Source organism: Aulonocara sp. 'chitande type north' Nkhata Bay, linkage group LG23 (assembly GCF_057382095.1).
Source record: "Aulonocara sp. 'chitande type north' Nkhata Bay isolate Kocher_YH1m ecotype deep benthic linkage group LG23, A_spYH_male_GT1.1, whole genome shotgun sequence".
Taxonomy (NCBI): Eukaryota; Metazoa; Chordata; class Actinopteri; order Cichliformes; family Cichlidae; genus Aulonocara; species Aulonocara sp. 'chitande type north' Nkhata Bay.
Genome location: NC_141365.1, coordinates 27,407,461 through 27,551,296, shown reverse-complemented (window position 1 = coordinate 27,551,296; position 143,836 = coordinate 27,407,461). Strand labels below are relative to the sequence as shown.

The window sequence follows — 143,836 nt, the reverse complement described above, 5'->3', positions numbered from 1 at the left end:
TAAAATCAAATTATTTCAGTTCATGTCCAAAGCATTTTAAGACAATTCTAGAAATGTCTTGAAAACAGTTTGGGTTTCTTTGTTCAGTGTCCTGTATAATTCAATAATATTGAGCTACCTACTTTTTTCAGGTTTTTGTGATTCAAATGGTAATAGTGTGATAATCTGTGAAATCTTGTGACTTTTTGCATTAGTTTTACTGAAATGTTGCAAAAACACTGCAGATGCGCCCTGCCTGCCTCCCACAGGGTAATGCTGTGGGAGTGTAAATCATTATCAGTGAGGACCAGTAACCCTGTGTTCTGGAGAAAAGTCAGGCAAACCTGACTTTTGTGGGAGAAAAAAGTAACAATTTTCACACATTTGTCAATGAAAATGTTTATTTTTTGTCCCGTGATTGCCAGGACTCGACATATTATTGTAACGGTCCGCTGTGACAGACCGTGCGGTGGTGTGAGTGGTGGACCCAGGTGCGAACACAAGTGAGCAGACGGGAGTGAACTTTAAACAAAAGCGAGCCTTTTATTGTGGCTGGTAACGCAAGAGAAACAAACAAGAATAAGGGCAGCACAAAAGCAATAACTAAACAGAAACCTAAACTGGGAATGAACTAAGGTAAGGCTATGACTTAGAATGCAACAGACCGGGCATGGAAACATGGAGGGTGGGAACACAGACGACGCGACACAGACTGTAAAAAACACAGAGACTAAATACACATGAGGGATGATTAGGGGAAGTGGCCACACATGGGAACGCAGCTGACACGCATGAACTTAACGACAGGACAGGAGGAGTGAGCTGAATACACAGACAGTGAATGCAGGCCTTCAAAGTAAAACAGGAAACATGAGACATGAACCGGGGAGACGTAGTACAGGGGGAGGTGACATAACTGACAGCATGAACTTGACAGTACAAGACACACAGACATAACCACACGAAGGGCAAGGGAGACGTAATGCAAGGGTAACATAATTACAAAAAGGACTGGACTACCTTAAAGAACCTAAGCAAACAATAAACATCAAAATAGGTTAAGCATAACACACTGGGTCACACGACCCAGGACCATGACAATTATGATATCTCGAGGTTAGGGGGTTTATCAGCATGCCTGAGAGCTTCCAGTGAAACAAGACACAGGTCTTTTTTTTGTTTTTTTTCTAAAAAGCTCGTTGTCCGCAGAATTTTCCAGGGAACGCTTGCATAAAATGAGCGAGATGTTCCCGTCAGCGCACTTGTGTTCCTTTTCTAGTTTATACGAGTCACAGTACACACATGCCATAACACAGAAATATTTTGTCAATAGGCATATACAAAGCACTCTCTGGGCCACAGGAGAGCCATGAGAGAGCGTCCAATGTTTTTAAGAGGTCGATTCACTGTTAAAAACAATGGGCAGTAAAAAAAATCCCCTCGCCGGAGGAAAATAGCCACTTTCACCACAGCTCCCAGGATGAGTGTTTACACATGCTCAGCTGGATCCGTCGGACCCCACCTCGCCGCCGACCTGCGCCGCCGTACAAATAAACAGGAAGGCCGCAGGCACTTGGACGAAGGCCACACTCATAATTCACCAAAAGCAGTGTATTTTACACAGGGCCAGGGCGCTTTGGTGTGGCTCCAGCAAAAGGAATAAACTGTTAATCCATAAAAAGGCTCGGCGGTTACGCGATACAGCACTTAGGTGCCATCTGAAAGCTCCATATCCTTTTTAGCACTGGCCCTCTGCGAGCTGATTTGGATGGAAGTTAAAAGAGAACATTTAACAATGGGGATCGTATAACATGGATGTTAGGGCTGTTTGTTCGAAGCATATTCATGTGAGAGAGGAATACTGAAGTTGGGCATTTTATTGGAGGGTAAAGAACACGCTCCAAAATAAAAATGTCCAAAAACAGCTGGCAGCTCAGTCAAGTTCTCTCCACAAAATTACCATCCACTGCTCACTGTTACCACACGAAATGTAGCTCAACCTTGAAATACGACACCTTTTGGAAGTCGCTCTGATTGACACACAGTGTTTATCTCGTTAGCGTGGAGACAATACCAGGAAATTGCCGCTAAAGCTGCCATTTTCAGATGCTTCAAACTGTCTCGCAGAAGCCGAACTCCTGCCTCACAAAAGAGGAAAAAAGAAAAAAAAAAAAGCAGTCCAGATCTTCTCTGCAACACTTAAACGCTCAGATGAACATGAAAAGCAATCTTCAAAAGCTATCTTTATCCCTTCCTGTGCAGCTTGAAGTGCTGAAATTAAAGTTGCATATGGATGCCATCGAGACGCGAGCCACTCGGGGAGATTAACGACAACGCGAGGCATCTGTGCATTCCTAAACCATGTGTGTCCTGCTCGTATCCACGCGCAGCTGACAGGGCCGACACATCCACACAGATCAGGCCACGATAATCTGAAATTGCCTCTTTTCAAAGATCTCTAAATCCTGCCTGGGATACAGTACGGTGTCACGGCCGCAGCATCACGTGGACAGTGATGCTGGAAGCTCTGAACTGCAACGCCAGTCAGCATCAAAACCAATTCATACTGTTAAAGACTCTCAATGTTAACAAGATGTTTCTTAAGCAGATTAAAAGCTGTAAAATGATCAATATCGGACTTGTAGAAGTTTAACTTTGTGTTAGAAAGCAGCCTACGAGGGGACTGTTGACGCTGTTTCATGCACAAAAGAGTTTTTTAATGATATTTGTTGATAAGTTTAAATCTCCATCCCCTTCAGTGCCAGCATCATCCAGGTAACCTGGGTATGACCTTGATCAGGCCCAGGACTCATCCTAGTTCTTATCTCTGCAGGACCTGGATGAGTCTGCAGCTCAACAATTAATGCAATCAGCATTCATTTTGTATGCAGCTTTAAGGCTTCCATATAGTCTTATTTATATAAGTGGTCAGATATGAATAGGCTTTATCAGCAAGCAACTGTATAAACTCCATCTTTGGTCTTTATGGATGGATTTCACCTTGATGATAACTGTACAGTAAGTATACATTTTTGTGTTACAGGCGCTGCTACTTTAAACAATCTCGTCTTCAGTACCTGGAGTCTTTTTGGACAATATCTGCAGGTCAGTTACCACAGGGAGGATGACAGACAGATGTTTGCAGCATCTGCTGTGATGAGGATGTTGCACCAGTCTGCTGTGGTAAAGAGAGTGTGGCTGAGTGTGAAAGTAAAGCTGTGGATTTACTGGCACCCTCAGCTACGGCCAAGAGATTGCAGACACAAGCAGCAGAAACAAGCTTCCTCTGATGGGTGTATGGAGTCTCACTCAGAGATAGGGTGCCGAGCTCAGAGTCCAGGATGTGCCTTCGATGCCTTCTGGACAGAGATGGGCAGTAATCTGATTACTTTTTCAAGTAACGAGTAAAGTAAGGGATTACTATTGCAAAAACGGTAATTAGATTACCGTTACTTTCCTGTAGGAACGCTGCGTTACTGCGTTACTAAAACCGTGATTCTTTGCGAGAATGTCTCACGACAGTGACGTAAGCGAGTGCGCCGTTAGTGACAAGAGCTGTGTGCAGATCAACAATGGATCGTATATCGATTGTGGGAGAGAGTATGACCGTGCAGCGTTTAAAGCGTGGAAGTACTGACCTTACTTTGAGTTTGATTCCATAAAAAGTGACAAAAACATTAGCGTCCATCGTGCGTGGGAAGAAAACTTCTTTTTACAGTGAAAAAAACCCCTAAACTTCCGAGCAAGCAACGAAGTAATGGGAAACTCACAGAGAAACTCGCGGATTCTTCCACTGACCGCTGTGGCACACCTGCACCAGGGTAAACCTCCGCCTACCGCAGTCCTGCTTTACAGGTGAAAATAGAGCAACAGGACCGCTGAGTCTTTGACTTTATTTATTTCCTGCTGTGTTTTACTTGCATCTATTTGAAAGACTGAGTGTAAACATAAAAAATATTTAATTTTATGTGCTGGAATGTGTAGAAAATAGGTTTAAATATTAAACAAATTTCTTCCAGTCAGAGAATGTTGCATATAATTAAATTTTTGCTTGATGCATAAAGTTAAAAGATTAAAACTGATAAAACAAGTTTTAAAAAGGGACTTTTCCATTTGATTACATTTTGCGTGATGGATTATGTAGAAAAAGTAGAATTGGGCTGAAAGATCTATCGCTTTATCACCTATTCAGGTTGTAAATAGTGTTTTTAAAAAGTAACTAAGTAACTAAGTAATTAATTACTTTTGAAAATAAGTAATCAGTAAAGTAACGGGGTTACTTTTTTGGGGAAGTAATCAGTAATTAGTTACTGATTACTTTTTTCAAGTAACTTGACCAACACTGCTTCTGGATGCCTGCTTGGCGAGTTGTTTCTGTCATGTCCAACTGGGATAACATGCTATAACGCATGGAGCACATGCTATGTCTCTCAGTTGCTCTCAGCTGCCTTTGGACAGGCAATGGGGTGAATAGTGTCACCCCCAGAATCTACAACTGTAGAAGGAGATCTGGGCCTCTCTGCCCCTGCAACTCAGACCAAAACAGCTACTCTTAGTTGATAACTTAACATGTTACCCACTCATGCAATTATTTAAAAAAAACAACAACACAAAAGTAGCAAAATGCTAACCTTAAAGCTTCAATATAAGTGATCAAAACAAGATGCATTTGGTGACTAAGTCCATCTTTTATGATGTCTATGAGTAACACGACTCAGACAAATGGATTCTGGGGGTCATAAAGACGATATTTTCCTAACCCAAACCAAGGCATGAGAAGATGTGACAAAAAGTTATTTAGTTTTAAGTATTTTGGCACAAATAATTTTTAAAAGTGATTTGTTTTCTGCAGAATCATCTCTCAAAGACATTCAAGATACCAAAATACCCTAAAAGCGTGTCTACAGATATATTATGATATTGGCTGTTTGCTGGTGTATTGGCATGATAAATTAAAATTTAAAAAGCAAAACACAGATGGGAGAAACACTCTTCAATCATGTCATGAGTGTTGATATTGGATAGTTTGTCCTCCAGAGGGCATTCTGCAACTTCTCTGCTGCCAATGCATGTTAGGAAGACAAAAACCAGCCAATCCGCTCACAGTTGGACCGCACATAAACAAGTAATCCACGATTTGTTGGGGCACTACAATAAAATGTATTCTAGCGTAGGCCATCTTACAAAACATTACACACAACTAAAGTCTGTTTTGTTTATATAAGATCGGCCAATGTATCTGTTTTATAACAGATTTATAACAAATATCGACATCGGTATCAGTCTTACAAATCCTACACTGGTAGGACCTATTAATAATATAAAAAGAAGTGCTTACAAACTTAACTAAATGATACCAAATGCTGTGATTCCCACAGCTGAAGGTGCATTCTGGGTTATATTAGGCCATCAGGACACACCGGCTGGTCACAGGAAATATTTCACAATTAAATATACAGCAGGGCTTACAAAATACACCTCTTTTGCAGTATAAACAGGGTTTTTGTCTAAATTGTGTACACAGCCGCAATAGATCAGCTGGAGAGCCTCAGGTCTTAGCTCACTAATATGGCAAACAGCATCGATGCGGATATCACTCACAAGACCCCAAAGTAAATACAACCCGACCATTCGTCCAAGGTAACAATTGAGGTTGTGTACGATATGATGGAATGCACAAAACCCCCCATTAAAGGCTAGTTCAAATATTTATATTTCTTTTTGGTATAAATATAACAGAAAGTTTCACAGTTCTGGCATTGTTTGGAAGGCCAAGGAGCCCGCTCGTGTTATAAATGAGAGCTCGGTGACAGGTGGCGATGCAAAAATGAAGAGCGTCGGGGCCTGAAGGTAAACAGAGAGCTGTAACAATACGGGGCTGATGTGTTTGGAAGTGGAGCAGCGGACCACAGCGGCACTGCTGCATATTTCACGAGATTGAGTCAGAGTTTTATTGCCTCGGTCAGGCCGTGAAGGAGAAGTCCACACAGCGAGGGAACGGCTCGAGTATCCTGGATGGATTTCACCGTTTCAACAAGTTTCCTTTTTTCTCCTCCACGTCCGCAGATTTAAACATTTCCAGCGGGATGAATGTGTGTGTGGGATCCCGCCGAATGCACGCACACCGTCTCCGACTCTGCAACTCGATCACCCTCCTCTTGCCTCGATGTGTGGCTCATGCCGTTCAGACCCAAACAAACTTCTCACCCTCACAGACACCAGTGCGCAGATGGATTTCCTTCAGTAGGTTCAAGCAGTCATTACGCAGCGCACACATCTGAACCCAAACCCATGTCACAGCCCTGTATGACTTTAACTTACTCAAACCTTAAACTCTGAAATGGGTGTTGCTTTTTGTGCATTCGTCTTGTTAGCAGTAAAGCTCTAAAGCCAGATGATAAATATGGATATGGTCCTTCAGCTGCTAAATTTTCAGTTCTTCTGTCATCTGAAGAAAGACACACAAAGAATAATATCTCAACAGAAAATGTTTTTTGTCGCTGTTCAAGCTGGATCCTCAAAAATTCAGCTTCTCTAGATGTCTAGAAAGAAATGACTAGTTTTTGGATAGAAGTGATGATGAATTTGTGTCACCCTTTTTTTTAGTAGTAGGTGAGTATTTGCAGACAAACATGAGAAACAACAGGCAACCAGTTGGAGCTTTTTGGTGCAGCACCTTCTTTCCAACCGATTTCACCCAGCAAGAGCTGGAAACGTCCAGGAACCACTGCCAGCCAGTCAGTCCCTCGAGATTAGACACTTTCATCTGTGTGCTTTTCGTTCACAGAAGCGCTGACTGTTGAATGACTAACTTAATGGCGTTGTGAGATTAGTTACATGAATTAGCCAGTAAAATAAATAGCCGGGTAGAACATTGGTGCATCAGTTTCATCACAGCAAGAAGATTCTGGGGTTGAACCTGTCCAGAGAACTGCTCCACAAGTTAAATTGCGATTCATTAGACTCGTCACATCAAGGTGTTAATGTGACGGTAAATCGGGCATGCCCCACCTCTCACCTAATGTCTGTGATATACACCCACAGACTTTATCAGCATGCCTGAATGGGAGAGCCAAGGGTAAAGCACCCTTCATTTATCAAATACTTGAAATGTTTGTGAATAAATTAGCACCAAATGAAAGTCTGACGCAAAGGACTAAAACAGTAATCCCTTTACCTGCACAGGCCGTACAGCTACAGCAGTCCACATCTAACTGTATAATTATTAAGGAGGATGCTGTGAAAAAGATTTTAGATTAGAATTTTAACATACTTGTATTCAACGTGAAACCTCTATAAGTCATACAGTGGTTGAATTTCTGTAGAAAAAGGTCATTTCCTGATCAGAAAATCGTTGCTACTTCTTTTTTACCCTCTGCTTGTCCGGTTTCCTCAGATTCTTTTAAGGACACACTGCACACCATCCTGAGATATTCAAAGTTCTCAGCTAACAGCTCTTAGTTGATGAAAAAATACTTTTTTATTTCTGTCAAACTTCTGTCTTTGGCTTTATTTTTGTAGATTTAACTAAAGAATTGGGAACAAATTGGTTCTTTGCTAAGTTTTCTGCTATATGTAGAGACAGCACCTGTTCATCCCTTGAGTTGGGAGTCTTTTGTTATGCTTGAATCATTCACAGGTCAGTGTTAAATGGCCCAACAAACACAATAAGCATTCCTCTGAATGAAAATGACTGAAAAAGCAGTTGATGTCCAAAGAAAAACTCCTGATGACCTTCAGAAAGCCTGGAGAACTATTGCTCAACACCACTTGGAAGAAAAATTCAAAGAAATGAATGCCATACATCTGCAGGTGGAAGCTCCAAATTTTTCCCTCATTCCCCACGTTTCTATATTCATGATAAGGATATTTGGACCTTTAAGGCCACGTTTACAGCAAACAAGCTCAGGCCGAGGGGTGACATCCTGACAAGTGCTTTCATGGTGCCTGGTCCCCATAACGAACCAGAGCGTAAAAATGTGACTTAAAAAGCCTGCATCTTGCTGGCCGACCCCTCACGACAGCGGCGATCAGTAGGTGGGGAAAGGTTTGATAATTGCTCAGCGCTTCATTAAAGGCACAAGGGTGCCGCCCCCTCCCCTTTTTCTTGTAGCGACGGGGCCACATCACAGGCGAGATTTTTAAAACACACACACACAGATGATAAAACTTCTTTCCTTCTCTGGTAGCAATGGTAAACATGTTCTGATTGGCTTTAGAAGATGAGCGAGGTATCAAAGCCGGGTAATTTGCCCAGTTGGAAAATCTGTCAGCGCTTAGAAAACCTTAAGGAGGAGGACACTGTCGACTTAAATACGACATGACACGTCCAAAAGCCATGAACCAGCCATCTCCATCTTGCAGAATAGCACATGTTCCCCATATAAATTGGCTTTTTGTGGCTTGAACACGGCAGCAGAACCAGTGTAATTAGCCCCAGTTTTCCTTGAATTGTCAGAAAATTAGATTTCACTTGCTAAAAATATGTATATATATATATTAGAAAAACCTCTTAATTTTGCTCGCTGCTAGTGAAATGAGGTTCATTAAGGTTTGATGTGACTGGATAATTACTCTTCAAAATATAAGCAGCACTGGTAAACATGACTTATCAGGGGAGGCGGAGGAGAGAGGAGGGGGGGAATCCAGGAGCAGCAGCAGGACCTCATTTGTAATGCAAAACTTTAATACTCTCAGCTGAAGAGGCTTGACAAGCTGAGGTGTAATGTCAGCTATTGATTAATCGGCGGTCGGGTGTCTCTGTGTCAGGCCCCATTGACATTCTCTCATCTTACGATGGAGGGAACTTGTTATATCTGTTTACGGCTCTGTGGATGTGCCAGGAATTCCTCGTCTCGGTCTTCTTCTGCTGCCCTTTTTCTGGGAAGGAATCGTAACGGATCTTTCAGGGTGTTAGCCGCGGCTCGGGCTGTTGACTGTAAGTGTCGAAGCAACCGATCACCCTCCTCCCGCCTGAGACATATTCAGTTTAATAATCACGCGTGCAAACAAAATCGGCTTAGTGTCACCTTGATAAACCTGAAAGCTGTAGTGAGTTTGGGTTTCTATGCAGGTGCGGGCCTGCGTTAACAGCCTAATGTGGAAAAATTATATACTCACAGGTTTAGCCAAGAAATCAATTCACTGCAGCGTAAAAAGGCGGTTTGTATGGGAGCCTGGAAGTGCCAAGACAGTTCTGGAAGTTGAGAGAAAAAAATTGTATATTTTAAACTTAATCTGAACCCGTGAACCACTCCACAGCAGTAGGTCTTGGAAATGAAAATATGGCATATATTTAATAAAATTATTTTCTGAAAACTCCAGAATTTTGTTCATTTCTCATTAGACCATCGGTTGATTTATTGATTGAGTCTTACAGTTGCTCAATTCAGTTTGGAAGTTTAATAAAAATTTTATTTTACTAAAATTTTCATCTGGAATTGTATTCCACGTGTTTTATTTTGCATTATTGTGTAACTCGCCTATATACCATTCACTAATTATCACTTGTTGTCTTTTGCAGTGTGCAGGTTTTTGTTATTGTGTGTGCCAATACTAGACTTTACAGGATGGGTCAAATTTTCTATAGTTTAACCAGACAATAGTCAAATTTTTAATATACTAGAGCTCCTAATTTATTTTCATGATTAAAAAAAAAAGCAGTGAAAATGTCAGATTTGATTGTTAATTAGTTTGTGAGATCGTCATATCATGTCACCTCAGATATTAATGTCCGAAAAAAACAAACAAACAAAACAAACAAATTTTTACCCATTATTTATTTAAAGAGAAAAAAAAGAAAATTAATTGATATATGAAGCTGAAATTTCATATGCATGCATTGAATTTTATGCAGATTTTACGCAAATTGGAGACTGTCGAGCAGAAAATGTTCTACAAATTTGCTGGTTTCATTTTGGACTGACCCTGCATCAACCACATGGTAATATTTCCTTCCTGGCTACCTTGAATAGTTTTGAGGCCTAAAACTTTAAAATAAATAGTGTAGAATGTTTTCAGTTTTTATAATCATATAATTCTTCACTTTTTACCTTTCATTCCCAGAGGAGGACCTTAATTCCTCTTTAAAAAATGAATTCTTTGGACGCAGACCTACCACCTTTCATTCCTCTGCTTGTTCCCTACATCCCCGCCTCACTCTCCCCCAAACGCTGACCTACAGTTTATCACATCAAGTATCACACCTCCAAAACTCGCTCTTCATGCATGCATGCACGCCTGCACACGGTGCATATGTATTTTCTCAAAACAAACTCCCGAACACCCGGAGCAAGCATGTGTTGTTAGGTTAGGTGACAAGTCACCGCCTCCGCCCTCTCTGTACGAAAATAAAAACACACAGAGAGGTGGTGGGAGCATGTACACCCCCTCGGTCCATCGCTCTCAGCAGGGGTTATTGATTGTGACGTGCGCTCGCAGTGCACCTTCGCAGTCGCCTGTCAGCCAGATGCATGCTGGCAGGTCCGGTCCCCCCCACCTCCTCTTGACAGCTCCCGCGTGGCAGGGAGGTTGTAAGGGTGGCAGTGCTGCTGGAGGAGGGAGCTGTTTGTCAGGAGAAGGACAGCTGGCGGGGCCCCGGACCTTGATTTCTCCCCTCCATACTGTCGCTGCAAAAGGTGAACCTCGACCCTGCTCAACCCCGGTCTCGTTCCCATCGTCCTGGTTGCTACAAGGTGAGCGTGGCTGCCTCGATGGCTTACCCTCCATTTGAGAATCCTCAGGTCTGTCAGAGTGGCTCTTTTCTGGGTTTTCACCACTCAAAAGCCCCTCAGGCGGCATTTTCCACAATATACCCTCCCCTACCCTGTGACAACCAAAGCAACCCCCCCCCCCCCATCCACCCACCCAACCATCCACCTGCGCAGCTTGTTTAACGCCAGCGTCTCCAGAAGGTGCATCCTGCAAGCGCCCGGCGGCTGAGGCAGGTAATGAGTTAGCTTGGGGGAGGCCGACATGACTGCACGCGTGTGAGAGTGTGAAATTACCTGACACAGCTTTCATCAGCGTAAGGTGTTTTACCCCCACTCCTCCCCATCCGTGTGCTCACAGCCGTGGGATTTATACACACAGATACAGAGAGACAGAGGAGGGGGAACGTAACATATGCCGTTTGGTGAACACTTTAATCCAAAGCGTCTAATGACACTGAGTTTATGGAGAGGCCTTGCTGGCAGCTTGAAAAAGGCCTCAGCGGTAAAATGAACAGATACCACGATTTCTGTTTGTTTGCACGTGTGGCTTTCTAAATATAGAGTCCAAGAGAAGAAATAAAGGAGTTTTTTGTATCCTCAGCAGCAGAAACTACCTCAGTACAAAGTATGAATCACAGGGTGTAAATCAATGCCAAACATAGGGTCAGCTCCTTTAAATGTAGGTATTTATTATTATTATATCATAGATCACACATGGGCAAAACAGGGCCCAGAGGCCAGGACCAGTTTATTAAATGTGTGATCGCATCATGCCAAATATATATAATAAATAACAGAGCAAGCATCAGTGGAGAGACTTGAGGACTTTTCTTAGTAAAGTCCACTTCTGGATATCTTAAGCCAGTTTCTTTGTTTATCCGGTGTTTTGAGGATTTTAAACTCAGTGTTTTTGAGCTTCTTGGACTTAAAGTTCTACCCAGACATCTTCTCACCTAATTAAGGCTGCCAGGGCTGGGCTGGAGGCTATCCCAGCTGCCATAAGGCAGGAGGTGGAATACACCTGGACAGGTCTCCAGTCTTAAACTAACCCCACGAACTTAGGACTGTGAGATGAAGCTCGAGTATCCACGCAAGCTCAGGGAGGACAGAAACCTGTAAAAGACTCACCCACTTTACAGTTGTGATAAAGGGGGAACTAACACAGGCTGTAAACATGTTTATTTTTCCTGTAAAGTTGGACAAATTTAACATGGGAGTCTATGGCGTTGGCTCACTTTTGGAGACATTAGAAGTCCAATTTCTTCAGTTTTCACCCACTTGAAAAAGATAATCTCTGTCCTGTTATCTAAATTTGAAATGAAGTGTTCACATGGCTTACACTGACCTAATCTGCACATTTCACTAAATGTTGTCATTTCTTGCTGATCCTTTCCCAAGCAACACTGCATAGTGTTAAACAGCCTCCTGGTATCAAAGCGTTCTCAGATAGGTGGCCCGAGAGTTATAACCAGCATGTGTTGGGACAAGCCTGAAATACTAAATGGATCATAAGTAATAATCACCCCGGGGTTGTAGACAATAACCCCCACCCCCTCTCCTCTCAGTATCTCCATCCATTCATCTTGGAAAAGGAAATTACTAAATCCAATACAGTTCGATAAAAATCTGGCCTGTCTGGATCGGCTGGTGGAGGATAATGCAGCCTGATAAAGGCGCTCGTTTCCGGCCGCGCACCATCCGTCATCCGGGGGTCGCTCCCCTGGTCAAGTTGTCGGCCGCTCCAGTAGATGACTGCAGTGACTGCGGAGGCTCGGCCAACTCGTGGCCTCTGCGACCTTGAGGTTGCAAAGTTTGGATTGTTTTATAAGCTGCATGCTGAGCTGGACTAACTGTTGGAAGTACAAGTAAAATAGAAGTGTGTGAAGTGCCAGAAACACACAAACAGCCAGGATACTGCAGAAATTATAAAGCTGGAAAATTCGTATCCTAGTGATAGGTAGTGATCCTAATGTTGAAGGAGCAACAGCCTAGTTTACAGTTCTGTTCTCTGGAGAAGAATCTCACTTATCTACCTTAAGGTTTCATACAGCACACATTTCTTCTACAAGCCTTTAAAAGGTATGTTTCAAGTTGTATGTTCCCTTTTTGCCCACTGTTTTAGAATTTTTATTTATATCCTCCATTTCCAGGAAGTCTTTCCTTCTATAAAGCACTTGATTTCTTATGTGGAAAATTGCAGTACAGCTTACTTTCTGCTTTAAGTTAAAGCATCAAAACTCAAAGTCCAAAACCAGGGGCTAACCTTCAGACCTGAAAGCTGATGCTAAAATCCACAGCACCAAAACCTGCAAATCCTACAACTCTCATGGCCACTTGAACCCGCCTCTAAACACGAGTCAACTTAAAGTGTCCAAATTTACATGCATGACTTCTCTACAGTTGGGTTCCCCCTTCATAACAACTGTACATATTCACCTGGAAATGGACATTCTCCAAGTCATTTAACATGTCGTGTCCACTGGGTTTGCACCTTTTGGAGCGTTTTCAGGGATTATCTGACTTGCTGTTAACTGCAGATAATCTAAGTGTTTTATTTGGCAGCAATTAGTGGATGTAGGCCTTTGTGTCTGACAGAGACTGAGCAGGTCTGGCGGGCGGCCGCGAGGAAGACTGCAGCGGCCACTGAGCAGGTGACAAGGAGCAGCTGCAGGAGGCGGCGTGGGAGCCGGCGGAGACTGAGGAGCAGCTGTAGGACCAGGAGAAGCAGAGGCTGAAGCTGAGTCTGAGGCTGGGCCAGGCGAAGCAGAGGCTGAGGCTGAGGCTGAAGCTGAAGCAGAGGCTGAAGCAGAGGCTGAGGCTGAGGCTGAGGCTGAAGCTGAGGCTGAAGCTGAGGCTGAGGCTGGGCCAGCGGGCGCGGAAACCCCTGGCTGGAGACAGGCCGGGCCAGCGGGCGCGGAAACCCCTGGCTGGAGACAGGCCGGGCCAGCGGGCGCGGAAACCCCTGGCTGGAGACAGGCCGGGCCAGCGGGCGCGGAAACCCCTGGCTGGAGACAGGCCGGGCCAGCGGGCGCGGAAACCCCTGGCTGGAGACAGGCCGGGCCAGCGGGCGCGGAAACCCCTGGCTGAGGCGCAGGAGAGCTCAAAGCTGGCTCTGGGTGCTGTGGCTGCAGGTCCGGGAACTGAACAGGATGGCGGACGGGCGACTGGAGGAGACTGGAGGACAGGAGGAGACTGGAGGACAGGAGGAGACTGGAGTGAAGGCTGAACAGCAGGTGAGGGAACTGACTGGAGTGGAGATGCTAAGGGCTGAACAGAAGTAGGTGAGGCTGACGACGGAGCTGAGGTTGGTGTGGCTAATGGCTGAGCTACAGACTGAGCTAGTGACGGAGATAAAGCTACAGCTTGCGCTAGTAAGGCTGGTGCCTGGGCAGGGGACAGGTCAGCTAATCTAACTAGGGATAGTGCGAGGGCGTGAAAGGCTGGGTCAGGAGGTGGATGAAGTGGTGAAGTAGTAGGTGGACCGGTTAGCTCTTCCGAGCCTCCAGGAAGGTCAGGCACGGGAGGTGGCTGGACACCAGTCACCCCCACCCGAGAAACAGAAGCGGGTGTGGAGGTAGACTGGGTCGCAGCTGCCCTCCTCCTGGGAGCTGGCACTGGTGTGGGTGTAGACTGGACCCTAGCCATCTGAGGAGGTGAAACGGCTGAAGGGGAAGGCCGAGTCTGGGCCGCCGTGCTGGTGGGAAATGGCTGAGTAATGGGTGTGGAAATAGTTAGTGGGTGTGTGATCCTGGCAGGTTTATTGGGGATTGTGCTGGTCCTTCTGCCACCACTATTTACAGTCTTTGAGGGAGCAGAGCAGAAAAACTCTTCCCAGTCCACATCCTCCAGGAGGGAAACATCCCAGGAATCAGAGATGGGTTTATTATTGGTTTTAAGTGGAGAGTCAAATGAGGGTGGAAAACAGTCGCTGGAACTCACCACCGGGAATTGCTGGAAATAGTCCATTTTATGGCGGCGTGTGCGCAGCTTTCTCCGGGAAGAGGAAGCGGCCGGGGTAAACAGCGGAGCCTCTGGCGCGGTAGCCTCCGTTGAGCCGAGGTGGGAGGCGTAGCCGCTGTGCCGTGGCGAAGGTGGAGGTCCGGCGAATGAGGCGGCGGGTGTGTGAGCGAGGAGCGGAGCGGCGAGAGAGGGAGCAGCGAGAGAGGGAGCGGCCGAAGCGCGGCGTCTCCGAGGCCCGCCCAGAGCCAGACGAGTCCCCTCAAAGACGTGCTCACTCCCTGAGAAGAGCTGCTGTTTCCACCTGAGCTTCTCCGCCCAAATGGAAAGCGTTGCGTCCTGCCGCTCGAGAAGGTCGGAGTCCGCTGGGTCATGCTCGTGTCTTCGTGGCACGCGTCGTGTCATTCTGTCAGGCGTTGTGTGGAGGCGAGGAAGAAGGAACCCAAACGCAGGACTCGCAGGTAGGTGAAGACTGGTGAAGATTTATTATAAGGAGTGGATGAACAGAACAGAGGTAGGAAATGGCTGGCTGACTGAAGGACTGACTGGCTGGCTGGCTGAACGCAGGCGGAAACGACAACATAACATCAATGATACGACAAGGGCTGAAGGGAAGAGAGGGCTTAAATACATAGACTGATGAGGATGATAATGAGAGACCGGTGAGTACACAGCTGAACATAATCTGGCTAATGACACACGAGACGAGCTGACACAGGAAAAGCAGGAAGTGAGAACATGAAGTGGCAAAACAAACTGAACATGAATAAAACTGAAAACACTGGGTCACCGACCCAGGAACCCTGACAACAGACAGCCCAACTCATCTGTGAGACAGATGAGTTGGGCTCTTTGCTATAGGGAACTCAGCTCAAGTGGTTGCCAACTGGTTGCATTATATTCCTACATAAAAGTAACATTGTTATTGTGAATTTCTGACAGCACACAGTTATCACAGTTCATTGCCCCATTATGACAAGTGGACTGAATGGGGTCAAGCTAGCAATTCTATTCAATCACAGCCTGATCGAACATGACTCTGTCCTGTCGCCACCTTGATGCACCAAATTCACTTTGAAGAGGGCAACGTGCGAGTGTGTTTGCAAACCCGGTCGCTGCCTTTAGAATCAACCAAATCGAAAGCGATGAGACTGCAAGTTCATTGCAAACAGTCGCCACCCTCTCATCCAAATACAGTACCTCCTAGCTTAATATTATCCAAAATGCCAGTGCCCAAAACAGTCCAAACGTTAAACCATAAGCTCTTAACAAGAACAAAGAATCAGATAAAAGCCTGAAAAGGAAAATGCACTTTCAGGCTTCTGTGTAATATATTTTCGTACTTTTTAGGACAAGTCTGTCTCTATTTTGCATATACGTTCCCAACACGTGAGTGTTTTATTGCTGCAGTGATGTGAAAGTGAGAGCTTCAGAGCTGGAATACCTGAGATGTAATGTAATCGCAGGTCAAACTCCTCACAGCTGCAGGCATGTGTTGTTGGCAGGAGAGCTGAGAGAGCACAGACACACTCTGAGTGAGGACTGAGGGGCTGCAGACTCTGAAAAATGCAATTTAATCAGGGTTAACAGCCACTCGACACCTTGAATCCCTTAAATCATTGTGGAGTGACTCCTTAAGGCAGATCTGGATGTTGGAAGTATTGTCTTCTCTCAAAGTCCTTTTGCTTTCTTACAGTCCTGAGAAACCCGAAGCAGTAGGGAGCTACACCAGTGCGCTACTTCACTGTGCATAAATAGGGCACAGAAATGAATGCTAATCGCCTATTACGATGCAGATTTGCTTAACAAGTCTCTCTCTGCGGCCTGAGGGAGAACAGGATCTGTCGTCTTTTACTTAAGGTGCTGCACGACCTCCACGCGACCTGCTATTAAAGAGGGACAAATGTTGCTGCTGTTAATGAGCAAAGAGCAGCGGAGCTCATAAAAAGATGTAAATATTGGGGCACTATGAGAGACGGAGAGGGGAAAGAGAAGAAAATGTTAGCAATGGAGATTTTAAGCAGCTCTGAAACGAGCGGATAAAGCAGCTCTGAGGTGTAAATGACGAAAGCAAGAAGTCAACATCTACATATAATTTTGTGCATTTTGGTCTTTGAGTAAAGACTTTATTTGATCTGGGTCACTGGAGTAAAGTATTCATCTCTTAGCACAGCTGAAAAGGTTGACTTAGTTTTGCAGTTTACTGATGTGCATGAACATCAGGCTATACTGAATAACAAACATGGGCCAGTGCTCCAAGTTTCCAACATGGTGGGTTAAGTTTTAATAGCAGTGCCTGAGATGCATCCAATGGATCACAACAACTGTTTGTTGGCAAATTTTGTAATAACTCAATAAACCAATGAAATCAAAATGTGTCCAGAAGCAATGATGCCATTATGAACAGATTAGTAAAATACTAATGACTTTAATCATGAGTTAAATATGTCAAAAACAATGATGGAGCCAATCCCTCATTTCTTTATATGTTGCTAGGAAAATATGGAATAGGTGAAGCGATTTCAATAAGGAGTTGAACATGATTTATTGATATACTGAATTAAATTCTGAATTCTGAATGACAGGGATTTGGGCAGGACCGCCGGAATCTAGACGCTGGTGGTGGAGATGGAGACGGAGGCTTGGATGGGGACTGGCGACGGCTCCCGGGCCGGGCAGATCCCCATGTACTAAATAGAAGTGAAGAAGTTAAAGAATTGAGAACAAGGAGGGAGGGAGGGTGGGGCACGTAAACGAGAATGAACAGTTGCAGAACTGGGGGGCACCTATATAGATCGCAACCAGAAGGAGCGTGTTTAGAGGCGTGGTCACGCTCCTGAAATTCAGATACATAATCTCCAATTAAGTAGTCTTCAGGAATAGTTCTCCGGGCTTCTTGAAGGACATTCAAAGCTCTTCTTTGGATGTTTCTGCCTTTTGTTCTGTTCTCTGTCAACATGATCCCACACTGCTTCAGTAGTGTTGAGGTCCGGGCTCTGGGGAGGCCAATCCATGACTGATAGTGCTCCACTGTGTGTTTTTCTATCTAGGTATGATTTTACTGCTTTGGCAGTGTGTTTGGGATCATTGCCATGATAAAAAATTAAGCCGCTGCCAATCAGATGCTTTTCAGATGGTATTGGATGGTGAATCAAAATCTGATGGTACTTTTCTGCATTCACAATTCATCAGGTTTGACAAGATCTCCAACACCATTCACTGAAATGCAGCCCATGACAGAGCCTCCACCATGTTTTACAGATGGCTATAGACACTCACTGTCTCCTGATTGCCTCCGAACACATTGATGACAATTTAAAGCAAATAAAATGTCAAATCTTTAGTCATCACTTCATAAAACCAGTATTTGTTTCCATACCTCAGCCTTTTCTCCCTGTTTCAGCTCCTTAAAAACAGCTTCCTGAAAGACACTCTTCCACTAAGACCATTTCTGATGGGGCTTCACTGAACAGCAGATGGATCATCTGAAAGGCCAGTTGTATCTCCCAGGTCCTGGCTACATTAATATTGGAAGTAAAGTAATATGAGTATTTTTTTCCCACTTTGTCTGCACACCTAAACAGAAAAAATCAGTACAGTCTGGGGTTAACGTGGGTGGTAAGAATCACAGCTCACAATAATTTCTATCCTCCACTAAACTGTATTTTAATACCGCAAGTATAGACCTTGTTTGTTTAGCAGGACGTTTCACAACTTCACATCATATATTCCTTAAATATCTGATTTTAAAAATGAGGACATTACATGTAAGCATCAAATGTCCATTTATCAAATGTCCCTGAGCAGCCTTTGCCTTTAATTATAACCTTTCTTCTTCCTTCCTGTCCTTTCTTATCTTTCTCCATCTCTGAGTGAAGTAAGCTCTCATTCTTTTCTGTCTCTGTGAAATACAGCTGCTGCACCTTGAGATAGCAGTCACGCAAACAGTTTGTGTGCTCGCTGATATTTGTTGAGCTGACAGAAACATTTGAAATTACCTGCCACTTAAAAACGTTGCTCCTTTTCTGCATGCTCCTCTTCTATATCGCTAGATGCTAAAGTACCACGACCACAACCTATGGACATCCACACTCAATTAGGTCCACTTTAACTCCTGAACATAGCACTATACATGCCTCCATTTAGGCTCAGATCAGTTTGATTAGATTAGATTAGATTAGATTAGATAGAACTTTATTAATCCCTCGGGTGGGTTCCTCTGGGAAATTCGATTTCCAAAAAAGCACAGCACCGACAGAAGTTACAGAGTTATACACACACACATATATATAAATACAGAGACAATATAAATAAAATATACGAAGGGGATAAATAGAATAAATAGGAATAAAAATACAAGTGAATTGCACATTTCAAGTATTGAGTCTATTGCACCGTTGACTATTTACAAAAGTATTGCACAAAAGGTATTGCACAGTGAGGTGAAGAGGCACTACAGCTTAGTTGTTCCCCCCTCCTTTGTCCTCCTGTTTCCCCTCCCTCTCCCCTCCAGAGAGGAGTTAAACAGTCTGATGGCGTGTGGGACAAAGGAGTTTTTAAGTCTGTTAGTTCTTGTCTTTGGGAGAAGCAACCTGTCACTGAACAGACTCTTCTGGTTGTTAATGGCCGTGTCCAGAGGATGCCTGGCATTGTCCATAATGTCCATCAGTTTCTTTAATGTCCTTTTCTCTGCCACTGTCACCAGAGTGTCCAGCTTCATGCCGACCACAGAGCCAGCCTTCCTGACCAGTTTCTCCAGCCTGGATGAGTCCTTCTTTGCTGTGCCGCTCCCCCAGCACACCACAGCATAGAAAAGTACTCCAGCAACCACCGACTGGTAAAACATCCTCAGGAGCTTCCTGCAGATGTTAAAAGACCTCAGCCTCCTGAGGAAGTACAGTCGGCTTTGGGCTTTTTTATACAGGTGCTCTGTGTTGCATGACCAGTCCAGTTTATTGTCCACCCACAGCCCGAGGTACTTGTACTTGTTGACCACCTCCACCTCCTCCCCCTCTATCTGAACCGGCAGTGGACCTGATGTTTGAAGATGCGCAGTGATTTGAAATAAAAATGTCCCTCAGATGTGTAAATCTAAAGTAACAAGCCCGTTTTAAGGTGTGACAAGTAGAAAGTACAGATATTTATGTGGAAATGTAGGAAGTAAAAAAATAACATAAATACTTATACAGAAGTACAGATACTCCAAAATTCTAAGTACAGCAACAAAGTATTTGCACTTTGTTACTTCCCACTTCTGATGCAGAGCAATCATACAATCTTTAAGGAACATCGAACTGACTTAAGAAGTTGATGTCATAATCAGACTCGCAGGATAGGAGATGTGAAAGTTAAAAATCCATATTTTTCTTTTGCATTTGTCACAGAGCTGATCCTGTGGTCCTCTTTGTTTTAGTCAGCATCCTGAGCTATTTGACTCTAGAGGCCACTCTGGTCACCCGCAATAATGTGCGGCTCTCAATTCGATCCACGTCCCTGCCACAGCATTTCAAAAGACACTTAATTTCATACTTGTTTACAGCTCACTCTGGAGATCTAAAGTTCAAAATCGCATGCATTTTTAATTCCAAATTAAACCAGAGAAGAAGAAGAAAGAGGAGGAGGAGGGGGAAGGAAAATATTCCATGTTCACTTCACCACATTTTGACAAACATGACCTCCCCTCGCTGGGGTGGAGGGATTATGTGGAACAAAAGTTGGCCCACTCGCCGTACTAGGGCTTAAGGCTATTGGGGCGACAGATTAGAATATCTTTCACCCTCTCAAAGAGATAAGACAGACACGACCATCAGAAAATGGTGCAAAACATAATGAACCCGTGATCTCCCTCCACCAAGAGCACGTGTGAAGTTGAGATTCATAAATCTTCAAAACAGTAATGCAGATTTGTGGATTTTTCCCCCTCCACTTCTTATGCGTCTCCTAATGCTTAAAACATGATCTCGGTTATCAAAGGCTGGAGAAATCTTCCTGTTCATTGTCTTTTACTCGGAGTCCCAGCCAAATCTATCCGCTCGCTTGTTTTTGTTGCTGTATTCCATTTCTTATTATCCCAGATAATTACAAATATGTCAGATGTGTCACCGTGTGACGTCCACTGACGCCGGCAAGTCAGCTGGCATTGTGGCTCAAATGACGCCGTGATAGATCTCACCCTCTCCCGCTCTCAATTAGCTCCCGGTGCTCCAGGTTAATGGAACTTTTGATTGGGGAAAACTCTGGACTTCCTGGATGCCCAGTTTCCTTGTAGATGGAACGTATGAGGGGGGTCGACCTCGTCCTTATCTACTGTTGCAGAAAGACGAGTTCCTCTGCTGCTCTTGAGTGTGATTTCCACTGTGGAGGAGCACCTAAATGCACCCAACATCACTGACTTTTTAGCTGGTTTCCTCTGCATTTTATGCTACAGCTCCAATATGGAAAACAGTGCCTGGAGACCGTAATTGTGTGGAATAAATTCTAATTTCTTGAAGATGGGGACCACATCTTCACATCTTCAAAGCACCCTTGTTGTATCAATATGTTGTTGAAATGGCAAAAAGATGGAGTGAGTCTCCTGTCGGTTTGTCTGCAATAACATGCAATCTATAATAAAACAGCGATTTACTGTAATAAATCGGTAAAACTGACATCTACATACACAAAAAGTCATACTACAGAGAAATTCACATTATCACTGACTAATAACCAGAATACAGCCAGCTGAGCCAAGGCCCTTGAAGATTAACTGCATTTACTGATGCAGCAACATGCTGGCAATCTGCCTGTTTATAAATCAAATGGCAAAATTATTTGCAAACCTTTGCTAATCTGTCTCAGAGTGATTGCAGTTAATCTGAGTTTATTTAGAGACATGGTTGCCTTGCATCAGGTGACCTTTGCAATTACCTTACGATTAAAAGTGACATCCTCAACTTCTGTTTGTCCAAGTTGGTTGCCAGAACTACGGTCGCGGCAAAAACAAAATACAGCCTCTGTCAATTCTAAGGTTTTATGTGTCAGGACATAATAAATGTGTTTCTCACAAAATTTTACCTCCTAGGACCCGAACTCTTCAACAGCATGCATTTTTAATTTCTCTTTGATATTAACAAAGAATTACCAGATTTTTTTTACCTTATTTTTGTTTTTAAGAAAAATAAGAGCCACATATGAGGATATCCGTTAAAACGTTTGATAGAACAGTAGCAGTATAATGTCCTCGTAAAAGGATATCAGGCCCTTGTAGAGCAAAATTTAGTATTTTGGTCTAAATAACCCAAAATGTGGTCCTAGGAGGTTAAAAATATTTAAATGCACATTTCAGATGAACAAAATTAAGTCAAAAAGCAGAATAATATGAAAAAATAAGTACATCCTATGTAGGGATGGGAATTGATAAGATTTTCACGATTCCGATTCCATTTTTGATTCAGTTTAACAATTTGATTCTTTATCGATTCTTTTTTTTAAAAAGGAGAACACTAAGGTTGATTAGCTTGGAACTTTGTTTTATATCTTCTCTTTGAACAAGATAGAGATTTAGGAGTAACATGACCTTACAAACCCAACAGTGAGATCTTAAGAGATCCACAGCCTATGGCTCTTCAATGGGGTGTCACAGGGACCCCAGGAAAAAAAATTGTAAATGTAAAATATTAATAAAATATTCTTCTGTAGCAATAACAAAGTATAACATAAATTATTCTGTACCAATAACACAAGAATATCCAGTAATGTCCCTGCCTACAATTAAACACATTCACTTACCGACAATCGGGGGCTTCTGCTGTGGCAAGCAACGTGGTGACGTCATTCGGGACGACTTTAATCAATAAAGGAATCGTTTGCAAAAATGGCAAACAATTCCAAGGAATTGAAACAGTGGAAACCGGTTCTTGTTTTTGATTCCCATCCTTAATCCTATGATTCAGGAGCTTGCAGAACCACCGTTAGCAGGAGCAACTTGTAGTAATCAGTTTCTGTATGACTTTATCAGTCTCACATTGATGTGGAGGAACTCTTTTTTTACAGCATTGCTTCGGTCCATTGAGGTTCATGCACAGCTCTCTTAAGGGCCCACCTCAGCATTTCAGTCAGGTTGAGGTCTGGACTCTGCCTGGGCCATTACATTATCTTAATTCTTCTCCTTTTGGCCATTCTGTTATAGATTTTCTGCTGTGCTTCAGATCATTGTCCTGCTGCACGACCCAGGTCACCACCATGCTTAACTGCTGTTATGAGGTGTTTGTCCTGACATGCTGTGTGGTTTTCGGTAAAATGTGTTCAGAGATCTTCACTTTGGTGTTCTCGAATACTTGTTGTCTGTTAACCTGTAACTGTAAAGTCTTAGAATTCAAAGAGGGTGTACTTTTTACCCTGACTGTATTTGAATCACCCCCCCCACCCCCCCCACCCCTGACTGACTGATTGAAATACAGGGAATCACTAGACAACCACCAGTTTTTATTAGTCATAGGAGAAAGTGCCATTCTTCTCTTTACGCTAGTGTAACTGAGACATTGTTTCTGTCCTTATAATGAAATCAAGCTGGGTGTACACTCCAAAAACTACATGTAAGCCATCTTAGGTAAAGCAGTAAATCTCAGAGCTTCTACATTATAGTCAGATGTAACAAACTTGCTGTCTGAGCTGATATCTTCACTAACTGCACTGAAGAGTGGTTACTGTAATTGCATTGCAGTTTTAGAGTAAGCAATTGGTACTGCAGAAGCTGCTACAACTATTTTTTTTGTTTCTCTTTACTATATTTGAGTTGGCTTTCACAGATTCTTTCATTCTAGTCTTTTCCAGTATTTGAGTATTTATGAGGCTACTGTACGTCTCTGGGTCATTCTAGCATTGTAAAGATGGGTGCAACCAGTATGACGTCACCCACTGAGTTGAGCATTTTTCACCATCTTGGTGTTTTCAGAGATCTGACTTTTTGGAATGACCATAATTTGCACAAGGCCTTCATTAAATATCTTAAATGGCACTACTCTTAGGTTTCACCAAAACGACCAAAAAATGACATAAAATGCTTCCACTAAAGTACATTAATTAGTTGTTTTTGGGAGATTTTTATTTTATGATCCTGAGTGACCATTTAACTCTAAACACAGAGTTTAGAGGGTAAAATATGGATTCCGGTGTGTCCCAGCTTCGCCAAATGACTAGCAGAGAGAGGAAAACCTCAGCCTCACACTGTTTCCTCCTCGGCGGTTGGGCAGGGAGGTCAGCGAGATTACCGGACTCGCAGTCAGCCTCGCGTTCAACATCCCTTTGCACAAACCACCTCCGGCCAAACAAAACCCGCTATCAGAGGATGACACGAAACACCAACCCGCCGGGCATCCTCCTCCTCCTTTTCTTCCTCCTTCCTCCACTGCTCTGGAGCAAACGCATCAGTGAGTTTCACTGCAGCTTGTTTGCGGACATGTTGGAGGCAAGGTGACAAGAGCAGTACAAGAGAAACATTCCTGTAATTTCCAGAAAGAGCTTAAGGTGGAATTGTTCTCCAAGGAGGGGGAAAGCTGCCACCTCTCTTTCTTCATCCCCTCAGTTTACCTAACCTGCCAACAAAACAGGGGGAGATTTACCCACAAACACACACACATAGACAGACACACAAACACACACAGCTCTCCCGAGGAATAGCTGGCGAGCAGGGAAGAAATGCGCCCTGACAATCTCCCCTTCCCTCCGGCAGCTGGATGCCAGAAACGAGCGCTGTTTCTTCCGAGAGATCTTTTACCGAAGATGCCAGGGATTAAGAAAGAAAAGACTGCAGGACACTGCTGTGTCACCTAGCATTAAACAGTCCTAAACTCTCCGGTTATGAGATACTCTGCGCAAAATAGGTCAGGCTGGGCGAAATCACAAGGGAAAAGCAGAGGTTTAGATTTCTTTTCTGTCTTTTTTTTTTTTTTTTTGCTTTCCTTCGAGCCCTGCAGCCTCTGGACGTTTGTCTCAGTGGATGGTGAATTCACACACGCACATGCATGCTGCACACTGGCAAACGACACGATAAACAAATCACTCGTCTTCGATTTTAAACGCAGAGGAGCCGAATACGTTTAATAAGTTTTATGTAAAATAATGAAAAGACTCTGGACTGAAGCCTTAAAAGATCACAGTGTTTTTCAGAATCACTGTAAACGTTAAATTTAAAGTTTTGAAGATGATCCAGAATGTTTTTGAGCATTTAAACAGTTTTTAAACAGAATTTAAAAAGATGAGTAAAGATGACTGAAGGATACATTTTTTAAGTGTAAAATTTTATTAAATATTTGACATATTTACAGGTTTTAACTAAAGATCGGGACTAAACTGGGATCTTCTAATGCAGGGAAAAAAACACCACAAATCCTTGGATCTGATTAGAAGTGGTTCATCCATTAAATCGTTTCAATTTTAAGGTTTAAAAGGCTGTAGTTGGCAATTTGTTCATCATGTCAAAAGTGTTGTAATTTCTTACTTGCTGCTGAACCCCATTTGAAATGGACAACTTGCACTATTTTCTTTTAAAATATCAGCTACAACTTTTGTTTAAGTTTCAGAATTTGAAAGGAAAATCTGTGCCCTGTAATGCCTGCAGCAGTGGAATAACACAAAATCCCTCTACTGGATATTCTTTAAAATCTTTTGTGTAAATCTCCCGAAAATATTTAATAATGTGGGCTGCAATCTCCTGCAATACAAATTAATCCTGTCACAAATCTGATCAACCACAGAGAAGCGAAAAAGATGAAGTAGGACAAGAAAAAAACATTTGTTTTTATTAAAATAGCATATGTAAATTTGCTTCTTTGATTTTTACATTTAATTCATGTGTAATAACAACAAATTTGGCCCTTCTATCAATATATACCCTAGTCTATTTCACAAACACGAGTTCTCAGCAAAAGTCTGCTTTCATTGACACGAAATGTTACATTTCTTCATATCTGTGAGTACGAAATACATTTTTTTCAGTGTTTTGGAAAGAAGGAAGGTGTCATCATGGGAAACCTGAAAACAAAGCTTTCAAAGATGAGGCAAATGCTGTGTTTTTTACAAAATGTGATCTTTTTCTATTATTTTTAATGACTGACCCTAAGGAAGTCATTTTTAATGCCTAAATCTCACCAAGCAACATATTTTGGATTAACAATTTATTTAAATATCATACAAGTAATCCACAAGCCAGTTTTAATGACCAGCGCCAGTCCCAAACCCAGATCAATTAGGAGAAGTGCGTCGAGAACGGTGTCTGGCATAAAATAAAACAAACATGCAGATCATAAAGACTTAAAATCGTATAAATGATGTGTGGAAAGTGGATTGAAGGACTCAAGTTTGTGTCAGTGGTATAAAAGCTGAAATAACTTACTTTACTGCCGCTGCTCCAACAGCTACATGTGGACTTATTTGTCTTTTAATTAACGAGAAAAGACTGATGAAAGATCATATTTTATATGTTGAGAAACATGACAAAAAAATAACTGTATTCATTAAATATTGTAATTATATGAGACCAGGTCGCATTTTAGGTTCAGGTTAAAATGACCAAATTTATGACGACATGTTCAAACGTTCTTTACCTTTTCATATACTGCCTTTACATGATGGTATATTGTGACCTATAAGACCAGGCACTTGTTAAAACAGCCATATGGTGTAACGGTATGGTGATTTTTTTTTGCTCAACTAAGTGTAAGGAAAGTGAGCCAAGTTGATGGAATTTTGTTGATTTATTTTTTGAGAACTTTACGTGGGCAAAATTAAATGTAAACCGTTTATATCTTACAGTGTATTGATTGAGGTATGTAAGACCTAAAGAATACCATTTGAAATGAAAGGAAAGCATAAAATGATACGTGCTTGGCCCATTGCTTGAATCAATTAGTTTTAAACATACTGTCAGGTCACGGGTCCTGTTGACGGCTGGATTTTCAACAGGTAACACTTGAGGTTTAAAAGTTTGATTCTCATCTTTCACCTGCTGATTTGTCAGATAGAGACGCATCAGTATGGATATTTTTCAGTGCACTTTATTCGCATTTTTATTCGATTTTTTTTTTTTAAACTCAGACATGCTAAAGAAAAATGAAGAACAATGGTTTTAGGATGCTCTAAAGAACATTTTTTAGATAAAACCATCCATTGTTGTTCTTTGTGGCTCTTTAAAGTAGCTTGTGGTCTTTGCTTTTTAAAAGAAAAGCAGCCCGAAGTTTCCTCTTTGCGTTCGGCCCACTTTGAATAATTCAGCGTCTGCCTGGTCGGATGCAAACAAACGGAATAAAACATAGATAGTTATCAGGCCTAAATATGAACAAACAGCATCTAAAAGCATTAAGGAAACAGAGTGTTGGGGCTTTGGAGCGACAGATGAGGACAGTGTGTTTGACTGTCTGGACAAAGCTTCCCCCACTGCATCTACTTCACCTCCCACTAATGATGTGAGGCCTGTCAGATACATGCAGCCAAATTACATTCAGGGCTACAAAGCCTTCGTCCGAGGTTTTCTCTCTGTGTGCAACACCCTGCAAAACAATAACTGGGATTCAGCAGCTGCAAATTGCACTAAAATTTCCCAGTCTCTTTCTGTGAATTATTAATGAGAGCCAAACCAAAAAAGACAAAAAAAAAGAAAAAAGAAAAAAGAGTGAGACAGAGAAGAAGGGAGGGGGTGATATCTACAGCATGCCCGAGCGGTGGAGAATGCTATAAAGCTGTAATTATGCCAGAGAATGAGAAATGGAACAAAGTTGTTGAAGCCAGAAAAAGGCGACGCAGAAACTGAAACTAAGAGCTAGAAATTTAGAGCTCAGGGGGTGAAAAGAAAAGTAGTTTGATTACATATGCAAAGAGCCAAAGCAGCAGGATCGACACAATTAAAACCCGGCACGAACAACAGCATTTGCATCCGTCAGGTTTTTCGATGAAGAATGTAAAGTGTAGAAAGAGGTCAAAATATACAGTCTCCCATAACTGCAAACAGTCCGTGTCCACTTTTTCGTAACGCAGAAGGAGTTTGAAAGCGCTCCCGAGACTGAAGCGTCGGATGATCAAAGCAAAAGAAGCAAAACACCATTTTGGTGACTAAAACGGAATACAGCAACTGGCAAAGTGTGTAGAACGGGATGAGTAAAACTGACGACTTTAACCCCCCCCCCCCTCCAAAAAAAAAAAACAGATTGTCAAACTCAAAAATTGTGATTCTAATAATTAGAAATTTAAGAGAAAAGTTGAGTGAAGCAGTAAATTTGACCTGATAAATAATCAATTGTGATAGAAGAGAGAATACAAATATTTCATTTTTAAAATAAATGTATCAATTGTATTTATTTTATTTTGCAGATATGAAAATGATATGTAACATTTGATTTCTCTGATTTTCTATAAGGAAAAAAAATACAGTTTTAAGAAAGCAGTGTAAATACCATACATTTTTTGTGCAGCTCTTCCATATATATCCTTGCAAACAGAAATTGGTTTTCAGTTTTATTGGTGTGTATGTCCATATGGAAAAGATATATATAACAGATATAACATCCCTTGAAAAATTAAATAAATGAAACTTGTATGTTTTGGATACTTACTAAAACAATATATGAAAGTAATGAGAAAGTGGTCACTTTCATGAGGAAATCATATAAGTTTTTACTATTTCTTTTCCATGTGGGTGGCTTTAAACATGATTTAAAGCAACACTGGGGAAAAAACAAGATAAATTAAATAAAGCTACTATTTAAACTCTCTTATCTCCATCAGAAGGTCTGTTTGTTTTTGTTTTGTTTTTTACCTATCGCACCACATCTCCTGTCATGAGCTACCATTTTATAGCATAAAAATATTAATCAAAATAGCCTAAGTGAGGTGCTAGTTCCCTCCCTTAGCTTGTAAAAATAAAAAATGCTAAAGGGTATTATGGATTTTTGCTTCTTCACACTCTGGAGCAGCTGCTGCATTGTTGTATTTGTATTTCCAGTCTAGAAGTGTAAACTAGCTAGCCTGTGTTGCTAATAGCCCTTAATTATGGTAATTGACTTTAATGCTTTCTACAGTTAGCACACTCTCTTTAATCATAATTTAACTCTGGTTAAGAATCACCAAAATCATCAAACTTCTGTATATGGCATCAGTTAAGTTTTGAAATTTGAAGATATGCAACAGCGCTAACGTTACTGTTAAAAAGTTCTGCAACATCACAGGAATGCAAAACACCTAGAAAACCACAAATATGTTATAATTGGTTTCTTTATTGAAAATCCGCAGGATTTGTCCCATAACATTTAACACTTTGGAAATCCAAAGCTTTCACATTCTTATTTTTAGAACTACCAGCCTGCCATGCTAATACTAGCACAGATTAATGCTAAGTTGTTGTTTAGCACTAAGTGATGTTAACCATCTCTTTCTGAATTGAGTCTGAGTGTCTGAAGATGGGTTCTTGAGAAATCTCGAAAGATTGATTCTGTTCATCTGTTTTCTGTTTTCAGTGGGAGAAACGTTTCATCACTCATCCAAGCGACTTCTTCAGTCTCAGCTGACTGCAGGTTTCTCCAATCTTATAAACAGTACATTTGCATAATGACTGAAACCAGCCCACTGAAGGAACAATGGGCTGGGAGGTCAGTTCCTTCACCATGATTTTACAAATTCTCATTCTTTGTCCAGATAAACAGAATCAACCTTTGGAGATTTACTTACCTGGATTATTGAGAATGCATCAAGACATTCTTGAGAAATCTTTCACAGATTAATTTTTTATACTTTTATACCTAACATCATATTTTACATCAGGCGTACTAAGTTTGAATCACAATTTGTTGCTACTTCATCAGGTACACCTGTTCAGCCAAATGTGGCATTGTTGTTTTTGCTGCCAGACAAGCTAATCAAAGTTATTGAGAAACTGCTGGTCTACTGAGAATTTCCAATACAGCCATCATTTGGTTTTACAGACAATGGTCTGTAAAAGAGTAAAACTACAGTGAGTGTCAATTCTCTAGGATAAAAAATGGCTTATTCAGAGGTCAGAGAACAGTAGCCAGACTGCTTTAAACTGATATGAAAGCATCAGTAACTCAAGTAAGCACTTGTTGAAACCGAGGTATGCAGAAGAACATCTCGGTAGCAACAGAAGACCACAGCAGGTGGCACTGTCAACTCAGAGCACAAAAGAGAGGCTACAGTTCATACAGGCTAACCAAAACTGGACAATAGAAGACAGAAGGAACATTCCCTGAGTCTCAATGTTTGATGCAACATTAAGATGGTAGATGGGTCAGAATTTGGTGTAAACAATATGAAAGCATGGATCCATCCTGCCTTGTATCCATGGTTCAGGTTGATGCTGAGGGTATAATAGTGTGGGGGTTATTGCTACACTTTGGGCCCTTTAGTACCAACTAAACAAGTTTAAACACCACAGCCTGCGTGAGCAATGTTGCTGACCAAGTAACATGGTGTCACAAGGCTTTCCACACTTAACATAATGTCACATTTCAAACATGACAATGAGTTCACTGTACTCAAATGGCCTCCACAGTCACCAGATGTCAATGGTGGAACGGGAGATTCACATCATCGATGTGCAGCCGACAAATCTGCAGCAACTGTGTGCTGTCGTGTCAACATGGGCCAAAATCTCTGAGGAGTTTTTCCACCACCTTGTTGAATCTATGCCAAAGAATTAAGACAGAATTAACTCTTAATTCTGTCTTAATTAATGAAGAAGCAAGTCAGGTCTGCAGGCAAAAAGGGGGTTCAAACCAGTACTAGTCTCTTTATTTTAAAATACAGAAGCATTAAAAAATAAACACAGTCTCTATGAGAATAACACATTCTTATTTTTGAGCTTTAAAATGTTCAGATTTGCAGACAATTAGCATTAGTTTTGGCCTTTTAAAAGTCGTGTTGTGCAGCATGAAAGCTGAACTCTCCTTGCATTGTGTTTGCATGAGCGCATCTCCACACACTAACAGACACGCTTGCTGTTTGTTCGTCTTTTGGCACATGTTTGAGAAAGTGCCAGCCAGAGTTACGTCTGCACAAACACACACACACACACATCTACACACAGGGTTCGACCGAGGGCCTGGCATGGATCCCCCACTCACAGGAGGCAGCGGCGTCCCTCAGGGATCCATAACCAACCAAATAGCTCTCAGAGAGAGAGAAAGAGCAGGAGCAGCTCGCTCACCCAGCTGGGCCTCAGCACTTTCTCACTCTGTGTGTGTGTGTGAGGGGAGGAGGAGGAGGATGGTGGACCAGATGACGCAGGCGACTCTTAGAATACAGTGGATGAAATGAGGTCGATCAGCTGATCTGTGGATAGAATATGGAGTCTCTACTGTATGGCATTTGCACTATATGACATGTTAATAGTAATGCTTCCAGGTACAGTCTTAAAGCCTCTTTATTGTCCCACTTTATTTGTAGTCCTAATCTCCCAGTTCCATAAATTGATGCTAGTTAACAAGCTACAGTTCCTTCTTAAACCACAAGCGCTAAAGTATGTTAAAAGGTTATTAAAGATTTTTTTTCCTCTTTCTTTTTGTGGTCCTTCAATAGAATTCTTATTCTCTAGCAACCCCTGTGCTGATACACCTGTGTTTTCAGTCTGAAGGTGGAATCTAGTTTGCCTACTTTGCTAATATCAGTTACTCACTACCTACCATTAACCATCTTCTTCTAATTTGAGTGTAACTTTATCAGGAGAGGTTCTTGTGCTTTAAAAACTTGTTTCAAGAATAAAATCTCATACACGTAATATCAGCCCACCCTTAAAATCTAAAAGCTTTTATTCCTTCACAATATTAAAAGGTTTCAGTAAACTGCTGCACCATTAGGTTTGAATCTTCAGTCTAGAAATGGAAACTGTCTCATATATTTATGCTACAACTTAGCATTACCTATCCTATCACTTTCCAGTATTAGGTTTACTGTCAGGAAGAGTATTTATTCCTCCTTTATACAGTTAAAAAGGTGCTATTACTTTTAAAATTCCAGTCCAATAGAGTAATCTAGGTGGCCTGCTTTGTTAATAGTAGTGCTGATTTATACTTTAGCGTGACCTTAAGTATTTTTAAAACTTGTTTTAAGTATAAAATATTTTACACTTAAAATCACCCAACCTTTAAAATGATACATTTTACTACAGAACTAGCATGCACATCAAAAAATCTAAACAAAGCTACATAACACAGTAAGAAAACTTAGTATTTGATTAATACTTAAAATATATTTATTTAAAAAAAGAGTGGCTGGTGGCTTGTTCCTTTGAAACATTCAAAGGTCTGTAGAAATCATTGCGTTGTTTTTAGTCTAAAAGTAGTCACTGGCTAGTATCCCTTACTAATATTAGCACAAATCAATGCTAGAAGATATTTAGCACTACCTAGCATTAACTCTCTCATTCTGATTTTAGTTTAACTCTGTCAAGTGCAGTCATTGTATTTTAAAAACGTATTTGAAGTATCAGGTCTTACACACTTAATCAAAGAGGTGCAGTTAAGTTTAAATTTTCAGTCTAACAGTGGAAGCTTGTGCGCATACCTTAGCGCACATCTATGCTAGGTGACGTTTAGCACTACCGAGAGTTAACCAAATTGTTCTCATTTTTGTTTGACCTTTTGTAAGAGGCGTTATTGTTGATATTCAGCATTACTTTAAATGGCAGCTAGACCTTAAAAACTTTGAATTTAAATATTTTTTATTTTATCCCTTGCAGAATATAAATAACCTTTTACAAGGGCTTGGGCTGAGGTATTTTCAGACTGTTTAATGCTTTTTTAGCTAAGCTAATTTCCTAAATTTTGCCTTTGTTAATAAGAACATGTTTTTTATGACTTGCCTGGTTAAAAGTCACATTGATTCATTGTGCTATTATTTGGGACAAAGTGCTATAACATGAAAGTATAACCAAGGTCTGCTTCAACTTTAATTGATACCTCTTCAACACATTAAACAGATTTTAGTAAATAAAGCCATAACAGTTTTTTTCTTTCTGTTGATAGGTTCAATTAATTTGGAAAGGTTTTTGCTATTATTTTTAACACTAGATTTTCTGATTAAGGACCTTTAAATAAATTAAACGGGTAAAATAACCAAATGTAGAAAGCAGTGCTTAAAGACTGTAAGTCAATAAAAAGAAATGAAGCTTTCAGTTTGCTTTGAAAAAAAGTAAAATCCTCCAGAGTAAAGATGCCGAACCTGACTAATTTGTGTGTGTTTTTGGAGTCTGGCATATCAAAATCTCAGAATACCTCTGAGCTTTAGTAACACTTTTTGCCCCAGATGCAAATCCAGCCCAGTGACAGTCAACCTCACAGACATAAACATGTTTGGTATGTGAGCATACCAAAGTCCCTGATGTATGAGGGTTTGTGCAGTTGTCTACCTCCTTTATTTACCCAGTCACAGGATTTAATGTTCCTGGGGGTTTCAGCTAGTCATCACTTTTCTCCAAACTAAATATCTTTGGAAGGGTGTCTGCAAACTTTTTTGTCATATAACGTAAGTAAGTAAGTTAATTAATAAATGCCTTTGGAAGGTTGCTGTATATAGATTGCTGAGTTGAGGTATGTTGAGATTAAGATAAACAGTGCATAAATAGGAGCATAAACATAAAAGAATAAAGAAAACTGGCACTCGTTTTTCAAATCAAAATGATTTAAATGACAGATTTAATTTTAATGCCGAGCAACTTGCTTCTTTCTGTCTTTCTTTTTCTTTTTTTTTAATCAAACAAGGACACCAGGGTTTAAAAGAAAGGACTGACCTCCACAGTCAGGCTTTCATTTCCTTTTAAGAGAAAGTGACTTTTAACAGTTCAAACTGAGCTGTTTCTGCAGTTTTTTTTATGGAGGCTACAGAGATCTGGACTCATGTGAAGTGTCTTTGTGAATCAAAATGTGATATTTGATCATTGTAATGTTATCTCCAGGAGTCTGAGGCTTCTGATATTGTTTTTATTACAGCTGGGTGTTTTTAACGTGAGAAAAATCTGAAAGTTAAAAAATCAGCAGCACAAAGTTCAAAGCTTAAAAAGAAAAAGTGGGGGGGGGGGGTTCTTTTTTTGTTTTTTGGATTTTTTTTAGGAAGGATAGAGCATCTTTAATAACAGAGTAAAGGTAACGGTTCTGAGACCAACAGGTTCCAGCTGATTGGGGTCAAAGGTCACATAGAGCCCCTGTGAGACTCCACTTTGAAAAAGGTTGCTGCTGCTGGTTAGAGTTGTGTGTTTCCCGGTGTTGTCCTGCCCTCTACTGGCTGCTTGGTGGAAGTGTTGCACATGAACTTCAGAGGGAAACTGCTGATTTAAAGCTGCATGTTTTTGCTTTCCTTCAGCCCTTTACTGCAGCATTTTGCATGCTTTTAATTCAGTTTTGTGTATTTTTGCATCATTCTTTCCTTTTCATACTGCTTGCTGTCCTCTTCAGAAACATTTAGAAAAAGACAGCCTTTAAAGAGGGTTAAAGGGTCACTGCAAAACATGTAAACCTTCACGCCCAGAATATGTGTCAGGATGTAAAAACTTTGGTAAAAGTTTTCAATCCATTTAGTTGATTTAAAGTAGCATTAACATATTACGAAATACTCCACATTTTAAACTATGTAAAAGATATATTTGTGTAAAACTATGGTGAGAACAGGTAAAAGTGCTCATTTCTTGCACATATGTATAATTTATATATGTTTATATGTAAAATAAGCACTGTGCAGCTTTAGGTAATTGTAAAATATTTTGTATAATTTCCCAGTCAGATGTTCCCCATTTCTGTGAGTATAGTGGAGTAATATTCAAGTAAAAGCATCAGCACTGAAAAGTTACTTTGGATCTTGATATTTGTAACAACTCAACTTTATAAAATGTGCTACGGGTATAAAAGAAAAGGTTCTTTTAACTGCTGGACCTGACATCTGGATTTGTTATAATAAGCTTGAACCAAATATTTTCTTTATCTATCTGGGTACTCCAGCTTCCTCCCACAGTCCAAAGACATGCATGTTACGTTCACTGATGACTGTAAATCATATGTAAGTGAGCATGAATTGTTGTCTAGGGTGTACCTTGAGGGCTCCAGCCACACAAGGTTCAGTCAAGCTTAGCTGTGTAGTACAAAGCAATTCAGAGTGATTTACAGAGGCACAGAAAAAAACTAAGCAGCTGAGATTTTACTTTACAGCAGTTTAAATGATGATGGCTTTAATAAGGACACTAATGCGAATAATATACAGCACATAGTTAACTCAGTATGTTGGTGTCTGCGGCTCCAGTTAAGGATGGGTATCGAAACCCGGTTCTTGTTGAGAACCGGTTCCCACCGTTTCGGTTCCTTGGAATTGTTTGCCATTTTTGCAAACGATTCCCGTATCGATTCCAGTCGCCCCGAATGACGTCACCATGTTGCGGAGCGTTATTTACCTGGCAGAAAACACGGCGGCTCAAACGCTCAAAAGTTTGGTTATACTTGCAAAAGGGCAACTTGCAATACTTGCAAAGTAGATATTTCATTTAAGGGAGGAAACACTACGAATATGCAAAAGCATTTGCTCACAAAACACGTGATGACCTTAAATGAATGTCGTGTTTTTAATTCCGCTCTCTCAACCCAGCAGCAGCGGTAACGTTTGCACGTCCTCTCCCGTTAATGCGGCAGGTAAATAATCAACTAACAGTGCATGTTATGTTAGCGCGATCTGCCTTATTACAAAACCTGCCATTACTGTGCATTTAGGTGACCATGATGAGAGAGACAGAGTCTGGCTCAGATGCTGGCAGTTCTCGCTGCAGTCTACCGGTAGCGTCTCCTTTCAGGCCAGGATAGACGAATGTCACCGAGCAGTGACTAAGTTTGTGGTCAAAGGTTTGCACCCATTTGCCACAGCAGATGCCCCCGATTTCACTTTGGTAAGTGAATGTGTTTAATTGTAGGCAGGGACATTACTGGATATTCTTGTGTAATTTCTACAGAATAATTTATGTTACAATTTGTTATTGCTACAGAAGAATATTTATTTTATTATTTTACATTTACAATTTTTTTTCCTGGGGACTCTGTGACCCCCCCCATTGAAGAGCCGTAGGCTGGATTAGGGTTGAGGGTTAGGATGCTAGTAAAGGTTACAAACTGTGTTACCTAATCTGTCATCTTATCTTTTAAGAGTACATCCTAGTCTTCTTTATTGCTTTGCCTCTATGATGTGGCTAGTGTATATTGCTAACTTAGAGAACATGAACAAATAGCTTTTCGTGAAAGTTTCACGTTTTGCTCTGAGACAAGTTTGACAATTCACTCAAATCCTTACGTGAAAGCACCGTGGTATCATTATTTTTATATTAATTCAAACTGCATGATCTTTTCTTGTAAAACAAAAAAAATCTCCTGGAGTAAACAGAGAAAATCTTACAAAAAAATACAGGCTTCAGACTGTAATAAAAAAAAGTTGTGCTCACTATTACAACACACGAGACTTTTTTTCATGACTTTTTTCACGTGTTGCTTCAAGACCGGTTTAAGTTTTTACTCTCAAATAAACCCCTTAATTAAAAGTACTGTGGTATCACTACTTTTACATATTGGACATTGCTGAGTCGTCCATATTGATTTAAAGCTGGACTTTAAGTAAGTTTAATAATGTAGCACATTTAAGCACAACAGACACTGGCCTAAGTGCTGCAGCACAAGTAAAACAATCAATGATAATACAATAACAGATGAAGACAATACAACTTTTTACCATGAAAATAATGATAAAAAGTAAAATAACAGTAGTAAAAAGAGATGAACTGGGGAAATTGATACAACAAACTGAAAATAATCTGAAAATGAAAAAGTTAATAAAAAGATGTTTCCAGTTCAGATTTGAATACTGTGACGTGAGCAAGAGGACCTAATGTGAGGAGGAAGATAGTTCCAGAGTTTCGGAGGTACGCCTGGGGATTCCCAGTCACCTGTAAAAGTAAATCTGGAATTTGGAATCTGGGACTAGAAGTTGCTGATAAGTGGGCCAAAGTGAGCGGCATGGGCCTTAGGATTGTAAAAGATCTGATAGATTAATGTGAAGAAGTCTGTGCATCATACTGAAACTGATCCTGTACTTCACAGGAAGCCAGTGAAACGATTCAAGAATGGATGAAATTCAATCACACTTCCGTGTAGCTGTCAGCAGCACCATTTTGAACCAGCTGCAATCGAGATGTGAGTGTTTTGCTCAGTCCAGTATATGATTAATTTCAGAAATCCAGTCTGCATGTAATAAAAGCCTTAACTGTACTTAAAAGTCTTAACATTTATTTATATTAACGTGAATAATAGGAGTGTTTTTTTATGCTGTACATAAGTAAGTAAGTAAAATTTTATTTATATTGCTAGATAAAAGATCACAAAGTGCTTTACAAGGTATATCTTATATATATATATATATATATATATATATATATATATATATATATATATATATATATACACACACACACATACATACACACACACACATATATATCTTTGATTATCAATTGTAAATTTGAGGCAGAACGCGTTCAGAAAGATTAAGTTTTACCGATAACTCAGACTTGTTTGGTCAGTCAGGCTCTGATGAAACACAAAGTCACATGTGTGAATACCAGTGACTCCAAATATCACTGGTTATAAGCTTTAAAAAATGGTGATGTATATTGAGCTCACTGTTCTACCCTGAAGGGAGGGAGTTTGTAATTGGGTCCATTTTTTGTTTGTTAGCGGTGTAGCATCCACAGTTTTCAAGATATCATGTTCAAATTTCGTGTGATGGTAGATACCAATAACAGTCCGAGCTGATTTAATTTAGGTGAAAATTGGGTTAAGGTTGCACCAAATGTGAAAATCATTAAAAGTTTTATATTACCCACGATGTTTTATGGATCATTTTCAACCTTTATAGGCCTTGGAGGATATGACTACCTAGGTTAGCTAAGTATTTGAATCTGACCTTCACTTTTAGCGCCCAAGGTCAAAGCTGGCCTCGAAAAAACTTTTTAAAAAAACACAGTAATAGATCATATGAAAGCGCACGGAGGCGTCATCGCAGTGTAATAAAAACATCATAAATAAATCAAAGTTGTAGTACAGCCCTTGACGTGTGCTCACTTTTAGTTGGAAACTGTTGCTTGAAATCTGAACTGAACCTCTGCCCTGGCACTCACATCTCCTCCTCCTTCCACCGCTTCCTCCAAGAGTTCAAGGTCGTCGTGTGGCTATTTCCAGCTCGTCTCCGCTTTGATCCGTGTCGCAAAATGACAAGGTAACGCAACTCGGGGGGTCAGCTGTGTTACAGGAACGTGTCCACGGATCGAGAGAGAGGAAATCAATCCTGCCTGACAGTGTCTTCAGGATACACTGACCTGACTGAACCATCGCGCACACACTCATGCTCGGATAAACGCGCGAGCTCACGCAGATGTACACAAACAAACACTCGCAGTTTAAATATAGCGCTCACGCCCTCTCCAGCTGTCTGTCAGCGTGACACAGACGACCTCTGTCAGCTCCGGTTTGTCTGTCGTCTTGTAAAGGTGCATCGGAGAGACAAGGTGTCTGCACAACAAGTTGATCTCAGACTAACCGTGTCTGAAAAGATGTTTTCAGGGATGAAGGGGGGCAAAAAAAGGAGAAAAAAAACAGAACAGCTGAGATTTAATATAATTTCAGGCTCAGATTAGAGACACTAAGCTTATTTTTTTATACCAGGCTGATGATATCAGATGAACTGGTAACAGGGGACTTCCCCTCACTACTTGTTCTGATTGGTCCCTACATGTTTTCTACAGAGGTGGTACTATATGGTATTATTTTGTTTATTTTTACCACCTGATGTGACAAAACAACCATAGATTTATTCTTTCTTTCTGTTGTCTTTTCATTTATCCTGTCACCTTGTCTTTGTTTCTTTTTCTTGACTATCTTTCTCTCCTTTGTATTTCTCTTTCACTTTCTCTTTTACATTCCTACACTTTCTTTTCTGTTTAGTTTTTGTTTTACTTTGTGTCTTTATCGCTTTCATTTTGTGTCACGGTCCGTGGAGATAGACCGTGTGGGAATGTGTGTGTTGGACCCAGACGCGAACACAAGCGAAGATGCAGGAGTGGATTAAACAAAAGCGAGCCTTTTATTATGGCTGATAACAGAACAAACCAGAGCGAGGGCAGTATAAGGGTAATAGTTCAAACAGAAAACCTAAACTGGACATAAACTAAGAAAAAGCTATGGCTGGAGATACGGAACACAGGGGGTGGTAACACAGACGACGCGACACAGACTACATGAAACACAGAGACTAAAAACACAAGAGGGATGATCAGGGGAAGTGGCCACACATGGGAACACAGCTGACACAGATAAACATAACAAGACATGGCAGGAGTAAACAACACTGACGGGAGACTGTCAAAGTAAAACAGGAAGTACACAGGTGCAAACAGGAGGAGAGAGAGAGCACGGGCATAGTGGGCTGGGGAAACATGGAATGAAACAAGGAGGGGAGATGAGGGCTCACAGATACATAGAGGGGCACACAGGGGATAAAAGTCACAAGGGGAAGTCAAATAAGGAACACCACAACAGGACAACTCAGGAAACATGGCCTAAATAAGGAACGAAATACAAAAATACAAGAAACTAAGAATACTGGGCCCACATGGCCCAGGACCATGACATTTTGTCTTTGTTGCACTCACGCTTTCTTTTTCTACTTTTCCTGTGTTCTTTCTTCCTTTCTATCTCTTTCCCCATATCTATTTTTATCTCTTTTATTCTTTTTATCTTTTTCTCTACTTGTCTTTTTTCTAATTTTTCTCACATTTTCTCTTTTTATTTCTTTTTTTCTCCATTATTCTTTGTTCTTTTAACCTCTTTCCCTTCTAACTTCATCTTTTTCACTTACTGCTTGTCCCTGCTTTTCTCATTTCTGTACTTTTTCTTTGCTGATTTTTTTCTCTCCTCGTGTTTTGATTTTTCTTTCCTTTTCTGTCTTTCTTCGTCTTTCTTACATTCTTACTTTTTTTACTCTTTATGTTCTTGAACTTTCTTCCTTTCTTGTTCTTTTCACCCCTTTTCTCTTCCATCTATCCCTTTCCTTCTTTGTTTCTCTCTCTTTCTTTATTGTTTTTTCCTCCTGGCTGTTCTTACTTTCTTCTTCAGTCAGTCTGCAACATGGGACCCTCCAACTCTCACATGCTCAATACATGGTAGTAAAAAATCTGCAGTAAACAGAGAGCAGCCTCGGGTCACCTGGTTGACAAACATAAAATCCACCGACAGGTGAGGCAGACAGCTTCTTCTTAAACTCCAATGTTCTGCTGGGAAACCTTGTGAAGGTCTTACTTTGACAGCTATACCAAACTCCCCAACAGAGCATAAGAATCCTCCAAGGCCTCAACCAAAAACTCCACCCTCCTGGTGCTACCCACTGCTGGCGACCCCCAGAGGTCCCATGTGGGGGTTAACACAATATAAGGCTATATTTTGTTTTAGTTCTTTTCAACAAGCGATCTTTTGTGATTAAAACAAATGCAGTGAGTCTAATCTAGAAAGGTCTGCACAGACGTTACAATCAAAACATTGCTGAAGTCTGACAAGGTTGCACAACCCCATCAAGGAAAAGTGGTGCGAAAAGCCTTTCATGTACCTTTGTACTTGCATTCCCACTCTCTACCTTTCCATTTTGTTGCACACACACACCCCATCAGCAGAGCTTCTGTTGTGTCTGCAGCCAAAACAATACCCGTGAGCAGCGGACGCCATTCGACTCCCCTCACAGGTCGCCGAGCACTCCCTGCTAGCTAATTACAACAGGGTGCGTGTGTCTGTCTGCACCCCTCCCTCCTGCCTGAAAACACAGGGCATCTGCAGAGGACGGCGGGAGGGTTGCGCCAGGGTTGCGAGGGGGACGTATTTCTGACAAATGTGCCATCTCCATAATTAGCTGGAAAGCAACATATGAAACATTAAACACGCCGGGCGCTGACGACAATCAAAACATTTCATTTGTTGTCAATTATTCATTACTTTGAAGGTTCTGAAGGGGTCGTTAATATGGAAATAAGCTTGCGATGCTAACAAGGTTGTAGTATCTGATTCCAAATCATCTGAGCACAGAGCGCCCCTTCCCTTGCTTCCTTTCTTTTTTCCTTTTTTCTTTTCGGCTAATATTTTGCCTTTTTTTTTTTGTCTCTATTGTGATTTCGTCTCTTATTCATGAAGCCTGCTCTTCAAACAAAACCCTTGAACAACAAGCTGCTTTTATCCACTTTAAACTCCATTTGATGGAATTCTTTGATAGCTCCGAGTTCAGCTCTGCCTCAAATGAAGTTAAACCACCCAAAACTAATCTAGTCCCATTTTTTAAAAAATTTTTTATTTCACCATTTTCATTCTTTACCTGACTCTATTAGTGGGTGCTTCCCCTCGGCGGCTGTCACAGCAGACCTGCCAAGAGAGCGGTCAGTAAAGTTCCCGTCTGTAGCTTTTCACGGTTTAGTTGCTCTACAATTAATTAATGGGATGAAAAAGTCCCACACAGCACCTCGCCGCCTCTGGAGCAGCAGCAACTACCTTTGCCAGCTGTCAAATTGGAGAGACGTGGACTGGAAAAATAAGCCCGAGGCTGTGGCTATTTAAGGTAATTAGTTCTGATTCATGCAGCTCTCAATCCCTATTACCTGTTAACTGCTGCCACCATCAACCAGCGTTCAGCCTGGGGAGTTCAGCTTTGCGTGTGCGTTCATGTGAAGACTGAAGGCACGGAAAGCAGAAGGATGCCAGAATCCAATCAAAGGTTTGGGTTATTAAAATATGACCAGTGATGTTGTCTGGGCGAGGCAGAAGTACAGTCAACCTGAAATAAAGGTCGATTGTGTTTGAGTGAACTTTTAGGAAGCTCTTTTGTTGAGTGCTCTTAATCAAATTGGATTCTGAAGCTTCCTGTTCCTAAAAATCTGACATTTATGGGATAAAACAGCCGAACATCACGGTTTAAGTTTATTTTCTGCTTAACCAACCCGTCAGGAGACATTATAAAGTGTTGTTTCTTCTTCGTTTCATTCATGGCATGTAGTACTGTGCAAAACTCTTGAGCCACCCCACATTTCTTTATATTTTGAGATTTTCTTGTCATTTATTTAGTTCTCCAAGCTTTTGTTGTGTTTAACAAGTAGGCCAATCCAGAGAGAGTTGACAGGAAAGCAGGATATTAGTGAGGGGGGAATGACACACAGGACATGGGTGAACTTCAAACTGGGTCATTGTAGTAGTTTTTGGCATATGGGTCACCTTCTCAATCGGGGAGCAATAGTGGCAACCTGTTTTCCAGACTTCTTCAAAGACATTCAAAGCTCTTTTGTGGGTGTTTCTGCTTTTTGTCCTGTTCTCTGCTGCTTCAACAATGGCCCATGTAAGATGCTGGATTTTTTCCTGTGTCTTAAGGACTTGGCTTATCTGCTGTAGATACATTTTTTTAAGAAAGCACAGCACGTCATGCTGAGATATGCCAAGTTTTCAGCTAATAGCGCTTTGAGAATCACCTTGTTGGTGCAAAAATACTATTTTATGTCTGAAGAAATGGGAACAAATGATGCGTTTTTGTGACTGGCTACAACACCTAAAGATCTAATTACGTGTAGACACAACATTGGTTCTTTCTTTGAGTTAGTTTCCAGTTTAACTTAAAAGAGATTAACATTTGGGGATATCGGACTCTTTTACATCTGCTTTGACTGGAATCCATAAAATATCTTTGTATGTGATAACCAATATTAGTTTGTGCTGCAATTTTAATCATTTGGCAAGATTTTTTTATGCGTTCCTACTCTTAGTATTGGAAGTACTATTCAAACTCACAACACTGTATGTTGATATAATCGACATACAGTGTACTGCTGTATAATCAATGTGTTTGCAAAGATTTAGAAAATATATGCATTTACCCATTTACTCATACTGGGTACCGGGTAGGACATCTCTTCCACTTTGGAAACTTTAAAACAGCCAATCCGTCCTCTGTACTTTGTCACACTTGGTATAGTCCTGCGCCCTGAATACAACTGCCACTTCCTGTTTGCCAGCCTGGCCTTTTACCTGGATTTGTTTGGGTGAAGCACAAAGAAACAAAACAATTTGGGTAAGTATGAATGTGAATCTGAAGTCGGTTTGACTGAATGTGCAGCTCTTTCATTAACTTGTGAAATTTATTAGAAACTTAAATGTTTAAAAGGTTTGCTAGAATAAATGCTACCCTACAAGTTCTGTTGTTCAGCTGAAGATAGCAAATGAAGTATTTCTTTCACATCTGAACCTACTTCTGCCTCTAACACTCATCTACATCCACTCCACCCTGCCTGCACTCTCTTCTTCACCTCTCTTGCACTGCAATGTCTGTTGCTTCGAGTGGTTGACCCCTAGTATTTAACCTCATCCACCTTCAACTTTCCACCTGTCTGCCTCTCATTCACCCACATGTATTCTGTCTTGATTCTACCGACTTTCATTTCTCTTCTCTCCAGAGGATACCTCCACCTCCCCAGTCTTTCTTCCACCTGCTCCCTACACTCACTGCAGATCACAGTGTCATCATATTCCATGGAGACTCCTGTCGGACCTCATCTGTCAACCTGTCCGTCACCTTTGATGGGCAATGTATTAATATGTCATCAGCTACATCGCCACGGGATAATGTAATGTTTTTTTAAGTACAGCATTTGCAAACAATGTTAATAGTTCATCTACGGCTTCAGTACTTGGCAAAGTAATTTTATTAAAAGTCATCCACAAGTAATAGTAATAGTTGTGTGTTTGCAGAAAACCATGTTCCCTCACCTATCAGGTCAGAGGTTTGATCTGATTTCTGGCCAGCTTGCAGTCTTTCTTTTGGATGTTAAACTCCAAAGTTCACTTTTGTCTCTAAAAGCCGAAACTATCTTTTTGCTCTCTGACCTACTAAGCCACACGCAAGCAGCTTTTGGAGCATTTTTTACTTTGGATATTGGACTTAAAAAGTTATGTTTTAACTGTCAGTTGATCACACAACCTTGAACTCCTGCCAGACCACACCATGCCCAAGCTTTTCTTGGAGCCGTGTAATTTTCACAGAGTTGAGCAGTACACAGAATTCACTGGCTCATGGTGACATATTCATTGAGAAACTGAGACTTCATAGTGCGAGTCTTTCTATCTTTTTAGTGCTGGACATTACAGTTTAGAAACCAAATTTTAACAACAAGTTTAAAACTAACTCGGGAGATATTTTTGTCTTGGTGCTACCCAAGCTAAGCAGTTTTTTGCCCCCTACAGCTTTCAGTCTTTTTCTGAAGCTCATCTAAGAAAACATGTTAAAAACAAAGAGTACTGAAGTATCTTGACTAAAACTCTGACCTGAATTGGAGTATTTAGAGGTGTAAATATCTCACTGTAATAGCAAAAAAGCTCTGTAACCATTGGAGCAGTTTCATAAATGTATTTTAGAACAACATTGCATCTCTTTATTTTATGTTCATTCTCCTGAAAATACTTCCTGATCTTAACTTAAATACTTACATTTGAAACTTTCATATGTAAGTCACTGTAAGTTAGTTATACACTGCCCTTCCTCTGGGGCAATTTATTTTAGCAACAAATTACAATCTACTGCAATAATTTTAACTTTTTTTAATTTTAGGAAAGCTCAATAACATGTTGGAAATACTTCTTCTATTACACCCATGTTTTGATGTTTAAAAATGTTTTAATCTACCCATAAGTGCTTAGATCTGGGGTATATTTCTAATCCTCCTCTACTGATCATGAAAAACCTTTCAAAAGTGCCACAGTTTGTTTTGCCTAACTAAACCTTACTTTGCCAATTCTTTGATCAAAACTGTCCACTTCCCTCAGCAAAGACGGAGCTACTTTGTATTTTTTTTTTCCCCTGCATGTGTGTGTGAACCCAGCAAGCCGGCGGTCATCATTAAGACAGTAAATCTGCATATTCCTTCTCTCGCTCTCTCTTTTTTTTCTCCATTTTACAGTACAGTCACTGTAAGGTTAAGTAGCCCCAGGAAAGACAATACCAGCCACTCTTCAATTATTTATTCTCACATCATCCCAAAAAGATGACAAATGCTAATTTTGGTCCATTCCCCAGCTGGGCATCCAAGTGCTCATTAGTTTTAAAGAAGGTTAATCCATTTAGGTTTTGCATATTGATATGCCAATTATGTCTAATCGTGGAAGAGGCATCCGTCAAGGTAATAGTGCATAAACACATGCAAGAACATTAGGGAGAAGTCAACGTTATAATAAAGTAGGTGTTAATTGGTAAGGGGAGGACTGTCGGCTAACTCATGTGTGTAATGTACAGACGGGTGAGGAAGAGAGAGGGGGAGAAAAAAAGGGTTTCATTAGATTCCTCCCTCACAGACCAAATGAAAAAAAAAATGCTGTAATTTGCAAACCTCATGCTGTGAGCTCGCTGGGTGTTGTGCCCAAATGCTCCACCGAAGAGGAGGGTCACAGGGGTGAGGGGAGTGAGAGCTACGGCAGCATTCTGATACGGGCTGTTCAAAGAAAGTGTTTTTGCAATCATAATGTGGGATCTAACTTTTGTTCAATATAACTGCATCATCGTGTTTCCCCATGTGCTGTTGCGCTAAGCCATGACAATAAGAAAAATGTCCTCCAAATTAAAAAAAACTAAATTTTAATTTGCCTTTTGACATAGAAATCACTCATCAATCATTAATTATTAATAAATTATATATAAGTGTACAATAAACAACCATGGGGTTGTTTCTTAGTTTTCTCCTACTTATACAAATAGTTCATTATTTGAATAGCATTGAACTTTTGAGAATTGTCACTTTTTTAATGAGATGTTTATGATCATTTATATAGAAGAAATATACAGAAATATAATTGGTGTGACACCGGTGTTAACACCTTAACACTAATAGTCTGTTTAGATGTGATAAATACTACGAGAAAAGACTTGTATAACCAGCAGGTAAAAATAGCAATAATAATAATAACTAAGAAAAAATCATTACTGATGTTTTTAAATGTACTTTTTCACACAGGGCCAGGTACTTGAGTTATCCTTGTCTAATATTACATTTTATTTGATCAAATAGCAACAAGCTAATAAATCAAGAATGGTTCAGATACTTTTTCACACTTTTTCACATCACCATATGTATAAGAAAATATATTAAATATCTATTAAAATCAAAGGATTTATATCCAATTCGCTATTTTAAATGCAAGCGATACATTTCACATCGCTGTGGTGTCATAGAATTGTGTAAATAGTTTTCTTACCATTACTTAAAGCCACAGCTTTAAAACTGAAGGTTAGTTGTCTCGTAGCATTTGGTCACATACCAATTTCATGGTGTAGTCTTTGGTTGACAACATGGTAACTGTGCCAACCTGCAGGTTGAAGAAGTATGTGAAGCACTGATGTACTACTGATGTACTAGTAGTCACAGTTAGAGTGTATCTCCTGTCAGAATCAGCTTTATTGGCTGAAAACCACAACGGCAATGGATAAAATTGCGAATTTGGGACTTTCCAAAGTAGTGGGTCGTGCTTTGGTGAGTACATCCATCTTTTATTTTACTGCAGCTAGTCATGTATTCAATTACTGTTCATGCAAAAGCCCTGTGTCATATTACATTAATATACTTTATTAAATAATAAAAAATAATTTTCAAAAAAACAATAAGATTGCAAAAATTTGCAATAAGGCTTTAAGTACTGGTGTGTTAGGTAGGTATGCAAAACAAGCCATATTTTATGTGCAATTTCAAAGAGAGACCTAGAGAACAAAACAAAGACCAAGGGAACGTCAGGGTTCTCTCTCAATCTGAAGGCTGTTCTCAGCTTTATTTTAAACTGTCACCAAAAATATTTTACTTCTGAGAATTTATGACAAATATCTCTGCAACAGATAAAAAAAAGTTTAAAAATACAGTGAAGATAATGAGGCTCAAATGGTTCCAAAAGGCACAAAATGAGAGACCTGAGGCGTTTAAAGAAAGCATGATGCTTTACAACCTTCCTAATAACCATGAAAAAACACAGGAGTTTGTAGCAGTCAGTTCCTCTCCCAATCTTGCTTGCTGGCGGCCAGAGCCTCTCCCAGCGCTCTGATGAAGCGATGGACATCACTGAAGGAGTTGTACATTGGCACCGGAGCAACTCGCAGCACGGTGGGCTCCCTCATGTCACACTATGAGACAGGAAATGACAAAAGAGTTCAAAATTGTTCAGGTGGTCATTTTTTGAAGCACAAGGAATTAAAGTGCCAAAAACTGGAGCTCCTCCAATGGCCACTGTAGGCAAGTTACAAAAGCGAGCATGTCCCTATAGTTGTTTTTATGAAGTTAGTTGCTAAGATCCTCCACCAGTCTGTGCTCTGGTTTTAGTGAGTTAAATGCTAATGTTTTATTTGTATGTACTTGGCACTAATGATCAGGTATCGGTTTATAAAAACAAGCTGAATTCACAAACTTTGGACACTTCTGGCTCCAAAAAAGAAAACAAATACAAAACTGAACTGGCTAAGATGCCAAATACGTGACCAACCCCTTTTCTAAACTTTTGATGATAACAACACAGAACTTAAAAAGACAAAATTTACATTTGATGTTAAAATTAATTACATTCTTGTATTTTTACCTGATTAGGCTTGTACTAGAAACAGATATCGGGGTTTATACTCACAGCGACGCCCCTCTTCTCCAGCTCCTCGAAGACTCTTTTGATGGGAGCAGAGAAGGAGAGCGAAAGCTGGCAGCCTCTCTGCTGAGGGTCCGACGGTGTGATGATGTGGACGTGAGGTTTGTGAGGCTGAGCCGGGTCCTTAGTGTAGTAGTGCTTAATCAGATACTCCAGGTAGCCTGTCAGTAGGAGGGACTTCTTGCGCAGAGCCTGCATGGTGGTCATGTTAAACACCTGGCAAGATTTAAATCGTGTATGAGGAAAGAAAATGAAAAATAGATGTTACTTCAGGCAAATGGTTTTTTTTTTCGTGTACAAGACTATGCTGATATATTAAGGAAGCCTGAAAACAGCATTTTTCCCTTCCATAAGACATGATTTTAGATTACTCTCTCAAATTTTAAAAAAGGAATTTTCTCAATTTTTCAGTTATTTCCATAAGTTTGAGCAATTAAGGCGAGATAATAACCCAAATTTTGAACTTATGTATGGCAAAAAATGCTTGTTTTCAGTGGCAGAAACAAGTTTCCATAATAAATAATAAACTGCTGAAATAAGCAAACACTAAATAACCATTAAATAGACATGTACAACAATTAAACAATGAAAGAGATGAATAATGAACACATATAGTTTTTTCAAGCTGTGTATTCAACTTGTAATCGACTACAGGCACTATTAGCATCACTGTTTGATAAACACTTACTTACAGATATGCATGACAACAATTCCAGTTACCCCAAAGTGTCAGTGCACTACATACATACATTACATACACGTAATGACAAAAACATACACATAACACTTGTAATGTTAATAACGGACATGTAACTTCAATAACCTGCACATAACACACATGTAATGTCAATGGTTTGCATATAATGTCCACAACATACGTGTAATTTCAATGGCGCGCATATATTGTACACGTAACATAGTTGTCGTTTTGAGATCATTTACTACACAAACTACATATAATTTGTAACGATTCACAATTCCCGAACACTAAATAGATGCTAATAATCCTTGAACCCTAGCAAGCTTATGAAATACGTTTCATTCAGGTTGATTAACATGTCTAGAAGGAGTACCTCCAGACTGGCCTGCAGTGGACAGACCAGCAGGATTGGTTGGTTCGACAGCCTGAAGCCGCTCACTCCAGGCTGCAGCTCCATCACTAAAAACAGAAGGAAAAAGTCAAGAACCCTTTCAAAGCTTCAGGATCCATTCAGTTCATTCAGAGCCTGAGAGGTGTGCTCTTTACACTCTAAACATAAAGGTCTCCAAATAGGCAGAACTGCAGGTGTAATGTTCACATGAGACCACAAGATGGAAGCAAATAGCAACTCTAAAAGCACACAGCAGGCTTGAGAGAGGTACTGAGGAGGCAGAGGTCAGTGAGGAATCTGTGATGAGTTTTACCGTTAGTCATCTGAAACCGAGACTTCAGGTCATGTCCCCACCATCCCATCAGCCTGAAGGACACGGGAACAGAGAGCTGTGTTACTTTATTTAATCCAATCTTTAATCCTATGTCTATTAACGTATTTTGACTAATTTAAGAGAAAGATACTTGAGTTTGATATATTTTATCATTTGATATTAGTTTCACTATCCTAGATGTCCCACATCTGGCCGTGACTGACTCAAGGTGTCACTTGCCAGTGCTGTGACTGAACCAAGAGTGTCAAAATTAGGCCAAGGATATCTGGGATACCCTACCAACAAAAATCCCCACCAGCTAAAATGTCTGTGAGGAATGTTTCTTACGTTGGTTTGATGGTATGTTTGTGTTTCTCATGGATAAACGCCCCAGCGAGACCACCAGCACCTGAGTTTATATACTGCAAACAAAAAAGCCACAGTCATCACAAAGCATTTCTCATTTATACTTTTATCTGATAATTGTACTGAAATCGCCTGCAGTTCATTAACAGGGCAGTTAGTGAGCAAGGTAGTCCTCAGTAAGCTGGAGTGAATGGTGATAAGGAGATAAGTATTTACCGCTGCCTTTATGATACATGAATAAAAAAGTCTGTGAAATTTGTCTGAAATTAAGATAATCTCGGACATTTTCACATGCCCCGTTCTGTCCTTTTAGGCTGTTCGCTCTGCTCTTACATCAATTTCTCTTTCAAACTGTCCTGGATTACATGTGAAGGATTATGGCAGTTAACAAGCAGTTTTCAGTTTAAATGATCCATAGTTTTCAGCGATGGCGCTAAGGTAGATGTAACATCACTGCTGCACAGAGATCAGAAAGTAGCACTACAGAAGTTATTGAATGGGAGATCAGCTGAATTACCTAAGGCTTTTGATCTTTAAAGGCCCCTTCCATTGGTTTTTGATAAAGACATCCCCCATGGTCATTCATAAACCAAAATAAATAAGTAATAAACTGTTAAATGACAGGTAGTTCCAGTTTTTTCAGTATCTGTTATAGAATTGCATGATTTCTTACTCTTGAGTTCAGAAAACTCTAACCCTGATAGGTTTGTGTGCTTAATTTCTCTCATGAGCTGCTTTGTGCATCCTGGCAAAACAAAGAAATATTCTGTATATTAACAACAAAACTTTGATTTTATAATAATTACATAATTACAGGACAGTGTGGACAATGAGACACCAGAAATTTTCTGTAATTCATTTCTTAAACTTTAAGCCCAAAGAGTCATGCTGCCACACTTCTTTCCTTTACTACAGCACCATTTCTTTATCAAATAGAAAAACAGATCTATTGTTGAAGTTCTTTTTCTTACATTAAAATATCTCAGGGATTAAATGGGAGTTTTGCTGGTCCGGCTCACTTGAGATCAAAGTGAACTGTATGTGAGCCACGATGTAAAATGAGTTTGACACCCTGGTATAAGCGTCTAAAATCGGAACTGGTTGTGTTGTCTCAACCTTTGCCAGAAAGAACATTAATATTCCTCAGAAAGGACATTTGTCCTACAGCTCCACAGAGTCTCATTCACTCTGGACTGTGTCTGGATGAAACAGTGAGCAGGACTTTAGAAGTCTCCTGTCAGCTGACCTTGTAGGAGCACCAGCAGGCGAAGTCGACACCCCAGTCGTGCAGTTCCAACTCGACGTTTCCTGCCGCGTGGGCGCAGTCGAAGCCGACATAACAGCCCTGACAGACAAACAGAGGACACAGTAACAACTTAATATACAGCACAAAGCAAAAGTCTCGAGAAGGCCCTGATTAATTTTTCTTTTGCTTCCAAGATAACAGACTTTCTTCACATTTTTGTAAGTGGTCTTGAGCAATAGCTTTCCAGGACTTCCAGAGACTTCTAAGTTTTCTTTGGACATTGACTCTTTCCACAATTCAAGGAAACATTTGGTCAGGCCGGAAAGTTTCACAACTGAAGAGTTGCATCAAAAAATATGGGATTTATTGCAAATAACACCAATATTTCATAAAATGATGGCGAGATGCGGTGAAAATTTGAGATGAAAATGGGTAAAAGATTTGGGTGTAAACACACAATTGGAAAAAGGGAATAGCGTTGTTGTTAACGTTGGTCAGTCAGAGTCACAGTGGGCAAAACTCACTCAGTTAAAAAATTGTGCATCAGTATTATTGTTGGCCCATCAAACTTCGCACAGTGGGTGTGATACCCACCAACTCTAGCTGGAAATGCAGATCTGCGATTGGTACTTTTCTCCATCTGTTCTGTTCTTTTGAACTTTTTTGGAAATAAATAATGAAAGCACCGGGAGAAATCATATACATGCTTCTTTATGTAAGTGTCAACTCTCATTTAAGTAATACAAGAAAATCGGAAAGTTCTGGTGACTGGAAGGCCTCATTGAAACATCATTAAAGACTTTTATCTGAGTATTTTTTGCTTACAGTGGTTTCTCTTTTTGCTAGGCCCCCCTTTGTTTTACAAGAAAATCTGTAGCTTTACTGTATAAAGAGCTAACATCTCCAAAATTTCAGGAGTAGTTAGTCATTATAAGACGTGTTTGTGAACTAATCAAGAATGTGGGATACTGTTTGTCCGTGATTTGGACAGCCCAGCGCGTGTTCCCGATGCAGGGGAAACAAACTCTGCCGGGGAGACCTACCTTGGCACTTGTGCAGGTAAAGCCAAAGGCAAGATATGCTTCACCATATTTTCAAGTCTTTGGCTTGGAAGGGAGTTGGTTTGGAAACATATTTGGCGATGCTTCACATTCTTAGTTAGCGTATTGTCTGTCTTGTCTTAATGTTGGTTTAAAATGGAGCACTGTAACAAAAAATAATTTCCCCCAGGGATCAATAAAGTATTCTGATTCTGATTCTGATTCTGCTTTGCGTTTGTGTGGGAGCCCCGTCAAAAACTTGTCCATTGTGCTAGCAGTGTTCAAGCATTTTTTTTTTATTCATACTGCGCCCCCCAGTAATGTGCCCCCCACTTTGGGAACCACTGGGTTACAGTATCCTCTCCTCACCTTCCTCTGGCCAGCCTCAGTGATGCAGGCCATGTCGAACAGCTGGCCGGTGTAATACTGAACCCCGCTAAACATTACCACTGCGATAGAGTCGCCCTGCTTCTCGATCACCTCCAGGATGTCCTCGGTTTTCAGGGTCTCTTCTCCCTGAACACACAGAAAGTGCTCAGCATTGTCATTTAAACGGTGTTTAGTTTCTAACTGACACAGAGCTACAGACACGTTTGTTCATATAACAGCATGAAATGCACTCAATAGGTCGGCAACTGCTCTTCATCTTTGAAAGTTAAGATGCTGTGAAAGTTTTAGTGGTGATATGCTAACACGTGACGTGAAGTAGATGACCTGAGGATTTGCTTTGGGGAGGAAAACTATCCATCAATTGTTCCTCCATGGAGAAATTAGTTTAGATAAAAGTGTGCAGTGTGTTACCGGCTTGGGTGACAGCAACAGCATGCTGTCCTTAGGATCGAGTCCTCGCAGACGGATCTGCGACTCCACAGCGTACTGAGGAAAGAGATTCAAGAAGGACACTGAAGATTTAACCCTCCTGTTATATTGCAAGTCAAATTGAACCATTTTAAATTGTAAAAATCTAAAATAAATAGTTTAAAGTATTTTTTCAGTATGAAACTTCTTGTGCTTGGCTTCATAAAGGTAATCAACATATAAAATAAAAATTGTGCATTTTCACATATGTACAACCCATGTGTTACCCACATGTCCCAGGAAAAGTGGGTAGGACAGGAACCTTTTATGGGCAGCATGTGATGCAAACACCAGCTATACACTGAACATGCAGGTTAACACTGGGAAGCTGGCTGGAAGAGCCCCAGAGAAGAATCATGTCACAAAGGTTGTGCTTGATATGGCACAAGGTCTCAGGGGCACAACATAACCTGTGACTACAACTTGGTTCAGGAGCTTCTAAAGAGAAAGCTCACAATGGTTAGAACAGTCCGAAAGAACAGAACTCTCTGCTGAGCTGCTGAAAACCAAGAACAGGGCCCCTCAGTCTTCCATATTTGCCTTCACAGACACTACAGCCCTGGTACCTTATTGCCACCAAAAGGGGAAAAAAGTTGTGCTCATGAGCACTTTGTACAAAAATGCTGAAATCAGCACACGAGAGGACCAGAAATGACTCTAGACTGCAGTGCCACCAAAGGGTGGGTTGACAACTTGGACAAAGTCACAGGGTCCTACAGCACCAAGTGAATGACTGCACGCTGGCCACTTGTCATCTTTTACAACATCGATGTATCAGCCTACAACACATTTGTCAACACACATCATGCCTCGTCCCTGTACCAAAGACGCCTCGTCCCAGTGGCCCCCAGGATTACAGGCCCGTGGCACTGACCTCCCACATCATGAAGACCCTGGAAAGGCTCATCCTGGACCAGCTGCGACCCATAGTAAGACCACATCTGGATCCCCTTCAGTTCGCTTATCAGCCTCGTCTCGGAACAGAGGACGCCATCATCTACCTGCTCAATCGTGTCTACACCCATCTGGACCAGCCGGCGAGCACTGTGAGGGTCATGTTTTTTGACTTTTCCAGTGCTTTCAACACCATCAGGCCGACCCTCCTGGGTGATAAGTTAGCAGCGATGCAGGTGGATGCTTCTCTGGTGTCCTGGATTGTTGATTACCTGACAGGAAGACCACAATATGTACGTCTCCCACAGTGTGTGTCTGACAAGGTGATTAGCAACACAGGGGCACCACAGGGGACTGTCCTCTCCCCCTTCCTCTTCACCCTCTACACCACAGACTTCAGCCACTGCACAGAGACCTGCCATCTTCAGAAGTTTTCTGATGACTCTGCGGTGGTTGGATGCATCAGCAGGGATGATGAGACAGAGTACCGGGCTGTGGTCGACTCCTTTGTCACGTGGTGTGAGCAGAATCATCTGCAGCTCAACGTGGCAAAGACCAAGGAACTGATCGTGGACTTCAGGAAGACCAGGAAACACTTGACCCCTGTTTCAATCCAGGGGGTCAGTGTTGACATTGTGGAGGACTATAAATACCTTGGAGTACACATTGACAATAAACTGGACTGGGCTAAAAACACCACAGCACTTTACAGGAAGGGCCAGAGTCGTCTCTATTTTTTGAGGCGACTGAGGTCCTTCAACATCTGCCAGAAAATGCTGAGGATTTTCTATGAGTCTGTGGTGGCCAGTGCGATCCTCTATGCTGTTGCATGCTGGGGGAGCAGGCTGAGGGTCGCAGATGCCAACAGACTTAATAAACTAATCCGTAAGGCCAGCAATGTTGTGGGGATGGAGCTGGACTCCCTCAAGGTGGTGTCGGAGAGGCGGATGCTGTCCAAGATAAAGACAATGTTGGATAACACCTCCCACCCACTCCATGACATGTTGGTCAGTCACAGGAGTTCGTTCAGTGAGAGACTGAGATTACCGAAAAGCACCACTGAACGACACAGGAAATCATTCCTGCCTGTGGCCATCTCCCTGTACAACGCATCCACTTAACACACTGTTTACTGCTACAACTACACATGTTTCTTTCCAAATATTTATTTATAAGTGACTTATGTATGTATGTATGTATATATATGTATATATTGTACTATTCTTAGTTAGCGTATTGTCTGTCTTGTCTTAATGTTGGTTTAAAATGGAGCACTGTAACAAAAAATAATTTCCCCCAGGGATCAATAAAGTATTCTGATTCTGATTCTGATTCTGATTTGGGCGGAGAGCTTTCCTGAGTGATGAAATGTCCCTCATGTGCTGTGTAGACACATGCACCTTGTTCATTTCCACCTATTAATTTTTGTGTATTTCTGGTTCTAAACACTGGATAGTGTTTACTATTGCAACATGTAACGACATGTCACTTGTGTGCTGTGGAGACTCACAGACACACACACTGTGTTCATATTGCTATCCCTTATTTTGTTCTTTTGTTCTTTTGTTTCTTTCTAGAGTTTACTTTCAGTACAAATCCTCTTGAGTCATTAGTCTTGATTTTAAGTCAGTTTGACCCAGAACAGAAGAGATGTCACATGTTACTTTCTCTACATCACTACATACAAAGAAAAAAAATGTAAATTATAAAACAAAATTTTAAAATAATCAATGTCATGTAAAACTATTGTATTTTATATGCAGGTCTTTCTAATGTGCATTAAAAATGTTTTAAAATGCATTTTTTATGAAAAACAAGTGAATTACCCTCATTGAACCACGATCTGTGAGAGGTAAAAATAAACACCATTTACACCAATTATTGTTTGAAATGGTTAGTAATGGAGTTAATAATCAGGTATAAACATAGTAAACGTGCCCTGGGTCAAGTTGACCTACAAACAGTGTTCCTGAGAAACGAACATAACAGGGCGGTTAATGACCAACTTGAACTGAGGAGACAAGAGATTATTTACACCATAGACAAGTAAGAGAAACACTGAGTGCAGGAAAAGACTCCGTTTAAGCCCTTTTAGGACCCTTTAGGTCCAGTCTGCATGCAAAAGTATTGATGGGCAAGATACTGAACCCCAAGTTCCTCTCTGATGCATCCATTAGATTATGAATGTTAGATAGAAAACACCTAGCTGTAGAAAACATGTGCTGGTATGGCATATTGCATAAAGCACTTTGAGTAGAAAGTTGAGTGGAAAAGTGCTGTATGAGAACCAGTCCATATGTTCAACTATAAATAAAATATGGGTTTATGAGATTTGCAAATCCCTGCATTCTGTTTTTATTCATATTTTACACAGCTTTTTCAGAATTGGTATTGTACTTAACAAACATAGGGTCAAGGGTATCTCTAATGTACACTCTGGACAGATCTCAAAAACCTTCCTCCTTCAATTAATGTCAGTTCTTTGGGCTAGAAATGTTTCTCGAGTGTTAAAACTGGTGCGAAACACAAGATCAGACCCCAACTAATCATCCAGTGAAGTTTAATTTTTCTTTTGAGTTAGACAAAACTAGTAAAGCTGAATTCATGGATCAGGGAAAGAAAAATCCCCAAAGGGAGGATTTGAGAGAAAAATGTGATCATGTGTGGATGTACTCACGTGATCAGATGGAAAGGCCTTGTCCTCTAGAAGGATTTTGTGTCGAGTTTTAGTGGGTTTGTAGAAGGAAAGCTGCCGAATAATTGAAGGACATTACTGTTCAGTTTGAAAGTTGTTGAACTATGTGTGTTATGTTTGTATATCTCATCATTTAAATGGGGTGAAACAGTAAGTGATTGTATCATACCAGCAGAAGATGTAAATTTACTGTCAGACCATTCATCAGTGCCACTTCCTCAGTTTTAGCTCCTGTCAAAAACAAAAGAAGAAAGACAATATGAGTCATGTTCTTAATTAATATGTGAATGTTTGAGAAATTTCCCCAAGGCTTTCATTTCATTTCAGTAACAGCAGAAATGAGGAAATCCAGGTTATTTAAAGCATAGTAGCTTTTGTTGAAACCTTCAGTTCACAAAATGGTCAAACTATCCGGTCGTTAAGTGATGACGTGACAAATCCTACTTCCGGGCCTAAAGTAGTCTGCGTTTAATATGGCTTTTGTGTTGTTAACATGTTTAATGTTATGTATTTTCTTCTATTTAATCTCAAAAAGCTCCTAAAACAGTCAGTGATCACTGTTGACCTCCCTCGGCTTTTATTACGCTAATCATTTATTTAAGCTCAGTTTTTAAAACCTTAGGATGTAACTACAGCCCAGCCCATGCAGCAGTATATGAATGACTAACCTCGTATTGTGGATGGATTATCTCAGTTGTTCTCCTGGCTGAAGTTTGGTCCTTTTACAGCATCCTGCCATGCGATTACATTTGTTCCTGACCACCGAGAACACTCACGTTAACTTTTATCGAGTGGAAAAAAAGTTAGCTTGTTTATATTATGCTAACATAGCTGTGTTGCTAGCGGTCACGTAGCACATCATTATATACCAGTGTGGCGTGGGTGTGGTCCTTGGCCAGATGCAGAGGAGGCGTGACGCAGTGAGCTCCCGGGGCGGCGCAGGGGCGGGGTGAACAGGTGTGCTGGGATCTGACAGTGATTGTGTCTCTTTATGTGTTGGCAGTGACAGACGGAGGTGGACGTGACAGCAGAGAAAGAGAGCGCGGAGTATATGTGTCCACTACAACCCGAGCTTAATAAAAAGTTCTGCACTGTCAAAAGTCGCTCCGGCTGGTATTTCTTGGGTCCACCGTTACACTGGTGCCGAAACCCACGCGTGATGTCCGGTCCCCTGCCGGCTCCCCCTGCTCCCCCGGCGGCGCCGCCGCCCGCCCCACCGCCCGCCCAGCCGCTGCAGATCTTGGGCCAGATGATGGTGGACGTGGCGGCGATGGCGGCTCGTCAGGCGGCCACGCAGGACCAACAGTTGGCGTTGCTTCGCTTGCAATCGGAGCAGCAGACCGCGGCTCTGGGGCAGCTGCTGGGGAATGCGGCCGCGCCGGCTCCCGCCCCTCCGCTGTCGGTGACGTTGCACCGGATGCGGGATGGGGAGGACCCGCTGGTTTTCATCGAGGCTTTCCAGGCCACGGCGATGGCCTGTCGGTGGCCGGAGGAGGAGTGGGCCGCCCGGCTGCTGCCGCTTCTGTCGGGTGAGGCCCAGACGGCGGCGCTGAGCCTGCCCCCCGGCTCGCGGGGGGTGTTCGAGGACGTGTGCCGGGCGGTGCTGGATCGTTTGGGGCTCTCCCCGGAGGATTACCGCCGTCAGTTCCGGGCCAGCAGGATGTCGGGGGGGGAGCGGCCGTTTGCCTGAGCTCGGCAGCTGGAGGATGCGGCAGCGAGGTGGCTGCGACCGGGCCCCTCGGCTGGGGAGACGCGGATGCTGACCATGGTCGTCCTCGAGCAGTTCGTGGGAGGCCTGCCCGAGGCGACGGCTCGTTGGGTTCGCTGCCACCGCCCGGCGGATTTGACGGCGGCGGTGACGCTGGCAGAGGACCATCTGGCGGCCGACCCGGTACCGGGCCGTGAGGAGCCGCGGCGGGGCGCCCGTGTTCCGCCGCCCAGGCCACCGGCGGCGGCGTCGCAGAGGAGAGGCGGCGGCCCTGCGGGAACGGAGCAGGCAGCAGGGTGGAGCCCCAGGAACCCGTTCCGGCCGCTGCTTCCCGCCGGAACCCCGGCGGCCGCCGAGGTTGCCCCGGAGCCACGGGGAGCCGCACAGACGCCGGGGCCGGACTGTTGGAAGTGTGGGCGGCCGGGGCACCTGCGCCGAGACTGTCCGCTCATGGAGGTGGGGCAGGTGTTCCGCGTTGCCGGCGCTCCAGCGCCCGCCCCCGGTCCAGGAGTGACGTACCGCGTGCCGGTAAGGTGTCAAGGGGGTATTCGCCATGCTTTGGTGGACACGGGCTGCACGCAGACTCTGGTCCACCAAAGTTTGGTTCGCCCCGGGGCATTGTTGGAGGCTGACTGGGTGGAGGTTAAATGTGTGCACGGGGATATTCACAAGTACCCAGTAGTGTCACTGTTGCTGAAATTCAGGGGCAAAACGCATAGAGTGAAGGCGGCGGTTAGCCCGCGCCTGTCGCATCCCCTTATTTTGGGTACGAATTGGCCGGGGTTCCACAGCTTACTGGGGCAGTACGCGGGGATGCGATCGCGGTCTGTAAATTCGTGTGACGTTTGCGCGGCGCTCGGCGGTGACGCGGGGTCGACCGACGCTGACTCTGGGGGGGAGGAGGAGGCGGGGACTTCCACGGAAGCCCCGCCGCCTCCCGTTGTGTACCCCACGGAAGATTTTCCACTAGAGCAGTCTCGGGACGACACCCTACGCTCAGCCTATGACCAAGTGATGGATATTGATGGTCGCTCGGTGCGCCCCGACGCTGCGCGAACGTACCCTCATTTCCAATTGCGGAACGATCGGCTTTATAGAGTGAGCCGTGACACTCACACTAATGAAATCCGCACACAGTTGTTGGTGCCGCAAAGCCGCCGGGAAATGATTTTCCAGGCGGCTCATTCGAACCCCATGGCAGGGCACTTGGGTGGCGAGAAAACTCTGGAGCGCATAATGGCCCGATTCTATTGGCCGGGCATTTGGGCCGACGTGCGCCGTTGGTGTGCGTCGTGCCCCGAATGCCAGCTGGTTAACCAGCCGGCCGTACCAAAGGCGCCGTTGCGCCCATTACCGCTGATGGAGATCCCGTTTGAGCGTATTGGCATGGATCTCATCGGGCCATTGCACCGGAGTGCACGCGGCTATCGCTTTGTGCTGGTCCTGGTGGACTACGCAACGCGGTACCCGGAAGCAGTGCCGCTACGCACCATTTCAGCGAAGAGCGTGGCGCAGGCACTGTTTCAGGTCATCTCCCGAGTCGGTATTCCGAAAGAAATACTGACTGACCAGGGCACGTCGTTCATGTCGCGCACATTGCGGGAACTGTATGAATTACTGGGTATTAAATCTATTCGGACCAGCGTCTACCACCCTCAGACTGATGGGTTGGTGGAGAGGCTGAATAAGACTTTAAAATCCATGATTCGTAAGTTCATTCGCGAGGATGAACGCAATTGGGATCGCTGGTTAGACCCTCTGTTGTTTGCAGTGCGGGAGGTGCCCCAGGCCTCCACGGGATTTTCTCCCTTCGAGCTGTTATACGGCAGGAAGCCGCGGGGGGTGCTCGACCTGATTAAGGAAAACTGGGAGGAAGGTCCGAGCCCTGCGAAAAGTGAAATTCAGTACGTGCTGGACCTGCGAGCAAAGCTGCACACACTGGGGAGGCTCTCGCGGGAGAATTTGCTCCAGGCCCAGCAGCGGCAGCGACGCCTGTATGACAGAGGGGCTAGACTCAGGCAATTTTCACCGGGAGATAAGGTGCTTGTGTTACTTCCTTCTTCCAGCTCTAAATTACTCGCCAAGTGGCAAGGACCCTTCGTGGTCACACAGCGAGTGGGGGACGTTGATTATGAAGTGGTACGGTCGGACAGGGGCGGGGCCACGCAGATTTACCACCTCAACCTCCATTGCAGTGACCATCTCACACAGGCCCAGAGGGCGGATGTTGCTGCATTGCAACAGCGCTTTGCCGACGTGTTCTCCCCCTTGCCCGGCCGTACTTCTCTCATAGAGCACCATTTTGAGACGCGGCCTGGCGTGACGGTGCGTTCACGGCCCTACAGGCTGCCGGAACATAGAAGGCAAATTGTTTTCCGGGAATTGAAGGAAATGCTGAGGCTGGGAGTAATAGAAGAATCACACAGTGCTTGGTGTAGCCCCATCGTCCTTGTAGCAAAGAAGGATGGGTCTATACGGTTCTGTGTCGATTATCGCAGAGTGAATGAGGTGTCACGTTTTGATGCTTATCCCATGCCCCGGGTCGACGAGCTCCTGGACCGGTTGGGCACCGCTCGCTTTTTTACGACTCTGGATTTAACCAAGGGCTACTGGCAGATTCCCTTGTCTACAGAGTCCCGGGAAAAGACGGCCTTCTCCACTCCGTATGGGTTGTACCAATTCGTGACGCTTCCGTTCGGCTTGTTTGGCGCCCCTGCCACTTTTCAGCGCCTCATGGACCGGGTGCTGCGGCCCCACGCTGCCTATGCTGCCGCCTACCTAGACGACGTCATCATTTACAGTGACACGTGGGCGGGGCATGTGCGGTGTGTGGCCGCGGTGCTGGAGTCCCTGAGGCAGGCGGGGCTCACGGCCAACCCGAAGAAGTGTGCGGTTGGACGGAGGGAGGTACAGTATTTGGGGTACCACTTGGGGAGCGGGCAGGTGCGACCTCAAGTGGAGAAGACGGCGGCGATTGCATCCTGCCCGCGTCCCAAGACGAAAAAAGAGGTGAGACGGTTTCTGGGGCTGGCCGGCTATTACCGGCGGTTCGTCCCAGGGTTCGCGGACCTGACCAGCCCCCTGACTGATCTCACCCGCAAGGGTGCCCCAGATCTGGTCCAGTGGACGGAGCGGTGCCAGGCGGCGTTTGTGCAGGTGAAACGGGCTCTCTGTGGAGAGCCGCTGCTGTTCACACCTAACTTCTCCCTCCCTTTCTGTCTGCAGACTGACGCCTCGAGCAGAGGGCTGGGGGCCGTTTTGTCCCAGCAGGTGGGGGGAGTTGACCGGCCGGTCGCTTACATCAGCCGGAAGCTCACGGACCGCGAGTCACGGTACAGCACCGTAGAGAAGGAGTGCCTGGCGATCCGGTGGGCGGTCGACTCCCTTCGCTACTACCTCCTGGGCCGCCCGTTCACCCTCTGCTCGGACCACGCCCCGCTGCAGTGGCTCCACCGCATGAAGGATGCCAACGCCCGGATCACTCGGTGGTATCTGGCCATGCAGCCCTTTAAGTTCAAGGTGATCCATAGGCCGGGCGCGCAGATGGTCGTGGCCGATTTCCTCTCTCGCTCGCGGGGGGGGGAGTAGGTTCGGCCGGATGGGCCCCGGCCTCAGTCGGGCGGTGGGGATGTGTGGCGTGGGTGTGGTCCTTGGCCAGATGCAGAGGAGGCGTGACGCAGTGAGCTCCCGGGGCGGCGCAGGGGTGGGGTGAACAGGTGTGCTGGGATCTGACAGTGATTGTGTCTCTTTATGTGTTGGCAGTGACAGACGGAGGTGGACGTGACAGCAGAGAAAGAGAGCGCGGAGTATATGTGTCCACGTACAACCCCGAGCTTAATAAAAAGTTCTGCACTGTCAAAAGTCGCTCCGGCTGGTATTTCTTGGGTCCACCGTTACAACCAGCTAGCCAAACTTCAGTAACCCTACAAACGTCACTGCTGTTTAGTTTTCAGTCTTCATTTATGTTGGAAGTGAAAGCAGAGCTGTACGTTTTAATTTGTTTCCAAAACCCCGCAGTCAGGACATGCTATATTGTATTTAGATAGAAGCTAGCGAGCTAACTTCCTGCTAACTTCTAACTCCGTTAAATGTCATAAATTCCGTTTTCATGGATGCCTGGATGTTAAACTCAATTGTTACACCTGGTAGAGCAGAACGCTGATCATTTTATTAAAGATGAAAGACTTTAGACAGTTTTTCAACTCTCAGTAATGACATAGTGATCGTTTGATATATGGACCTGCAGCAAGTTTAGGCCCAGACACGGTTAGTGACGTCAGACTTAACGACCGGATAGTCATCTTTATCTGAAGGACTCAAATGATCACATGTATTCTTGTCATTGTCTTCCTCATCCAGAACTTGTGAATGAAATCACAGATGGACTTTGCACTCTTCAAAACAGGCCTGGATGGAAAAGTGCAGTGACTACCAGCTAAGGTAAATGGGACAGACTGTTTTAAAACTACAGCTGTGTGTGAGCATCACAGAAGAACACACAAATGTGAAACTCTAGATTGAACCACCCAACACTTAGCTCAAGTTAAAATGGAAGCTTTAGAAAACATTTTTATTAGGACCACTATGAGTATTTTCAGTGAAAAGGAGACTTATTTCCAACTAAAATCGTTGGAAATAACCATCTTTCCTTTGGCAGGTTCTGCTCTTGGACCTCTCAAGTCCTTTCAAAGACGCAGAAATGACTGTTGAACAAAACAGAGCAAATTGGGAAAAATAGTCGTGGGTGTAAAGCTACTTGCAGAAGAGCTCCAACGGTGGGCAGGCTAAAGCAGCTTAGGTCCTAGTCACACGGGCCTAGAGACTTGTCAGTGACCATCTCTGAAACCCCTGGTTGCTAGGAAAAAACGTTATTCCTCAGCTGTTTGCTGGCTGTTGCTGTGAAAGTATTTGCTAAAGCTGCAATCACACAGGCCCATAGACCAGTTTGTGAACCCCTGGTAACCACCAGTTGCTAGGGCAATATGTGTACCCCATGACCGTGGTAGCTTGCATGGATGATGGCAAGTTGTCTGCAAATTATGGTCTTCCATAATTTCCTTAGGGATTAACAAAGTACTCTGATTCTAAATTTACTCAACGGTATCAAAACTGTGAGAAGTGCAGTGCTAGAAAGTTCCCAAACGCCTTCAAAAACGCCAATTGCCTTTTGGGTTTTCTTAATCAGTCAACTGTTACAGCCATTGTCAGACTAGTTCAGGTGAGCCAAAATTTGCAGCTTTGGAAAACATCGTGTTCTCCAAAAATCCTGACCTACTTTAGAGGGACCAGCCAAGCGTCAGTGTTTCTTACCTACAACTTTGGCCATCAGTTCCTCAATGTTGTTTTCAGCCCATGCCCAAGGTCTCGCACCCATTGTGTGTCCATGGATAGCACTGTAAAAGAATACATCAATACATGCCACTGTGCCTCATCCTTTGGTTAAATATCAAATGTAAGCATTAACATACATCTTGGCCCACGTGTCCAGTTCCTCTTCCAGGTACTTCTTGACATTTTTAGGCTGCAGCCCCAACGAGTTGCCCGAAAAGTAGATGCAGTCCTTGGCACCATTGACCAGTGAGAGATCAGCTAAAGAAACATCAACAGAATTAAACAACTGCTAATAACAAATATTCTTCTCCATCAACCTTAATGAAACATTTTTCACTCACAAGGCGGCAGCTCTGTAATTTTCGGCACCAGAAATTCCTCCCTGAAGTGTCGCAGTTTGTCATGTTTATCGAAGTAAGCAGCCACTTCTGCAGAGGTTGGACTGCAGCCCAGAGAGTCAGACACTCGTTTCACAGTTTCGCTGGGAGTCGAGCCGTCAAACTCATCCATTGTGGAGGGATCGGTGGGCTGCTGACCTGCAGGAAAAGCATCAGTTAGGGAAGACATTTTATCTTTATTAGGAATAGGGTTGCAGTCTCTGGGTGCGTAGACTTCCAGATCTGTTTTTTAGGTGTTTACTGACATTGTCTGACCTTCCTCCCCTTAAAGCTAAAAGTCTGCCTTCAGGGTTTAATTTAAAATCCTCTGTGGTGGTGTTACAGATACATGTAAAGGAACAACAACAAAAAAAACAACAAAAACCCAAGTCTGGTGTTTCTGGTAGTTAAGCTCACATGTAGACAGACACTGTGTGATTCCTTGTTTGACCAAATGTCCCGAAAACAGCACTAACTCTAAGGGCAAGTTAAAGTTTAGTCACAGGTCTCTTAGTTTAACATCATCTGTGGTCTGAAATACACCCAAAGTAAACTTTAAGTGTTCTTAGCAGAACAGGTCGTTTGTTTTGTTTTTTCTTAGAGCTCATGTCAAAGGTCCAGGTGCAAACTTTAGGATTCGTCCACCTTTATAGGGGCTTATTATTAGCTACTCTTTAGAGTGGCTAGTAATAAAGGAATAAACTGTTTCAAGGGTCCTTTTTTTTTTTTTTTTTTAGATCTGATTGCTGTAGAATTGTGTAAAGATACAAATTAGTTTGGGTTGTCCTATAATCACAACACTGTTACTCTGGAAAGATTCATTATCCACATGGGATCATTTGTGTTGTAAAGGACATTTTCAGTCTTTCTTTTAAATCTCTTTCTCTGCATCATTTTAATATCATACGAACCCCAAACCTGTTCTGTTGAAATGTGAATGTTATGTTTTAGTCATTGGTCTGATTGGTTATTTACCTTTGTACACCTCTATATTCAATGCACATGCTACAAGTGACTGACGCTGGCCAAGGCAGGGCTGCTGGCATGCTGGATTCAATTCTGAGCTGTTCCTGCAGCCATTAGAGTACCGTCTCTGATCTGACTGCTCTTAGTGGAAATCTGACTGGACAGAGGCACTGAGATGAGGTGCTCCAACCTAGTGCCATTCTTGCAGCAGCACTCCACCCTGTCTGTACCTACCCCCACATATCCTCTGGATTCTGGGCATATCCAGACATTTCCCTGGCCTAAATTTAGCCCCAATATGTCTCCTATGGAACACAACGGGGTTATGCTGGGTTAATGTGTGACCACTGGCCAGTAATGGAGAGTCAACAGCAGATCAGGACAGAAGATCCATGCAAAGACTGGTGACTACTTGCACATGCACGAAGCAACCATATTAAATGTTGTATGTTCATATTTTAAAGTGTTGGTCTGTCAAATCAATTTAAAATACAAACTCGTATTTCCTTCTGTTTTTCTCTTTGTTTTCCTCTGTCTATAATCAACATCCATCAGCTGAATCACTAAGATCTTTTCAGAGGGCTTGTCTGCAATATCCTCCTAAGCTAACATAGACAGAGACTTTTGATCAAAGCTGAGATCATTAGGCTCCAAGAGTCCTCAAAAGAACAAACTAGACAATATATAGAAAGAAATTTAATTTTTGATTTTCCAGAGTTGGTTTCTTCATTTTTAAACCACAAATTTTTAAAAAACCTTTACCAGGATTTTTCTGTAACATGACATTCTGCAAGATTAGTACACCCAAACACCTTTAAAATGTTTTGTTTCACACTGTCTAAGCACAAGGCAGCTTCCTTTTAATATGCCTGATAAGTCTCTGCGTTCCTTATCAATAACACTGCAGTTCTTTTACAATTAAATACTAAGTTTAGAGGCTTTTCTGCTGACAATTGTTCTTGTTAAAGCATTGCATGCCTCATTATTTATTCATTCTGCTGTAAAGTGGAAGTTTTCGAGCTCTGAAAGCTGTAACTCACAGTTGGATCAGTTGGTCTGCAGATGAGCTTCCTCTATGCATTCAGCAGTCAGACTGAGTGAATCGTGTCCTCTGCAAACGCTCTTTGAGCTCTTTGTTTGCACTATCAGGTTAATCATTGTTTTCATGAACTATGACACATACTCAAACACGCTCTTTAATATCCTGTCATAAGTTCGCCTGTGCGCATACACACAAGGCAGAGCAGGAAAGACTTCCTCATTTTGTGGTTTCTGTTTCATGTATGAAAATGGAACAAACTTACAGAGCGAAGTTCCACGTGAAAACAGAGCTGGCCATGTGATCAAAAGACGTTATTCTGTAGCTGCATCAGTGTCCGCTCTTCTGCTTTGAGACTTTCCAACGGATGCTAAGCCAGGCTGTGTGAGGATTTACTCCCATCCAGCGCCGGAATCAAACTGTAAACATTCCTTTATTGATTTTGTGTCCATGCAAAAAAAGATTTTTTTTTTATTTCTTCCTTCAGCATGCTCTCAAACTGCTGATTTATACAAGTATAAACACCACCAAGTTTGACTTGAGTTGCACGGTGATGAGCTGGAGGCTGTCATTCCTTTTCTTTCAGGCTTCTGCCATTTGTCCACTAGATGGCAGCAAATCATTATTAACAATATGTCCCATGTCTGGTCCATTCCCTTCAAACTCTGACAGTGGTGAAAGTTTAGTCACAGGTCTCTTAGTTTGGCTACAGCAGCGTCCTTCACAGCCACTGTATTCAAATATGGTGGAGCAACGTGGCTGCTTCCACAAAGTGCAAACCTGCTCCTGTGTATTATTCATACATTGATTATAAGTATTATGAGAACTCAGTTGTTGGGAGACATCATTAAACATTAATCTGTGTGTATATCTGAGTACAGAATTACTGACTGTACCTTTAAGATGCCATAAACCATTTTTAAAAAGTGTGTGTGTGTGTGTGTGTGTGTGTGTGTGTGTGTGTGTGTGTGTGTGTGTGTGTGTGTGTGTGTGTGTGTGTGTGTGTGTGAGTTCAAAACTTCTGCTTTTCTTTATGCTGCCTCAGGCCAATGTTGTGCAGTGTTGGGAATTTTTCCAAACATGCTTGCTACCACTGTTTTTGAATGTTATCGCGTGCATGTAAAAACTATAAACTCTTTTAAAGTTTTATTGGTTTTAACGAATTTTGATAGAATAAAATGGACACAAGATTTTTGTCTGGGAGAAAGGAGCAGACAAATCCCCTCTGAAAGTGAGGACAGTGAGCAGAAGTGAAAAAGCAATCAGGGTTTTAATTACTGATTCTCTGGCTTTGTTAACTAAATCAAATCCGTTGACTGATTTTCTGTAACAGACATTCTGCCAGCATGTTCAGAAGTCTTTCAAATGATAGATTCATTGAGCAGAAGGAGTTTTTTAAACATCTCTTATAGGCACTACACTAGTCAAAGTCACCTTGCAGTGGCCCGTGTGTCACAGGAAGGGTGCTGGCTGGACAACACTAAGTCATGTTTTAAAGGTGTTAAGTTGTACACCTCTGTTTCACTGCAAGACGCAACTTTATTCTTGAATCAAATCCAACATGTGAAGATGTTTGAGGTGGGTTTTTCCTTTTCACCTAACAATCAGTTGGTACTTTTAGAAGATTTTATGATTTTGTACACCTTGTCAATACTGGCGTGAATTTTCCGTCAGAACTGTTTTAATTCTTCATTATAGATTCAATGAGGTGCTGGAAAACACTTTAGAGATTTTGTCTCTAATTATGTGATGACATTACAAAGTTGCTGCATATTTGTCAGCTGCACATCAATCATATGAATCTCCTTTTCCACTCCCAGATGTGCTGTATTGGATTGAGATCTGGTGACTGTGGAGTACAGGAAGCAGCCATCAGAAGATGGGTACACTGTAGTCACAAAGGTATTGACATGCCCCTTCTGAGCCTGGCTCTACTGGAGGTTTCCTCCTGTTAAAAGGGAAAAAGGGTCTGAACTGTTGATGCAAGGCAGGATGGATCTATGCTTTCATGTTGTTTACATCAGCGGTCCCCAACCTTTTTTGCGCCACAGACCGGTTTAATGTCAGACAATATTTTTCACGGACTGGCCTTTAAGGTGTTGCAGATAAATACAACAAAATAAAATGATACGACCAAGAAAAAACCTGTGGTGTTTTGTAAATATAATAATAAACACGAATTCACTGTGTAATTGTGTAACTTTATTAGCAGCGTCCTCCTGAAATGTGCCAACAACAATGAGAGTAACATCCTCCTCTCTGTCCCTTAATGCGCTCTGGTCGCTATGGTAATGCGTAAATATTTCTTGCAAAACAAGACACACAACTACAACACGGGAAAAGACCCAGGGAAACTGAGTTAACGATAAAAACCCTGAAAACCATACATTTCACAACCGAGCCCCAACTCTCGTAGGCCGGTACCAAACGACTCACGGACCGGTACTGCTCCATGCCCCAGGGGTTGGGGACCACTGATTTACACCAAATTCTGACCTACCACACAAATATTACACCAGAAATCAAGACTCATTAGGCGAGGCAACGCTTTTCAATCTTCTATTATCCAGTTTTGGTCAGCCTGTGTGAATTATAGCCTCAATTTCCTGTTTTTAGCTGACAGGAGTGGCACCCAGCTTGCTCTTCTGCTGTTATTGAGATGCTCTTCTGCGCTGGTTTTAACAAGTGTTATTTAAGTTACCTGTTATTTAAGCAGTCTAGCCATTCTCCTCCAACATATCCAAGGCAATTTCTCCCACAGAACTGCTGTTCACTGGGTAGGTTCTCTCTTTCAGATCATTCCCTGTAAACTCTGGAGATAGCTGTATGGGAAAATTCCAGCAGATCAGTAGTTTCTGAAATACTCAGACCAACAACCATGACACGGTCAAAGTCACCTAAATCACTTAACATTGTATCCTTGAAAATCTGTTACAATCTCTTGGCGGCTTAAAAATCACATCAGTTCAACTCAGACAACACCTATCTCAAGCTGATTGACCTCTGACCTGAGATGCTGAACAATAACTTTCTAGTTGTGATCGTTTCCCCCAGCGCTACAATGAAACGCTTTAGAAAACGAGCTCCTCATTTGTGTTTCCCACAAGGGCTGGAGGCAATAATTGCCAATTAGCTTGTCGTAACTCCTCTAACAGATGTAAACAAAGCAATCAGTGATCACATTTTCCTCTCACTGCGCTCTTAAAAATGATGTAAAGCTTTTGATTCTTTCCCCAACAGAAAAGATGTAATCTGGTGTGAAAAACATGCCATGTTTAGAAGTAGCCAAGCTTGAGTTTATAAAAGTCAGACTAGCAGACATGTCGAGAATGACTCACGTTTTTTTAAGAGTGCAAAAGCGGTATGGTTGCAAGATGTTTGGGAGCACTGTAGCTCCAGACAGGCCTCCAGTATGTTCTTCCCTTGTTTTTCTCACAGTAAAAGAGGATTTGTGACATCTGGAAGTGCTCAGGAGGCAGGAGCTCGAATCCCCCCGCTCTTGTCCTTTCTCAGGGCACAAACATCAAAGGAGGCGGCAGATAATGTTTTCTAACCCGCCAGGAGTTAGCCACCACCGGTCTGCAGTCTAATTTGGATGAAATGTCTCCAGGACAGGTGTGAAAAAGATGACTTACCAAACAAAAACTGTGTACAGTATGTTTGACAACATGCTGTACACAGTGATATTACTGGTACTTTAAATGTACTTATGTCCTATCTTGTTTTAAAAATACATAAAGACCTGTAAAAAAATACCTATAACAGAATTTGAAGAAAGCACTGAGACGTCTTCATGTCTAAAACATCTACGTGCTGCAAATTAGTGCCAGGCTGCACTTTTATGCAATACCAATTTCTGCCACAAGATGGTGCAGCGACTTACTGTTGTATTTATTTAATCAGGCAAGTCGCTGGAAGGCGAAAGAAAACATCAACTGGTCGTACTATGGAAGATTTTTTTGGGCACTGGAAAAAAAAAGTCATCCATAGCTCAGAATTTCAAATTAATGAGTCAAAATTTCGACTTATTGCCACCAATCAGATGAATAAATGTATATTATTTCCTTTTTTTTTTTATATATATATTATATTATTTCCTTGTTACCTGAAAGCAGAAGGCGGAAGGATTCAACTGTTCAACAGTTTAGCATTCAATACATCTCGACAAACATGCTGGTAAAATGCTGCCCCCTGGTGGATGTTAATGTATTTTGCCATAAGCATTAAAATATTGAAAACACCTGTTTGGGCACATTGTGACGTTAAATGTATTTTTCGAGTTTCTTTGTCTTTTTTCTTCTTTAAATTGGCGTCACACAAATGAGGCAGGATAAACAGAAAATAACAGGCAGAAAGACCTCAACAAATTTCCTCTTAAAGCAGGTTTTGTGTTGAAGGAACATTGTTGGGTTGAATCTCAGCAACCATTTTTAAAAGGTTACTAAGTTAAATGTAATACTTCACTGCTGCAGCACCATATATCAAATAATACGTTCTTTCGCCATCTACACAGAGACACAAATTATACAGTTTTCACAATGTTTCTGCTACAAACATCCACCCCTGTGAGTCTGAAAGCTAAAGATCTGAGATTCTCTCACAGAGCTGAAGTCTCAATGAAAGGGGGACTGCAGAACACCTGCTGCTCCTCTCAGCTCTTTGATTTAGTGGAAAGGTATGTCGTTCTGTCTCCACGGGCTCCAGCACCTGATATTTACTCTAAACTCAGGAGGGCAACCTTCTATGTTTCTGCTCTCCGGGTTCATGCTTCCCCCCCGCGGCGAAATCATCTCAGTCACAAACTGTTTTTAGTCACATGAAGAGATAATGAACAGAGGCTTTCCAATGGCTGCTATTCAGAAGGGCTTTCCTATCATGTGGCACACCAGAAGAAGTTGAAGGCTTTTCCCACATAATTCAATCCCTTTCGTCTGATATGTGTTTATGGGAAAGAGAATGAAGAAAATACTAAGTAAAAAGAGAATCCGAGAGAGTCTAGGGGTTTCAGAATAACGTAATTCAGTGCATGAGCTCCACATCCACAGATGCAAAGGTAAAACTCAAAACAAAGAAAGAAAAGAAAAAGAATCCAGGAAAGTCACCAACTTCTCTGAGTGTTTCCTACATTCAAATAAAGAGCCTTCCAACAAAGGAAAATCACCAGCAATGATTAGGATTTTTTTTTTCTTATATTTTATTTAAAACAATTATTTACACAATTTACTCGGGCATAAAATACAAATTTATGTATTTTGATTTTTTAAATGGTTTAGTTAGTTACATTGTGACTACTTTGCTTGCCATAAGACTGTCCGCCGTAAATTTCATGAAACTACTTTCTAAGATGTAGAGGAACTGTGACGTGTCTGACGCCTATGAAGTAAAAGTTCCACCTTTTGAAAGTTGTTGATTTCACACTTTTTCAAGATGCATTAGTTCAAAATCCGAATAAAGAGTGTTTCCTCGGTATGCAACAATAGACCAGGCTTTCCTTACAGACAGCATGGTGATACAGCTTATCCAATGAAGTTCGTTGGTGACCAAAAATCTTTCTGGTACTTCTGACAATCCTGTTGAGAACTGCCTGTTTGTTCCTAATCGCCACAGTCAGGTTACCATAGGAGACTGGGATTTTAAATGCTTTCAGTCAAGCCGAGTTAAACTCTTTCCAAAACGTTGTGGGTAACTCCAGAGCCTCTAAACGTCCTGATAAGAAATGATCTCTGATTCGTTTTCTTGTTGAAGGAATCAGTGTTATCCATAATCTGTGGCATCTACCAGCGAACTCCAAAACTTTGGAAATACAAATTTTTCCCTAGCGACCAAACGTTGCTAAGAGGTTGCCAAACTGTCTCTAGACCTGCATGACTGGTCTAAGCTAACATTGAGTTGTTAGCTGTAAACTCTATGCAGACTAGGATTGCTTTGGTATGAACGTCAACGGACGATCTGATATCCTCGTGTTGGCGTTGTTCCCACATCATCATAATTAATGTTTTTCCAGGGTCCACATTACAAGTGACCAATCACCTTCTTGTGACGTCATACTTTTGCGACTTCGAAAAATACCCGCCTTCAGAAACAAATGTTCTTCGAGAAACCGCCTTTTGTCCGCCGATCCAGCAGTTTGAATTCCACTCAAGATACTTTTCTTTAATAAACGGTAAGCATTATACATATATTTTCCTTGAAATGGCTGAAATGGATAGCTGTTTGTTTGCTAGTGATAGGCTACTTGCGAACCAGTGTTCTCCAGACAGAATTGCATGTCAATGTATTATGATATATAATAAATGTACAGGTGAATATAGCTGTCATAAAAATGTTGTCAGGCAAAAATGCAGTAGCTTCCCTGATCATTTTACAAACATAAGTGAATAGAATTTGAACTAAAAGGCCTAGACTAATGGTTGTGTGCTGAATCTATGAATCAAAATATCACCTGGAAACGTAATTAACTGGGACACCGCGTAAATGTCGTCCCTGGGACACCGTGTAAATGTCGTCCCTGGGACAACAATTACACAATGGCCCAGGACAAATTTGTTAATTTCTGGATTACTGTTAATCTCCATGGAATCAAGAACTCATGTCCAGTTTCACAGCTGTGGACCAGTTAATTATGTTTCCAGGTGATATTTTGATTCATAGATTCAGCACGCAACCATTAGTCTAGCCCTTTTAGTTCAAATTCTATTCACTTATGTTTGTAAAATGATCAGGGAAGCTACTGCAATTTTGCCTGACCCAACCCCTGCGCCACGAAACACCAAAAAAGTTGGGGAACGCTGGTCTAGAGAACACTGGTTAACTAATGCTGTCGTCAAGTAGCCTATCACTAGCAAACAAACAGCAAGCCAAGTGAGGAACATATGTATAATGCTTACCGTTTAAAAACTATCCTAAAAGGACTTCAAATTCGGCGGACAGGCGGCGGTTTCTCGCAAGTGAAGTGGAGCGCTGGATTGACAGACAGAGGCGGGCACAAGTGAAGAAAATTTGTTTTAAGGTCGAGAAGTCGCAGAAGTATGACGTCACAAGAAGGTGATTGGTCACTTGCAATGTTGAACCTGGAACAACATTTATTATCATGATGTGGGAACAACGCCAACAGGAGGATCGTCCGTAAGTCAACCCCAAAGACCCACTCTGAGCCAGGAAACCCCTTATTTAGGTGGACTGAGCTGATTGCTGTGAAGTGGGAAACTAATAAGACGAGAGGGATGATCTGACTTGTCATCAGGTCACACTTCAAAGCTACCGTCCATGTTGGTATGTGGGTGTGTCATTAGCGCGCATGCCAGACGTAACATGCACATCTGCGAAGGCACCATTAAAGCTGAACGACACTTATCCAGGTTTGAAGCAATATGCGCCGTCATCCTGAGGTTTTGTTTTTTAACAGAAGGTCTTTCTTAGTCCAGCATATTTCCTGCCAAACCTCTTGCAGTCCAGACTCAGGGAACAATGTAAACATTGCAAAACAAGAAACATGACAAAACAGGTCCTAAAATCTGATATCAATTAAGAATGAGAAAACATTTTGGGGCTCTCATGTGCCCCCTGTGCCAACAGTTTTGAAGCATTTGCTTGGATATATGCTTCTAAATCAGTGCATTCTTTGTTTATCTGCAGTGTCCCAACCGATGCTAACAACCTATGAGTTATGAGTAACTCTGTTCATTTCTCGTGCATCATTTTATAATCCTGTTCCTCTAAAGTAAAGCCTGACTGGACGTTCACTTCCTCCGCAGCTTCACTCGTGCTCTCACTGCATGCGCTGAGTACATACAGCTGCACAGGAGCGCACATATGCACTGCAGTTACACAGTGTGCGCGGTCTGCTGCAGAGATATTGTCTCTGCGAAAATTTGTGATGTTTTTGCTCAAAAATGCGTGTTTATTTCATCCATGTGCAGAAAGCGGCAAAACACATAAAATGGGATTTAAAGACTTAAAAGTAATTGCGCTGTGGTTGAGGAGGGGAACGTTACGAAACATGCACATGTTCTCCCTGGTGGGCTTCTGTGACCCTTTTTAAACTGTTGTTTTAGTTTCACTTTGCTCACACTGACTCACAGCTTTGCGTCCCCAGGCTCTCCAGCCGTAGGTCTAAACAGCCTGCAAGGAGCACGGCGTGTTTGTGCAGCTCTGACGAAGACGAATGGGATGGATGATTAATTTATTTGTGGCCACGTGATGTTTCGGGGGATTACAGAGAAGAGGACCCACCTACCATCTCCGTGATTTACTCTCACCCCCCTCCCCTCCTCTTCTTATTCTCTCTCAGTGATCTGAAAGCCAGTCTCCCGCGAGCGGAGCGCAAGCTTTCCTCTAATCACCAAAACGCGAATGCGCGGAGGAGAGACAAAGTGCACTTTGCCCCAAATTCGCCACATTTCTCCAAACTTTCAATGGGACCCGTGGACTGGTCCGAGCCTGCTGCATCTGTTTAACCTGGAGCCGCAGTCATGGTCTGTTGCGCATTTGGTTCAGTGCGCCTGTCGTTCTTTGGATTTTTACGCATCGCTCTGCTGCTGGGGGTCGTGCAATTAGCGGCAATAGCGCAACATGGTAAGTGCATGCCTTGTTTAAACGCACCGGGTCTTTTTAAAGACTAGTTTGAAGACTTTGCCGTGATCTGAGCTGAAATAGAAGCAGATGCAAAAAGCGAGACTGAGAGCGGACTTCGAAATGTGTTCTTAAATGGAATGCAGAGATAAGAAAGTGTTACGTGTAAAAAGAAAGAAAGAAAAGAAAAGAAATCTGCGTGACTTGGACTGCATTCCCATCACTCAGCTCCAAAGGGTTAAATGGACCCTTCAAAGGCACCAGAACACAGCCAAGCCAATCACAAAGAAACAGAGAGAAACAATAATTAGATGTTTGAATCTGGAGAAAAGATTTTTTTTCTCTCCTTCTGATCTAAAGATGTTTTTAAAAGATTCTTAATTGGTGCAGAAATTATTATCTGATCACAAGTTTATTTTCCCTTTCATGCAATGGGGTTCTTTTCCCATCATTTAGAGATAAAGTCATGCATGTGTGGGCTTTAATTCACCAACATGGAGCTGATTATCATTTGGAAAAAATGTGGCAAGTTGAACCCAAATGGAAATAAAAATGTCAAACTGGTGAAGAGAGCAGGAAGTTAAGTGGTCATAATTGAAACAAGATCAGAACACAGAGTTATGACTCATTAAAGAGTATAATTCACTGTTACTTAATATTATACAGTAATTTCAAGGGATTGTTGCTCTCCCTGGTCTTCTTCCCTTGCTGGGATTTCAAAGAGGACTGTAAAAAGGTGCGCATAAAGGTCAGATTTGGTGAGCTGCTGTTTTCCCAGCTGTCAGAATTTAGGATGGGAGTGAATGCAATGACCAAAACAAAGAAAATCTTGGAGCTGCAATTGTGCCGATTACGAGTCCTGACTGTAACAAAAATGCGCTCAGTTTACTCCAACCTGTCACCCAGCAGCCTTCTATTGATTTGTACGTGACATTCAGTAGTAAAGAAAAGAAAAAGCTTATCAAGTAAAAAAGTACATTTAACCTGCTGACCTTGCAGATGTACCATGAACAAAAAGTGTTAAAACCAGCTGAACCTCCAACAACCATGCCACATTTAAAGTCACTTAAATCTCATGCTCATACTGAACTTTAACCGTTCATCTTGACTTGGCTACATACCGAAGTGCATTAAGTTGCTGCTATGTAATTAGTTAAAACGATGTACCTAATAAAGTTATCATTAGGTATATATGTGAATTATAAGTCTCAAGGTTTTTAGCGTGTGTGTGTGTGTGTGTGTGTGTGTGTGACAGAGAGAGAGATTGGTCCCCTTTATGAACACAACAGCATCACTGTCCAGTGATAAAAAGGTTTTACAGGTGTGCTGCTCAGAACAAATGAAGGTTGGGTTCAAAGACAGGTGAAGGCCGACCTGTGAGTACAGAGGACTCATGTTGTCATGTAATAATGTCCTAATAACTACCTGTTCTTTACACAACCACTTGTCCTCATCCTCTTCCTGAAACATCCTGTTGAAATTCCTGTCTTTTAAAGTTCTTCCTCCCCAAGACTAACTAGAGATTAACAATCCAACACAATGCGAGACTTCTTCACTTTCCCTGAAGTCTGAGGTTTTATTAAAGAGTTTCGGGGTCTGTCAGTAGTATAAATGCCACTTTCCAACCTCTTTAAGGAACTTGTGGCAAAATATGTATTTTCTGGTTATCTATCATTACTGCTTCAAACCGTGTTTTTAAATAAAGACAATGAAGCATTATAAGTGTTACCCTTCACAAAAAATGCTTTCATCAGTGAGAGTAACTCATCATCATCCCATCATTTTAGTATTTTCACAATTCATTCAGGCTCTTTGCCCTTTCCCTGGTGGTCTGACTGTGTAGTTTCTGACTGTGGGCCCTCTGGGAAAAAGGCCAACAACTCCCTTGGTGATAACACAACACTTTTGCTGAGAAACTGGAGTAACTAGAGTATTCCCAGTTAAGTCCCTGCACATCTGGGCTCCTGAGGGTCTTCTCTCCCAGTGGGATAACTCTAAACCCCCCAGGGGGGCTACTCATTTACCTCCCCCACTTCTTTGTAAACTCATTAAGACGCCAATTGGAACAGTTTAGCCAGCAGCACCTCCTTCCTGAAGCCCTAGTTGTTTGGACAACCTGTGACCTCGAATCTTGTCAGCGGAGCTTCCAGACGAGGTGGACGCTCAGACAGGCGACAGTGTAAACAAAAGCATTTGGTTTCAAGAGGCTGTCAGCACGCAGACCAGCCGGTAAGCCCTTGTTTAGGCTTGGGATCACTGGCGGCAACTTTACCCTGCCCAATCATGACTTTGTGGCTCCTAAAACATCCTAAATACCCTGAACATTTGTTTTCCCTGATGTGACTTTACTCATCTGCCTCTAAGGTTTGTTAACAAAGACCTCTGCTGACAAGTTTGACCTATTTCACTCCACAGATGTAGAGCTTTTGGGAGTGTGGCGGTGTGGAAAAGTACGTGTTTGGTGGAAATAATTCCTCCGGTCTTCTCAGCTTCCAGCTGCAGGCGGTGTTCAGAGGCCTGTCATGTGCCGTTGGTTTTAGCGTCCTTTCCTGGGGCGAGTTAAGAGAAGCGAGAGGCTCACTGGAATTTCTGTTATTCTAGGCAATTTAGATAACCTGTGGCGGTGAGATGTTCAACACCCTAACACAAAACAGCAAATTGTTTCTGTTTGTCACCTTTTCCTTTAGACAGCTTTGAGTTTTGGTCACTTACTGGTTCGTCACATAATTCTTCTGTTATAATAAACACACTGTTTTCTCACTCCTGGGTTTAGAGATCAAATCAGAAGGTCATACTGAAGTTAAAACTAAAGCCTGCTCAGTTAAATCCTTCATCCTCAACTTTAAACCGAGGCTTATGTCCGTTTAGTGTATAACTGATTGTTTTTTCACCTTTTTCTGGCTTTGCAAGACTGAGAATTAATTAACTTTGATATTGAGTGTACTTTAGTGTGCAAAAGTCTTGAGTTCGCTAGTTCTCCAGGCTTCTTGAAGGACATTCAAAGCTCTTCTTTGGATGTTTCTGCCTTTTGTTCTGTTCTCTGTCAACATGATCCCACACTGCTTCAATAATGTTGAGGTTCAGGATCTGAGAAGGCCGATCCATGACTGATAGTGCTCCACTGTGTGTTTTTCTATACAGGTATGATTTTACTGCATTGGCAGTGTGTTTGGGAACATTGTCATGATGAAAAAAGAAGCTGTTACCAATCAGATGATTTCCAGATGGTATTAGATGGTGGATCAAAATCTGATGGCACTGTTTCTGTGTTCATATTCCATCAATTTTGACAAGATCTCCAACACCACAGACTGAAATGCAGCATCAACAATGACATAGACTCCACCGTGTTTAACAGTTGCCTGTAAACACTCACTGTTGAACATTTGCATTTTTTTATAGATCCAACTAAAAAAATGGGAACAAACGATGTGTTTTTCTGAAAGGCTGCTAGTAACATAGTGCCTAAAGATACATTTTAAATCAGTTTCTTTTTTTTAAATTGTCTATTATGTGTAGATACAACGCTGGTGCATCACTTGAGGTGGGGCCTTTTTTATCCTTGAGTGATTCATAGGTCAGTGTGAAGTGGCGTAGGAAACAAAAAAAGAGTAAAAGTTAAAAGTTTTCACCCAAAGTCTTGTGATTTTGTTTTGTCTACCTCTGCAATGTCTGTCTTTTACACAACTAAACAGCAGGACTCTGACACAGATAAAGACCTGATCTAATCATGTCCAGTTTTCATTTAATTTAGCTCAAAGCAGATGGATTGAGAGGAAGGGGTTTAAGGTTTGAAAACACTGCTTTTTCCTGCAGAGGCAAGCTTCCAAGAGAACATCATCAACTTAAGGTTCTCATAACATACGCTCTCTGTAGCTTTTTGTTTAAGGCATATGAACAAATTCTTTTCCACATTATTTTGCCGTCTTTACCCCTTTCATGAGTTCTCAGTTTGACATCTTTGTCGTTCTTGTTCTCAGCTCCAGAGTGTTACCTGGGAGGTCATCGGAGTTTGAGCAATCCTTATCGAAGTGTTGACTTTGACTCCACTGAAATCCAGAACACCGCCATCCAGGATCTGATCTGTGACCACTCGCTGTCACCAGGCTGGTACAGGTTCTGGATCAACAACAAGCCAGCAGAGATGCCGACCGCCTGTGTTGAGGTAAAATGGTCAAAATGACAAGCAAGTTCTGTCACAGAGGTGTCTGTGCTCACATTCCTTCAAGTCTCTACACTGACTGCTTCCTTCACTGCCAAAAAGCACCATTAAATATCTATCATTCAAACAAGTGATATAATAGACACCTCCAGTACAGGTGCAGGGTATAATAACCACCTCTATAAAGGTAATGACTGTTTCTGTTTGCGGCCTCTTGCAGATGAACCGCTGTGGTACCCAGGCTCCGGTGTGGCTGTCACTGAAAGACACCTCACTGCCACGTCCTGGCGAGACCCGCCAGCTCTCCGCCTGTGCCACCTGGCAGTTCTTCCACGGAAGTTCCAAAGACTGCTGCCTTTTCCGTATCCCTGTCAAGGTGCGAAACTGTGGAGAGTTCATGGTTTACTACCTGCAGCCAACGCAGGGGTGCATGGGATACTGTGCAAAAGGTGAGCATTCATCTGCTTTATTTTTGCTGTAGAAGTTCAAAGTTTAATGAAAGTGTTGGAGCTGATGTAGATGGAAATATCAGCAAGACCCTAATAAAGGAAACCTGAGGTTGGATGGTTTGGCCAAGCCACTCTAAGGGATTCATTTGGATGAGAAAACGAAAACCTCACTGAATTAACTTTATTCTTAGATTACAGAGATGAATTATGGTATATGTTTTTAGCCTAATAGTAGAAAGATATTTGATGAATCTCATCTTTCAGTTGCTTCAGATTTGGGGCCCAGGCTATGCCCAGCAGGGGAGGTGGAAAACAACGGTCAATGCAAAGGTACAAGACTCTTAAAATATGTGTTCATCTCTGTATAAAGAAGGTCCCTGCATCCTCAATTTACTGTAAAAAATTAAAAAGAAAACCAATTATTGTGACTTCAGCAACTGCCCAAATCTGCTTTCAGAGGCCGTCCCGTCCCTGCCCTCCCGACCGGTGATCACTGCGGAGCTCATCGGCCACAGCGTCCACCTGAGGTGCTCCTTCGTCTCGCCACCATGGAGCCAGACGCTGGGCTTCCAGGTGGTTTGGGCCAGACACATCAGCAATAGCATGAAGGCCGAGATCAGACAGGAAGCCACGCTGAAGCCCTTCTCTGTGGTGGAGATGGATGGCGTTCGCTTCAGGCTTGGAGAAACGGTAATTCCTGCCAGACTGTGTTGAAAGTTTTGGGGAGCACATGTGGTGGGTTTGACCTCCTCGAGTGGCCCATGATCATGCTGAACTGATTTTTTTTTTTTCATGAGTTCAGGCTCACAGAGAAAACGCAGAGAAGCAACATGTGTCATATGCAGTCGAGAGAATGCAAGAAAAGGGTGGGGAAGTTAAATCAGTTGCAGTTTGGAAAAGCCTTGCTCCATATGTGTCCCATTTAAGCCGATCTCCATTCACATCTTCACAGTGAATTCTAGGAAGTTATTTTTACATGAACCGACGCACGTATATAAAATAAAGCTGTTTCTTACGTTGAAATCTTGGCAACTCTTCATTCATGCAGTAGTGTAGCTGTTCTTGCACAACGATAAAGGAAGTGTTTGGGTTATATTAAATATAGACATTAAATATGGATATTTCTTGTGAGATACCATCTTGTCAGCTGTTTGGATGATGCCTTCTTGCAGACGAAGAGAAGTTTTGCACGTTATCATTTGCCTAAATCCCAAAATGTGTATTTTTTCTGGTTCCAGAGTTGTCCATGTGGCTTTCCTTTTTCAAAATTCTCGAGTACTTGGGTTTTGGGGCTGCCAAAGTTTTCCTTTGTTTGTTTTTTTATCCAGTTTCAGCAGAAAGATTGCATTATTAGGAGGCCCACAAAATGTGTTTATGCAGATGTTCCAAAAAGCAAAGGGAAAAATAGCCCAACACTTAATTATCTTGAGAAGGGAAAAATGGCTTTGAAAAATATCACACAGAGGCAGACCTTACAGTATCATTGCACACCAACGCAGGGTACCCACTGGCTTGTCTGCATCTTGTAATCTGGTCATTTCTTGGGGTTTGCGACATAGCCACCAGATAGGTGGGTCAAGATGTCCTCCTGGTCATTGTTTAAAAATGTAGATTTTTTTTAACAGGCAACAAAAAGCCAAATGAAAGTTTATGATTTCAAGATTGAATTAAGCAAATGCAAACCCTGTTTTGTCCTTCGCAGGTAGTGTTTGCTATTTTGCTACCAACACCTTCTCAACTGTGACTCCTCAGCAAAACTCTACAAAAAACAAAAAGTGTCCAGCACCAAGAACCATCTGCATTCAGGGCTTAGGAGAGAGCAGATTCACAGTAGCACGAAAATACCAGATACATTTTATGGTTTGTTGTAGTTCTGGGTTATTTTCAGAATGCTCCAAATTATTATTAATAATCAAATCAGAATGCCAGCAGCTTTATTTCTTTACCAGGTTGCCTTTAGGGCGATGGAAAGAGTTTATTCAATAAACCTTAGCACGTGGATGTTCTTTGACGTCATCTTTGTGTCCTAGGAGGATCGAATTTAGCTTTGTTTTGAAAGCTCAGTATGCAAGACAATAATCAGAAGAACTGAAGATTTACTAGGAAGAATAATTGCTAATAGCACTAAAACCAGACAGCAGCAAAAGAATAAAGAAATCCGAAGATTGGTTAAAATGACAACTAAATATGAGTAGCTGTCGACAAGATTGCCTTCTTGCAGCTGAAGCTGACGCTGAGTCGCTGCGCTCCTGCCCTGCACTGGAGTAAAAACTGTTATGATTGACCTTTGTCTTTCCAGGATGTCAACACGCTGCTGCACAGCCTCATTTCCATACAGCCAGACTGTGCAGGCTGCTGATAGCTTTCATTTCCTTGAGAAGTGATATGTTGCTAGGAAACACAAAGTTATTTGATTTTTCAGCGTGATACCATTTGACACCGAGGTGATGTCACTCCCAGTTTTTGTCATCTTGCAGCTGTGGACCACGTTGCTCCCATGTCTGTACACCGGGGTTATGTTAGTTTGGTCTAGCAGATGTTATGCAGGGCTGGGTTTGCTCATGGGGCTCGTCTTTAGCGTGTGTTGATATAGCAGCTGGGCAGGGTCAGAGGTCATCTTCATTTCTTTTAAACCATGAAAGAGAGTTAAATATTAGTGCTTTTGGAGCATTGGTTTGTTGTGTTATGAGCTATATCTGGAAACATTTTGATGAATCACCAATACAGTGACAGTTGCACACTGCTGGTCTTTTTCATAACACAGTGTGAAAAGGTAATGCACTCTTCCACTCTCGTTTATCCACATCAGTTGACAGTTACATAGCTCAAGTTTGTTTGAGCAATCAAAATGTGAAAGGTGGTTTCAAACTCCAGTATACCTTCATCTTTTACTTCTCTTAGATCAGTGATTCACAGAAAGGGCTACAAGTACCCCAGTGTGTACTTCTGTAGCAGAAGTAGATTAGCTCAACTGATCTGAAAAAAGACAACAAGAAAAAAGTATATGAAGGACAAATGTGATGATGGGACTTGAACAGCAGAAACTGCAACTGAAAGAAAATAAATGCATACATGAGTTAAATGAAAACAATTATAAAATGAAAATACGTTGGACTTGGTCACTAAAAGAATGCTAACAGCTGATATTGCTGGCTAAAAATATGAAACTAGTAAGTGTGTAAAAAAACTAAAAGCAGTGGAAATCAGCGGCGCATTTAGATTTTGAGCCAAACATGCACGATAAACAACTGAAAAACTAGTTAAAATGTATAAAATGTTAGACATTATTAGGTAAACCGACTGCTGTAGCTAACAGTAAAGAATTGGATAAATGATTTATTTAAACATCCAGATTTAGTGTTTCTCAGTTTTCAGATTCATAGTTTAACAAGCGATGTTTGCTGATGCTAACACAAAGCTAGCCAAGAAGCCAGACTGAGGTTAAAGTTTGAGTGAATGCCGACCTCTACGTAGACTCACTGTAGCCATCGCTTTAAAGTCTCTTTGTTTTTTTGTTGTCCATTATCAGTATCTAGCATGTTTAGGTTTAGAGACATAGTCCAACCACTTTTGCTCATTGTTTGGTTATTTATCTATTTGATGCATGCGTTTATTTGTAGCTACAGTTTCTGCTGTTCATGTCCCATCATCATGCTTGTTCTTCAGTAGCCACTAAAGGTAGTGGATAAATGGTTTAGATAAGAAACCAATAGTTATGGATAAAGAGATGAGATGGTTTTCTAACCATAAAGGGGTTTTGGGGTCTGGCTTTGTTGTTAAGTCGGATGAAAAAATGATTTAAAAGCAGCTGATTCAGACTTCATGCTTCAGCTGATATTTCCCCTGTAGTTCTCCTGCAGTGTGTCGACTTTCAGAGCCAACTCCAGCCACACAAGATCGACTTCAAAAGACAGTGAGAGTTTCTACGCTGGGCTGAAGGTAAAGCCTCCTCTGACTGTTTTAAAACCCCAGTTTGGTTTCATTTCTCAGTGAGAACCTCATAGACTCTTATTCCTTTCTCCTCAGTTCTCTCCAGATGTGCTCCACATAGCAGAGAACAGTAAGGAGCACGAGGTGACTGTCCACAGTACCGTCCCCATCCCCTGCTTCACCTCCAACATCGGCCACCAGTGTGGAGTCCCTCTGGCTCTGACTGTCAACAATCCAGGTCAGACCTGTGGGAAAACAGGAGATAGAGTCTGTGTCATCACCTTTATCTGCAAGGACATAATAAATCTACAACTTGAGTATATTTAAGGTTAACCTGCAATTTAGTTAAGTACTGCCTGCAGCAACCACTACAGTTGGACAAATATTGCCCCCATTTAAGCATTAATGTACCCGTTATTGGGTAATTAACAAAAATCACCAAACACAAATTAGAGCAGCTGAATTAACTACTGAGGCCACAGTCGCGCATTAATAAAACAATCAAAACAATTTCAAGCATTTCTCATTTCCTCTGGGATCTTATTATTGTTATTCCCAGACTCACCTTGTACATCATCGCATTGAAGCCGGCTAAGAAAGACATCATTACAGTTGTGCAGGCAGCTGTGTGCTGTCTGTTAACATTAATTTACTGCTGTGTTGACATCCACAGACAGCCTGGGCCATGAGGTCTCCAACGTGGTGCTGTCCGCCTGCCAGGTGCAGCTCCAGCCAAACACCTGCAGTGAAGGCAGCTGCGGTTGGGCAAAGTTTTTTGTCACTGCTGTGACTGATTTCACACGTGATGGGAACCGCATGAGCCTGATCGGTGCTTCGCCTGGACCCTCTGCACCACGCCTTTGGAGAAGCTACGTCCCGACATCCCTCAAAGTGAGTGAGGTCATTTAGAACGACAGATTGTTCGTGTGGATAAAAACAGAATAAAATATGATTATATGAAGTTTTCAAGTCATTGCATTCTGTTTTTATTTACATTTTATGTGTACAAAGTTTTGGAAATGGGTTTGTTTGTGTGGTGAATACAGAGTCTGCTGGGATCTGAAGAGCTAGAAATTGCAGCTACAGTTGTCCTACACAATATCCTTGAGGCAGATTGAGAGATGCTTGACGATTTTTCCACTTTTGAAATAAATTTCAAACCATTCGTGAGGATCTTGGAAGGAAACCCTGAGGAGGTTTGGGCGACAGCTGGAATCTGAGGCATGCAAGTTAAATGTGGCATGTGGAGCAACCTTAAGAGGACTTTCTTTTTTGGAAAAACTGTCACACAAAGGCTCTCCTCTGGCCCTTGAGGAGCTTTTAATAAGATCTATAGGGTCACTAGTGGGTAAAAGCTGGGTTTGTGGCACCATGGATGCTTTGTGCTAGGGTCCTACAATAAACACAGTCCTTAAATGGGTTCCTGGACTTATTCAGGATAAATAGAGGGTCTTCAAGTGGCATTTCAATGGATTCCATTATGCCTAACAGGAAGAGAGGACCAGCTTCTAAAGCTAAATGTCGAATGAAAGTATTACTTTAATTAAAGAGAAGTACTACAATGGCTCCAAATAGCAGGTTTTTCCATCATATTGTTTACACATACACACAATTATACAGTTCTTTTTAACACTGAAGGAGAGGTTGTGGTTCAGGACCAAACATGCACTTGTTTGATGGTTTGACATAATACTTAAAGAGCGCCTCTCTAAGCGGTCATTAGTTGTGTCCATACAAGCGGTGACATTATGTAAGATGTGATGTCAGCCCTCCAGACACTCTGTCTCTGAGGAGCTTTTTCATCTGTGTTCAGTGAAAACATCAAAGCCTAAGACCACAGGGTCAGAGGGTATAGCCCCCTTAATCTTTCTTCTGGTGACCTCTACCTCCCACCCCCAGGTCACGGTCCAGGATATTCCCACTTCCACGTGCTACTCTTTGACTGACCCGCATATCATTACACTAGATGGCAGGTAACTTACCTCCAGCTTTTGTTAAATGAATCCATTTATAGGGCAGTTAGTGCAACAGTTAAAGTCTTCAAATTCTTATTAAAAAATCTGCATTTCCTTTTCAGGCGTTACGAGAACCACCAGACTGGCACATTTGTCCTTTACCAGAGCCTCTCCAGGGAATTTGAAGTCCATTCTCGCCAGTGGGACTGCAGCAGTCGACACTACTCCGTTGCATGTAACTGCGGCGTTGTAGTGCGAGAGGGGAACGAGCTTGCCATCTTTGACATGTGCAATGGGCAACCGCAGGAAACGAGGCCACAGCTTGATCTTAAGAACCTCGGTGACAGTGAGGGGAGTCGGGTCAGGGTGCTGGAGTCCCACCAAGGGAAGAAGGTCACCGTAGGTATCTGGACATTTGGAAACTGGTGTCTAGTTATTTGGCTAAATTCATGGTAAAATCATGCAAGAATGATCTGTCCTTCATTCAGATCTGTCATATAAGTTGAATTTTTAATGCATGAGGAGACTATGTTAACTAGCTGTTGGATGTGACTCTCCTCTTGTAGTTGATCTTTCCTTCCGGGGCCTTTGTTAGGGCTGATGTTGGTGATTGGGGGATGAGCCTGTCTGTCCGGGCACCCAGCGTGGACTATGGAAACACTCAAGGCCTCTGTGGCACCTTCGACCGGAACGGCAACAATGACTTCCAGGCCTCTGATGGTGGGTTCTATGGCCCTGATGACTTGCACAGCTTCATAGAAACCTGGAGGTCAGTCTGGGACACAGTGTAGATTTCTAATTTTCAGAATTCTAATCTTTCCTTATTGCCACCATAATTCAGCTGAAGTCTCCACAACGTTATTTGTTTTCCTTTACTTTGTGTGTGTTAGGATAGCTCCTGGTGACAGTTTATTTGACAAAACACCTCCTGGTATGACACAGGACCTCAGGAGGCCTTTCTGTCGGTGCCAAACAGGATCCAGCACTTCTCAAGAAGCTGGAAGGGGGACGAGAAACTTGTACAATCCCTCTGCTCACTCAGACTGCATAGCATATGATAATGTGGATTACACATCTGTGTTCCCCTCAATGGACACAACAGTCGAATACATCAAGAGCCTGGAAAAAGAGGAAAGCATTCTGGATATATCTGCCTTCAGCAGTCACCCTGTCGAGAGGCGGCACCTCTGGTTTCACGGCAAGAATAATCAGAACAGTGACAGGGATCCTGAACTGGACGATGAGTTCAGAAAGGATCTTCTGCTTTCTGTTGACAGGCCAAAGAGACAGGCGTCATTCCAGCCTGTGTTAATGGCACAGAGCCTAAGCCAGGCTGATCTGGAAAGCTACGCCTACTTTTTCCCAGAGGATCACCAGGTGGAAGCTCGACCAGAGGTGCAACCCCAGTGGCCCACGCCAAGTGGTCTCACCTCAGCCAAAGCCCTTGAAGTATGCCAACTGGCTTTGGTCAACTCCACTGTTGGAGCAGTGTGCCGGGAGCTGCTGGGACGCCGCCTTGGTGAGGCAGTGGATCTCTGCATGCTAGACCTACAGCTTAAAGATGACCTGGGATGGGAAGAGGCGCTGTTGCCATACCTGGAGAATGAATGTGAGAGAAAGCTGCTGGAAAATCTGACCCACAGAGCCTTGGAGGTGGCCAGTACACCGGGAACGCATGGGGAAGTGATTACTGCGCTGCGATGCCCCAATTTCTGCAATGGAAATGGAGAGTGTACAGAGTGGGGCTGCCAGTGTTTTCCCAACTACAGCTTCCATGACTGCAGCCTGGCTGTCAGTGAGTATCAGGAACAGTTATACATATACCAAACATACAACTACAGAGTAAAGTAGATTAAAAGTCACACTGATACTAATCTCTTAAAACTTGAAATTAGTTATATCAAGTCAAAAAAAAACTTGCCTTTGAGCAGTCTCTCTTCTAATAGGCCAACCGCTTGAGATAACCGATTTGGAGAACAGTGGCCTCTGTGATATTCGAGTTTTCGACTGTCGCAGCATTCGGGTCTTTGGCCTCGGTTTCATTGACTCTCCTGACCTAAGCTGCTATGCCACTAGACTGAAGGTGAGATGAGGCTAAGGCTAAAATCAATTAAGAGAGTTCAAGTGCTGTTTTGTTCACCTTTCCTTTGAATTCCTTCTGCAGTACATAAACAAAGCGTGGGTTCCAGGGGAAAAACAGCGAACAAAAGCCACCTTCCTCAGCTCCAAGGTTTTAGACTGTGCTGTACCATCTCTGAGCACTGCTGCCATCAATACAGAAGACTTTATGATGGATGACAAACCATACGCACGCTGGGAGATTAAGGCAAGGCTCATTCTCATTTTCACTTGGAATTAAAATCTCTTTTGTTAGGTGTTGACTGCTTTGTCTAAAGGTCTTTGCGTTATCGCCTTCCTCTTTTTCTGTACTAGGTCAGCAATGACGGCTCTCAGTACAGCCAGGCAAAGACGCTGACAATCTACGATGGTATTTGTCAGGTCTGTGAGGCCTCACGCTCTGGACTCTGTAAGTTAAAGGTAACTCGCATGCAAGACGGAGCAATGTTTTTGTTCTTGGGGAGCTAATAAAAATACTTTTCATTAAGATGTTATCCATCTTAATGAAAAGTATTATTTTTATTATTATTCATTATTAAAATTGGCATCATTTGTTTGCCATCTTTATTTTTTGTTTGTAAAGCACTCAGAAAAGGGTAGGGAAGTCGAAAAAATGCCAAAATATGGATGTTTGTCCATCTGGAGCCCTTAATTTGAGAAATCCCATTTGCTACTTTTCACAATTTTAAAATTCTTTATTTGCCCTGATGTCGATCATAGGAAACAGTTGCTTTATTGTAAAGTTTCAGTCACTATATACATTTCAGAAGTTTTAATCTTGGTTTATATGCTTTTCTACGGTGGCCCCTAGAGACAAAGCACATACAAATTCCAAAGCACATACAAGCTCCGAAGCACGTGCAAGCTTTTGTTACCTAGTAGCTACACAAGCCAGGAAGTACCAACGACCGGATTTGGTGCGTGGTAGTAACAGGTAAATGAACTTTTTTTTTTTAATTATTTGAATATACATGAGTGTGGTTGTTCTTTCCTTGCAGGTGTTTTCCAGCAACTCCATGTGTTTGCAACAAACTTGCCGGGTTTTTTTTTTTGCAAATCGAGCTCAACACTGCCCCTAGCGTCCTGGAGCACTTCCTTTGTGTTTTGGAGTTTGTACGTACTTTGTCTCTAGGGGCCACCGTACTTTTATTGTAATTGAGTTACATTTATAATTTAAAAACTTCTTGTTATTATCTTGTTATTGTTATCTTGTTATTGCAAAGGGCCAATAGGCTTATATGTTACCCATTGACCAAGTGGTCCTATGACAATTCTGGGTGGACAGTGCTTGCAGGTCAGTAGATCACCCTTTGAAAGCACCATATACATCTTGGCAACCAGTTTTATGCTAGCAACTGCCAGTAATCACTCGTTAACCGGTTGAGGAATTTGCACTTTTTCTTAGCAACCAGTGGTTGGCAAATCATTGCTAACTAGTCCTTAGGCCCGTGTGATGGAAGCTTTAGACTTGAAACCAGCAGTTAAGATCATAAACTCATCATAAAATGTTTACTGTGGTCATGGGTGGATGGATGGGTCAAGTGAGACGTATGATCATTTTTCTCTTTTGTTTACAAAGCTTTCACAATGGTTTAACTTCTTTTTGAAAACCAAAATGCATACCCTTGTTTCATTTACAGTTTATAAATAAGACTAACCATAGTGTGTAAGTATCCACAAAATCATAATTGCTAAAATAAACTTTGTTCCGAGCCATCAGCTGAAGAACGGCAAAACACTCTTGTACTAGAAGGGCACAGGGACAGTTGTTAGGCACTGGAGGAGACAAAAGGCCCATAAATTAGGCTGTGAGACAGCCTGCTCTGTTTTTGCTGGTCTGTTCTTATTCACATGGTCTCAACAGGTGACATGTTATGAAAACCTGGACACTCCAACGTTTGTTCGTGCTAGTCGGGGATGCTGATTGAGGATGCAGATGTGATTCAGTGGGTGTTTAGTGGAAAAGTGTGATGAGGCATTTTACATGCTGTTGGGGGGGGCGAGACGGTCTGCTGCTTGGACGACTACAGCAGCAGCAGCAGTTGGCTATTTTAAATCTCTACATTCTGTGTAAAAGAGGTACGTGAGGGGTCCTGTTGTTCCTGGAACTGTGTTTTATGGGAGACAGACAAACAGCCCAGAGCAAAAACACACAAACAGCTGTAGACAAACAGTATGTAGACATGTGGCTGCCAAGACTGAGCTAAACTGAATTAACTTCAGTAGAGATGTGTGTTTAGAGCTGATTTCCTGTTCATCACTAAACAAAACACCTGAAAAAAATGTGTTTTAAAATGTGAAAACATGCTAATATTGAAAAAAAAGTGAGTCCACAAGCAGATCTGTTTGCTTCTCTTTGTTTGTCAGGAGCGGACATGCAACATCGATGGGATGTGTTTTGCAGCAGGAGACTCCAATCCCAGCAGTCCTTGCCTCCTCTGTGACCCAGACGCCTCCAAATTCACCTGGTCTGTGAACCAAGGTACACACAACTCGAAGTGGATCTCACCGTCTGAAAGGAGAACAACATTTTCTACCTAAACAAACTCAGAACCATCATTAAATTCTGCCCGTGTACTTGGTTTTCTATCTGCCTTCCAGTCAACTCGAGATGAACAACATCAGGGAAAAAAGGCATTTATCTCACCGTGTCAGTGCAGTGGTAGCCATCCAACTGTGGTCCTGTTTGTCTCCATTAGCAGATCAAAGGAGCAGAGGTTTAGGTTTCCCAGCATGCCCTGACCTGCCACTTAACCACTCTCGGAGCGGGAGTAAATCACATGGTTGGTTTCCACAGCAGCACAGACAGGCAAGATTCATGCAAAAAGTAAAGGGACGCTGGAATAAATGACCAGCGTAACAGTTAGTCTTACTTTAAGGATTAAAATGTAGAAATGGATTTTATTTTCTCAGTTTTCACGTCTCAAAACTCAACTACAAAGTAGAAAACAGAGGAATAAATGCACAAGAACAAAACACAATATACAGATGAACTTGAATGCATCTATAAAAATTAAGCTGTATATTCATCTTATATAATAAATATACAGTTATGATCCATACTGACGCTGCTGTCCACCAATATCGGTTTACACTTTAGTACAAAATAAAGTGAAAATCCTCTTTTAGGAAGGCAGGAAACGCATAAACATGTATGTACATACAGTATATGAGGTATATGAGTTTGTACAATTCTAACAAGCTTGAAAGTCAATATTTGGTGTGACCACCTTTATTCTTCAGCACAGTCTGTCTCTCTTAGGCAGCTTTCTTGTGATTTCTTTAAGTAGTCTTCAGGAATAGTTCTCCAGGCTTCTTGAAGGACATTCAAAGCTCTTCTTTGGATGTTTCTGCCTTTTGTTCTGTTCTCTGTCCACATGATCCCACACTGCTTCAGTAGTGTTGAGGTCCGGGCTCTGGGGAGGCCGATCCATGACTGATAGTGCTCCACTGTGTGTTTTTCTATCCAGGTATTTATTGCATTGGCAGTGTGTTTGGGATCATTGTTGTGATGAAAAATGAAGCTACTGTCTATCAGATGCTTTCCAGATAGCATTGCATAGTAGCTCAAAATATTTTCTGTGTTCATAATTGATCAATTTTGAGAAGTTTTCCAACACCACTGACTGAAATGGAGCCCAAACCATGGCAGAGCCTCCACCGTGTTTTATAGATGGCTGTAGTCACTCCCTGTTGTAGCTCTCTGCTGACCTCCTCTGTACATACTGACAATGATTTCAACCAAGAAAGTCAAATCTGGATCTGTCACTCCATCAGACCTGTTGCCACTGATTTTCAGTCTAGCTCTTGTTTAATGTGGCATACCTCAGCCTCAGCCAAAACATTACTGGGAAATAAAGCTGAAAAGAAAAGAAAAGCTCAAGTCCAGAGGCGGTCATGCGTGCTTACAATGATTGTTCCAGAACAAACCTGGAGGTGTGTTTTTGCCAAACCAGGGTTCCCTGTAAAGAGCTTATTTCAGCACAGGAAGCTCCTGTCATCAAACGCTTGTAGTAGGAAGACAGTAAATAGTACGGTGGGAATAAGAGGTGGGATGAAGTGCATCTCAGTCTGTTTTTGTCTGCATTATCAGTCAACAAGCCTCCGACCTTCCACCGGCCTCAAAGCGACTTGCAGACATTCTCCAGCGAGAACTTCGTCTTCCAGTTTACTGCATCGGACCCCGAGGGCTCGGCCCTTCTCTTCCAGCTGGAAGAGGGACCAGAAGGTGCTGTCCTCTCCCCTGCTGGCCTCCTTATCTGGAGGGTCCCATCAGTTCCAGAGAAGGAGGGGCTCCGGACGAGCAGCTCTGTCCGCTTTACGCTGTCTGACGAGTGTAACGCCCAGAGCACCTTCACTGTGGAGGTAGAGTGGGGATAAGCTGCTAAGCAGTAGTCTGCTGATGTAAATGTGATACACTGATGTTGTTAGATATTAATAAAATCCAGACATTCCTCAGCAGTGTCTGTGTTTCCCATCTGCAACACAGATTGTCGTGGTGCCGTGTGGCTGCCAGAATGGACGCTCATGCGTGACGGATATTAACTTTCCCGCCGGCAGTGGGAAGTACCTGTGTGTGTGTCCCGAGGGTACTCAGGGCAAACTCTGCGCCGACGACATAGACGAATGTCTGTCGGCTCCATGCTTGGGCAGCAAGTGCATCAACGTGGCCGGTGGGTACAGGTGCGAGTGTCCTGCAGGGCTGCGAGGTAAGAATGATTAAAAACCTAAAGATTTTTAATCAAAAATGAACAAAATAAAAGCCCTTGATGTTTAAGGCTGTTTTGTTTAGACACACTGGGCTGTTCTGACATCACATGTTTGCAGTCGCGGAGGATTAATCCCAGTGATGGTTTTTGATTACAGAATCAACATCCTCTGTGTGTGTTTTTGGCAGGTTTAACGTGTCTGGAGGATATCAATGAATGTGAAAGGAAGCCCTGTTTTCCGGGAGTGCAGTGCTTCAACAGCTTTGGCTCCTATGGCTGCGGCCCCTGCCCCAAAGGAATGGTGGGAAATGGGACTTCGTGCACTGGTAAGTATGGGCTTACTGCATTACTACCCATAGGCAGTTTATAAAAAATGGAGCTCCACTAAGAGACACTCATTCGTGAGCCTCTGCTCCTCCACATTTAAAGGAGCCATTGAGGTGGATGCCTCCTGCATGCCTGCTAATTGAGGTTTTCCCAGCATGGGAGTGGACCCCTAGGCAGACCTGGTGAGATTATGTGTTTCAGCCGGCTTGGGAATATATCTGCTTCTGCCCCCCATAAGAGAGAGGAGGTGGCTGTTGAGAGGAAGGTCTGGGCATGCCTGCTTAAACTGCTGCCCCTGTCACCAGAATAAGTGACAGAAAATGTAGCTTCTAGGTCTGGAAATATTAAGGCTGTGTGGAAGTTCTTTAATTGTGCATTATTTATAATACCCAGCAGGGGGTGACCCCTCTGGTTTCAGGAAGAAGTCAGATTGTATAGAAGTCTATGGCTAACTGACCCTAATGCAAACCAACTCTTCCATGATGAGTGGTCAGATAACCAGACTGAACCAGAAGCTTGGTTAAGGCTACCAAACGCATCTGGTCGAGGTGCAACTTGCTAAATGACATAAGGGACCCGACAAAATATTAGTGGGAGTGTGTGTCTGTATTTTAGCCTGTATGTACACTTTTGGCCCAGTGTGGATTAGAGAAAATCCAACACAACTTCAAACGTGTGCGCCCAGTTCTTGTTTTTTTTAAGTCATTAACTGTACAGTGCTGTACAGCATTGTCCCATTGCATGCTGTGCAATCATTCCACCCTGGAAAAAGAACAGTTCAAAGAAATCATTAAAAGCCCAAAATTGCCATGACATTCGTGCCCATGATGAGTAGATGTAAACTTCTGACCACAATAGTAGAGCAGGGCGATATGGCCAAAAATATTTATCACGATATATATTTGAAAATTTGCGATAACGATATAACCGACGATATAATTGATGCAAGACAAAATACAACTCCACAACATTACTAGCGCAAAAAGACAACCTTCCATTTATTTTCACTTAAACAAGAAGCTGGTTTTTATGTACATTAAAGCTTTATAAAAATGTAACAGTGCAAATGCAAATTCCTTGCTGAAAGTTTAACCAAAAGGCATTTCCAGTAGAAATGGGCTGACATATCCTGAGCATAACCATGTATAATATCCACTGAAGTTAAAAAGAGGTGCTTTGCGACATTAAACTGCAGTGTGCAGTACGCATTTTTCGGACCATAAGGTGCACGGGATTATAAGGCACATTAAGCGAAACAAAGCAGTCAGATAAATCAAACTTTATTAAACTCATTCTTCTTGCTTCCTCCACTTCTGTACCATTGATTCATTAATGTTGAATTCTCTGGTAGCTGCTCTATTCCCATGTTGTTGCAGTATATTAATGACTAACCTCGTATTGTGGATGGATTATCTCAGTTGTTCTCCTGACTGAAGTTTGGTCCGTTTACAGCATCCTGCCATGCGATTGCATTTGTCTCTAACCATGAAGAACCTTCACGTTAACTTTTATAAGTGGAAAAGTGTTAGTGTTCGTCCTCCAGCTTCACTGTTTATGTTATGCTAACATAGCTGTGTCGCTAGCGATCACGTAGCACATCATTATATACCAGCTAGCCAAACTTCAGTAACCTTACAAACGTCACTGCTGTTTAGTTTCCTGTCTTCATTTATGTTGGAAGTGATAGCAGAGCTGTACGTTTGAATTTTTTCAGAAATCTCTCAGTCAGAACATGCAATATCATGCTTAGGTAACTAGCGAAACTAGCGAGCTAACTTCCGCTAGCTTCCTGCTAACTTCTAACTCCGTTAAATGTAATAACTTTTGTTTTCATGGATGCCTGGAAGTTAAACTTTATAGTTACACCTGGTAAAGCAGCAATGCTGATCGTTTTATTAAAGATGAAAGAATTTAGACAGTTTTTAACTCTAAGTGATGCTGCAGTGTTGTTTGACCTGAAGCATACAGAGTTTAGGACCCAGATTACTCCCAGATTTAAGAGCATCTTAGAACGGCCGCTTGCATGTTCTGCAAAAAAATGTGCTTTGTTGTGTATCTGACGGACAAACACCAAACCAGTTCCACATCACGGAAGTTGCACCATTTTTACAAACCAATTCTGGTTCATCTGTTTCACTCAACAATCGGCCATGTGCGTATGAAAACAAAGGCACTGCGCATGCGCGTTTTACTCCCATTCTATCGCGATATTTCATTTTCCTATCGTTGCCTAACATTATACCGGTATTACCGTGAACGGTATAATATGGCCCAGCCCTACACAATAGTATATGTCTTGAGCAGAAACTGAAAGGAAGCTAGGCGTGATTAAGTAACGTCAGGTGGCGTCACGGCACCCAAACGAGACCACTTATTTTCCTATAGTTAATCCTGCTTTCCAAAACAGCCCTGAGTTTAACAGACACTGCTGTTGTCTGAGAGGGTGTAGCCCCTCTGTACAGTTTACAGCCTCACATAATAAAAAAATAGTCAATTTCTCTATTCATTTCCCAGCAGCATTTATCATATGTTCATCTGTTTGTTGCTGTGATATTGGTTCGAGCATTCCAGCAAACTTGTAGCTAATTTTGTTGTTGTTCCAACTACATTTAAATTAAAGCAGCTATCCAAAAAAAGAGTGAATTCGTTCATTGGAGCCGTGTGTCCCGGAGGAGCACTCAGCAGTGAATGGAAACCAGATGGCTGATAGTGCTGCCTTGTACTGTGACTGCTCACGTTGTTTTGGAAAGACTTTTGGCTTCCACCAAAACTCAGTAATTATATAAAAATACATGCATAATATGGTAACTTCTGCTGTTGCAAACCTGCAGCTTTATTTGTTTCCTTTATATTGTTGCAATCTGTGCCAGTCGGTGGGAAATGCCTCGATGTTGAAGCACACTTTGTTTTAGGTCAAAGAGGGTGTTTCCAAAATTTTCAAGGCTAATGGCTAATCAGTTATTATTTTTCAGGTATGCAGAGATCTGTCTTTTTTCTCCAACATTCAAGGAACATAACCGTGTCTTTAGGCAGCTATGGTGACGTGACGAAGAAATGCTATCTCAATTAAGATACTTGTCACAATACAAATCCTGCCATAAACCTGCATTCTATTTAATGATCAGTAGTGGGCGATTCCTGCAGGTTTTAGATGTGTCCTTGATCCAACACAGCTGATTTAAATGGCTAAACGACCTCCTCAACATGTCTTGACGTTCTCCAGACGTTCTCTGGTAATTAACTTATCATTTGGTTCAGGTGTGTTGACCCAGGGTGATATCTAAAACCTGCAGGACACCGGCCCTCGAGGTCTGGGGTTCGACACCCCCGAGTTAGGCAGAGCAGTCACGTTCCTAACTCCAGGATTTATGGGTGTCTACGGGAATTGTTTCACTTTTGGTTCCTGGATTTTAACTACAAAGATATTGTTAACTGAAGATGAGAAGTTAACAGCATGCTGCAAGCACAACACTGGTGCACGTACCCATACTTGTCAAGGTGAATATTAATACAGGGTTAAATTAGTTGCTTTCACGATCTAAAGAGAAAAAAAGCCCCAGAATTCTCACCTAAAAGACATCATGTTGATCCATATTCTATTCAATTCAGTTTTATTTACATAGTGCCAAATTAACCATATTGCCTCAAGGTGCTTTATATTATTTGCGTAAGCACTGGGGCTGATGTTGCATTCCTGCAGTCACATTATCCTTCCAGTAACAGAAGAACTCTGTGGTGTGTGTTTACAGGAGTTTCTGCCCCTAAAAGGAAAAAAAATCTGGGTCTACAGTAAAGCACAGAACATTAATTAAACTCAGCAGCATATTATTTGCCATTTTTATGGGACCTTGTGGCAGAAGATTCACAGGGACAGATAGTTGGATTTCCTAATCCCCTTTGTTCTTTAATCCTCCACATGTCCACTGAGGGCCTTCAGCTTGACTTGTTTGACCTCTACGCTCAGTTCATTTTAAGACGCATAACTTTGTGTGTCAGTGGAGTTGGACAAGGTCCTTAAATTTTAAATGACAAGCAGGTCACAAGTTTAGATCCACTCACCAACGGCATGAATGTCATAGTAAATGTGGTTCTTTTGAGGATTTCTTTGAAATGTTCTATTTCCACGGTGGAATAATTGGACAGCATATGTCTTTAAAACAAGAATTGTGTGCAGAAGTTTGAATTTATTTTGGATTTTTTATAATCCAAAAAGGCTCAAAAGTATACATACAGGCTCAAATACATTCATAAACTCACTTCAGTCTTTTAGTATTTGATGCTGAAGGTTCCAGATCATCAGTTGCACAACAATTGCACATTAAGTACAGGTTATTCAGAAAGAAAAGAAACTTAGCAATACACACCCAAAGCTACAAAGCAGTTACCTTGAGATTAATGAAACGAACCCTTTAAACCCTTTAACCTCTCCAACTAATCAGTTGTGGTTTGACAAATCAACCGTCATTGGTAGTTTTGACGAGTCAACCGGGCAGAAGGAAGTTCAGTTCTAATGAAAAAGTTGAGAAAAGTCAAGTGTCAAAGGTAAAGGTTTTGGAGAGGCATTCAAAACTAGACTCCAAAGTCTTATTGAATCTGCCTTAATTCTAGTAAGTAAGAAGTCTTTGCTGTAGTAAAGCAGGATGAGTCAGATTATTTGACCTGCTGCCATGTCTGAAGCCTGTTGAGGTTTTCTGCTACTACTGTGGCAAGAGATATCTTTACACAAACTTGACCCAAGGTCTCGTCTCTTGCTGGGAGTCACAGTTCATTAAACGTAACCTTTTGAGCCCTTCCAGGTTTTCTGATTTACAGCAACCTCCACATCCTTCACTGTACCATCTCTCTTTTTTGGTCCTTTATTATTGATTTAATGCAATGTGTTCTGAAGTGGGTGATCTTGATGCTCAATTGGATGTAAAAATTGAGGATAGCAATCCAGAACATAATTAGTGGCTTTCTTATTACAGTATTTCTCAGTCCAGCTGCCTTCCCTTCAACATCTGCTCCTCATATGACTGGCTACGAGACACCAGATGTTCTGCTCCAACCACCCAAAATAAAGACAGGCGCTTTCCTGAAGACCTCAAGCGGTAGCTCCCCGCAGATGACAGCTGAGGCCAGGAAAACAGTTCCAAGAATTGACCCACAAATGAAATCAACCACCTGGACAAGGACAGCAGGAATTAGCTCCAGCCCTGAAGTCACAATAGCAGAAACCAGCAGGCGCAAAACACCAACCGTTCCCCAAACAAATATTGATTCTTCACGGGAAACTCAAGCAGCTAACCTAAACCTATCCAGGACTAACACAGACATGTTCAAGAACCTCTCAGAGATTGTTCCACGCCGAGTCAAACAGGAGCAAGCTAAATTCAGAAACACTACAAGCAATCCTCCGACTGTAGCTTCACCATCAGATCATGATAGACCAGCTGCAGGTAAGCCCCAAATTTCCAATAAATTCCATTTAAGTTTTCCTTAATGTGCGAGGTATCACACTGTGCTGAGCCTCAAGCAAGTATGAAGACAAGGAGACTTTAAAAGGGAACATTCAGTCATTCTGGCCATAATGTTTTATCACAGTCATTAAAATAAGTTACCAGGAAAATAATTCACATACTGTAGTATACATATTTTTTTTAGTTTAGCTATAAAAGCTGCCCTAAGGGGATTCAGGATTTCAATTTGAGAACACTTAAACAGGTCGTTTTCAGATGTTAGGAACAACCGACCAATGTGATCTTTTTTTGGAGATCTTACCACTGTGTGTGCTTGAACAACCATTCAGAAACAGGGAAATTCACATAAAACAAAAACAATTTAGACAAAAAAAATATTGTTTTTTTACTCTGTATTCAGGAAAACTGTAGTTCAATGATATGTTACCTTACAGAGCTAATGCTGCAGTCACAATAGGAAAATCAGTGGAGACCATGGCACACCCAAGATCATTGCGATCGTTTGTGAGCAACTTTCAATTTTGCTGCTTCTTGAAATGGTTGTTTCAAAGACGAGGACCAGATCTGTGATCACTTGCAGTCAGCTGCCGTCTTCAATGAGTCATCAGTGCATCAAGATAGTTATAAAACAAGCAATAAGATCAAATCAGGCTTGGTTGCAATTGAATGGAGTCAAGTTGGCAATTACATGCGTCAGTTACTTACTGTTTATGATAATACGGGATTAACTGTGATAAACTCATTGGCAGTCTGTCTGCATTTATAAATGAGTTTGCAACTATTTGTAAACCTTCACCAATCTGTTTGAGAGAGGTCAGACTGCGACTGTATGGAGACACGTTGCCTCCCACAAGGAGGCCTGTGTGCCTTGTGATCAAAAGTGAACGCCCACAGGTTGAAGGTGGAACACCGTCAGTGTAATCGTTGATTTTTTCCTCATTGCCTATTACTACTCTAGTCTGAACCATTACAGAGCACACAAGGATATTTGTAAGTATATTAATATTTGATACTTGTAAGACTAGAACTAATGAAAGAAAGCAAAAATGAACTTTGCAACAGTTTTATTTGTATGTTTTCAGAGATGTCAGAGATGCAGATTGTGTTTGCTACAATCCGAGCCTTCTTATAGGACAATGATTGATCTCATACAACTTTATCTCCCAGGATCAGTGAGGTCTTTGGCTGTCAGTTTATCAGCTACATGCGCCAGCAGGCCCTGCTTTCCTGGGGTTCAATGCATCAACCGCAGACCGCCACATGTGGGCTACGTCTGTGGCCGCTGCCCACCTGGACTTTATGGCAACGGTCGCATCTGCATGAAGAACTCCAAGGAAGGTGAGGGAGCTTTTACATTTAATATTTTAATGCGTTTGGGGATAAGCTTCCATGATTTTTAAGTCTTGTCAGGGACTTTGCAGGAACCAGAGTGATTATAGAGTTTTTCACAGGCCTTTAGGACATTTTAAAAAAAAGAAAAGAAAAAAAAAGCAGTTGAATGCAGTTGAAGTTTCCTTTAACCCTAAACTAACTAATGCTGTTGACTTAATTCAGCCATAGATCTACTTACACTGGCTGGACATCAGGTGTTTCATAACCTTTGGGTCACATCTAGCCCCACACATGATTGGTCAATGCTGTAATTGAGTCACAAAAGCAGCCCAAATTGGGGTGTCTGCTCTATATAGCATATTCTTCCGATTCTTTGTACAAAAACACATTGTGTTGTTTTTCAAAGGACAAAAATAAGCATTAATCTGATGAAAACATCTGTCAGTAATGTGCATCCTTCCATACACTGTGGTCTGCTTTTAAGAGCTTATTTTGCACTCGTTATATTCTGGTTTCCCTGATGTTGCTTTATGTGTTTTTCTTGATTGGAAAGAATGTCATTTATTGCAGGAGATAAATCAGCATAAGTGGTTGGAGACTGCCTGAATGAAATAACCACCTCTGGTGCATTGCTTTTTGAGTCGGTTCCACAAAGTTTCTACAGCAGATTCCTTAATGTGACTTCACACAAGGGGAGATGGTGGGGGGGCTCCCAACTCTAAAGAGACAGTCTGATTCCAACTTAAATCCCTTTATTGTGGACTGTGTTTGTCTGGAGAGTCACATCACCACAAACAAGACATTAATCGCTTAAATTGCTTTGCTGTTCTTCTCTTTACTTTTATTTGTCCAAGGACTGAAAGCAGACATGCTTTTTTCCTTCAGCATGTCATCGTTTGACCAGATGTTCTGCTTTTCAATTTTAGTTTTATTTTGCTGTATTTTATCATTTAACGCAGCGTTTTGCAGATTCCTGTCAAACTTCTGTTAAGCCTGTCAAGCTGTGTTTAGTACGCAGCGACACATACGCGATACACAGCAGAATGACATCAATGGCAGCTTTATAATGACATGATCTGTAGCACCCAAAGCTGCTGCTTTAGCATATTTTAGTAATCTAATGCTTCTCAGTAAAGATTTCAAAGCTATGACTGGAAATTTACGTTTTGGGGTAGAAATATGAATATCTTAGGGCTCAGTACCTCAGATCTAGTTGCTGGTTGACCTGGTAACCATTGGCCGCTAGGGAAAAATTTATATTCCCTGACTGGTTGCAATGAAACTGATTGCTAAAACCTCAGTTATGCATGCCTAGAGACCAATCAATAAACCCCTGCTAACCACCAATGAATAAACCGCTTGGCATGTCGTTGCTGAAGGTTGCGAGCTGTTGCTAGGTGAAATTGGTCACACAGAACTTTATAATGTTGCCCTGAAAACCTCCTTACAATTATTTTGGTCACTGGGACGCTGTCACCAGTTGTTTGTATGGAAGATGCTGTCTACAAATACTTACCAACTACTCACAGAGTGGTGAGACTGTGAAAAATCCAACATGAATAGGAAGTGGCAGTCATTTGAAAAGTTGCACCTTCTAAAATGTCTTGGTTGCAGTTTTTACTTTGAAGTTAAACATTTTCTGTTTACATCTTGAGACAATTTTTTTTTCAAATTTCACTAATTTTGTGAGCAATTGCATACTGTTTGCAGGCAGGTTAGTGTCATAAGAATACATGTGACTGCAGCAATCTGCTAGTGGCAAGGGTTTTCATACTGCACTCTCTTTGTGACCACTTTCACCTACAGACAGCTAGCAACCATTCACCAATCAGTTGGGAAAATACACATTTTTCCCTAGTAACTGGTAGTTGCAAGCAGCTTTGTGACAGGCCTCTAGTGTGCGTGACTGGCAATCTATTTCACAGCAACTGCCAATAACCCCTCACACCAGTCTGAGGCCTGTGTAACTGAGGCCACTCTGCTGTTCTACTTAACTCTAGTTAAGGCCAAATCATATTTCTTTCTGTAACATATTTTTAAACCACTGGAGATGACCAAAGTGCTGTCCATACCACTGTGGAGAACATAAATAGATCGAAAAAATAGAAAGAAAGACAGAATACAGGATCCAGTTGTATAAAATCAAAATATAAATAAAATTAACAAAGGTATTCTAAAAACAAGACAGAACAGGAAAGAAATGTAACACTAAAATATAATAAACAGTAAGAATATGTGAAGGCCATCAAAAACATGCATGTCTTTGGGGGTTTCGTTTCATTAGAGACTTAACATTTGATTGTTCCAGAGTTATCGAGTAGGCACTGCCAAATCTCCCTTATTTTGTAGAAAAACTACAAGCAGTTGATCTTAAAAGTAATGCCTTTTTGGCTTGATCCGGATTCTATCAGCAAAGAAGTGGATGAACTATTAGATTTCTGCAAGAGCATATGCAAGGTAAATAAAATAGGCCCTAAACTGGAACCTTGAGGCACACCATAAGTAATTGGGGCTGTACATGAAGAGAAGAACCCATTTTTCAGGACAGTGCCTTAGATGCTAGCCTAATCCTCAAGAGGGTTCGCAAGAAAGTAGATCTAAATCTTACTGGAAACAAAATGGCACAATTACTGGAGTTTAAAGGCAGCACGTCATCATTAAAAAGTTTGTGTAGAGCATATTTTGTCCTGAGGTGTGATCGGAAATTTTCAGTGGCTTAGTCTAAAAAAGAAAAAGGCTGAGCATACAGCATTTTCTCCATGAATTCCATCATAGAAATATAAGTTCAGAAATAAAAATTACTTAACTCTTTTCAGGCAAGGTTATTTAATAAGGACATGGACTGCTTTGTTAGCAAAATTTGTAATCTGGGAAATTGAAGGTTCTGGAGTGTCCAAAAACTGTGTAGGAACAATATCCCAGGGGCAGTTGTATAAATTATAGTCATGATTGTGTCATCAATGTGATATACAAGCTAATATGACCGTTATCCCTTTCCTCAGCATCCAATCACCTGCCTCAGCAGCAGACACTAGGCAAGTCCAGCCGATCCTCATATGGAAGTAGCAGCAGCAAAGTCGTCCATGTCCACCTACCCAACTTGCCCAACAGGTATGGTGTCAAGCACCTGTCCTCATCCTTCATTAGGTTGCACCAAGTTACAGGATCAGGTAGAGAGGGTGGCACAGGAAGAAGAGAGGCCATCATTTCTGCTTCGAGGGATGTCGCTGCAAATACTCACATCACACGTGCCAACCCTAGATCAGACACTGGGACATACGCCAGTGCCTCCAGGGAGATTGTCATGCCCCATGTAACAGTCTCCAAGGTGAGTTGGTAACTGTTCAAAGCATTAAAAGAAAATCGTACAGATGGACATTAAAGTCCATTTACTCACTTTATGATCATCTTCCAGAAGTCTGAAGGAGCTCTTACTGGTGCCACGCCTGTTAAAGTAACTGCCGCTGCACCTCGGCTCTCCATTCAGCCTGGAAGAGTAACGGCAGCTAAACAAACAACCCAGCATCAGCTCAACCACCTGACATCCACCCAGACCAAACCCTGGACTCCACCAAGACCTGCCCTTACAGCAGCCCTCACTTCTCTGTCCTACTCCCTTTCTGAGTCTGAGTTCTCTGCAGACGGGGATGAAACTGAGCCAGGATCAGAGATGCCGAAGATTGTGCCAGTGCTGACCCTCACAACACCCGACAAGGTCTATAGCTCCCAGGCACAAAGATCTACATCCAGCCAGTCATCAACTGGAAGTGGTACACTAGCTGACGAACATTTGATGGCTTGTGCTGAACGGCCATGTTTTCCTGGTGTCCAGTGTGAACCAGCTAAGGATGGGGGCTTCCGCTGTGGAAGGTGTCCAGTAGGATATACTGGAAATGGGCATACCTGTAAAGGTAAACTTGTTCTCTCTTTGATATCCAAATATCTCAAATCGGCAGAACCAATTTCTAATGGTGTTATTATTCATATAAGATACAGCTATGAAAAACAGTTTTCAACAGGACTCTTCTGCAGCAATCTTGTGTTAACTAAGTACACCCCATGAAATAGCTTAGCAGCAATAACATGAAGTAAACATATATGACTTAATTTGTCACTGTCACGTCACTGGGGATCACTGTGTTTCTGTTCATTGAGGTTTGAAGGTTTGTTAATGCACGACTATTATAGGGTCTGCCAAAAAAATTGGCAGGTTCAGGTTGGGGTCTGGACTTTGACTATTTTGATTCTATTTCTTTTTCAGCCATTCTGTTGCTGCTGTGCTTGGGATCATTGTCCTGTTAAATGACCCAGTTTTAGCCAAGCATTAGGTTTGACTCCAGAATTCTTCTGTATACAGAGGAGTTCATGGTGAACTCACTGATTGCAAGGTACCCAGGTCCGGGGGCTGGGAACAAGCCCAAATCATCACCCCTCTTGACAGTTCTGATGCAAATTTGCAAACCTAAAATTTGCAGCATGTTCAGTTGTATTATTGTAGGGTCTTTACTAGGGGTGCAACAATACTCGTATCGATATTGAACCGTTCGATACAGTACTTTCGGTTCGGTACGCATATGTATTGAATAATACAACATTTTTTATTTATTTTATCAACTTTTCTTCTGACGATGCTGTCTGTGTTGAGTGCTCAGTGGATCTGTGTTTGACTACTCCGCCTAGGTTGCACTGTCGAGTGCAGATCCACTGAGCACAACACAAGCTAGCAAGACAGAAGCTAAGCTCGTTGCAACATGGCAACTGCCTCAATGCTGCCCAAAATTGAACCTGCCCCACCCTCATTCAGATCTGGCATTTGGAACTATCTTGGTTTTCATGTGAAGTATGACCCTGATGGTAAGCACGTCATGGACAAAAGTAAAACAGTATGTCGGATGTGCCACGCAATGCTCAATTTGTGGGAACTAGTGTTAGCGCAGTTAGCTTGTTAACGTGTTGACGCCGTCCAGCCCCAAGCACGGGGCGATCCGTGGTAACGGAGATTTGCCGCGTTATGGCGTTAATGCCATTTTAACGAGATTAACGCTGACAGCACTAGTGGGAACACAACGAATATGACAGCACATTTACGCCGACATATCCTATTGCAAAGACAAGTGGAAGCAGAGACTCTCTTGTTTGTTTATCGCCCACTTCGCGCCACAAACAGGAAACCAGCGGCTGAACAACAGCAGCACGTTTAAGCTTGATAAGCTGTTGTTAGAATTTATTTAATATTACTTTCTACACCAGGATCTTTTTCTATGTAGCTGTCGGCTGGTAACTGTGCAGGGGCGGATCTAGCAAAGTTTAGCCAGGGGGGCCGATAGGGCATGAACAGGGAAAAGGGGGCACAAAGACATACTTTTCTTTCTTATTCTCACTTAAAATGTCTAGCTTTTAATAAATAATTATCCGAATCTTACTACCAAAGTTTTAATATGATGTAAAATGTATAGAAGTCCATTACTGTATATAGTAACTAAGTCTAATATACCCTAGTAAGCTATAGTACTTTTTCCTTTGGGAAGGTACCATCTGTGCAGTCTGCAGTTCTGTTGAAGAAAGACGTTGAATCTATTTAATTATTCTTGAAAATTTTTTTATTTTTGTGCATTTTTTTTGACACTGCATCAAATTAAAGTTGATTACGTCGATTAAGCATCATGAGGTGGAGGGTGGGGGTGGTTCCCTTTTTTTTTTTTTTTTTTTTGCTGGAAGTTTGCAACCCTATTAGTTAGGTTGCTTACTCTTTAAAATACCAGAATAGGGAGGATGGAGTAGGTTTAACTTTATTAGATTGATCAGTATTGCTGAACTATGAAATATTTTGGTTGTAGTGTATTTTTTGCATACAGGTATAACAGAATAGCCTTAGTGTTTGTTTGTTTTTTAACTTGAGTTTGAACTTATACAAAATGCAGCAAGATATTAAAAAAACAGTTTTATTGATTAAAAAACACACTATATCGGATTCATATCGGTATCGGCCGATATCCAAATTTATGATATCAGTATCAGTATCAGACATAACAAAGTGGTATGTGCCATCTCTAGTATGTAGTCCATGTGCCACAAAAGAGAGATAAACCAGTCTAATAGAAAAATATATGTAGGTTTAACATCTTAACGCTCCTCCCCATCTGTGTTTCAAGCTGTTTGCAGGCATGCATGCGGTAGGAACATGGAGTGTGCTGCGCCCAACACATGCCGCTGCAAACCAGGCTACACTGGATCTAGCTGCCAAAAAGGTAAAAAGCAATAGCATTAGAATTTATTTTTTAATAATTTAAGTGTAAAATAATTGTTTTCCCATATTTTATTAGCCATCTGTGATCCGGGGTGCAAGAATGGTGGGGTTTGCATTGCACCAAATGTTTGCCAGTGTCTCAGAGGATACCATGGAGAGACTTGTCAGGAAGGTAACATTTGCTTCTGTTTCCAAGTTAATCCAGTTCAGGATCTATTTAATGCACATTTTTAGTATAACATACTGAGACAACAAATTAATTAAAGGCTTAAAACTTAAGAATGATTAACTTTTATAATAGCTTATAAATTCTTCAACTACCTCTGGTAGCTGCTATGAAGCTCACTTAACCATTAAGTAATACTGTAAATAACACCACCTCATGTATACAAGTAACAACCTGAGGTGATGAAAAGTGAAGTGACAAACACTACACTTCCTCTAATGTCCACTTGAGGCTGCCTCCAAAAAGTATGTCAATCCCATTGAGCCCCATGTTTAAAAAATCCAAATTTACAGCAGAAATAAAAATATTTGCAGCCTAAAACGAAAACTATTTCTTTATAAGTAACCCAGTTAAACTGTATTAAGGCTTAAAATTACACAGGGTTCAGTGAATACAGGCACTAGCCGTCACTTTAGTTATCAGAGTCATTTAACTGGACCTCTGGACTATGTTTATAGTGTTGGTGCCTGTTGGGGCATTTTTAGTAGACAGGTAATATGGTTTGCTGTGCAGTCCCACATGTTCTGTGAATCGTCATTATTTTATCTTTTTGTTACTTAATGCTAATTAGCGGGTATGTATTTTGATAGATGTAATTGAACACCATGCAAGCTAGCTACGTAGATCAGATTAATTCCAGCTCCACCAATACAAAGTAAGTGTGGGTGTGAAGCTAATATTGAGCTCTCAAAATAAGTCTTCACAAACCAATGACTGATGTCGCAGTGGTTATGTCCACTTTTATTTACAGTCTATAAGAGCATGCACTAAAAACATGTCAGTATTACATCTCATTTCTAAACTCCATGTGTGCAGCCTTGTGCAGGTCACCATGCGAAAATGGAGGCACCTGTGTGGGACTGCAGACCTGCTCCTGTCCTTACGGGTTTGTTGGTCCTCGATGTGAAACAAGTGAGTTTACTTCTTTTATATCAATATCAGTGAAGATCTTTTAAAACAGCAGTACATTTGTATACATTGTTCTTTTGTTTCGGGTATTTCTTTCTAATTTTACGGTCTTAATTTACAATATTTTTTTTTAAAAACTTTTTCTTTCATAACTGTTATTGTGGTCTCTTCCTATTAAAAGGGAGGTCTTCCTCCCCACTTTCGCTAAGTGCTGTTCAAAGGGGATTGTCTGATTGTTGGAGTTTTGTCTTTAATGTTGTAGAGACAAAACTCGTCAAGGCCACAAAAATCAACATAAAAATCCACTGAATTGAATTAAATAAATGTTTTTTTTTTTTTGTTGGTTGCAGTGGTGTGTAGCCGTCACTGTCAAAACGGAGGCCAGTGTGCATCTCCAGATGAGTGCATGTGTACACCAGGCTGGACTGGACCGTCCTGTGAGACCGGTGAGTTGTGTTACTCATGCTGTAGGGGGCAAAGATCTGATTTAAGTTTAGGGTAAAGTTTAACTGCAAATTTTGTTTTCCAGCTCTCTGCTCCCCTGTCTGTCTGAACGGAGGTTCGTGTGTTCGACCGAATACCTGCGAGTGTCCTCACGGTTTCTATGGTGCACACTGTCAGAACGGTAAATCTACAGCAGGCTAGATTCAAAGCTTAAAGTGTCTAAAAGCATCTAAATTGGGAGCTATTCTGCTTTTACCTTTTTCAAAATCACAAAAATACTGTTTTAGTGGTTGATTCTCATATTAAACATGACCAGTTTTTCAAATAATCAGGTTATGTATGTGTAGTGTATTAATAGAGACTGTTTATCCTAATACTGACATTACAGATGTCTGTTGGTGAGGACTAGCCAATCAGAAGAAAGCTAGGTTAAATGGGGAGGGGCTAAGAGGCCTTGTTTCAGAAAAAAGATGAGCTGAGGGGCCCAGTAGAAGATAAATAAGGATTCTTTTGAGCTGTTAATCATGCAAAGCTACTGGAGTGCAATAATATAGGAAAAACAGGACTTTTTCTAATATATTTTTTCTCCTCCAGCTGTCTGCAACCCTCCCTGTAAAAATGGTGGTCTGTGTATGAGAAACAACGTCTGCTCATGTCTGCAGGGGTACACAGGGAGACGGTGTGAGAGAAGTAAGCACTTCTTCTTCATCTCCTGGTCATCTTCCTTGTCTGCAGATGCTCCAGTTACTTTAATTATCACTCAGTTGCTTTTAAAGATGACGAAGTGGACGAACTTGTGTCACTTTAATTTCCAGATTGTGTGCTTTTACTGTCATGTTTTGGACAAACTAAAGAATTAATTGATTAAAACTGTCTCCCTCATTCCTCCTCTCCAGGTGTGTGTGAGCCCATGTGCATGAACGGTGGGCGGTGCGTTGGTCCAGATGTTTGTGATTGTCTGTCCGGTTGGCGAGGGAAGAGATGTGACAAACGTACGTGTAATGATCCGTAACGCTCAGGCAGACACGAACACCTGAACACTTCTTCTGCTCTCTTCTTATGTTGACCTACAGTCAGAGTACAGCCTCTTTCACTTCTAAGGTTTTACATGTTTGGGGATAAAAAACATCCTTAGCAGAACTGGAAATGAGGTAAATACAACCTCAGATGAAAAACATTAAATAAGAACATATTTTTGCTCAGTTTAAGGTCCTTGCTTCACCCATGATCCACATCTCCAATAGGTTTCATGAAATTCTGCTCTGTAGTTTTTGTGAGGTGACAAACAACGCTGCAAACGTTCCTCTGTTCTCGCCTTGCTTTCGTGCCGACCTCCTGAGCACGCAGCGAGTTTCTCAGACTGACCTGGCAACACCTCCGCAGAGGTGCTTCACATGTGGAAACCATCAGGTGTAGTGCCTGCAGAGTTTCACTTGACTGACCTTTGACCCTCGCAGAGTGGTAACAGTTACCTAAGAGACAGAAGTTCAAAAGAAGAAGAGATTAATTACAGATAAGTGTTACCTGCTGACTTGCTCAAGCTTTCTTAGGAGAACTGTTGTTACCCTCAAGTCCTACTCCGGTCGAAGTGATTTAAATGTGTCATCAGCGTGAAGGCGGGGCTCTGTGTGGACTTCTGTGACCACAAAGACCACATGACACATCCTTCAGTTGGACTCCAGCTGTGAGAGCCGTGGCTGTGTGCTGTGATTGACATGTCGGGTGTGAGCACAGCCCTGCACCTCAGCTATTTAAAAATGTAGATGTCAATTTGTTAATTGACATTATGTATTAAGTGAATGAAAAACAGAACAAATATTTGATGATGATGATGATGTTCAGAGCTTTCTGTCATCGTGTGTCCTCTCAGCCAGCTGTCTGCAGAAGTGTCTGAATGGAGGCGAGTGCGTCGGTCCAAACACCTGCCACTGCGCCCCAGGGTGGCATGGCACGCTGTGTCAGATCTGTGAGTATCAAAACCAAACACACACTCATAGGTACACTAGAGGGACAACAATAAGACAACCTCCAAAACAGGAAAGGCCTTACAGGTGAAGGACACTCACAGCTTTTCCTTCCTACTCTGCTTTTTTTTTTTACTACTTTTGCCTTTGGCTAGCCTCAGTGTCATTTCTGGTAGCAGTAGTGACACTGAGGCTGGACCTGGACCCTAAAGAGGTTGCACAGGTAGTCCAACTCCTCCAGGACGCCACATCAATACATGCCATTGTCAGAAAGTTTGCTGTGTCCAGGATCATGTAGGAGATCCCAGGACACAAACAGTTACTTTAGTTTAGGGTCTGATGTGTTATAGTGCAGGACGTTAGGCTGCCTGTAACATCGTTCAGCATGAACAGCTTGGTGGTGGGTCAGTCATGGTCTGGGGAGGAATATCCCACAGACCACTGCAGGCTACACAACCGTACCCTGACTGCCATGAAATCCTTGGACTGACTGTCAGACCATATAATGGCGCAGTGAGTCCCGGGTTGCTCCTGGTGCGCGACAAAGCCCAGCATCATGTGGTGAGAACAGGCAGGATGCATGGAGGACGTAGGCATCGATACCATTGATTCGTTGTCACACTCAACAGAACTCCTCTTGGACATTATGTTTTGGTCCATCTGACACCACAAGGTTGCACCTCAGACTGGGACACCATCCAAGGTTCCCGAGGTTGTCAGTCTTGCATAAAAACTACAGAGAACAGTTTTGAGTTGTTGCAATGAAATTCCAAGAAACGGGATCAGCCCACTGCATCATTTCTTCACTCTGATTTTCAGGGTGTCTTTGAATTCAGTAGGTTGATCATTTTCATTTCTGTCAAATGACGTGGCAGTCCATGTTAGTACAGATATGTTTCTCTCACAGGCCCACTAAATATAAAGTAAGAGCTTTTTTTAAATCTCATTTTGTTTCAGAAATGTTTTCTTTGTGCCTTGAATGATAAACTTCAGCTGGGATCTTACAGAGAACGTTGTAGCAGGACTGATTTATTTGATCTTCTAACTGTGTATCTGTTGCTGTTGTGTCTCAGCTCTCTGTGAGCAGAAGTGTCTGTACGGCAGTCGCTGCATCCGGCCGAATGTCTGCGCCTGCCAGAATGGATTCTCTGGGTCGTTCTGCGCCAGGAGGGTAAGAACTGAACATGGAGCCTCAGTTTAAAGAGGAGAGCATCTACTTGTTAAGTGTTTTCTGTGTCTTGGCCTCTTATTTGTTACTCCTTGTTTGGAGGAACGTCACTTTTTCCAGACTGTCAGATTCGCAGATGAGAGACAGAAGACTCACATGAAGAAAAACAGAAACACATGAGTCCGTCCTCATGAACTGGCCACTTACAGACGATGATGTATTGAAGCCAAATGCTGCTCTATATGTTTGGATTTTACAAGCTGCAGTTCATTGCCACAGTCCAGCCTCACGTTACAATCACATGTCATGTATCATTGTTATTATTTTTCAAACTTCCCAGTAACTGAAGCTGTTTTGTTTGTTTTGCACCAGCTGGAGGACAGACAAAGTGCAGGAATTTCAGCAGAGAAAGACATACAAAAGTTCTGCATGCGAATCTTTAAAGAGGAAGTCAGGAGTTACGGAGGTTTGGAGGATGAGCAGGAGTGTTAGGTTAGGCCAATGGTTCCCAAAGTTTTTTTGCTGGGCCCCCCTTTGTTTTACAAGAAAAAATAAAAATTACGTGTGGACGAGGAATACAGAGTTCGTCATCCAACGTCAAAGTTATGTGCCTTTTTTCACATTTACATCAGATGAATTGCAGAATGACAGAGACAAAATACTGTTAATCTGACTATCTTCAGGTTTTACACGCTTACATATGCACACGCAGTTACTGTCCCTCCATTTACAAAGGCAGAGGCGTCACGGTGTGATTATTGGATTATTAGTGAAAAAGTAAAACTAAGGCATTCAAAGTGCCACGGTGAATTAAAATGAAATATTCAAAAGTTAAAACAATATTATTTACAGTATAGAAAAGATATACAAGATATAAAAAAACAGAGGAATGCTAAAAGTCTTAACAGAGACGATGCAGATAAAATGGCAGAAAATAGAAGTTAAGACAAAACAAAGACAAAAAAAGTACAAAAAGTGAAAATAATCAAGTGTAGGGAGATAAAACACCAACTAAAAGATACAAAATAAGGTTAAATTTCTGCTGTTTGTGTCTTTTTGCTTCTCAGTGATGATCTGTGTAGTTATCCAGCCTCATGTTTTTATTTGTTTTGTTTTTTCCAGCTGCCTATCACACGAGGCTGACACCAAACAGCCGGCGGTAAAACCCTCAGGTGATCTGGAAAGCACCAAGACGTAATCAGACTCCAAAGGTCACCATCAGCTGAGCTTAGCATGGAAACTAGTGATGCCGACATACAAGACGGAGAAAAAGGCAGCTTATCCCTCGTTTTTGTGCTAAGCTAAGCTAACACGTGGACAACCTGGGGTCCGTTCTTCGTACTTCGCTAAGTAGGTTAGCTGGATTTGATTGTTGACGATTTCGCGTGATCTTGGATCGTTCGGTTCTCCAAAGCTCATCCGGGACTTGCTGTCATAGCAACAGATCCGTAAGCGTAAACCTGCTCGGGAGCAGGCTTACTTTATGTAAACAAGATTAGATCGCGGCCACTCAGGTATGTCCGCTTCATGTATACGAAAGCAACAGCGATATTTTACCACTGTTTCACCATAAATAAATATTATCAATGTAACTAAAGTTAATGCAGTATTTGATCCTTTTATTGATTCCATACAGATACATACAGGTCATTTCCTAACAAAAAGGGAAATGTACTATTAATCATTCTATTTCATGTATTTGATTATTTCAGATGTAATTCGTATTTTAGAGTAGTAATAGTAAATTACTTCATGTAATCAAGATGAGAGACCACGGCTATAAAAGCGAAGGTGGATTTGGGAAGCCTGTCGCAGCCATGTCCTGTCCGTATACGCGAGCCACCCATTGCGGAAGGTGCAAGATTGATAAGGAGAGTTTTCAGAATCCAGCGTATATTGCGGGACAGACAGGATCCTTTAGCTCAGCGTGACAGTGTGCTCATAGAGAGATATCGATTTTCCCGTGAGGGTATTATTCACTTAACCAACTTGTTGACGAGGGGGTGCAGGACCACCACCTGTCTTTTTGTGCGCTGCCCTTTTCTTGGTTGCTGTTATAAACAAACAAACAGATTATTTCAGGGTCTCTTTCCAAGAGACGAAAAGCAATATAAGTGATAAATATTACCATTCTGTAGAATATTCTTATATTTCACTTTTACTTGTTCCCATGTTCTAGTGGGTCCTGTTGTGGCTCTAATGTGAAAGAGGATATAATGTAATATAATATAATATGATATAATATAATATAATATAATATAATATAATATAATATAGTGTAATATAATAAATTTACCCTACCGCCTACTGGTGTTGGCCAGAGGGGCCGATGGCGCGATATGGCAGTCTCGCTTCTGTCAGTCTGCCCCAGGGCAGCTGTGGCTACAACCGTAGCTGCTTCCACCAGTGTGTGAATGTGAGAGTGAATGAATAGTGGCATCGTAAAGCGCTTTGGGTGCCTTGAAAAGCGCTATATAAATCCAATCCATTATTATTATTATTATTATTATTAATAAATTACTTATGAGTTTAATTTGTCAGCAACTTTCTGCCAGCCCTCTCTCCTTGCTTTTGCAGCCTTTGCAGTGTTCCCTTGCGTTTTAATTAAACTCTGAAACTCCTGAAATCCCTCAATCGAGTTCTTGCTCTGCTGCCGAAAAATACTGAGCGCGCTCCTTCGACATTTTCGCCGACCAATCAAAGGGTTGCCGATCAATGTTTCTACTATCGATGCGTAGCCCCTGTTAAGCCACCCAGTGATCTCACATTACTTCATCCAGCTATACTAATCGTCAACAACAGGTGTGTTCGGAGAACCGGAATAGCGAGCTCAAAGTTAGCACGATGATTTGATCTTGGATGTAGTAAGCGAGGTACGAAGAACGGACCCCTGTTTTATGTTTGTTTGTTTTGGGGAATTGGTCACACCGATGAGAAATTGCTCTTAAGTTGCAGAGGGAAACTATTTTCCAGACTTGATTAACATCTAAAACCTACAAAACCTACACTTCAGAAGGAAAAATCCTCACCTGAGGTTCAACATTATTTGCAGTCCCAACACTAAAAGATATTTTGTCACCCTAACACATTAACACGTCCTCAGAGTTTAACTGTGCTGACTCATTGGGTTCTTTCACTCATTTACAGCAGTTTACAGTAAATCTTCAGGGTTTGTCCTTTTCACCGTGAATCCAAACCTCAGTAAGAGTATTTATTTATTTACTTTGTTGTTTTATATTGTCACATATTTGCTGTTGTACATTTCTTAATCAGTGTATAATCTGTTATTTCTTATCAAAGCATTGGCTACTGGCTGTTTTGTAAGAAAATAAAGCTCCTTTAGAGGTACCGCTTGTTGTCCTTCCTAAAAACCTGCATATATATGGAAGCAGGGCTGTCTCCAGGAATTTTTAGATGGGGTGGCACAGGAACTTGGGGGGGGGGGGGGGTATTAATACCAAACTAAATCACTTATATGTGATTAAATCATTACAAGTTGCTGAATTTTCAGACTGTGGACAGACTTCCTGCTTCCATAAAAATTCATTAGGTGTGACATGTAACAAAATGGATGGCTCCATATTTATATGAGTTTAAGAGTAAATAAGTCTACAGTTGTATTTACTATGGTGCATGGAAGAGAAAAAGGCTGTTTCCCAGAAAAAATGACTTCCAGAAGGAATTTAGAGGGGGCACCTGAGGCCCTCCCCTTAGCTACGTCACTGATCTGGTGTATTTTTAACTTGATGATGCTTTTAATTTGTTAATTTCCTTACAGGTACCTTCTGTAATTAAGCTTTGTTGAATTCAAGATTTCGTTTTCTTTCTTTTATTTTTTAACCACAGGGGCAGCATTTTACCTGCTGCTTAACTTCTGGCAGACTGTCATTGCAAATAAGAACGTCTGAAAAGGGTGTCTGGCAAAATAAGGGTTTGCTGACTCACTGCACCATCTTCTGGTACAAGATGGTATTACATGAATGTACAGCCCAGCCCTAGTTCAGCTTTAGTTTTTATCTCTACAACACAGCACATAAACACTTTGGAAATAAACTCTCCAGTTGTTCCTTCACATTTTGCTGATTGTTTAGTTAATTATGTAAACTTTTAAACTATTCTTAAAGATAAGGTTTTACAATAAGTACTTTGGCTGAGAGCAGCAGCAGAGAGGCATTTGACTTTGCTGCAGGGGCCAGACAAGTTCACAGCCAGCAGGTCGGGGCAACAAAGGCTGCGAGGAAAGGAGGATTAAGAGATTAATGAGGTTGCATTAGCTCAACACCAATTAGGATTCCTCTCCTTCCCTCTCTCAGCCAAAGGCAAAAGAGCCAGCTGACTTTTCTGCTGTTTTGAGTCAATTGTTCCATATTAACTTTTTTTTAAAAAAGGTTATGGGGGGCTTTTAAGTCCAGTATGTTCATTTAAATCCTGTTTGGCCTCCTGTGGCAACAGGGCCTCACACATATCTGTGGAGGTTATTTGCGCTCTCCAAAAAAAACCCCAAAAAGAGTGGAAATGATGATTGGGAGTTAACTGCCCTCTGGTGACAACAATACAAATATATCAAGATTATTTAAAACAAAAACAAAAAAATCTGAGAAATTTAAATGTTTATGTTAAGATTAAATTTCATCAATAAGCCCAAACTCACTTCCCCTTTCAAGTCTAATCTGAATGAAAGTGATAGGCTGAGAGGTTTTTCAGCAACACACACACACACAAGTGTGTTCACAGATATTTATATCCACCGCCAAAGATGGCACTCGGCAAGGTGGAGGAGGAGGTGTGTGTGTGTGTCCATCGTGGTGGGCACAGACAGCGGGAAGGGACGGGACGGACAGGGAGGAAAACACCTGGACTGTTCACTCAGTGAAGCTCGGAGCCGACAGCCAAGCCAGGAGAGCTGCCAGTGAATACACACACACACACACACAGTAAAGTTCAAAGTCAAAGAGGTCCAGACTGAATCACTGTGAAATGGTTTCCTTTCAGTAAATATTAACATTGATAATTCATCCATGAAAAAGAAGGAAGGAAGAGAAAACGCTCCATAGTGGATCAAATCTGTAAAAGAGGCAGAACCACATTTAATGTGTTTCTTTAGGCACCTTGTTACTAACAGCCTCATAAAAACACATAACTTGTTTTTATTTCTTTAGACAATTCTATGAAAATGACAAAGATAAGACAGATTGACATAAAATAGTATTTTTGCACCAACAAAGTGATTCCCAAAGAGCTATGAGCTGAAAACCTGGCATATCTCATCATGGTGTGCAGTGTGTCCTTAAAGAAATTGAGGAAACTGGACAAAAGAAGAAGCAGCAAGCTTGAAAAACTATCACGCAAGAACTGGACTTAAAATCAGTGGCAACAGGTCTGATGGAGTGATGAATGCACCAAATACTTTTGGTCCAAATCATCATCAGCATGTACAGAAGAGGTCAGGAGAGCTACAACAGTGTCTACAGCCATCAGTAAAACACAGTCATGGTTTGAGCTGCATTTCAGTCAGTGGTGTTGGAGATCTTGTTAAAATTCATGAATTACAGAACACAGAAAAGTCCCATCAGATTTTAAACCACCATGGAAGACCATCTGATTGGCAACAGCTTCATTTTTCATCATGACAATGATCCCAAACACACTGCCAATGCAGTAAAATCATCCCTGGACAGAAAAACACACAGCGGAGCACTATCAGTCATGGATCGGCCTTCCCAGAGCCCGGACCTCAACATTATTGAAGCAGTGTGGGATCATGTTGACAGAGAACAGAACAAAAGGCAGAAACAAAGAAGAGCTTTGAATGTCCTTCAAGAAGCCTGGAGAACTATTCCTGAAGACGACTTGAAGAAATGACGAGAAAGCTGCTGAAAATGATTTGCAGAATTGTTGCTTTGTTTTTATTTTCCATTAAAGTGTAAACAGATATCGGTGGACAGAAGCTTCAGTCTGAATCAAATATGGAATATGGCCTATTGGCCTTGAGGGGAGCCCCACCTCGGTGGAGCCTAATTTAAACCCATATCCTCCAGACCACAACAGGTGCCCCCCTCCTCCACTCCCTTTACGTTCCACCTGTCTTCTCTTCTCCGTGGCGGGCTGGCGATCCAGAAAGCAGCCGTCAGTCATTACAAATGGCGTGCCGGCCCCCTAAGTCACCGGATCGGCGGCAGCTGCTCGACCCCCAGAGCTATTTTCACCCTCAGGATAAAGTGGTGTTCAGCGAGCCGCCCGCACGGCCGAGCAGCTCCAGTCACGCTGCAGCAGAGCCAGGATGAAGTCCACCGGCAGCGAGTGCACCGTGCAGCCAGACTGCTTCACCTCAGACCTGGAGGACCTGGACAGCGCCAGCAACAGCTCCGACGGCGGCTGCACGCCGCGCAGGGAGCCGGGGCAGGTGGTCCAGGAGGAGGGAGCCCCGAAACGAAGAAGGAGACGGAGGAGGAGCAGCGGAGGAGACTCGCGTCTGCCCGGCGTGAGCAAACAGAGGCAGGCGGCCAACGCGCGGGAGCGGGACAGGACGCACAGCGTGAACACGGCCTTCACGGCGCTCCGCACGCTCATCCCCACCGAGCCCGCCGACAGGAAACTCTCCAAGATCGAGACACTGCGCCTGGCCTCCAGCTACATCTCCCACCTGGCCAACGTGCTGCTGCTGGGGGAGGACTGCCTGGACGGACAGCCCTGCCTGCGCTACCAGAGCATCCTGCACGGCCCCGCCGCCCTCAACGCACCCTCCCTGCGGCCCATCTGCACCTTCTGCCTCAGCAACCAGAGGAAGCTGGTGAGTGGCTTCTCACACCCATAGAGTCGATTAGTGCCAGGGACGTTTCTCGGATTTCTGGGGGTGGGGTGGCATGTGGACATAAGGAGGGGGGCAAGAAACAGTTAGGGGGTGGTCAGATTCTTCTGTAATAAACCCAAAGCAAACTGCCTGCAAATACTCAGAACTGTGATCATTTTAATTGTGGGCACATCCTGCCTCCATGAACATGAATTAGGGGACGTAACAATATGGTGGCAACACAGAAGCATGAGAGTCAGCCACGAGGGAATAAAGTAAAGAAGAAGAAAAATTTCTGGACACAGTCTGGTTACAACCACTGTTAAGTTTGCCAAATAATAATTTGTCATACTTTTCACCTTTTGTTATGACAAGATGACTAAATAATTCAATTTTATTTATATAGCACCAAATCATAAAAACAGCTGCCTCAAGGTGCTTTACAATGTAAGGTAGCAACCCTACAATAGTACAGAGAAAACCCCAGAAATCAGAAGATTGAGCAAGCAGTTGGTGACAGTGGGAAGGAAAAACTCCCTTTTAACAGGAAGAAGAGGTGAGGAGAACTAATAAGTCATGCACGAGGACAAAAATTATAATGAAATGTATTGACACATTTATCAACAAAGAAAAATGAGATAAAAACATTCTGGAAAGGTGAGACCCAATCAGAACAATTGTGTAGAAAGGCGGGATGAGGTTGGAAGTGATCCAATCACAATGAATTTCCTCGTGCAGTAAGGTTAGATGGCACATTTGATCTGCCAAAGAGAAACAATACAACTTTTCAGCATCCAAGGTTGCTGGTGTTGTTGTTATACAACTTCAATGTTCTTTGTTTCGCATGAAAACAAAATTTGCATTTGATGTGACAAATATTTACACTTTATAGTCAGTTTTAGGTTTAGTCAATTATAATCATATTCATTTAGTCGATTAAAATAAATCAAAATAAACACTGGTTACAAGCCAAAGTGCTCATAATACACCACTTTAGGCTGGCTCAAAAACTCTCACATTGAGCCCACATGGCTATGTCCATCTTTTATATACAGTCAGTTAAGACATGAAAAAAAAGTTTTTGACATTTATAATTAGGATGTTTTTTATTGCATGTTTTTAAATTTATTGGTGTATATAGTTATAGTCATGCTTTGAGGAGGTCAACACTGTTTCTTCGCATTGTCGTTTGATGTTACTGTACAATTGAAATCTCATTTTAAAGGACAGGGAGAATGTACCACAGATGCTTTTAGCCACATCCATGATTCCTCTGGCTCCGTGAGACGCTATCACTTGTTGTTTGGGTCTGCTCAGGTCCTCAAACCACACAGATCTGCTCAATGCAGACCCAATGATGCACGGTCTTTACATAGCTAGTGGCACCTGTCTCCTTACTGACTGACACCACAAAATGAAATCAGGCTGTGGTGCCTTCAAGAGCCCTCAACCCAGCTGCAGACTTTAAATTAATGATTTGAGCATCACAAATGTTTCTTTGTTCATGAAACATTTGTGAATCCGTGTGGGTCACAAGTGTTTACAGCATGTGTTGGAGTCTGGCTCGGACCCTTTACGGTTATAAATGCAGAGCAGAATCTGCCACAGGATCGGGATTATTATGTCGCTGTTACATTTAAAGGTAAAAATCTGTAACAACACACATTTTAACTGACCTGTTTAGAGGTGAGGATCATGCAGTTGTTGTGACGGTGGTTTCACTGAAGTCTGTTAGTGTGTTTGTTTTTGCCTCCACAGCTCAGAGATGGAGCGAAACACTCAGCTGCTGTGTGAAACTTCTTGGCACCAGACAGGCGAGGAGTCCACCACCCCGTGGTGTTGTTTACATGTAGGACTTTGTACATATATGAATATAAATATCTTTATTTTTGGACGAGACGAGAAAACTAAGGACAGATTTAAACACTGAAAAGCACTTTCTGTTCACGCTCATGTGCTTCTGGAGCCTCTGTGTTTTGGTTGAACTGTAACCTGAGCCGATGTGTAAAGTAGCACCTGACGTGGGGCTATTTTGGTCCCACCAATAGTACAAACTTGGACACCCCACCACCCTATGTCTGACCTCTTAAAAAAAAACAACTAAACTAGTGGCTGCTGTCAGTTCAGTGTTACCTTGCGCTTTAAAGGGGCATTAACTGATGTGTTGCCTATAGTAGTGAACAGTGGGAACTGCAAAAATGCTCATATACATGTGGAAAAAAAAACCCTGCATGTCAATATCTCAGGACTTTAATCCCCCAGAAGTACAACAGTCAGTGAAGATGTTGAAATTTACACACTGGATTACACTGCTGTTTCCTTACTCCACTCTTCTTATGTCTACCTGGTTAATTTTTGAGCATATTTTTCGTAAAGTGAAAATGTTGCAAGAAAACCTTATAATGAGTTGATCCCAGCATGCAAAGCACTCTGGAAAATCCTTTTGTTCCTTCCCAAATTCCCAAATGCCACCATTTTAACAGATCACATGGAGAAAGCCATGTCTCCTAAAGGAAAAGTGGTCTGTTATTCATTTGATATTTTACAATAATAGACCAGATTATCTGAATAGTAATGATCTGAGTATGAGGATGTGTATCCCACCTCTGGTAGCTGGTATAGATTCCAGCCGCCCCATAACACTGAATTGGATGAGCGTACAAGAATGTGTTTGTTTCGTCAACAAGCTGCCATCAGCACCGGTGACTGACTGATGGTGTTTGACATCAGTAATACCAGCTTTGGCCTAGAAGCTTTGTGATGCCAAGCTTCTTTTTTCTTTTTTTGGCACTGAAAAGAATTATGAATGTGGACTAAAGTCAGACTCTGCAGTTTGTTTTGCTGCCATCTTTCCAGGACAAAGTACTTCCTTTGTGGGATAAAATATCCCATTAAACACAAGAGTGTCGTTTAGTTCTATGGGAACTTAGTGAAGGATCGGTTGAGTTATTTTCAGCGTGCTTTGCATGATTTCACAAAATTGGGAGGTCAATTCCAGTTAATCTGGATACACTTAGATACTGAAGGACATTTAGCATTAAAATGGTTTCCTGAAATAAGCAGTGTGTTCTTAATTTGAAGGTCCAGTTGGAAACTTCCTGGTAACTGTATGTGCGTCAGAAGTTATGTTTTTGGCCTGATTTCAAGATAAAGTTCTTTGCGTAAATGTTTACTTTTGCATTGTTACACGGTTTCCTCATCACTGTAAAAACACTGTGCGATAGGCTTCCTTTTGCTCTAAATTGGAGTGTATTTAATCCTTCTCAATCAGCTGGATCCATCAATTTTTATTGTTCCAGCACTAAACTATGACTGGGAGCTGTTGCACACTACCTCATAACTGTGTTTTGAAATATGAAGGCCTACCTCCAAATCCAATGAGTAAGAAGTACTTGAATACCTGACAACTTGTGTTCTTTGCACATCGCACATACTGAGAAGCTGCTCGAAGAGAAAAATGTATTTTTGTACAATAAAAATAAAAACAATGATATCAAAACTTCAATTGTCTCTCATTTGTGGGCCTTAAACTGTATGTTGTGCTTGTAATTTGCAAACTCTGTAAAAGCACGCTTTGTGTAACTTCCCAAAATGACATTAATCAGTCAAAAGAAAAGAAAAGACTGATTTATGTCTAAAGTGTCTTTTATTATGTTTAGAGACATCAACAGAAGTAAGATTAGGACTAGGCTGCACTTTGATGTAATACCACTTTGGACCACAAGATTGTGTAGTGAGTCAATGCAACCTTTATTTAAACCGATGAGATACCAAGAGCAAATTTCTTTACATTGACGCCAAAAAATAAAGGCAAATGTGGAGGAAATAGGGGAAATATTGGCTTGACAAGGACTCCAGCTTTGGAGAATATGAAGGAAGGTATAAAGTTTTGGACTTTTAACTGTATTTTTTAAAATAAATTTTACAGCTTTTCCTGCTAATAAATACCTCTTCCACAGCCATTCATACTAGACCAAATTAGATAAAGTATTAAACAACAAATGTTCCTGTCTACAATAAAAATTTCAGTAAAAAAAATATCAGTCAACAAAAATATATTTTATAATTACAGGTAGGGATGGGTATCGTTTAGGTTTTATCCGATACCGGTGCCAAACCGGTACTTTTGAAACAGTGCCGGTGCTCAAACCGGTGCTTAAAGAATGGAGAACACAAAATTGGTCCAAAAACCTCTCATGTTCAGCTGTTTTTTTGTAAAAAGATAACAATGTTAGCCTTTTCTGCAGCTAGAGGGCATATATGGTATCACTCTTGGCTGGAAGCAGTGCTTAAACAATGGAAAAAACTCAAACTTTGTCCAAAAACCTCTCATGTTTAACAGTTTTCCACTTTTTCTTTGGTCATTTTAGCCTTTTTGGCCAGGGTGAAGGCCGCATGTAACTACGACGGTGTTTGCTAGTTCACCTTACATGCATTAATTTAATAACGTGGTGAGTAGGGCTGGGCGATATGACCCAAAATTCATATCTCGATATTTTTTACCTGGACGGTGATATAAGATATATATCTCGATATTTTTTTTAAAAGCCATAAAGTAAGAACAAAAAGAGAGTTCTTAGTCAAAGCTGTGTCCCAGATGTCACACAGGCACTTTTATTAACATAGAGCAGATGTACATAAGATTTACTCAAAAATAAATTATGAGCATTTATTAAATAATAATGCTCCATAAATAAAAGAAAACAATGTTGTTTTTGTGCATAACAAAAAGCTCACAATTGTGCAGTCAAAATGTAAACTAAAAGACGCTGAGCATAGTAACAAAGACAGATTTCACAGCTGCTCTGTTCCCAACTTCTACTGTGTGACTGACAGCATTGAGTTTGAAATCCTCTTGTAACCACGTCTCTTAACAGGTGCCATTTATAGTCCTTATACACAGTAGGGTAATATTACGTTGAAGCACAGTACGTATCACTCCGCAAAGGCTCCTCGGTAGCCGTAATGCTCTGACAATCCATCAAGCGGTGCAGCACCATAGCTTACCAAAGTAAAATCGGTTCGCGGCCATCAAGCACAAACAGAATTCATACATAAGGCGCGCTGTCAACTTTTGAGAAAATGCAAGGATTTTAGGCTGTGCAGCGCCTCTGGGCTGCATGGCGTTAGCGTGGTTAGCTCGTTAGCGTGGTTAGCTAGCTAACACGTTTACGCCGTCCAGCCCCACGCACGGCGATGTGCAGTAACTCGTTAACGGAGATTTGCCGTGTCCATCTTGTCGCTTCCTGCAGGTGAAGCGATGGGGGAGGAGGGGCGAGGCCGAGTAACGTTGCGTAAAGACAAAAGTGGACGAAAGAGAGGCAAACTTGCGGCTCCATAAGTATCCGATTGTTCAGTCTGACGTCACTAGCCGTGTCTGGGTCTAAACTCCGCTGCAGGTCCATATATCAAACGATCACTATGGCATTACTGAGAGTTGAAAAACTGTCTAAAGTCTTCATCTTTAATAAAATGATCAGCGTTCTGCTCTACCAGGTGTAACAATTGAGTTTAACATCCAGGCATCCATGAAAACGGAATTTATGACATTTAACGGAGTTAGAAGTTAGCAGGAAGTTAGCTCGCTAGCTTCTATCTAAATACAATATAGCATGTCCTGACTGCGGGGTTTTGGAAACAAATTAAAACGTACAGCTCTGCTATCACTTCCAACATAAATGAAGACAGAAAACTAAACAGCAGTGACATTTGTAGGGCTACTGAAGTTTGGCTAGCTGGTATATAATGATAATGACCGCTAGCGACACAGCTATGTTAGCATAATATAAACAAGCTAACTTTTTTTCCACTCGATAAAAGTTAACGTGAGTGTTCTCGGTGGTCAGGAACAAATGTAATCGCATGGCAGGATGCTGTAACAGGACCAAACTTCAGCCAGGAGAACAACTGAGAGAATACGAGGTTAGTCATTCATATACTGCTGCATGGGCTGGGCGGTATACATCCTAAGGTTTTAAAAACTGAGCTTAAATAAATGATTAGCGGTAATAAAAGCTGAGGGAGGTCAACAGGGATCACTGACTGTTTTAGGAGCTTTTTGAGATCAAATCGAAGAAAATACATAACATTAAACATGTTAACAACACAAAAGCCATATTAAACGCAGACTACTTTAGACCCGGAAGTAGGATTCGTCGCGTCATCATTGAACAACCGGATAATTATAACGTAACATAGACTATATCGATATAAAGGATATTGTCACACCTTATATCTCGTATAAAAATATATCGATATTTTTTAAAAACTCGATATATCGCCCAGCCCTAGTGGTGAGCCTACTCAATGTAAATTACACACGAACAACATTAAGCTACTCACGCAGAGAAGAACGGCTGCTGCTGCCATCATCATCCGTCATCATTTCTGCTACACTGGCAGGGCTAGGGGCCAGGACTCTCCTCTTCGGGTTTTTGGGGGATGTTGCTAACTCCGGGTCCGATAACAGGCACCACACCCGCAGTAGATGTGCTCGGTGTGAGGTCTCGCAGCAAGCTATCAAATACGGCGCATTTCTCGGCTTTTAAAAAAAACGCTATGCGTCGCCAGGTGTTTCATCAGATTTGAGGTGTTACCTCCTTTGACAGTATCACAGTATCAGCTTAAAGCACTTGTTGCAGGCTGCTGAGTTTGCATCTTTTGCTGTGAAGTACAGCCAGACTTTTGACCGCTTCGCCCTGGGCGTTTTTAATCTGTAGCTCTGCTCTAAAAGAACGTACGTACTCTCCTCGGAAACGTAAAATGATTGGCTAGAATCTAAAGTGTATCACAGCTCAGGAAAAATAAAGCACCGAAATGTGCTTTTCGGTCTGGTTACTACCGTTTATGTCAGAACCGATACCGGTACCCATCCCTAATTACAGGACAGTCTAACTAAACTTTCTGTAATTTTACACAATTATGATGTAAAAACACCGACACGTGCAGTTGAAATTACACTTCTTAGGAGGTTACTAGGGAATTATGAAAGCCCGAGGATGATTTCCTTATTTCTGTAACAAAAGCAGAGGGTAACTAAAATCAGTAAAATAAGATGACAGGGAACTATTGTCAATATAAAAATCGTATGAAATTAAGATAAATTGAAAATTAATACATAGTTCGGTAAAAGTGAATGAATCTTTTAACTATTAATTTGTAAATTCAGTAGTCGTCATTGCTCAGGGATGTTTTTGTTATGGACACAGTAACAATCAAAGATCTGAGAGACACTTTTGTAAATCCAGTTGTAAGAAATGGTCAATTTGTTGATCTCCAAGGGATTGTTCCCAAGTATTTGGAAAACACCCTTGCACACAGGCAATCCTTAAGTTACACTTACATACCAATTGGGATTCTACGGAGCCCCCCAGGGGACATGGGAGAAAAAAAAATTACGGAGGAAAAAAAAAAAATTAGGGAGAAAAAAAAAAAATTAAGACGGACTTTTGCGAGATCTCGCAAAAGTATTGCGAGCGCTCGCAAAAGTATTGCGAGCGCTCGCAAAAGTATTGCGAGCGCTCGCAATAAGTATTGCGAGCGCTCGCAATAAGTATTGCGAGATCTCGCAAAAGTCTGTACCATAGACCTCCAAATCAGCACTGAAACCTTAGAAACAACCACAGCGATGGAGGACACACACCCATTTGAGCGATTCATAGATTTTTACTTTGAGCTTGGACTAAACTATAAAGACATTAAAACTGTGCTTTGCATTAGACACAGTTTTCATATAAGCGAAAGACATCTGAAGAGAGTTCTTAGCGCAAGGGGACACACTCGCCACAAAGCGTACTCTGACCTGGCCGTCTTGGTTGAATTTATAGACAACCAATTGCAGTACTCTGGGCAGCTTCACGGATACCGATGGATGTACGCTAAATGCAGGGAACATGGACTACGCGTGAGGAAAGAGGATGTGCGCTTGGTTTTGAAGGAGCTGGATCCCCGAGGCGTCGCACTGAGGCAAGCAAGACGTTTCAGGCGGAGGAACTATTTTTCAAAAGGGCCGAATTTCATCTGGCACATGGACTCCTACGACAAACTGAAGCCATATGGCATCTGTATCAATGGTAGTATTGACGGTTTCTCGAGAAAAATAATCTGGCTTAATGCATACACAACAAATAGTAATCCGAAAGTGATCGGGGGGTATTACATAGAAGCGGTGCAGCGTTTAAAGGGCTGCCCTAGAGTTGTGAGGGGCGATCTTGGAACTGAAAATGGCCATGTTAGAGGCTTTCAGCGTTTCCTTGTGCCCGTGGCTCCTAACGACACCCCTGAGAGTTACTTGGAGGGAGCAAGTACCGCCAATCAAAGGATTGAATACTGGTGGCGTTTTCTTCGCAGCCAGTGTCTGGAGTTCTGGTTATCCTTATTTGCAGACATCAGAGACAACGGGTACTTTGATGGTGGGTTTCTGGACAAAAACCTCCTTCAGTTTTGTTGCATGGGACTCATCCAGGTGAGTTAATAAAATATGTTTTGTTGCGTGCCTGGATGCATGCGTGTGTGAGTGAGAGATAAAGGAAACTGAGGAAGTGAAACGTCTCCTGTACTCGTTTGTGGTGTTCCCATTATCACAAATGTGGAAGCCAACTGCTCAGCCTCTGTGTGGTGGTGGTGGTGGAGGACCCCCATCTTTTTTTTCAGGCCTCCGCTTTTTTTCTAGTGGCCATAACGGGTCACATTTGAGCATACAGAGTAAGCAAATATGTACTTGTAATGTGCTCAGATAATTTTAATAAGTGCTTACAGAAAGACAATTAATGTAGCCTCTAACTGCAATTGATTTACATAGGACAAACAGACCAAGCACTATGGCTCATAATACAATTACACCTTACCTGTTTGGACTATATTTTTATATTTCATTTTTACTTGCTGCCAGGAACGTTTGGGGCCTGTTGGGTTGCACCTGCGCTCACATCACGTCACAAAATAAAATGTATAAAATAAAAAATAAAATATAATAAATAACGTGTTAAATGGGTGGAAATCCCTAGATCAATGTTTAAATTAACACTCACGCATTGACTCTGTCGGCTATTTTTTGCCATGCATACTCCCTTTCTTTTGCAGCTGAGGCTGTGTTACTTTTTTTCTGCAAAATTTGCATGTTATCGGCATATGCTGCCATCAGAATTTCGGCCTCAAGCGCTGTAAAATACATTGACCGCGCCTTCTTTCCCTCCGTCTCCATGGTGACTCGCTTAATCTGTGCTCCACTAATAAGGGCTTTATGTATCCTCGTGCGCGTGCTTAACTTGGGGTTAAAGCAACTCCGCGTTGATTGAACTAATTGTTATCAGCCTTTCTGAAACCGAATATTCCGAGTTGGACAGTTCGGGGTTACTCAACCCTGAGTATCGTTTTTCACTTCCTGAAATAGGGCCCTGTACCAGGTTTAGGGAATGGAGAGACTTGCAGGAAGAAAGAGACAAGACAGGGAGAAGCGGGTGAGAGGAGCAGGGAGTAAATGAAATCAAAAATTGTGTAAATACTATAATTTAGGTTTAAGCAATCGGCCGCCTTAAGGAAGAGCTCAACAACCAAGACTACAGTAACATCTATGTTGTTTATGTTGACATGGCATATGAAATTTTCTTATCTATAATATTAACTATTTACAATTTGGAATTATTTCGATTGGGATATCAAAATAACTTACAAATACAAAATACAATGATCAGTGACATAAAACAAATTGATTATTATGAGGTGAGTAGATGAGCCAAGCAGGTAGTAATAAGACTAATAGTACTAATGTAAGATATCACAGCATAACAGTAACCGTAGTTAGTGTGTGAAACACTTGTACAGATGACATTAGGTAAAGTACATGATTACAAAAATGCACATGATTGTTTAAAAATAATAAATTGCATAAATCTAATAAACCTTCCTCTCAGTGAGTGAGTTGTCTCATCGTGATTTGCGTATATGTATATACGTACATGCGATCGCATTTCTTAAATTTCTGTATTCTTTTTAACAGGATGAGCTGGATGACACTGCACAGGTTTGGAATACACACTCCATCAGGCCATCAGCAAACATCAATATCCCCAGTGGTCGACCTAATGTAATGTATACATTACCTGAGCTCTACGGGACAAGAGACTTCCTTTGCCCCACTGAAGAAGAACATGTTGAAATGTGTAAAACTGAGTGTGTTTTTCGACTGACCAAACCATGTGACCCCGATGTATATGAACTGTGCAATATCATCATGACTGAGTCCCATCTGACTCCACCAACAGACTCATATCAGGCTGTGAACTTGTACATGCATTTAAGAGAGAACATCATGGCATTAGTGTAAATTGCATACACTGCAGCAGAGAACATTACTCAAAATTGACCTGTGATATGTGCGAAAGCTAACTTCTGGATGTTAAACAGACTGTAAACTGTAAGCTTTCTAGTACACAGTCATTTATGAGAATATCTTATATAGAAATATTTATTGTTGTGTTCCAGGAGGGTCAGTGAACTAAAGTATAAAGGGGAGTCTCTGCCTGTTAATGATATTCTGAGTGTTCTTTAGCACAAAAACACTGTAATGTTCTGTCAAATGTTATCAAGTTCCATGTCTATGTGTATTACTTCGAATTACTTTAACTGTGTATTTGGCTTGATACATGGATCAAAACATAAGACACATCTTAATTTAATGTGTTAGGAGTTTTAATGTACAGTGTTTAATCAGATAATGGTGGTTTGAGTATTTTGTAATAATTTTTAAATGGTGAGTTGGTTTTTATTTACACCATCTGTATTTGTTAATGATGGGAATGTTTAGTTGTTGATATTGGCTAGAATACTGTTTAAAATCGAAGAGATATGATATTATGCCTTGCTGCTTTATATATATTATAACGCCAACTGTCACATTGGCAGGCTACATGAAATGGTACTAAGGGGCATCATGATCTGAGAGGGGGCACCTTGGCATTTTTCTGAACTCCAGTTTCTCTGGCTAAAAATATAGTTATTTCATGTCATTTTTGCTTCTTTTTTTTTTAAACTATTTATTCTGATTCCAGAAGAGCTTTAGTTTTTTAATGTTGGTTAAACAAAACTGAAAAAATAAAGAACTAAATAGAGACCTTTTGAACTCTTAGAATTTCTAATAGATATAAACATTCTTTTTTTGTCACTGAATTTATCTGAAGCTTATTTTATCAGCTGAATAACAAATTCTTTGCACCCACCTGTTCTGTTGATGAACAGCAATTTCATTCGAATGCTATTTTTGCAAAACTCACCACTTCTGAAAGGATGATATGTGTTGTTGAACTACCGGACAAATAAACTGAAATCTAATCAATTTCTAATTATTTTTGGACTATGTAGTACAGACAACTAAAAAATTGCAAATGACAAAAGCATATCGACAACATCTGTGTATTGACTGCCTGTGTTCCCAGGCACTTTAATTTCAGAGAAGGGTAGACAGAAGTGCATAATCTGTCAAAAATGTAGCAATACTTTATAATTAACCATATATACTATTTAATCTAATTAGAAATCCTGGCCTACAATCTTGTTTATCCTAGAAACTGTTAAATCTGATTATCATTGCTTGTTAATTTGTAATTATATAAGACAGTATAAAGAATTGTGAATCATCTGTATGTCACATTATGGCAAAGTCCTTTCAAAAAAAAAAAAAAAAAAAACTTGTGATGGCAATATGATTTTTAACAAAACAACTAGTAAACATTTTGGAAGCTAATCAAGGGAAAATAGGACTTATTGTTACAAGATGATGTTTAAAGGCCACATCAGCTTTAAGAATTTGTAAACAGGGTCTTATCATTAACTTTCAATAACTTCTTTCGCAACCATAGTGACATTCTTTACTAATATTAATGGACTTTTCACCCTAAAATCAAATTTACAAATTTTTCTGTTCGCTAGCTGTAGTATTCCTTAATCCACATTGTTTTAGTGTGAGTTGCCCAATTTTAGAGATATTGACTGTACAAGCCTACCCCTCTCTTGTTTCACATGGTACTTAATGCTTAGTAGCAAAGTCCTTATGTAGCTTCATGTTGTTTTTCAACAAGGAAGAGATCTCTACAGCTAATATCTCCCAAAACTAGGCAACTCACGACAAAACATTCTAGATGGATAAACAGCAAGCCAATGTGTGTCACTGCGGGGTATGCAGGTGTGTTGAGAGAACGTACCCAAAAGCAGACAAGGAGAGAGAGAGGACAATCAACTTAAAACAAAAGCGAGCCTTTATTCTGGCTGATGGCTGGAGTAAAAGAAAATAATGACAATGTGTACAGCAAATTTTGATGTGATCTGTCCCTCTAACGCTAAACACAAACCTTGTTTTCAACAGAAGTTAAAGATGTGGTCATTTTCAAAGAATTTTAAACAATAAAGAGTCCTTGTGAAATCTGACCTAACATACAACTAAACCATCAGAAAATTAAATTTGTGACTGCTTGTTATACGGCTGAATATATCAAATGCTTCAATGACAAAATGAAACAAGACAGAATTTATGAACTCAAGGATAATCATACAAATAAAAATTACAGCTCTAACCATTAGTACACTCATCAAGTTCAAATGATGTCCATTTCAAAGTAATTGCTGGAAAGGACATTGTCGAACTCAGGATAAGAACTGTAAGTGCATGGCACTTCAAGGGTAGCTCCACAGGTGTGAGCAACAGGCCTTCTGTTGAGCCCAGTTTCAGCATTAAAACACACCAAAATTTTGTCAACACATATCACAGAAGATCCTGTGCAGAAGTGCAGGATTTTTTCAGCTTTGGTTTCATCAGCGTTTTTAACATAACGCTGAAGATGGTTAAACGTTGTTTGTTCTCCGTGAGACAGCATGATTTTTGTTGCTTCAAATAGCTGCACTAGTCTTTTGCCTGTGGCCTTCTTTGTCTCATACAGAGATAACACACTTTCCTTGTCTGCCAGTTTCAGCTGCAGATGTGCCATGGGTGTGGAGAAGCAATCCATTATATACTTTGGCTCTTGGAGAATGGCCTTATGAGCCATTGTTTCAATGGCAGGCTGCATGTTGTTCTTAGGTGGTAGGAAGTGGGAACCCATCCTTGTAAAAAGGTCAAGCAGGTCCTCTTCATCATTTTCATCCATTGTGCCTTGGAGAGCCTTCTCAACAGCTGATCTCTCAACAGGAGGCAGATAGTTGAGAAACGATGCAATCAGAATGTCTACATCAACTGAGTCCATTCCGTGGATGCAGGCTAAAATGAAAGCCCTTGACAGCCTCACTGGAAAGACACCATGGTCTAGTAAGCCTTTCACCCATATCTGCCCAACTGCTTGCCATTCAGCCTCACTAAAGTCTGGCCTCAGCCTTGGAACTCGTTCATTTTCACCTTCACACTGTTCCAAAAATTGCTCCCAAAATGCAGTGTAAACCTCCCTTGACACCCCAGCATCATCAACAGCATTTTCATTTACAAAGTTCATCTTTAAAGTCACATTCAGAATGCGACTGTCCATAAATACAGCCAAAAGATCATCAACAACTTTTATCCTGCGAATTGATACATGTAGGGGGCTCTGTGGGTCTCCTGAATTTGATGGGGAAAGTTGGTTGCTTGAATCTAAACGCAAACCTTGTGCGATGAAATTCAGTCCATGGTCCTGAGTAAAAGACAAAACATGCACATTCCATAAGAAATGCAAATGAATTGTACAGATTACACAATATCAATGTTCTGAAAAAGTTTGAAATTTATTTGTCTAATTTTAGTGGGCTGTACATTCCCAAACCATGGTTGCACTGACAATTTATATATAACATTAACATTGTGGCCTGATGGATGTCCTTGTATGCCTCACAGAAAATTATACAAGTGTTCTTTACATGTATGAGAAGACTCACTTCTGTGCAAAATAGGTAGAGAACACAATAGTGACACCAAAACAATGTCTCACTGCTGTGTTATGTAAATAATTTGATTTCAAGACTAAATTTCCTGTTTAATCTTATGTTAATGTAAAACACTGGAATTGTCTCTCAACTGACAATATCCTTTTAATTCAAATAGACCCACAAACTGCCATATCCTCAGAAAATAGCATGACATTTTTGGCATCTCTACAGTATGTAAAGGTAGGTGTTTATGGTTGCCTGAATTGATCCATCTTACCTGTGCAATCTGGGGTGCTTCCTCTTGTATTGACTGCATATGGGGTGTGGTCAAGCCATTAGCTGAAGACAATGGTAGCAGGAAACCATCCATAGGTAATCCATTTGTGTCGGCATTCTGAGAAGGAAGTATTGCATTAATTGACAACAGACACCTTAACCCTTCAAGATTAGAAGACTCTTCTTCAATCTTCTACCTTGGCCTATTCTAAGTCATGAATGTTCTTAAAAAGTCTGCAAAATATGTCAATAGGTATTAAGAAATAGAACAAAAATACACCACTTTATTTTCAGCCTACATGTCTCACTTACAAGAGTAAAAAGACATATTACAGTGGAATCCCACAGGTTTTTATCAGATCTTGATGTACTTATTGCTACTTAAAATGTTGTATTACTGCTGCAAAAAAATCAAGTTTTAAACAAACAAGAGATGAATTCTGATTAATAGAAATCGAGCAATTCTTTCACAGTACTGTAAGTTATTTCTTTTAAGATCCAAAAGAATATTACAGAAAATAACACACATGCTTAAATTTTGTCCAAGCAGGAATGCATGATCAGCTTTTTTAAAATCAGAACTATGCAAGTTACTGAATTTGATTATTAATAAATTTCCATATTTTGTCACACTTGAACCATATCAACCACAACTGTCCATGGTCTTACCTGTCTGAGATCCTCACTGTTGACATAATTCAGGGTTATCACGACTGTGTCATCACCATCTGCTCTGACAAGATCCTCTTCAGGATTCCATACAACCGTATCCGCTTCGTCTATGTGTGGAAAACGACATTCCAAATCTTCTGGAAGTTTGGCCCAGGACTCTAGTTTGAAGGATTTGTTAGGAACTATACTGGTCAGATCAATAATTTCAGAGCAGTGGTCAGGGAAATCATGATCACTTGAGTCAGTCTGCTGCCGCTGTCCCACGACAGTGTTTTTAATGTCTGTTGGGGTTGAATGCATATGATGGGATTTTCCTGGACTTTGTGTTGTCACTGCCTCACAGAGTGATTTCAGTTTTTTTGGATTGGGTTCCATCTGGAAATTGTGAATCTGTGAACCAGAAAACAAACACAAGACACAAACGAAAATAATTCAATTATTTTTTCAGCAGCCAGTCATTTTGTACATGTTAATGAATACAAAGCTGTAAGTCTTTCACAGATGTATTAAATGTACCTTACCACACAAGTCAACAACAAATTCCTGGAATAATTTCATCCTTCAGAAGTGCAAATATTCGTAGATGTACATAAAGCACTTGAATAAGACAACTCTTTATTGCAGTTGCACAGTCAAACCTAGTACAATAGTACAACAAAATTAGAAAATGTCGCATGTTACCACCGAGCACTACTAAACACAACAAAATACAGTAACTTTAAAGTGATCATTATTTTTAATAATAACTTTCTTATTTTAACAAACCTGTTTGCCAGTGTCACTGTCAGATGAATCCCCATGTTCAAGTAGATCTGGGACAAAATCATCTGTCTCACTGTCAAATCCAAGTAATGTCACCGGTGAATCTTCTTCAGTTATGCTGACAGAAAAATCCTCTTCAGATGAGGACTGAACTGTTAACAGTGTTTCATCTTTCGTGCAAATGTAAAATCTCAGGAGCTTCAATTTGGTTTGTTCATAAAGTTTGCCAACAGTGTCATCTAAAGCAATCGGATTTTTTTTTTTTTTAAATCACAGATATCAATGACAAAGTCTTCAACTCTCCCTTTTGGCGAGTACCCATCTGGAAAAAACAGGTCCTTTCCCATTTCCAAAATCTTAGCTACAGTTGTAGTTTTTTCCACAGTTGCATGTCTTGTTCCTCCACCATTTCTGGTTCTCACTTGACGGTATTCATTACTGCTTAAATGAAGCCATCCGATTTCTATTTTTCTGCAGGTCTTCTCTGCTGCAGTATTTCTCTGTCTTGCCATCCCTTCACTTTGCTTTTGGAACACACCTGATGAACCACACAGCACTCCTTTGGTTTTTGATCTTACTTTCCGTTAGGGCTGCTCAATTAATCGAATTTTAATCACGATTACGATCTGGGCTTTCAACGATCATTAAAAATGACTGAGCCGATTATTAGCCCCTCCCTCATTTATCCGCGACACCTTAAAGGCCGGTCCGTGAAAATATTGTCGGGCATAAACCGGTCCGTGGCGCAAAAAAGGTTGGAGACCGCTGATTAAGAGGACCCGAGGGAAGCTCGGAAAGCTAAGCAGAAGTTATTTAGAGAGTGACTGCCGTTGGTTGAAAAAGAGTTAAAAAAAAAAAAAAAAAAACAAACTTCAGTGGTGTTGCACACTATTTTATATTATTTTTTAAAAGTCATTGTTAACCCTTTAAAGCCGGTCAGAGCAGCACGCTCCGTTTTGCGTAACTATTTTTAAATCCCTGTAGAACCTGAACCGTGTAAGCTAGCGCAATAATTTGTTTTGCATATGAAACCGGAGGAGTTGTACTTACATCTTATGCCATCAGCTTGTCCTCGGTCACGGTTTCGTTCCACGTATAGCTTTGCAAAAACTGCATAAAAAGCGCTTGCAGGAACAAAAACCTAATATTCCAGAAACACGCTTTGCCGATCCGACCAGCTGTTCGTAACACTTCCCACAGTGAAACAGACGTCAGCGCGAACTGTGCATGTCCGCCATTTCCTGGAGGAATAGAGACACAATGAGACAAAGTTACTTTTTTATGCTTAACGTGTACACGGGTGAGCTGCTGGAAACAACCCACAACCATGGACAGTGGCTTGGCATTTTTATAGGCACAAATCACAGAGACAGTGAGAACAGGATAAGAAAATAATAAACAGATAAAATAAACAACTCCATATATGGTGCTAGTCTTGTCAGCAGAGAGCTGGGAGAGATAAAACAATCTGAAACAATATGTCCCCGAAACAATATGTCTTTGCTGGGAAAGTCTAAAAAGACACTTCTAAACTAATCTAACCACAGACAAAGGGCATCTTTGTACATTTAAAAGAAGGTAAAGAAACATAGAATCATTTTTCCTGTAGCAATATACTACGTTACTAAAAAATATTTTGCTAGTAAGGTATAAGTAAGGTAAGTTCCACCAAGTATTTTGTGCCATGCTGTCCATGTTACCATGGTAATGGCACAGCCAGATAACAACATCCAAATTCATGGGCTGCAACCTCTTTTTTTTTTTTTTTTTTTAAACTGTATTTATCACATTGTCCAAATTCATGGGCTGCATCCTCCTGAGGACGCTTTTGTAGACCGATTATGTCACAGCGATGCACCGAAGGCTATCCAATTTCGTAGACTCCTTTTTTTTTTTTTATTTGCACAGAAATGTACAACAATTCTGGCAATCTCTACAAAGATTCTATTTTAAATTCGTAAACTCCTCCGAATGCAGCAGACAAATGCATCCTCCTTTTCACCTATTTTTTTTTAATTATTGAACTTTATTAAGAAGCAGTATACAGAACATGTATACAACCAGAACAAAATTAACATATGCCAGGGGGTGTAATACAAAGAATTACATTCACTTTTCACCGAATTTGAAGGATGGGTCCGGTGTGTGCTTCGTGGCCCATATCCCAGAATTCAAAGTGCGGCCCAGCCAAACTCCAGTTTCCGGTAATGGCGGCCGTTAATAAGTTTTAAAATGACCGTTATTAATCTTTCTGGGTCACAAAAAATTTTTTTAAACACATTTCAGGGGAGAACGTGGGTGTATAAACTTGAAATATCTTCTCGGTTTATCAAGATATCGCATATTTGCAAAAGTGCTTCGACGTTTTCCTTGATGTCTGTTACCCACCAGCTCGATAGGTAGCCGAGAGCTCAAGGGTCACTAAAGCCGCCAAGAACGGCACAACTCGCGGCATATTATTTTCAGATCACCGCGGACTTTAGCTACTCAGGCTAAACTTAATATATAAAACACTTAGACAACCTAAAAATGTTAATGTTTGGCTTTTTTCAGTGTTTCATTTGTTCGTGAGTAAAACGGTTTGGCTGAGATTAAAGTTATTAGATTAAATTCGATAAAATAAAACTTTAATCCCCCGGGTGGGTTCCACATTGGTTTTACAGCGCTTAATCAACGTCACACAGAAAACTGATTAAACAGAAGTGCGAGATGGTCGAGAATTTACTCCAGTGTCGTCTTATATTTTAGATAGAAAGGAGCAGACGGACGAGCTTATTACACTCCACCGAGACAGCGGTGACGCTAATCAGAAGGCTAGACCGTCCAATTTCCCCAGCCGTTCTGAGAACCCGGCCCACGTAGACCACGAAGCCCGAGTCCTCGGGAGGATGCAGCCCATGAATTTGGACACGATTTGAAATTTCAAAACATATGTGCACTTAACGAGTTATGTTTAATGAACCTGAACATATTTACAAGAATTAACATTAAAGGCCTGCATATACGACCTCGGTTTTTCAACAAGTTACTCGCCTTTTGAACCGCGGTGTTTAATGCTTTGTTGTTTATACGTACTTTGTCTTGTTGCATGTGCATGATGTCGTCGTGTGGGACCTCTCTTGACCGCAAGAAATGTTCTAAATCCTCCTCCATGTCCGCACCGTATGGAGCTCCGTACCGTAGCACCGCACCCTTCCACTGAAACGCTATCAAAAAGGAGCGGGATCTTTTGCGAGATCTCGCAATACTTATTGCAAGCGCTCGCAATACTTTTGCGAGATCTCGCAATACTTTTGCGAGCGCTCGCAAAAGTCCGTCTTAATTTTTTTTTTCTCCCTAATTTTTTTTTTTCCCTCCCTAATTTTTTTTTCTCCCATGTCCCCTGGGGGGCTCCGTAGGATTCTGCTAATTATCTAAGTAGCTGAAAAACTGATAGCTGATCAGTTTCACTTATTTAAACAGCGATTGTACTTTTTAACACCAAAAATGGAGTTTAGTCTTCAAGCCAATCATTCCATTCTTTGATCATTTTTACAGAAAAGGTAAAAGCATTTGAAACTGTTATGACACTGTATATTGTTCTCCAAAACAGATAATGGTAATTTTTCCTCTGTGTATTTCAGCAAACTGTATATGGTTCAGGAGCTCAAAAAATAACTTCAACCATATTTAAGTGCGTACCCACAGGTGTTCCTCAAGGTTCAATCCTAGGTCCTCTTGTTTTCTTTGTATATTAATGAGTTTCCATCTGCTTGCTCTGGAGCTAATATGTGTATGCAGATGATGTAATAGTGAAACTGCTGCTAAACAAGCGTTACGTCTGAATCATTCTCCATTTCATTTAAATGCATCTAAGACAGCGTGCATCTTTTACCAAATCAAGTGGAAAAACCAAAATCAGGATGTTCTGAGTCAAATGTTTAGATATCAACTCTTAATTAAACTTTAAGTCCCAAATAAAAAAAAAAAAGATTTGTAATATAGTTTAATATTGACAACTTAAATATATATGAAATACGTTCATACAGCTTAAGTTACATACATTTTGTCCTCCATATTATTTTAGTATTATTTTGTTCAGCTCAGTTCCTTTACTCTTCATATAATAGATGCATTAAAAACCCATATCATGAGTTTAGTGCATTTATCAAATACATGAATTTGCATCTTTAATTAAATCAATTATGAAACAATATAGCTCCTCATTGATTTAGTTCATTACCACCAGGATAAAAAGAGACCAAATTACACATTTGAATAGAGAGGGCTATATTATTCCTTTAAAGGATGTCTGGTCTTAATGCATTTTCTGTAAAGGCTGTGCAACAGTGGAAGATCACACCCATTAGTTTCAAAGATCAGAACACATTTTCAATGAAAACTGAAGACTGTTGAATGATAATGTCAGTACTGAGCTAAGTTTTACTTTAGCCAGTATGTCCCTTCTCCTTATATAAAATTGATGCGTTCTGATTCTAGTGTTCTTTCAAGACCCAAACTGGGACTACAGCTGAAAATTAGCTCATGGCCAACTCTGGTGCATTTTCAACTAATTTTATTAACATTTCCCAGTTTTAAAATTAAATGTGTAAACTTATTTACATTGAAACAGGAATCTCACCCCTTTGGCCCACTTAAGATCAGAATGTGCTTTCTTTGCACAGTTAAGCCTCAGACATGTCTATAGACTGGTCAGCAACCCCTTTAAAGCGTGAAATGCTTTAAACTTTATTCCAAATTCTAGTTTGCGTTCCCTAGGTGGTCACAGTTGTCCCTAGCGACCTGCCATGGTTCACCATTTGTAGCTTCATAGTCCTAGAGACCAAAGTTACAATTACTGAAGTAAAATGAAAACAAAGCACAGGAAGAACAGTTTCAATAATCTTTATTTCATAAAAAAGTCAAATCGGCTTATCAGATTAAAGAAAGTAGAAACCAATAATAATCGTTAGCTGGCGAGGCATTTTACAGGGGGGCGTGTCTTCTGACAAACTGACCGGAGTGACCTCGACAGGCAGTACAAGTTTACCCAAAAAGTCAAGAAGGCGAAGTTTAAGACCGAACAGGAGCCAAAACAATGAGCCGAGTCAATTTTAAAAAGAAAAAATAAAGAGGGGGAGAAAGAAAAGACTTTGGCTGTAGTCGCATGAAGATTAACCTCAGACTTATGAGCAGCAGCCACTGAAAATCAAACACGTTTTCATAATCCAAATTACATCAAAATGACCAAAGAAGGGAAGAGAAGGGGAGAATTTGTCATTTTCTGCTCCCACTGCCCTCCATACTGCGAGTTAAGGACCCGTTTTATTTGGACAAACTAAGCGTTTGGTAGTGGTGGAGGATTGTTTGCATTTGTGGATAAATAAACCGTAACAGGATGTAGAAGGAGGGAAAAGGGCAAAGACATTCTACTGCTCCTGCTCCTACTTTTTAAAAGAAAAACAAAAGAAAAACAAAGCTCGTCTGGCAATTGAGGTTTTAGTCCGCCTCCTCTTCCTCCGATTCCGACTCTGCCGAGAGAAAACACAAGAGGACGAATCAGTCAAGACGCTGATCACTTTACAACATCTTGTGAATGAGTAAAACGATGATTTGATTGTGATTGTCTTTAAAGTATTTAAGACCTCCTTTTTCTCATGACTGTACAGTCATTTAAAGACTGAGACCTTTCCCAACTACCTGGTTGCCTCCAGCACCCTGTGCATGTGAAGAACTCGCCACTAAAAACCAAACAACATGCAGTCATCCTTTGCTCCAGTGAATACATCAGGACTAAACGCTGATCTGGTTTCAGAGGATTTCAAACAAGAAAAATACTCACTCTCCCAGGATTAGAGACTGTTTGTGACGCCTGGCAACCATCAGTCACTAGAGAAACTTTTATTCTGGCCAGTTTGTTAGTGCTGGGTAAAAATCAGTAACAAAAAGGCTGCATGGAAACCCCTTGATTGGTGACAATTTGTCTCAATTGCACAGACAAAACCTGCAAACTAGGAGCAACTGAGACAAAATACTTGCAAACCACTCGCCAAGTGGGTGTGAAACTTTTGACATAAGCCAGAATTGGAGAAATTGAACTTGTACCTCAACTCTGCAAATATATTGCAAAAAAGAAGCAACCGATGACTTTAGAGGAACTTTTTTGGACTTATTTCAAGTTTCCCTGCCACTCAGGAATAGTTTGCATCTTCCAAGCAAAGTACTTGTAACCAGGTTTTTGGTTCAGCCCCCTCTTGTGATCAATTTCGCCAAACAACAGCTCGTTTGGAAATGAACATTTTCCCTGGTGATTGTCATTTGCAAGATTGCCACTTACTCTAGGGCCATTTATAGAGGCATTTTGCATTATACTTTGGCTAAAGCTACAGCTTCGAGTTTTATAACAAACATCCTGATACACTAGCACAGATGGCCAGCCAGATTATTATAATAATAATTATATCGCGCTTTTCAATGCCACTATTCATTCATTCTCTCACTCACACTGGTGGAGGCAAGCTACGGTTGTAGCCACAGCTGGTGCTCGACTTCCCATTACATGGCCACACCACAGAGCATTTGTGGTGCTTCAACCAGTTGTGGACCGATCGAGCTCTGTTACCTGACATGCCAGCATCAATTACCATGTGGGTAGTAGTCATGTGACTGTAAAACATCTCAAGCATTTCATATTGACCTGTGATTGAGTCAGCTAACAAGCTAAAACAAAGCTTTAGCAAATTCATATATAGTATAAACTCCTTCGTTGTCATAAATACACTCAGGTACATGTCTATACATGCCTTTAATCATACAACGTGACAGGTGCATGTCTAACTGGCCTGTTCAATGCAGAGCTCCTTTAACCTTTTAGTGGCCTTTCAGGTTTTGAGCATATGCCATCAGCTCTGAACACAGCTCCTCAAAACACACAAAACCCAGGAAGTGCAGGTTATTTCTCCATCTTTACCTTCCTCAGCATTCTTCAGCCACTCCACAAATTTTTTCATCTGCTCGAGGAAAACGCTCTTCCCCTTGGCAAGGTGGGCTTCAGTGTACCACTTCAGTATGGCCTCTTCACTCAATACATCCGCTGAAAGAGAAAACAGGACTGTGAGGAGGGCGGGCACATTAAACTTCCACCAGGAGAGCCTGAAACCTTTGTAAAGATTCAAAGAAACAATTTACTGATGCTTGGTGAGAGTTTCTCTATTAAAAACAATCTGGACTTCTGGGGGAAATCTAAGACCAATCAAAGCTGAAGCTGTGTGTAAAAAGGACAATGCCAAGCCAGACTTTCTAGTGTTTGGGTAGCAAAAAAAAAAAAAAAAAAAAAAAAAAAAAAAAAGACACCAAGCACATTCAAGAAACAGCTTTTTAAAGTCAGGAAATGGGAAAAATGACCTTTCATAAACCTAAAAGACGACAAGACAAGCTGTCACAGCCAAGCTTTTTCCTCCTGCTGTAGCACCAACCTTTATAGAGGAGCACCACGATCTTCTGAAAGGCCTTCATGAAGTGGATGTTGTCGTAGCAGTACTCCTGGATCTTCAGCAGCAGGCTGAGCTCAGACAGACCCTGGGAGGTGAAGGCTTTCAGCAGAGGGCTGTATTGCTGTGGAGAAAGAAGCCGCTAAATTAGAGCATGTAAAGCTGCAGGGAGCAATACTGTGGTACACGTGGAGCCGTTTCCTTTCACCAACCAACAGTCTGGGACAGATTGATTGATGTACACGAGCTTTAACAGCTTCTCATGCAGCTTTGTGATTTTCTTCCTTAAAAGTTTTCAGGTCGGTCAAACAGACCAATCACATTTATCCATCTAACTCTGAGTTTCAATAGCAACCAAGATACTTGTAGACTTCCTGTTGGGTTTAGAAGGCACAAAGATGCCTTTTCAACTTGGGATATTACACGAGGCCACTGAATTTCATGCAAGCAGATTAAAATCAAGTGCTGGGGCTCCTTTATTGAAATACTGTAGGTGGCGCCATAGACCCAATAAATACTACAAAACCTGCCTCTTGACTTTAAAATGCCAGCCTTCCAAAATGGGGTTTAGGGCATGTTTCCACTGAGATACATGTGTAACATCCCAAGATGGACAAAATGAATCAAATTTCACAGGTTAGTTTTGTAGGTGATGCTATTGAGGTGTTTTGCACCCCCACATGTGTTAGCCCCATAATAAAGTCTTCATTAGTCTTGAAGTTCATGGGTTTGAGGATGTTTAGACACTTGAAAAGAGAACATTTACTGGCAATAATAAATAGACGCTGTAATTTGGGGATTTATTGCAGTGAGATTGTTGCTACTGCTGGACTAGAGGCACAATGAACTAAACGGGAGGCTTTTATTTTGCAAATCTGCCACCAACTTGAAAATCCTGTTCAATTCAAATATTCCAAGGCTTTTACTTTGAAGTAAGACATAGCTGTGGTTGCGGGATAAGCCTTCAGCCGTAGAGTCGCGTTTCCTGCACAGGTTCATTAATTAATAATGATGAATTAATCCCTTTAAGCGCTTTAACCACAGCTGTGCTCCTCGGCCCTGCTGCGTACCTTCAAGTGTTTGATGGCTTGTTCGGTCACGAGCTCTTCCTTCTTGTTCCATTCCACGGAGCTCATCACACTAGTCCAGATGATGCTGATCATGGCCTGCTCAGAGAGGTTGGCCTTCTTCATCTCCTCCCTAGTGAAGGCAATAATCTGAAGGAGGGAAGGCAGCGAGGTTAATCACACACGTCAGTCACTAATGAAGCACACATCTGTTTCTGTGCTTTTTCATTCAGAGAAACTGAGTGGAGCAAAAACAGAAGTGTTAAAAACCTGTTGTTCAGAGCTCAGTGTATATCTTTTATGATAAATTAGGCATTTAAATAAGTCAGCCTGTGGCCTCACCTCCTTCAGAGGGTCACCTCGGGACATCTGCTCCTGGAGCTCCTTCTGCAGCTCCTTGCGGGCGCCGATGGATTGCTGGTTGCGGGCGAAGTCAGACAGCTCCTTCAGCCCGGCGTCGGTGAAGTACTTCGAAAAATGCTCGCAGCTCCGTTTGTTGGCCGGAAAGAGTTCCTGAGGAGGAGAAGGATGTTCACACACCAGTGAGACACTGGCAGCAGGAATGGGTCGACACGTGGCCCCTGACTTGTGTTTTTGCTTACCATCAGCCTGTTGTCCATGCCAACTTTGCGAAGACTGCCAGCAACAGAGTTGATGTCCTTCTCGTTGATCCATGACTTGAACAGCTTGACAGCGAAGGCTGCAGAAACGCCTGGACAGAGATGACACAGGTCAGAGCTTCTTCTGAACACAAAACCAACTCCTTTTTTAAATTAATTTGACTGCCCTAATTAATGTTAAGCTTCCCAGGGAAGCTGTTGCACACAAGAACCACAGAAAGTGTCAGTGTTGCAGGACGAAACCACCAAACTGCTGCTGTCACTGATACCCGACCAGCTTTCTGACCGTTTCTGAGCCAGACTTAAGACGTTTGTCCTTACCTTCTTTGACGAGGTTCTCGTTGAAGAGACTGTTCAGGATGGAGGCTGATATGCTGCCGTTGGCCAGCAGGATGCCGGTCAGCATGGCGAGCTTGTTGCGCTCAGACTCAGTAAACCCCTTTAGAAACAGCAGTAACTACAAAGAGAACGCAGACAAGTTTAATGCATGTTTAAACTTGAAAAACAAAAACTGTGGGCATACTTACATCCCTAGAGATGTTAAAACTCCCTTCCACTAAAGAAATTTCTTTCCAGACATGTTGAGAATAACCTTTTAAGCAAATCAAATTTAGGGTTACCACACATTAAAAGTTTGTATTTTGAGCTTCTGTGGACGGTCAAGAGTTTTAAAATGTTTGTATCAGCAATAAACTAGTGTAACTTCATGGGGCTGCTGTGACACCACGCCTGGGATCACTGCAATGCCCATAACATCATTGAAAAGTGCACAGTTGTTTCCAAATCCCATTAGATTTTATCAATTGTGCAAACCGTTCAAGAGTTGCGATAAAAAGGCCCAACTTATCCCCAGCAACAGGTGGGTCGTTTCCCACAGAGCTGCTCGCATTTGCGGAAATGTAAGGGCACGTGAAGAAAAAGCACCTCCTGTGGTGTGAAAGAAAACAACGCACACCATGCAGCAATTAATTTCTTATCCCATCAGTGGACATCAGCTCCATCTTTGACTGCAGTCTTTGTGCTTATGGCACCAGTTTTCTACAGCAGGACTTAAACTCCATGTATGGTGTCACACACCCATCCTACGCTTCCTAGTACTGTGCTTACAAGCATAAAATAAGCACCACATAATGATCCAGCGGCACAAAGTCCTTGACTACACTGACAGACCCGACAGCCAAGCAGTCGTTCCCATTTCAGCTCTTTGAAGTGGTGCACTGCAACGCAAATTCAGGCTTGTGGATGTCACTCAGACACAAGCAGACAAAGTATAATCAAGGCCCAACCCCCCAATTACTGGCAGTCAAAAACACCTCAAACAGCCCGACCACTTAAAGGTATGATCTGGTGCTGCAGTTGTACTTTCAAAGATCATGGCTGCTGAAACTGCTATCATCCAAGATGGTGCAGCTGGGAGTTTGTCCAACCACAGGAACAGAGGTTCACGAGAGCTGACCAACTACAAGGGCCGCAACAGCAGCGAACAGACTGCTCTAAAGTTGGAGCACATTAAAAGAACAGGGATAGCAGAGGCTCAGCCTTCAAAATAAGAGCATGAAAAATATCAGTTAATCAATTTTGACTTTAGTCTTGTTTAGTCGGCTTGTGGGAAACTCAAAAGTCCGCAATTAAAACTTTTAACACCAATGAAATTTTATTTTTAGATTAAGAAATTCAGAAACTTTTAAAACATCTACAGTACATTATGTACTTCGTCTGCTGCATAGTGCCTTGCTTTGGGGGAAAAAAGTTTGTTATCTTGAAAACAAACGAAGGGAACTGCAATCAACAGCTGGCAACCTCTGCCTCAAACCGTTCCAACCAGCTAAGCCCAGTTTGAACTTATCCCCTTATCAGGATCCAGTTATTGCTCACCTTCTTGATCTCCTCTTCGAAACCCTTCTCCAGGTACTTGTAACGCCTGATCAGCTTGTTAAAAACCTGTTTATGAGTCAAAGAGAAGAAACGGCCTGTGAGCATTACCTGCTTGTCACGCGTGCTTCATTTTTAAAACGCATTCATTAACAGGGACCGACCTGAGCATATGCTTGCATTGTCTCCAGGTCTTCTTGTGCCGTGAAGAGGCAGTACTCTGTGCGGGTCATGTCATCAGAGAGAGTCCCTCCTGGGGCTGCAGACACACATAAAAAGGTAAATATATACATGTATTACACACATTTCTGCACACGAGTGACGACAAAACATGTCGCAACTCACCCAGCATCCCGCCAGCCACCAGGATGTCAAAGAGTGTCTCTGCATAGCGGCGGTAGTCAAGCTTGGCGCCAGAGGCATCGAGGAACTTTGCGACCGCTTCCAAATCAGTGCCAGTTTGATTCAAGCCTTGTACGATACTTTCTTGAAACTGAGTAGGGTCAAATCTCTCCTTTTCATCTGTGGGAAGACAACGACACACAAACGTTGATTCAGAAATGAAAGCAGAGTGTGGAACAGCAGGGCTGGGGATCAGTGGATCCAGGAATCAGCACTCACCTCTTTTCCTCGTTTTGAAACGCTGGCCTGTTAGCGTTGGCTTTTGCTGCTTTTGATTATTCATAAAAGACACCCTGAAAGAGACGAGAACACACAGAGTTAATGTTTAGCTGCACAGGCAACTCATCAACGGGCCCTGTAATTATGTTTTCTCCTCCCAGCACCTGGGCGTAAGCCGGGTTATCCACACGTCCTGTAACAATGGGCTGTGTAGAATAACTTTAGAGTCTGCTGGTAATTCAAAAAGCTGGTGGCACCGACCGGAGATGAAAAGTTTTTATTGTAAGAACTTAGTTTCAGTTTGTTTTCAATCAGTTTACTCTCTGGGAGTTTCCAGAGTTGGCTTATTCTTTTCAGTTTAGTTTTAACTTAAAACCTGTTCAGTTTCAGTCAGGCTTTTATTTCTCTCACTTTAAAGAGAGGATAAATTTCAAAAGTAATCATGAATATTTGAAGGACGCTGCGAGTCATACAGGAAGGCTCATGGAGTTAAATTATTATCAAAATGGTATTTTTGGAAATG

At 41.7% G+C, this 143,836-nt stretch overlaps 5 protein-coding genes and 1 long non-coding RNA gene across 8 annotated transcripts in view; 3 read left to right on the top strand and 3 right to left on the bottom strand.

The window, feature by feature from the left end:
* The first annotated feature begins 40,594 nt into the window (after positions 1-40,594).
* On the top strand, positions 40,595-44,599 carry LOC147302025 (uncharacterized). Its single transcript, XR_015127157.1, has 3 exons — positions 40,595-41,453; positions 42,699-42,794; positions 43,177-44,599. It is a non-coding gene; the product is annotated as an uncharacterized LOC147302025 (long non-coding RNA).
* Positions 44,600-46,493: 1,894 nt separating this feature from the next.
* Positions 46,494-65,441, bottom strand: kynu (kynureninase). The gene is made up of 14 exons (XM_086283259.1): positions 65,312-65,441; positions 63,270-63,464; positions 63,066-63,186; positions 62,908-62,990; positions 56,059-56,120; positions 55,872-55,943; positions 52,244-52,318; positions 51,812-51,958; positions 50,403-50,501; positions 49,139-49,212; positions 48,791-48,843; positions 48,460-48,545; positions 47,372-47,602; positions 46,494-46,877 (listed from the first exon to the last, which is right to left on the bottom strand). The coding sequence occupies exons 2-14, from the start codon at positions 63,436-63,438 to the stop codon at positions 46,743-46,745; spliced, it is 1,407 nt and encodes a 468-aa protein (XP_086139385.1). The 5' UTR covers positions 63,439-63,464; positions 65,312-65,441; the 3' UTR covers positions 46,494-46,742.
* Positions 65,442-72,616: 7,175 nt separating this feature from the next.
* On the top strand, positions 72,617-112,620 carry LOC147302023 (von Willebrand factor D and EGF domain-containing protein). The gene is made up of 34 exons (XM_086282573.1): positions 72,617-72,668; positions 73,406-73,884; positions 77,862-78,046; positions 78,264-78,492; positions 78,757-78,822; positions 78,950-79,182; positions 82,342-82,431; positions 82,519-82,660; positions 83,096-83,313; positions 84,322-84,395; positions 84,500-84,776; positions 84,944-85,146; positions 85,268-86,172; positions 86,324-86,460; positions 86,542-86,703; positions 86,811-86,915; positions 88,863-88,977; positions 90,589-90,860; positions 90,985-91,204; positions 91,393-91,530; positions 96,499-96,969; positions 98,158-98,328; positions 101,325-101,650; positions 101,738-102,233; positions 104,475-104,570; positions 104,646-104,741; positions 105,612-105,707; positions 106,055-106,150; positions 106,234-106,329; positions 106,743-106,838; positions 107,045-107,140; positions 108,019-108,114; positions 109,186-109,283; positions 110,403-112,620. Exons 2-34 carry the CDS (start codon positions 73,782-73,784, stop codon positions 110,421-110,423), a joined length of 6,225 nt encoding a protein of 2,074 aa, XP_086138699.1. The 5' UTR covers positions 72,617-72,668; positions 73,406-73,781; the 3' UTR covers positions 110,424-112,620.
* Positions 112,621-115,355: 2,735 nt separating this feature from the next.
* Positions 115,356-119,569, top strand: LOC147302022 (transcription factor 15). The gene is made up of 2 exons (XM_086283939.1): positions 115,356-116,070; positions 117,829-119,569. The coding sequence occupies exons 1-2, from the start codon at positions 115,561-115,563 to the stop codon at positions 117,862-117,864; spliced, it is 546 nt and encodes a 181-aa protein (XP_086140065.1). The 5' UTR covers positions 115,356-115,560; the 3' UTR covers positions 117,865-119,569.
* Positions 119,570-128,319: 8,750 nt separating this feature from the next.
* On the bottom strand, positions 128,320-134,993 carry LOC147302021 (uncharacterized). Of its 3 annotated transcripts, none has more exons than XM_086282571.1 (4): positions 134,740-134,993; positions 130,900-131,292; positions 130,232-130,348; positions 128,320-129,722 (listed from the first exon to the last, which is right to left on the bottom strand). In XM_086282571.1, exons 1-4 carry the CDS (start codon positions 134,815-134,817, stop codon positions 128,658-128,660), a joined length of 1,653 nt encoding a protein of 550 aa, XP_086138697.1. In that variant the 5' UTR covers positions 134,818-134,993; the 3' UTR covers positions 128,320-128,657. The 3 variants fall into 3 exon arrangements, with proteins under 3 accessions (XP_086138697.1, XP_086138696.1, XP_086138698.1); XM_086282570.1 differs by lacking the exon at positions 134,740-134,993 and adding an exon at positions 131,424-131,542; XM_086282572.1 differs by lacking the exons at positions 130,232-130,348; positions 134,740-134,993.
* Positions 134,994-136,532: 1,539 nt separating this feature from the next.
* The window catches only part of bzw1a (basic leucine zipper and W2 domains 1a), a 9,350-nt gene continuing 2,046 nt past the window's right edge, over positions 136,533-143,836 (bottom strand). The window contains exons 2-12 of the mRNA XM_086283012.1: positions 143,314-143,387; positions 143,038-143,214; positions 142,857-142,951; positions 142,696-142,761; positions 141,142-141,277; positions 140,803-140,912; positions 140,543-140,713; positions 140,204-140,350; positions 139,119-139,257; positions 138,614-138,736; positions 136,533-137,174 (exon numbers count right to left, since the gene is read on the bottom strand). Of these exons, the coding sequence (XP_086139138.1) occupies positions 137,143-137,174; positions 138,614-138,736; positions 139,119-139,257; positions 140,204-140,350; positions 140,543-140,713; positions 140,803-140,912; positions 141,142-141,277; positions 142,696-142,761; positions 142,857-142,951; positions 143,038-143,214; positions 143,314-143,377 (1,260 nt within the window). The 5' untranslated portion in view covers positions 143,378-143,387 and the 3' untranslated portion in view covers positions 136,533-137,142. The remainder of the gene's footprint in view (positions 137,175-138,613; positions 138,737-139,118; positions 139,258-140,203; positions 140,351-140,542; positions 140,714-140,802; positions 140,913-141,141; positions 141,278-142,695; positions 142,762-142,856; positions 142,952-143,037; positions 143,215-143,313; positions 143,388-143,836) is intronic.

Excerpts from the sequence above, each read along its gene's own strand:
- kynu (XM_086283259.1), bottom strand. The coding sequence starts at position 63,438 with ATGGATGAGTTTGACGGCTCGACTCCCAGCGAAACTGTGAAACGAGTG. Across the intron at positions 62,991-63,065 it reads CTGGACACGTGGGCCAAGAT|TGCTATCCATGGACACACAA; the intron begins GTATGTTAATGC and ends ATTCTTTTACAG. Across the intron at positions 52,319-55,871 it reads AGGCCTTTCCATCTGATCAC|TACGCTGTGGAGTCGCAGAT; the intron begins GTGAGTACATCC and ends CTCTTTCCTCAG.
- LOC147302023 (XM_086282573.1), top strand. The coding sequence starts at position 73,782 with ATGGTCTGTTGCGCATTTGGTTCAGTGCGCCTGTCGTTCTTTGGATTT. Across the intron at positions 82,661-83,095 it reads TCTGACTGTCAACAATCCAG|ACAGCCTGGGCCATGAGGTC; the intron begins GTCAGACCTGTG and ends TGACATCCACAG. Across the intron at positions 86,916-88,862 it reads CTGGACTCTGTAAGTTAAAG|GAGCGGACATGCAACATCGA; the intron begins GTAACTCGCATG and ends TTTGTTTGTCAG.
- LOC147302022 (XM_086283939.1), top strand. The coding sequence starts at position 115,561 with ATGAAGTCCACCGGCAGCGAGTGCACCGTGCAGCCAGACTGCTTCACC. Across the intron at positions 116,071-117,828 it reads TCAGCAACCAGAGGAAGCTG|CTCAGAGATGGAGCGAAACA; the intron begins GTGAGTGGCTTC and ends TTGCCTCCACAG.
- LOC147302021 (XM_086282571.1), bottom strand. The coding sequence starts at position 134,817 with ATGGAGGAGGATTTAGAACATTTCTTGCGGTCAAGAGAGGTCCCACAC. Across the intron at positions 131,293-134,739 it reads TGCACATGCAACAAGACAAA|ATTCACAATTTCCAGATGGA; the intron begins GTACGTATAAAC and ends TCTGGTTCACAG. Across the intron at positions 129,723-130,231 it reads AAGCACCCCAGATTGCACAG|GACCATGGACTGAATTTCAT; the intron begins GTAAGATGGATC and ends TCTTTTACTCAG.